This window comes from Phacochoerus africanus, chromosome 15 (assembly GCF_016906955.1).
Source record: "Phacochoerus africanus isolate WHEZ1 chromosome 15, ROS_Pafr_v1, whole genome shotgun sequence".
Lineage (NCBI taxonomy): Eukaryota > Metazoa > Chordata > Mammalia > Artiodactyla > Suidae > Phacochoerus > Phacochoerus africanus.
Genome location: NC_062558.1, coordinates 133,072,356 through 133,216,534, shown reverse-complemented (window position 1 = coordinate 133,216,534; position 144,179 = coordinate 133,072,356). Strand labels below are relative to the sequence as shown.

The 144,179-nt window shown below is 45.8% G+C and overlaps 1 pseudogene; it reads right to left on the bottom strand.

Moving 5' to 3' along the window:
- Nucleotides 1-49,163: 49,163 nt before the first annotated feature.
- On the bottom strand, nt 49,164-102,381 carry LOC125117014 (tigger transposable element-derived protein 1-like; annotated as a pseudogene).
- Between the last annotated feature and the right edge of the window lie 41,798 nt (nt 102,382-144,179).

The window sequence follows — 144,179 nt, the reverse complement described above, 5'->3', positions numbered from 1 at the left end:
GATGTGATGAAAGAGAAGCCATGTTCCTTGTGTATCACCTGCACTTAGTGGGAGAAGCAGCCTTAAATGCTCTGCTTTGAGGGGGGAGAGGGGGGGATCACCCCTGGGGATCACAGCTTTAGGACAACTTACCTTGCTTTTTCAACAATTCCAAATTCTCTCTTCTGGGGAATTTTGCTCTGGCAACCACTCTCAAGATACCATCTGTTTCTTTGCTTCCCGAATCCTGCGGCATCTCAAAAGCAGGTCCCTCCTTGACCCCGATCAGGACCAGTAAGGATGCAAATCACCACAAAGCAAAACCTAATTTTGTTGTTGTTGTTGTTCTCTTGTTTTTGGTTTTTTTTCTTTTTTTCTTTTTTTGAAGAAGTAATGTCTTCCTGACAGAGAGGTAAGGCACATCTCTGTAAAGCGAATCCAATCTTCTCTACAATTTTCTTATACAGAGATGTGGGGGTCCAGGGGTCTGCATGGGAAACTACAAGATGATCTGAGGCCAGGTTCTTAAGTGAACATTCACAATTTGCGGTGAACCTGAGGTGCAGTGTCTCCCATCAGTTCTGGGCATTTTCCCTTTCCTCTCTCTCTCTCTCTCCCCCTCTCTCTTCCCTTCCTCTCTTACTTGTTGTGAGTTCTGCCCCTACCCGGAAATGCCCTGATCCGAGATGCTTCTGTCTAATGATTAAGAATGTCAGTCCTACCAGGACCCCACAGATGAATCATTACATCCTCCTCGCCTTAATGACAAAAACTCGTGGCACCAGGGCCTGGGGACTTGACCCCAGCCAGCGAGGAACAGCCTGAAGCTGCACAAGGCTTCTGACTCCTCAGGCCCACGCTCCTCCCTGAACGCTTTCTTGGAGAAGGATCTAGGGTCCGTCAAAAACAAAATCAGTGTGGTCTTTTTTTTCCTAGTTCTCAAATCTGCCTTTTAGCTTTCCACCTGAATGTAAAACAAGGATGCTGCTATTCAATCGTTTGGCATAGGCCATTCGATGAAAACAAAGCATTTGGTGTGCTTGTTTTTGAATGGTGCTATGTTTCAGGCAAATAAAACATAAATGTCTAGACCAGTGATTTTCAAGAGGGAGCTGTTTTCTTCCCCAGTGGACACTGGGCAATGTCTGGGGACATTGTTGGTTGTCACAACCAGGGCTGTGCTCCTGGCCAGGGCTGTGCTCCTGGCCTCTAGTGGGTTGAAGCCAGGAGTGTGGCTAAACCTCCTATAATGTACGGGGCAGCCCCGTCCCTCCACCACCAGACTCAGCCCTCAGACCTTGCCTCGGCTTACCCTCAGGAGCTTACAGCCTACAACAGGAGAGAAGAACTAACTTGCAAAGGAGAGTGGGCTGGGTCATGTCACCAAAGCCTGAAGTGCAATTTGCTTTTTTTTTTTTTTTTTTTGGCTGTGCCTGTGGCATGCAGAAGTTCCCGGGCCAGGGATGGAACCCAAGTCCCAGCAGCGACAATGCTGAATCCTTAACTGCCAGGCCACTGGGAAACTACATGATTTGTTCTCTACCCCGCACTTCCTGCCTCTGCTCTAGAACTTTCATAACTGTGCCAACTCCCCTCAGCCCATTTTCTTGTCTTCAGGGGAGACATAAGGAGCTCCTAGTGAAATAACCTATGCAAAGCACCTTGCCAGTGCCGAGCACGCAGTGGGCCGTCGATGAATTAGGATCTGATGATAATGATGCCACTGCCTGGTTTTCTTTGGCCAGGGTGGGAGGAAGTGCGTCTTGGGATCCTTTTTTTCAGGAGAGTAAGAGTCATAATGTCCACTCGGATTCTTTCCAAATCCCTTGCCACTGTCCCAGTACAGGAAGAAGCTCACAGACCTGTGAGAATCTGGCGACAAGAGTCGGAGAAGAAGCCCCTCTAAGAAGAGCAGAAAGGAAGGTGCAGGTGGTCTGCGTGTGAGCCGCCTCCCTGCTCCGCGCACTCCTTCCCCCGGGGCACCAACAAAGGCCGTGCTGGGAGCCAGCTCAGGCAAGGGCGCGTTTCCGCTGCCAGCTGCCTGCATCCAGCCCATCGCCCTGAGCAATGACTCTGCTCAGACAGCTCCCAGCTATTTAGGAACCGCAAGCTCATGCTTCTTTCTGAGTTCTGCGTGATGAAGAAACCCACCGCTCTCTGAAACTATACTTTCGGATCAGAATATTAGTTTGCACCATTAAATATCTGCCAGGCTATTAAAGTGCTCGGCTCCCAAGAGTCCGCCTCCTTCATTTACTCTGCGTTGCATCTATGGGTTCCAGGCGTCCTCTCCGAAAGACACTTTGTACAAAACTTCTTTCTCGAATTAATGCCAAAGAGAAATAAAATGTTTTCTGATACTTTGTCTCTAAAACTGCTCTCTGGCTTGTGAACATCTGTCAAGGATATATATTTCCATGGCTCCAACTTGCCCAGATTTTAACACCCAGCTTGGTGAGGCCACGGGAGTTTAACTCACACGCTGCTTCCTGTGGAAACAGCACTAGGGAAGCAGGGCGGTTGAGGTCTGTTCACGAAGGCACGTGGCTGCTTTCGGATGGATGGATGGTGGGCATCCTTGGTTTTCTGCTCCCAACACTATCTCGCAGGTAGAGCCTTACTCATTGCTACTGAATAAACGGCCCCCAATTCACCAGGCCAAAATTAAGTTTTGCTGGGGACACGAAAGCAGGGCCTGTGTTTGACCATTGAGCACCACGTGTGGCCATTAGAAAGAAAAGAAAAATCAATAGGGTTTCATTAAAACAGCAGGCAATCAGGGCCCAGCCCTGGCTTAATTACAGTTTCAGTAGCATTTGCTTTAATTGGAAAGAATAAAAGAAGTGAAGTGGAGTGAATGAAGAAATTAGCATATCTATCACTGTTGTCACATTGTACCCTGGCCTTAAAACACTGTTCCCTCTGTCGTATCTCTGAGGCTGCGCTGAGCACTGAAAAAAAAGAAAGAAAGAAAGAAAAACTTGGAAAGGCAATTAGTAAATCCTCACATACCACCTTTGTGAAATTCTAATTAAAGTCTTTTATAATCTTTGGGAGTTTTTTTTTTTTTTTTTTAATCTGCTAGATATTCTAGCTACACTCTGCAACAAGTCTGTTAATGAGGCCATCTTGTGCCATATAGTCAAGGCAGTTCTGAGCCAGCTTGGGCAGCCCAGAAAAGTCCCAGAGCCTTGTCACAGCTTAGACGGTGGGGCCCAAGGGCAGCTTCCACCAACTGGAATTCTTTCTGCTTACTGGACTTCCCACTCGTCACAGACACAGGAGGTGTCAGAGCTTCTTGAGACCCTTAGGTACCAAATAGTCTGAGTCCCATCCCCCTGCCATGTTATAGGTAGGGAAACTGAGGCCTGAGGTCCCCAGACTAGCACAGAATACGGCAAGGACTTTTCGCAGGCCTGCTGTTGGGCAAATTCCAGTCTACTCTCTCATAATATTTCACCTGGTAGCATGTCAGGAACACCTTTCCCACTGAAAGAAAATATTGACATAAGGGATTAAATTTCCTTTGCTAGAAGTCAAAGTATTTCCTGTAACCCAGCTATTCATGGAACCCAGGTAATATTTTCACAAGCCCCATGGTAACATATCACTCTTAATACAAAGAGACTCCTCTTTCTTTTTTTCCTCTTTTTGATTCTGCTGTACCTGTGGCATATGGAGGTTCCCAGGCTGGGGTCAAATTGGAGCTGCAGCTGCTGGCTTACACCACAGCCATAGCAATGCAGGATCCAAGCTGCATCTGCGACCTACACCACAGCTCATGGCAATGCCGCCGGATCCTTAACACAGAGTGAGGCCAGGGATCGAACCCCAGTCCTCATGGATGCTAATCAGATTCATTTCCGCTGAGCCCTGATGGCACCTCCAAGAGGCTCCTCCTTTGCAAGAGCTAATGTGCAAAAATCCACCTGTGACCATGAGTTTGATTAGAATATGGCCAAGGAAAGTGTTTCGAGATCGTGACCATTGTGGAAGGAACAGACATGCTATTCCCACTGGCTTGGATTTTGGGGGGAAAAAATGTCAAATGCCTAACAATGCCATGAATGTCATAGAGGTCCCAGAGATGGCCTACAATAAGAGCTCCATCCTGTGAGATCCCATTTTGTGCTGTGGTCCTACGATACTTCTTTCATCCCCACTTTGAAGAAGAAAAGACGGAGGCACAGAGAAGTTAGGTGCCCGTGGTCAAATCAGCCGCGAGCTGCGCTCTACACACACCTTGGGTTCCAAAAGGCTTCCTCCTCCAGCCACACGGCTCTCCCAAGGAAAAGGGCCAAATTGGAGGAGAAAACAGGAGCAGGCCTGTCCCTCCAAACTGACTTCATTCTCTTCCTGGCAATCCCCCGGTCCAGACAGAGCCCAGGAAGCCACGCTGGGGAGGCCCTGGGCCCAGGCTGGATCCTTCCTTGAATCTGCCCAGACCAGGGCCTTCCTCCCAGCCCACCGAGGGCAGCATGGCTCTTCTGAGACAAGCCCTCAAAGCAGCCGCTCATTGTGCGACTGAAGAGAGGTGCCGTGTGGCCAGGGCACAGGGCCACCTCTGAGGTCAGAGGGGAGTGGCCAGGGGACAGTAGCGAGATATCCATGCAGAAAATTACAGGGAGGAAACAATTCATTGCCCCTTCACACAGTGGTCCCCGGGAAGCGTGTGATTGGCTTCTCGCTGGAGCGTGGCAGGCCCTTGTCCTGGGTCAATCCTCAGGGCGACTGCATGAGGCACAGCAGCGTCCCCACCACTGTGGGCGTGAGCCAAGCACAGGAAGCACTTAATCTCCTCTGACCCTCCTCGCCCAGTGAGGGGACAAGAAATGTGCTTCTCACAAAGGCATCTCAGAACCACCCAGACAAAAGGGTGGCGAGGGACCAGCTGGAGGAGCAGCCTCTGGACACCTGGGCCTGGTCCGGGTCACACCTGGAGCCCGAGGGTGGCTCTCTGACTCACCTGCCTCCAGCAGCGGCCACCTGGGCTTCTTTTGAGCTCTTGCTCCTGGCTAAGGGGCAGGCGGACCGCTGCCTCCAGTATAATTGTGAGAGGGACCAAAGGGTATCTTTTGGAGCCCCACTCTCCGAATCTGAGAAAGAGGGTGCTCCCTGGCTGAGTGGAACCCCTGGCAGTGTGGCATCTTGCTGAAAACCGTGGGGACCCTGGTCGTGTGGCCCCAGAGAAATTAGCAGGTGCAGCCCCAGACCCACAAGAACCCCTCAGCTGGAGGGTCCCACAGCCCACTCTCAGCAACACACCAGCAGGCAGAGGTGCAGGGCTGGACATGTCCCAAATGACCAAAAGACCCGGGCACAACATCCTTGGTACCTTTTTGTCCTCACGACACTTTGAGATCGGGGACAAGGCCTGGTTCCCTTTTTCAGGATGTGGAGCAAGCCACCTCTGCCCGGGGCCTCCGTTTCCTCGCCTATATGATGCACCCAGCCCCCACTGTGACATCCTCTGTGTCTGGGGCCTGAGGCACTAATAGCACCGTCACCTAGTGTCAGACCAGGGAGGGCCTCCAATAGAAAGAAATTCACCCCAGGTCATGGATGACTAATACAGGATCCTGGGGGCAAGAGGTGGGGGGCCCTAGGGAACAGGGGCTATGCTAGCAGAGGCAGGTATCCCCAACCCCATGGGGGTGGGGGGGCATCCAGAGCCAAGAGCTGGCAGGTGGGCCGTCACTCCAGCGACAATGGTGGCCGTAGGGGAGGGGCCAACCCCCTCAGAGCCCCGCTCTGGGCAGAGCATGGACTTGCCACTCGGTGTTCAGGATGCATCACGTCCTCACCTCAGTCCTGTTCACGAACTGTCTGGTCCACCCCCATCCTGTGCTCCTGTGAGAAGACAGGGACCCCAGTTAGCCTCCCTCTGCAGACAAGGCCAAGGAGGTGGAGGGGGGCACTGAGGGGGCCTCAGTGGGTCAGCAGATGAGCCAAACTCAGGAGGGCCAGCCCAGAGCCCGCCTCTCAATCCAGCACCCGTCGTGTCCACACCAGCTCATTTTCTGCCAGCCACCATGCAGCTTCGGCATCCTGGCTAGACAGCAGCTGACACCTCGATGGGGAAAGACAAAGGGTCAAGGACGGAAGGCTGGTCACTCTGCAAAGCCAGAAATGCCCCCAACACAGCCTGCCCTTGGCCCCCTGTTCAACTCTGTTCTGCTTTGGTTTTTCTAAGAGAACAAAGGCACAAAGGCCCAGCTCTGCAAAGGCAGTATTGCGGAGTGGTTAGCCCCACCGACTTTGGAAACAGTTACCAGACGGAGTTCAGATCCCAGCCCTACAGCTTCAAAGGACCCCAGGCAAGTGACAGCCCCCCTCTCCCCCAGTGTCACACGGTTCCTCACCTGGAAGGTGGGATCAGAGGTATTCACCTGCCCAGCTGTCTGCAGGGTTCGATGAGGTCGTGCGTGTGCAGGGCTCAGGATGGAGGCACTGAGACTTGGAGGTGCCACCATCTTTCTTAGCCTTGGGTGCCCCCCAGCAGCACCCAGAGCACCTGGCAGGACAGAGGATCCCCCGTGGGGCAAAAGAAACGCTGCACTCCCGGCCAGGGACTGCGAAGGCGTCCTAGTACCGCCACCCAGTGACCTGGGCAAGTCCCTTCCTCCGAGCACCTTCTGGACCTCCACTTCCCATCTGTAAAAAGCGGAGGCGGAGCTTGTCCAGGACAAGGTTCCTCCCACGCCTAAAACCCGCTCCTTCTCAGGGGATTGGAGAATGGCAGGCCGCACAGACGAACGTGAGTCAGGGCCCCCTCCGCGTTTAGTTGCTTTTCAGCCTGTTCACACCCGGCTTCTAAAGCGCTGATGGACCCACTCCCGGGGCTGCGTCATGGCCTTTCCAACAAGAGGTGGAGGGTCTCAGCGAGGCGGCTCATCTCTACGCAGCTGAAATGCAGCCACTACCATTAACTGGGACAAACACAGCCCTGCGCGGGGCTTGGCCCCCGGCTCCCATTCGCCGGGGTGGTAATTAGAGGGGGAAAAGTATCCTTCAGGCAGCTTAGTTGCGGAAAACCATTTTCATTGAAAATATATATTTTGTAATTGTAAATGGAAAGATTACCTGTAATAGCGGTAACAGACCCATTTCCTAATAAGATGAACACTATAGCTGATGAGTGAAGCATCTGTATGTAGCTACGTACACCATTTCTGTACTGCAGGCTGCCAATTTGTTTCAGCGGCGAAAAGCGTGATTTAGTGTTTGTAGCATTACCATCTGTTGTCGTTATTACAGAAATTATATATAAACCAGTTAGTAAACACTTTGCCGAGTTGTCTGTTGTTTTGATAATCACCCATAATAACATCTAGCATCAATATGGTCTTTAAACCCGATTTGGGAGTTAATGGAATAAGAGGAGGGAGTCTGTATATGCACCGGGGTAATGTCATTAGGAATGTTTGTGAAGAACAAATTAAATCAGTTGTAAATTGTGCTCTCAAGTCAGCCAGAAAACCAGTCTTGTTCAGGAGAAGGGATTTATATTTTAACCTCGTGCAGAAAATGCACTTACACAGATTAAAATAAAATAGGGACTTCGCCAATGGATGGAAGTGGTAATTGCTAGCGCCTTAATGGCTTCCTGTTGGCTGTGTCATGCAGTGGGCACAGCTATTTTAGAAGTTAACCGGCACTCGGGGTCATACTTTCACTGATTCAGTCATTAAACCGGGCTAGACATGTCACTAAATGGCTGATTATTCAAATCATAAGGCTGCTCCATGGCTCCCCGGTGTCGTTTTTTTGAACATGGGGATTTTCAGGGATGGTTCTCATAAAATCAAGATGAGTTGGATTCAAGTATGAGTCAATGGTAGCCCTGGGCTGGGGTCTGGCCCATGTGGGGTGGCAGAGGGATGCCCTGCCTACTTTCCTGGACAGGTGGGGCAGGTGGGTGGCTGTGCTGGTTCAACCTGGTGGCTTGGTTGTCTCCAGGGCTCCGGGGGAAGGGTCAACTTGGGAGTTGGGTCCAAAGAGGAGCCATGTTTAAACAAAGAAATGCCATGGAGGGGAGAGGAAGCAGGCAAAGGAGATGCCGGGGAATCCATTTTTCCATTGTCAGACTTTCGTCAACATTATCCCTTGCCGGGAGTGGGGGTGGGGGCAGGGGGGAGGATGGCCATTGGATCCCAGATCTGTCTCCAGAGCCTCTGTGTTTTTCTCCTCCACAGTGCTTCCTCTTATGTCGAGAGCACTCTCAAGGCATTGCTCTTGTACTTTTCACGTGAGATCTCTGGAAAACAGGTGTTTTTAACACCCCTATTTTGCAGTTGAGCTGACTGAGACTTAGAGGGTGTTGAGCTTATGTGAGTGAGTCCACACAGCTGGGAAGAGGCCAGGTGGGATCAGAGCCCAGGTTTCAGGGGAAATCTGCAAGTCTCTCCATGGCATGGAGCTGTGGAGCAGATGAGACCAAAAAAAAAATAGACATTTACCCAGACACGCAGAAGTCAATAACATTTCTGTACCGAGTTTGCCTGTGCATTGGGGGTGGGGGTGGGGGCAGGAAGGATGGCAGGACCAGTTCTAGAATCCAGTCTGGCTACAGGAAGGTAATCTAACCGGCAGCTGCAGAAGCTGGCTTTCAGGGAGGGATGGAGGCAGTCATCTGATAAGTGCTTGCCCCAGCACAGGAACAGACAAGAACTGGGGATGGTAGCCAAGGTCATAGGAAGGCTGGGGAGGACTGCGACCGAGCCAGCAGAATACCTGCAGTGCTGAGATGCTCAACAAACAGGGGCCAGTCACAAAAACAGAGAGACCCCCGTGTTTTCTTCAAAGAGCGCCCAGGATGTCAGGTTCGGACTCAATAGTCCAACAACAACAACAGAACTGGAACACACCTAGAAGTGAAGCCCCCCAGGGGCCACCATCCTGAGGCCTGCAATGACAGTACCCATCTCACTGGGATCCGGTCCCCTGGCCCAGAGTAGCACTAGGGTGTTCTAGTCCAAGCCTGGGGTTTGGGGTTCAGGGCTTTTTGTTTGTTTTAATAAATGAGGGATCCAGGGTCTAGGAATGTCTGGTCACTTGTTCAAGGTCACACAGCAAGGTAATGCCAGAGCAAGATGAGATGTCCCCTCAGTGAGCACTGCTGTTGCCTTATAAGCTGCTGGGCAATGTGCTCCCTGCTTTTCCTAAGTCAACACCTTAACTCATCCAACCCAGACTCCCAGGCCATTGCCATCATCATCACCTCCATGTGCTACACGGGCACACCGAGGCACAGAGAGGGCTAAGCCCTGGTCCGCAGTCACACAGCTAGGATGTTGCAGCAGCCGGAATAGCCAAGCTGTCTGATGCCAGATGAAGAGCCGTGCTCTTCATCCATCCACCACCCCAGGGGTCGCAAACTACGTCCAAGGGACAGATTCTGCCTGCTGCATGTTTTGTAGTGGCTGGTGAGCAAAGAATAGTGTTTACATTGGTGAATGGTTGGTGAGGAAATTTTTTTTTTTTTTTTTTTTGCTCTTCAGGGCTGCACCCTCGGCCTATGGAAGTTCCCAGGCTAGGGGTCCAATTAGAGCTACAGCTGCCCGCCTACTCCACAGCCACGGCAATGCCAAATCCAAGCCCCATCTGTGACCTATACCACCACTCATGGCAACACCGGATCCTTAACCCACTGTACGAGGCCAGGGATCGAACCTGCGTCCTCATGGATACGAGTCAGATTCGTTTCCGCTGAGCCACAGCGGGAACTCCCTTGGCAAGAAAAGTTTAAAAGAATATTTTGTGACATGTAAAAAGTACCTGAAATTCAAGTTTCCATGTCCATAAACGAAGTGCTAATGGAACATAGTCATGCTCGTTCACTTATGTATGGGCCATGGCTGCTTTCGTGCTAGAACGGCAGGGCTGAGTGAGGACAGAGATCCCAGGACCACAAAGTTTCAAAGCTTTCCTGTCCGGCCCTCCACCGTACAGCCTTGGAAGTTCTTTCAACAAGGGGATGAAGGAAGAAAAGAAGGACCTTTGTCCCCGGAGTATGATCCCAGGAGGATGAAAGAAATGGGATAAAAGGAAAAGTGACGCAAAAGAACAGAGAAAAAGGAAAACCATCCATGTTGAACAAGACAAGGCCAGTTGTGGACGCGCTGCTCCCAACACCGAGATTTCAAAGGTAAAGGGAGAAGGAGGTCCCCGCTGCGGAAATACATCCTGCGCCCCCCCACCCTCCCCAGCTGGGACCAGGGGGATAACGCCCAGGGGGACATCCCACACCCAAGTGACCTCAGGAAAGGGACCCATGGAGGCTGGGCGGTGTAGAAATACTTTCGGTGCTTGCGTATTTTTCATAAACTCATGTAATTATTTTAATTAAAAATCTTTAAAATATTAATGGGGGAGGGGCTCCAAAGCAGAGTTAATTATAGCAGCTCCACTCGCCACATGTACTTAAGACTCCGTCAGCTTTTCCATTAGGAACTGCTGCTCTTCCGGGCGGCTATAATTCAACCAAATAAATCGGCCACAGGCTGAAGCTTGACAAGCAAGTTTGCAGGGTGGGAATTAATTGTTTAATTGATTTGAATATTCAAAGCCTATAGGTGCAGGGGAGAAAAAGTCCTTGTCATTTCAGGGAGGGTCGGCCTGAAGACACCTGCCCTTTTTGTCATTCACCGGTCATCGCTGCTCCTATTAAAACCTCACCATCCATTCTCACGGTTCAAAAACACAGCCCTATCGGCGGCGTTGCGCCAAAAGGTTCTAAGTACCTTACTTAGCTCTTAAATGTGTGCCTCAGTTTTCCTTCAAATGAGCGTCACTCATCTGGAAAGAAATTTGTTCATGTGAATGTGTTTTAAAATAAGCCTTTTCATTTTTGGTAGCTTCAATCTACAACCAGCAGCCATCACAGGCTTACCTTCCTTTGGCTAAAATCCGATCATTAAACCAACTTGACTATTAGGGGGAATATCTGGCTGGAAAATGCATTTTATCCCTGAAGAATATGCCATATTAGCGAGAAAATTACTCTAAATGGGAACAAAGCTGACAACTGCTGCTTGCAGACTAATGGCCTAGTGTATATATCGTACCCAAAAAGCATGTCATCACCCAGCTGTTGAGCAAATCACTGGCATGAGATTCTGGTTGGCAGAAATGGGACATTACCGGTGGCTGTCGAAAAGGTTTTAGGGATTTGGGTGGGTTTCTCCTCCCTCCTTTTACTTAAAGCCAAGGGACCCAGCATCAGCACAACCTGAAAATCCCCTCAAGTCCAATGCTATGAGTCGACAGGGCTTCCTGAAGGTAGAACTGCATCCTATTCTTGCTGCCTCCCTGGACCATTCAGTAGCCACTTCCTGCCAAAATGGCAGCCGGTGAATGGCAGAGTGTTTTCTCACCCACTGCAGAGTTGTTCAACTCAGCCTACTTAGGACCTTGGAGGATGCCCCGAGGCTCCCCAGATAACAGGAGAGGTCAGGGCAACGATGCTTTCTTCAAGAGGGAAAAACTATCATTGCGTCGTTAACGCGGTGGCTGGAAGAAGGAAAGGAAAGACAGGACCTTAAGAGGTCCTCGAGATGAAAATATGGGAGTTCCTGTTCCTGTTGGGTTAAGAATCCAACCACTGTCCATGAGGATGCAGATTCGATCTCTGGCCTCACTCAGTGGGTTAGGATCAGGTGTCACCTTGAGCTGCGGTGTAGGTCACAGACACAGCTCAGATCCCGAGTTGCTGTGGCTGTGGCAGAGGCCAACAGGTGCAGCTTCAATTTGACCCCTAGCCTGGGGACATCCATGTGCCTTGGGTGCGGCCCTGAAAAGACCACACACACACACACACACACACACACACACACACACAAAAGATGAAAACGTGAATGCTATAATAACAAGAAAAAAGGGTTTGTTTCATTTTGAGTCCTTGATACTGTCTTCCTCATGAGAAGAGACACCAATTTAGGCCATTTTCTGTTCTTACTAGAGGAAAAGTGGTATCAGTTTTAATAAAGTCCAAGAACACTCATTAATAGGATGCATTTTTCATCCACCTACAAACATAGTGAAGTCATGTCGCTGACTCAGAACATTCAAATAAAGGGCAGCCCCCACTCTGTCTCCTGATAGGAGAGCTGGCAAGGGCTGTTCCTGAACAATACCAACCATTACAACTTTATTCTTCTTTTCGTGTGCTTCTTCAGAGCTCCTAATTCAGATAGTATTCCCCAACCCTTTTTTTAGGAGACATAATTCATTTACTGAAACTGCTTCTTTTGAAAGCTTTTGGCTACAGGAGCCCTCTTGTTGAAAATTCATTGCCAAGAACCTAGAAATTTGGATGGACGATGCCCAGGAAGCATAGGGTAGTTCTTTTATTTATTTATTTATTTATTTATTTATTTATTTATTTATTTATTTATGTATTTTGCTTTTTAGGGCCGCACCCGCAGCATATGAAAGTTCCCAGGCTAGGGGTTGAATCAGAGCTACAGCTGCCGGCCTACACCACAGCCACATCAATGCAGGATCCAAGCCTTGTCTGCAACCTACACCACAGCTCACGGCAACACCAGATCCTTAACCCACTGAGCGAGGCCAGGGAACAAACCCACAACCTCATGATCCTAGTCGGATTCCTTTCTGCTGCACCATGATGGGAACTCCCTAGGGGAGTTCTTCATAGGCTGAAACACTTACACGGTGAACTAACAAGGCAGGTAAGTGCATGGGGGCAAAAACGGGCAGAGAGAAAATCACCACCCTGTAGTGTGTGGAGTGGGCAGGGGTGCCAGCTACTCCCCCCGAAAGTTCCCACGCAATTCCTCAAACAGGAACAGATGGCACCTCCAATCAAATACCATTTCTGCGCTTCTCTTCACATGCCACGCTGGGCTCCAGAAACGAGCACTTGGCCTGCATCTGGGAATATAGATGCTTAGCAGACGCTTCAAGTCCAAAGCCTCCCATTCTTTCCAGTCAGGCAAAGAACATAGTCATTCTGTTTTAAAAGCTGCAGTTCCACATATGCCTGAAGAAACCCTTATGAGCACGGGTATTTGAGCAAACAGTAAGTTTGGGAGAAGTACTCAACTCGTATTTATTAAGCTGCACTTGTGATCAAGGCACTATTCTAGGCTCAAACAAAGGCTCAAAGAGCACCTAGGAGAGAAAGATTCTACGGAAGCTGATAGTGACACAAAGTAATACATCATAGGATGTTCAAGCTGGAAGGACGCTTCAAGGTCATTGCGTCCACTCTGCCCATTTGCTGAATGGGGAATCAGGTCCAAAGGGATGTGCCTTGCTTGGATCGTGGCAGAATCAGAGCCACACTTGTTTCAGAGGTCACATGTATATTACTGTGTGCCACGAATTGTACTTCAACTTTCACAGAGTCGTTGAGTATCATCCTTTAAATTTACAAGTAAGGAAACGAAGGCTCAGAGGGGTTACGCCATTTGTCTGAGGTCACACAATTAGTGACAGGCCCCCTGGCCCCCCAGATTCCAACCCAGCTCCATCTGTTTCCAGAGTCTCTCATCCTCTAGACTCTGCAAAACCAAAGCACGAAGTATGTTCCGTGCCCCCTTCATCTGCCTGGAAAATGCCAGTTCATCCTTAAAGTCTGGCCGGACTGATTCTGTCTTCTGTCAGCCTCCCCCACCCCCTCTCCGTGGGCGCCCCCTGGCCACCTCCATCTCACTGTGCTGGCTTTGTGTCTCTGTGCCCCACACCAGGTCCTGCTCTCGTACCCCGAGCCTATAGCACAGGGTTTGGCACCCAGCCGGCGCCTGGAAAATATCCTGAATGAATCCAGTGAACCTACCAAATTCCTAACCCTGGAGCGGGTCCATTCTGCTGGCACAGAGTTGCGCTTGCCTTTGGCTTCCAGGCGGACCTTCTACCCACATGGTGCTCGGGGGTGTTGAGATAGGGTTCCTTGTTTTCTTCTCTCGGCCCCTCAGGAGACGGAGGCTACCCTGCCTCATGCCCCTTCCCAAACACACATTCACAGTCACTAGAAACCAAACGCCCCTCCAGGAGACTCTCTCCCCTGTCATCCTTCCTCACTTCTCGCTGGACCCCACCCCCTTCTCCTTCCCAGCCCCTGACCCACCCGGGTGCCAGCCCTCGCTGCTCTGCATCTGTTCCCACACCGATGGAAGGAGACCCAGCAGAGAGGGGAGGGGGCTCTTTGGAAGCCAGGGTTGGCACATCAGGTTTTAACACAACGAGGATGACTTTCCCACAGCACATCTAAGTCCTCGAATGCATCTTGCTCCGTATCTTCAGGGACATCATCAAATGCCCTTTTGTTATCCTGACATCACTGAGTTCAGCGGATGTGCGTTGGAGGTGAGGGTGGCAGGGGGTGTAGCACGCAGGAAATATCATCCCTCCACTTAATGAGACCTGACCAGGAACAAAAGCAATGTAACAGTACAACTTTGATCGGTTGAATGATTAAAGAGACAAAAGTTGGAGTTCCTGCTGGGGCTCAACGGGATTGGCACCATCTCTGCAGCACCAGGACGCAGGTTCGATTTGCAGTCTGGCACAATGGGTCAAAGGATCCAGGGTTGCCACAGCTGAGGCATAAGTCGCAACGGTGGCTCAGATTTGATCCCTGGCCTGGAAACTCCATATGCCGAGGGGTGGCCAAAAAAGAGAAGAGAGAGGAAAGAGAGAGAGAGAGGGAGGGAGGGAGGAAGGAAGGAAGGAAAAAAGAAAGAAAGGTACATACGACATTTTAGAAAAAGTAACTTTCCTTGGGTTTCAAGAAAACTAAATCTGTTACTCCCAGTAGTGATAAATCACTTTCTTAAAAATCCGGCAAATTTAAAGTAAACATTGAAATGCCAACTTTCATCAGGGATGGGGAAATTGAAAGCTCCTGAGAAGATAAAATTCTAGTATCAGAATCTCTCCATTTGCTCAAGTATCAAAATATAATGAAGATATTTAGACTCAAACTACAAAGGTACAATTGGCTCCTCTTTTTTCTCCCCTTTTCCATAATTCAGAGCACGGTCCAAAATCTATCTTCCCTCCAGTTCACCAACGTTGTCATTAACTCCACAAAACCCTGGACTTGGAATTGTTGTAAAGCCCTTGTTGACTGACTGCCTACAGGTGCCAGCCTTGCTTTTACACATTTAGTAGACATTGTTTGACCTAGTCCTCCAAAGCCCTGTGAGCAAAGGCCCATCAGCCCATTTACAAATGCTGAGCTTAGGTTCAGGGCAAATGCTCGGTCCAGGTGTGCACAGCCCCATGGTGGCAGCATCAGGAAGCCAACCCAGGTCTGTCTACACTCCCTCTAATCCCAGTCTGTCTCCTTAGACTCTGCTGGGCTTTGGGGTGGACCCATAGCAACCCATAGCAACCCTGACATAGCCTAGCATATTGAGGGTTCTTCCTATTGTAGGCGGAATTTTTATTTTCATAAATCCTCATCAGCCACTTGAGCCACCACAGGAACTCCAATTCTTATTTTCTTATTTGACCTTTTTTACATTTTATTTTTATAATCAAATAAGAAATAAGCCTTTAGGACTATGTGTACAGGGCCCTCTCGGTTATATGTAAATAGGTTGTGCAATTACATTAGTGGGAAAAAAGCAGAAGATAAAAAGAATGTGATTTCAACTTTTGTATTTAAGAGAGAGAAAAGCATCAAAATATTGCAGTGGGTGGTATGTATAATGAGTGATTATTTTCCTCCTTCTATGTTTCTGTATTTTCAATTTTTTCTAACCTATCAACACTACTTTCATACACACACAAAAATCTATAATTTTGAAAAGTGACTTTATGAATCACAAGTAGCCATAAAACTGACTCTGAAAATGCTAACTAGGTAAGCATCCTCAAGGAGGGCTCTGACCTGAGGCCTGCTTCCTTTGTTTAAAAGCAAAAACAACAAAGGAAATGATGCCAGGAAAAGTTAGAGAGGCCTTGAAGACACATCAGCCCAAACTGAGGCTTTCCCTTTGAGTTGACCAGAAAATTTGAAAGATGAGGAGTCCCTGTTGTGGCTCAGCGGAAACAATCTGACAAGCATCCACGAGGATGAGGGTTCGATCCCTGGCCTTGCTCAGTGGGTTAAGGATCCAGCGTTGCTGTGAGCGGTGGTGTAGGTTGCAGATGCGGCTCAGGTCCCGCGTTGCTGTCGCTGTGGCATAGGCTGGAGGTTACAGCTCCGACTAGACCCCTAGCCTGGGAACCTCCATATGCCACGGGTGAGGCCCTAAAAAGACAAAAAAAAAAAAAAGAAAGAAAGAAATTTCGAAAGATGAGAAGTGATTAATTTTCTCCATGCGTGCCTGTATCTGGGACTCTAAAGCCCTCTGTCAGGCCCCCACCCACTCTCTGGAGACCCTGGCAGGGCCACCAAGCCGGGTGCAACTTCCGGTTTGTGCCCGTCTGTCCGGCAGGCCCGGGCACCAGGGAAACACTCCGGGACCGGCCGTTCTCGCAAGAGCTGAGCAAACAGGGCCTCGAATGACCTTCCTTCTCCTCAGCCAGCCTGCGGGATGCCCACCCCAGAGGGGACTTACTCTCCCCACTGGAGGAGGAAGATGCAGTGACAGCGCTGTAGTGTGAGGAGATCTCCCATCCGGGGCATCGCGGACACCTGAGGGCACAGCTGGCCCACTGTGCGTGGGATCCACAGACAAACAGACCAGGGAAGAAAAACATCAAGACAAAGCAAAAACATTTCAAAAAGAGAAGAAATTCCCTACTTCTCACCTTTGCAACAAAAAGAATGATTTTTTTTTTTTTTAGGTCTTTTCAGGGCCGCACCTGCGGCATATGGAGGTTCTCAGGCTAGGGGTCCAATTGGAGCTGTAGCCGCTGGCCTACGCCATACCTCAGAGCAACACTGGATCCTTAACCTGCTGATCGAGGCCAGGGATCGAACCCATGTCCTCATGGATGCTAGTCAGGTTCACCAACCACTGAGCCATGTCAGAAACTCTTTACGATGTCTTCCACAGCCCCAAATCCGTTCTCCTCCCTGCCCGGGCGCCCTCAGTCCAGCACACTGATGCACGGAACTCCCAACTCAAAGGGGAAACTTTCTGATTCGGGTTTTCACTGAGGAGTGAGGCCCAGGGGCTCATTATAACGTCACTGTTACCTAATGCCACTCATTATTTTTTGCTTAAAAAATAATCTTAGGACTGCAGCAAATCAAAATGCATTTCTGTGTGAACAGAGACAGTGTGTTGTACACTGAGAGGTCAAGAGGGCCTCCACCCCCAGCACTAGCTGTGTGAACAGTTACTTCGCTTCTCTAAACTTCGAAACCCTGACCTACAAAGTGTATGTGTGGGGGGGGGGGGTTGTTGAGGACTGAATGCCATCAGGCCAACATAAAGCGCTCAGCACTGGGGGCCCAGAACATGGGGGACACCTGATAATCATGAGCTGGTAAGAGGGAGTCGCAGTTCTCGTTTCTGAATCAGGGTCTCCAAGAGAAGGTTGTCAGCACCCCACCGGCTCATCATCACACTCCTGAGGCTCTGGTCTCTCAGCACCTTGAGGAAGAGCCAGGACAAGCGGGCAGCCAGGTAACTTATCACCCAAACCAGAAAGAGTCGAGAGCATGAAATGCCCTATGACTATTAAGGCAGAGATAACTAGAATAAAACAACACTCTGCTGCACTGCCAGAGAACACTCCCCAAAATGCTCTTTATGGTCTTATGTTAAGGGGTGATGGACTGAGTTAACCATTTACCGCTCTCTCCTACAACAAGCACCCAGACGAAATCAGATACAGGGAACGGAAGGGTTTTTTGCATCTTTATCAAGGTATAATTTACATATAAACAAGTACACCCATAAGAAGTGCATCCTTGAAGGAACTTTGATAAACATATACACTCAAATGACCGCCATCAAAATCAAACTCTGGAATGTTTTCATCACCCCCAAAAGTTTCCTCCTAAGACTTGGTCCCCACACCAAGTCGCAGCCCTAGGCAACCCCTGATCTCTCAGTCACTGTAGATTAGTTTTGCCTAAACTAGTCTTTCATACATGTGGACCCATATATCAGGTACTATTTGTGTTTGGCTTCTGTTCACCATTACCCATATTGCATGGACCAGTGGGTTCTTTCCTTTTTAATCATGACACCATATGCTTCCGTGTGGACCTAGCACAATTGGTTTATCCATTTACCTTTGATAGATATTTGTGTCTGTTACGAATAAAGCATCTATGCATATTCTTGTTCATGTCTTCTTGTGGGTATATGTTTTCATTTCTTTTGCGCAAATGCCTAGAAGGGAAATCTGGGGTCCTGAGGTAAATATGTTGAAGACATTTTGTAAAGGGGTTGTTCCATTTTTCCACTCCCACCAAAAATATGAGTTGCTTCCACATTCTCACCAACACTTAATATTGTCAGTCTTTTATTTTAGCCACTCTAAAATGAGTGAATGAGTAGAGAATATTGTGACTTTAATTTTCACTTCCCTGGAAATTATTGATGCTAACCTGCTTCTCATGCACTTCTCAGCTGGTCATATACCTTCCTTTTCAAATTTGCCCAAATAGTTTTAACATTAAGTTGTCTTCTTATTACCAAGTTGTAAAAGTTCTTTGTATATTCTGAATATAGGACCTTTGTCAAAAATATATACTGTGAATATTTTCCATATATGTCATGTCTATTCATTTTCTTATTGGTATCTTTCAAAGAGCAGAAGTTTTTAATTTGAACGAGTTTCATTTTATCATTTTTTTTTTAGGGCCGCACCCACAGCATATGGACGTTCCCAGGCTAGGGGTCGAATCAGAGCTGTAGCTGCCAGCCTACTCCACAGCTACAGCAACATGAGATCAAAGCTGCATCTGGGACCTACACCACAGCTCATGGCAATGCTGGATCCTTAACCCACTGATCAAGGCCAGGGATCAAACCCACGTCCTCACCAATACTAGTCAGGTTTGTTACCACTGAGCCACGTTGGGAACTCCCCTATCAAATTTTGTTACAATTTGTGTTTTTGTTTATTTGTTTATTTGTTGTGGCTAAAGAAACTTTGCTTACTCCCAAATCACAAAGATTTTCCTTGTATTTTTTCTAGAAATTTTATAGTTTTAATTTTTCCATTTAGGTAGATCCATCTTGAGTTTACACTTGTTGTTTGAGTGAGGTTTGAAGTTTATTTTTTCCACGTGAATATCAGGCTGTTCCAACACTATTTGTTGAAAAATACTATTCTCACCCTGCTGAATTATTTAGGCATATTGTCAACTTTAAGTTTTCTATAAATATGTGGGTATATTTCTCAATTTTTTATTCTCTTCCACTGACTTATATTTCTACACTTGTGCTGATACTATACAGTCTCTTATTTACTCTGGGCTTATGGTAAGTCTTGAAATTAAATCATTAAGTTCTCTGACTTTTTTCTTTTTAAGAAAAATTGGTTTGGTCTTTCAATTTCTTTTTTTTTTTTTTTGGTCTTTTTAGGGCTGCACCCGAGGCATATGGAGGTTGCCAGAAGTCAAACCTGCATCCTCATGGATACTAGTTGGGTTCATTACTGCTGAGCCACCCACGATGGGAACTCCATGGTCTTTCAATTTCTAAAAAAAAAAATAATAATAATTAATTTTTTAAAAACCCTGTAAGACTTTGAATGGGATTCCCCTGAATCAATAGATTTGTTTGGGGAAAACTGACATCTAACAATATTGAGTTTTCCTATACATGAGCTATCCACTTATTTAGGTTTTTTTTAATCAGTTATGTATGTTGATATCTTTATCATTAATGGGTGTTGAAATTTTTTCAAATATTTTCCCCTCATCTACCGAGATAATCATATGGCTTTTCTACTTTAGTCAATGAAATGATGATTTACATTGATTTATTTTTAATATTCAACTAATTTTTTATTCCTGATATAAACTCCACTTTATTATAATGTATTGTCCTTTTTGATATATTGCTAAATTCAATTTGCTCATTTTTTGTTTATTTAGTTATTTATTTATTTTTGCCTTTTGTCTTTTTAGGGTCACACCTGCTAATTTTTTTAAAAAAATTTTATGGCCACACCTGCAACATACGGAAATTTCCAGGCTGGGGGTCAAATCAGAGCTGCAGCTGAGGCCTATGCCATAGCCACAGCAGCACTAGATCTGAGCTACATTTGCAATCTATGCCACAGGTTATAGGAATATCAAATCTTTAACCCACCAAGCCAGGCCAAAGATCAAACCCACATCCTCACCAAGACAACGTCAGGTCTTTAACCCACCGAGTCACATTGGGAACTCCAATTTGCTAGTATTTCATAGGATTTTTGCATATATAGTCATAAAAGTTATTGAACTGTGGTTTTGGTTTGTTCTTTGTAACATCTTTATTTTTTTTATCAGGGTAACCATGGCTTCATGAGAGCTAGATTTGGATAATGAGAGCAGTAAGGGCAGAAATAGGGTAGGAAAAAAGGTGGAATGAGCACAGTCATAAAATGAGACCCAACTGAATGGCCTCCTATCAATAGAAATTTTGCTGGGAAATTAGCTATAATTTCAATCTAAGTTTAAAAAAAATGCTAATTCAATGTCAGGCTGTGTTTACTTTAAAACAAAGCAAAAAACAACATTCAGAGCAAAGAAGGCCATATAACTAATTCCCTCATCGCTGAGGAAGTTGAGCCTCTCCACTGTCCAGAGTTCATTTCTGCTCACATTTAAAGACAAACTGGACTGGCTTCAACGGTACCACCACCAGGATGAGAAGTTGCCTTGAGATTATGAAAGGGTTAGAAATATCTCCCACAACGAAAGGCAAGAGAGTGGGGAGGTGGAGAGGTTGGCTGTCTTCAGGTTGTGAGGGGCTGTCATGAGTGAAAGGAATTAAATGATTTCCTATGGCCCTGGAGGGTAGCACAAGCACCGGTGGGTGGGTGCTGGGTTTTTAGTTCACCTAAGAACCTTGTAAAACTACAGTCACCTCAAAACCCAGTCTTGGATGTAGCAAGTTTCCCCCTCACTGCCTCTGTTCAGGAAGAGGGAGCCCAGCCCCCCTAAAAAGGGGATTTGAATCTGCTTTGGCTAAATACATCACGCCGTGCCCTGCCCTGTTCTGTCAAGCCTGTCACATGCCCCTTGAACAAAAGCTTTTCTGTGTAGCTTCCACACTGTTTGCCAAAGAAAGAAAAAGAGCCCAAATCCTCACACTTGTGGTTGCCAAACACCAGGACTAATGTTTGATAAAGTTTTGGTGAATTTTAAAAAACAGAACAATCCCATCTGTTTTTCATTAAATCAAATGTGTTCGATGAAGAGCTTCTCCTTTGTGCCAAGACTATGCCCTAACTGCTCTTCTTTTGGTACGAAAGTATCTTTTACAGGATGTTGGTGACAGCAGATGATCATGTTTTTATGTCTTTCTCCAACAAAATTAAAATGAGCAACTCTATCTCAAAACCTCTAGTTTTTTCAATGATTATTACTTTGTAAAATACAGCGTCTACAGCGGCTCACACAGCTAGGTCTCCATGAGCACCTTGTTCTTGTATCAGCCATATTCACCCACGTTAGGTCTTCTGAAAGCGTGCCCCTTGGGGGCTTGGGGCGGCTGGGGGAAGGGGTGTGAAGAAGGTTACGTCTGGATTCCTGCCTGTCTATGAAATACCTAAAACTGGGAATAGTTTTCATAGCTTTTATCACAGCCTCAAAAGTGACCAACCTCTAATTTAGTCTGAGGATACTGAAGATAGCTTTTCAAAATGGTTACGATTTCAAGCCACCATGTTTTCAAGAGGTGAAGCAGAGAAGGTTCTCTGTGTAAGGACAGTTGTCCGAGCCCACTCAGGGGGCTCTGGACGGTCAGAGAAAACATTCATGAAGTTGCTGAGAACGCAGGGGTGTAGAGGAGATTTATGCCACAACGCTCTCACTTCATCATTTTACCTTGGACTATCCCGCAACACTCCAAACTCCGATGTAATCTCTTAAATTCCTAAAGTAAATGAGGTCAGAGTTCCCCACTGTGGCTCAGTGGTAACAAGCCCAACTAGTACCCATGAGGATGCGGGTTGCATCCTCATCCCCGCTCAGTTGGTTCAGGAACCGGCATGGCCATGAGCTGTGGTGTAGGTCACAGAGCCAGCTCGGACCCCACATTGCCATGGCTGTGGTGCAGGTTGGCAGCTGCAGCTCTGATGCAACCCCTAGCCTGGGAACTTCCATACGCCATGGATGTGATCCTAAAAAGCATAAATAAATAAATAAATAAATAAATAAATAAATAAATAAATAAAAAGTAAATGACATCATTTCAAAACAGAAATTCTTACAGCCATCACTTATTAAGTCACAATTATTCTTATTCTACAGAAATGTTAAAATGTGAGGACATCGACATATACATATTTGAGTTGCCAACTCATGGTCTCTGCTTAAAATCTACCTTTATGGAACCCACTCAGACCCAGTCTGAAAATATGCTTTCAGCTTCTGCAGGCTAGATGCATCCAGCCAGTCCTGGGGAAGAAGTCTGCATGATGAGAATGCTTTAGACATTCTGGCCAGTTCTACTCTGAGACTACAGAGCAGCCGAGAAGCTATACAATGTGGCTTTTGTTCAAGTGGCAATTAGCAGAAATTATAGACCAGGGGCAAAGTCATTGTGCAAAGGATTCAGCCAAAATAGCCCCAGACCAGTGTTCATTAGACCAGCCAAAAGCTGGATAACCCTCTTTTAAAAAATTAAACAAGATCTCAGCCTATTTGCTGCAGTTATAACGATGCCAAGAAGTGTGCTTCCTCTCGCTGACAGACAGTACCTGGAGGATGTTCTTGGGGGGTGGGGGGTGCTCTCTAAGTGTTGGGTCTTTGATTGACAAATGTATTCAAGGGGAAATTGCTGGTGTGATTTTATTCATTATTAGGAAAATGAAGGAGCTGAATTGTGCTGTCTTGTCACTCCTGTGCCCGTTATAATAGCATCTCTACTTACTTAATTTTATTTTAAATCAGACATTAGAGTATGAGGATCCATTCTGGTTCCTAGGGAGTAGGAGGGAGGGAGTCTAAAGGAGATCAGAGTAATTAAAGGGAAGAAGGGGAAATTGTGCACAGCAGGTTGCAGAGGCTCAGACTTGAGAGGTAGCTCAAGGCTCATCTGGTTGGCAGATGGTCCAAGTTCAGCCCTTCTAATGGTCATTAAGAAATAAACCAGGTCCCCTCAGGTACTTGAAGAGAACGAGTGTGCCTGCCCAGCCCAAGGCTTCCCCACACAGAACAGTCTCAATTTGTACATGTTTCTGGGCTCCCAGAACCTTCGCCATCCCCTTGATTTCCTTCTGGGCACTCCTGTCTCGCATCTGCCACTCTCATCTAAAATAGGGCAACTTCACCCTGGGAAGGAACGCCTAGAAGCCTCGCTCAAGACTTTCAAGAGTCAACATAGAAGGATGCTCTTGACTTTTCTGGCTTCATGAGGTAGCGAGTAATGCAGTGTGGCTTTAGAAGGAGCTCCCAGTTCTGTAGGACCTCAGGCATGGAAGTGCCTTCCTAGTTGTCTCATATGCTAGTTAGGACCTGAGAGACCATGCAAAAAACCCAGAAGCCAGGGGACAAGAGCCCAGACCCAAGAGCTAGCTCTGCCTACATCTGTGTCCTGAGCCCATTCCACTTCTGGACGCCCAGAGGACTGGCTCCCCAGGCTCCCAAGAAGAAAGGGCAAGAGTTACTGCTGGTGAGGCTCAAGAACCCCTACACCCATGGAGCCTTGTCTAAAGACTAAAGGAAAGGATGTCTAGCTCCCCAGGGGGAAAAAAAGCTGATGTTCAAAGGGCATCTTTGGGCTGGAAATGTTGGGACTCATGGGACAAGTCAAATTTCAAGGTCCTGAGCCCCTTGCAGCTTAACTGCCACATACAAGGAGGAGTCCTGCTAAGAAGAGACACCTTTTCCAGATCTATTCTTCCTCTGGTGGATGAAGTCTTCTCACCTCTGACACTCTGACAGTGGTTTATTTTTTCTTTCTTTCTTTCTTTTTTTTTTTTTTTTTTAAGGACCACACCCACAGCATATGGAAGTTCCCAGGGCTAGGGGTCAAATCAGAGCTACAGCTGATGGCCACAGCCACAGCCACAGCAATTCAGGATACTAGCTGTGTCTGTGACCTACCCCACAGCTCACGGCAATGCCGGATCCTTAACCCATTGATCGAGACCAGGGATCGAACCCTCATCCTCAAGGATACTAGTTAGATTCTTTACTGATGAGCCACAATGAGAACTTCCGTTTCTTTTTAAAATTAAAATTAAAAAATCAAATGTAAAATCTTAACTCTTAAAAAAGCATTTTATGATGGTGATTTTTACAGATTCTGCCCCACGCAGAACTCTGCATATTTTGTCAAGTCAAGCTCCTTTGGGCTAAGCTTTTTAAAGTGGTTTATGAAAGTGGTAAAGAGCTTAAGTTAAGGGGAGGGGGGAACAGACTTGAGTTGGAAACCTAGACTCACTACTTATTAGCTGTGTGACCTTAAGAAAGCCACCTGAGCCTGAACCTTAATGTCCGCACCTGTAAAATGGGTGGAAGCATCTGGGTCTCACAGGTGTGAGGAGAATTAACTGAGATGCTCCCTGGGAAGCATGTAGCAGCTCCAGCCCCCAAAGTCAGCATGATCTTTTTGGAACCCATTGGATCATTTTCATTAGACCAAATTTTATACCTTGGTTTTCAGATTACATGGCAGTCACATCTTCCATAGGAAGTTTATACCTGATAGAGGAATCTAGAGTGAGTCTCATGTTTCAAAGTGAGGAGACACACTCTCACAATGAACCGCACACACAATAGCGCCCCCTGGGTAAGATCTGTCAACTCATCACCCTCTCAGCAAACCTCCGAGGACCTCCTCCCCGCCCCTCTGCCCTCCCCCCTAGCTGGGCACCTGCAGCTCACCTCCTCCTGGCTGGGAGCTCTTTCAGGATGAGGCCCTACCTCCTTGATCCATTCCCTTGAGCCTGGTCTCTAGCAGCTTCAGAAATCAACCCCACGTTCCCCAGATCACCCAGGTGAGCTCCCCTGGAGGAGAGAGAGGGAGGGCAGACTAATGTGATGCAGGCAGGAGATTCCCTCCAAGGCAGTCCAGGCTCACCCCTTCCCCATCCCATGAATGTCTTCAGGTGCCCTGAGAGCAGATGTGATGAGCATCCCAGCCAGGGGGACCAGCTTGTGCAAAGGCCCTGCCCAGAGGTGGAAGGTGGCGCTTTCCACCTGGAGAGAAAGCTAAGGGACCGAGGTAAGATCTGAACTGAAGGTCCTGGCCCCAAGCTCTCTATTCTGGGTTTTATTACCTCCTCAAAATGGAAGACTTGGCTTCAGCCGCACCACCAGAGTCCTCAGAAATAAAGTAATCCATCCCTGAAGAGAAGCGCTGTTTCAAAACCTCAAGCTTGTATGCAAATAAATGCAAATGTGGTACCTGTTATAAAGACCCAAGACACCCCAGGAGAGGCGTAGCAGCACGCTGTATTTCTGCTGTGGTTCACCAGGATGGTTATGTTTAATTACAGTTTTCTACGTTACATCAGAGAGTCCACTCCATGAAAGCGTTTGCCAGGTCTGATTCATGACCTTCAGCCTATGTGTGAAGCACGAATAGGCTTTCACCCCCTGGAGCTTTTTGTTTCTAATGTTCCTGGTCATCCACCTATCAACATCAGAAAGATCATTTGAATTTTCCCCCACTTGTAACCAGGTTGAAGATACATTTGGGGGTGAGAGTGAGGAAGCTCTGGAGCCAGAGTCTTGGGTTCTAACCCCAGCTTTGCTGCTCGTGTTCAGGAGACCCAGCAGGTCGTTCATCCTCCAAGCCCTGGTTTCCTCGTCGCAAGGACGAGGATAACCCTCATCTTGTCTCTCTTCTGCAGCCCCAGAAGATGAATTATTCGACCCTTCCCTCACGCCCCAATTCCACGCCCCTTCGCAAAAAGGCGAATGTCACGTGGATGGTTGAGCGGCGGTCACTATTGCGGGAACCAGAGATGATACTGGAAAGTGCCTAGAACAGTACAGAGTGAGCGCTGGGGCACAAGGGAGCCTTGGCCGTCACCATCGCTGTGCTGCTTCTTCGTGCTGTGTGGCCCTGGGCCTCAGCCTTGGCTGCCTTCGCAGGCTGCTGCACCAGGGTCCATTAGCAGGGCTGCCCCTAGGCAGCAGCATCTGTTTCCAGGCATCCTTCAGCAGGAGCAAATTCGTGCCTTTGGTGTGGGGCTGCGGTAATGATTCAGATGCTCCTCTACCCGAAACAGATTGCAGATTTTTCCTCAATGGAAAAGAGGATACACTATAAAATATAACGTTTCCTTAAGGGTTTGCTGATTTTCTTTCTGATAGTTAATCATGTTTTTAAGCATTTAGGAAACAAACATAATGCGTCTTTTTTTTTTTTCTCTTAATCATGATCAAGTAAGTTCCCCTCCAGATGGAAAAACCCTGGGTTTTTAAATCAAGACCATCGCGTCTGCCTAGTTTCAACATTTCCTCCGGCTTTAGAGCTGGTAAGGGCCTTGGGAACCACCTCACTCAAAGCCTTAGCTTTCAGATCCAGAGAATCAGGGCCCAGAAGAGAAAAGCTGACATCTAAGGTCACATAGAATGTCAGGGACAGAGCTGAGGAGAACCACAGGCTTCCAGATCCACAGTCAGCCAGGCCCCACACCTCACTGTGCTGCAAGAAAAAAAAGTTCCATGGGAATGAGAATGAAATAAGGTTTCTTTTTAAATGTTTCTACATCACCTACAATTGCCAGGCTGGATTCTTAGTATGTTTGCAATGGTCTGACTTAGTAGGTGGCCAGTGTCCGACTGAAAGGTACTCTGGGGGATGTGCTGGAGAAACCACAAATCCTTCTGTGCCCTGAAGCAGGAGGATGCCAGAGGGAGGAACCCCTATTGTGGCTCAATGGTAATGAACCTCGCTAGTACCCATGAGGACTCAGGTTCGCTCCCTGGCCTCACTCAGTGGGTTAAGGATCTGGCATTGCGGTGAGCTGCGGTGTAGGTTGCAGACATGGCTCGGATCCCGCGTTGCTATGGCTATGCTGTAAGCTGGCAGCTGCAGCTCTGATTCAACCCCTAGCCTGGGAACTTCCATATGCTGCAGGTGCAGCCCTAAAAAGGACAAAAAAAAAAAAAAAAAGATGCAAGAGGGACACTAATCTAAGCAGAGAGGTCAAAAATATTAAGTCACAATATAGTTTCCCGATACAGCAAGCAGTACATGGAACATACTTATACTAAAATAAAAACGTATTCGTTGTTTAGCCTAAATTCAAATTTTACTGGGCATTCTGTATTTTATCTGGCAACCCTAACCAAGTAGGTTTTAAACATACAACATTCAGATATAAGTCCCCAATGGGAAGTCACCAAGACAGATGCTCCAAGCTGCAGTTTTGTAACCAAACTGCTTCTCATGTGGGCGACTCAGTGTAACGGGCTCCAGGGTAACTCTTGACAGGAATTTAAGTATATAATCAAGGTAAAAGGGTCTCCAGAGTGATATGAGAATCCATTAAGCAACTTAAATTTCCGGCTCGTCCCTCAAATCAGCCTAAAATTACCTCCCACGCGTGGAACAACCTCTCTAGTCTCCCTCTCTCACTCCTGCTTCTTGGAGGACCTGTCTACACTTGCTGTCTACACTCTGCACCTCCCGTTCAACTCTCAGAACACTGTCGTTAGGTCACTCCCATCAGCGTACAAGCGGGGCCACTCTTGTAAGATATCTGACGGCCGTACACGGGCGATGCTCATTGTTTGCGGGAGGTGTGTTCCGTGAAGTCACCATGAACACCGAATTAGCAAACACTGGATCACTGCTCCCACCAGAAAGGTGGAGTGAGGTTCCCGCAAGCCTCCACACATTTTCACAAATCAGTAAATACACCACCTTGCTCCACACGTGTTTCTGTTTAAAAGCATGTTCGTTAATACATATGGTTTATTCATTAACACGGAGCTCACGGCCAACAGCCTTATAACCTGTGCCTGAACTAAGCTTATCTAACACAAGCATTTTCACCAGAAGGCACTTATGACAACTTCCTGCCTGCACTTAGGAATACTACACAGCACTACATTGGGGACTTTTTTATTCTTGTTTGTTTGGGGTTATTTTTTTAATTCATTTTCTTTCTTTTTTTTTTCAGATTCGTTTCCCATAGAGGTTATTACAGAGTATTGGATAGAGTTCCCTGTGCTATATAGCCGGTCCCCATTGACCATCTATTCCATATATAAGAGTGTGCATATGCCAGTCCCAAACCCCCAATCCATCCCTCCCTGGGACTGTTTTTAAAAAGCACCCAAAAAATGTGACCATCATGGCACTAATAGATTGAAAAGGACACTTGTTACAAGTAATCATCGATACCACCAAGCTGGGTGTCAGTCCTGGCAGCAGCCCCAGAAGCCCATATCTCCAGCTCCAGCTTCTCCAGTTCCAGGGCTCCCCATCCACCCTAAACATGCCTGGAGCCCAGGACACTGGCCTTGCAACTCCCCCTACTTCACCTGCTACTAACTGGTGCAAATGAAAGAAACAGAAGAAGCTCACGAAAAGCCACCCAAGCAACCAGAGGTAAGGACATGAGCAACTACTTCCTCTGCCGGGTGCCGGGCTCTGTGCTAAGGGCTCTTCCTCCATCACTTCATCCAGCTTGTGGCGGGGACGGAAAAGTGAGAAGTGACACCCTTGTCCAAGGTCACCTAGGATAGCTGAGTGTCAGACCAGATTCCCAATTATGTTTGATTCCAAAGCCAGTTCAGAGTTCAGCAAACTACCACCTGTGGACCAAACCCACACCGGTTCACCTGTGCTGCTTTTGAGCTTCAAGGGCAGCACAAGTGGCTACCACGAGAACTCAGGGCCACAGAGCCTAAAATATCCACTGTCCAGCTCTTCACAGAGTAAGCTTACAACCCCTGTTCCGGATCTCTGAGATGCTGGCTGTTGGGGAGGAAAGCATAAAGAAGTGACACTGGGTAGAGGGGAGTCCAGTGTGCCATAACTAATCCCCACGGAGATACTGGCTTCCCTGTTTCCAAATGAGGAGACTGAGATGCTATCATTCAAGGACTGTACAAGGTCCCACCTCCAGGGTGCCAGGGCTGGGATCTGAGGTCACATAGAACTTCCTCCAAAGTTAACTCTCAGGCCACCAAGACCTAGAGAGGAAGCCCGGGTTTGGGGTGGGGGAGACTTTCACTTCTGCTCTATCTTCATGCATTCTCCACAGATCTACAACTCAGGGCAGAGAGACCAATCTCTGCCTTGTACCTTGATTGTTCTTAAAAGAATGCCGCAATTCACAAATGCTGATTTTGATTAAAATAATCAAGATGATTTCCTACTTCCAAAATACTGACAAAATAGCTTTTTTATCTATGTAGACACACAAAAGAAACCTAAGCGAGGATTATTTAAATCAAGATTATGTACAACACGCATCCTAATTACTACACGATTACCTAGCTAAAAAGTGGATATTAGTGAATGTTGTTTTCGGCTGGCAGTCGAATCCAAATTAATAGCATTCTCGGCTGATCTGGCTGACAGATAAAATTAGATTAATATGACTCCGAGCCAGCTCTATTTATAAGCAAAGCCCAACTACAAAGAGAAAAGAAACATTTTAAGATGCAAAAATATGCCTCTGAACACAAGCCAAACATAGATTTTTAATTAAAGCACCAAGAATTTTTTTTTCCTACCAATTGTTCCTTTTGGGTATTAGCTAGATATGTCAGGGTGAGCCTGGAAATTGGGCCTGGGATTGTGAGGACAGCTGAAGGTCAGAAAGCAATGGATTTTCCCAAAGTTCAACCAAAGGAGTCTACAAGATGGGACTCTGGGGTCCCACCTTCAAAACACTCTCTGAATGCCCAAATGCAAGACCTCCAGGAGGAAAAGAGGAATAACAAAGACTTTCATTTTGAGGTAAGTTACCTGACTTCCAGCCCCGTCTTATTTCTCCAACCATGTCCTGGAGTAAACAGGAGAAAGAAATGATGGCCCAGTGTTCCTCCAACCCAAGAAGACCCAGGCCTCACAGGTCCCCAGAGTTGCTCCCTGTTCTGCACCCCATAAGCATGATGGCACCAATTTCTTGACACAGGCTAATGAGTAACAAGGAGCTGGTGCCGCAGTAGCAGTGGAACCGTGTTCTGTGGTCCCTTCTGAGGGTCCCACCTGCAGTTTGGCACAGTAAGACCCCTAGCCTGGGAACCTCCATATGCTGCAGGTGTGGCCCTAGAGGCCGGAAGACCAGATCTTTAGTCTTCCAGATCCTGGGAGCCCAGGGCGCTCCACCCTGCTTGCAGGACACTGGATGAACTCAACACTGGCTCCCGACAGGACTGAGGGGCCCCAGCTGAGAATACACAGCCCACCCTAGACACTTATAACCAAACATAAACAAGATTCCTCCCCATTCCTCTGAGTAGACCAGAAGGTCAGCAGACTTCCTGAAGTCTCCTCCTGAGCCCTGGTTGATGGGAGCTCGCAAGAGAGTTGAGATGTGCTGCAGGGAGATGCTGACGCTCAACATCCAAATTCTGACCCATGTTCTTTTTTCCAAAAACCACATGGTCTATGGCGGCTCTACTTTCTAAGGCCACATGTCTCTCCAAGAGACAGAGGTTGAGCATGGCTACCCAAGGAGGCGGGCATGTTTGGTATTTCTCTCAGTGGACCCTTTTGTCTAAACCAAAGAACAGTGGGTAAGATGGATCCCTTCCATTCTGGCCACAATGAGACGGTCCCTAGGCACAGACTCACACGTCACATCTTTCTCAGTTATAGGAAGACTAAAGATCTGGTCTTCCGGCCTCTAGAGCCTGAACTTTTTTTTTTTCCTTTTCTTTTTAGGGCCACACCTGCAGCATATGGAGGTTCCCAGGCTAGGGATTGAATCAGAGCTGCAGCTGCCAGCCTACACCACAGCCACAGCAACGCCAGATGTGAGACACGTCTGCAACTCACACCACAGCTCACAGCAATGCCAGATCCTTAACCCACTGAGAGTGGCCAGGGATCAAACTCACATCTTCATGGATATTAGTCAGGTTCTTAACCCACTGAGCCACAGTGGGAACTCCTAGAACATGAGATTCTTTTGCTGAGTGTGGCTTTGAAAAACAGAGTAAATTCCCTTCCTTCAGCGCTTAGAAGAGTCAAAAGAGAAAATCTTTTCACTTTTGACAACTCCATCCCTTTGGTTGTTGATAATATTTGCAAACTTCCTGGCCAATTCATCTGGAATCAGGCTCTTTCCACAAGCATTAAACCAGACCAGAAAGCTAGAAAACGAATAGAGATCTCTGAGCGACAAATTGGCATGCAACCTTTTTCCAGCCCAACATCCAAGGATGGGGTTGGCTTTTGTAAGTGCCTAGTGGGGAGTTTGTGGGTGCTTTTGATTTGAAAATTTTGCTTTTGTTTCCTTGCTTGTTTATCTGTGGGGGGGTTAGTTCACTCACTGATTTGTTTTTCACTTTTCATTTTTTCCAAATCACCTTTGTGGCGGGGGGTGGGGGAGTGGGGGGGAGGCTTGTTCTGTCATCGCCTGTCTGCAGGATCCCAGGCCACTTCTATATTTGATGTTGGAAGATGTAATGGAAATCTAGCACTTGAAAAACCTGAATGATTTAGACAAAGAACGGCCAGGGCCATTTTTGAAGAATCTGTGGAGAGCTCAAACTTTTCAGCAAGATGTTACTGATTGAGAGCTGAAGTCGCTATGGCCAAACATACATGCTACTGGACAAGGACTTGAAACTGGAAGACATTTCAGAGGGTTTCCTTAGCCCTGCCCCTCACAGCTGCCATCCACCAACAACTTTAAGAACAAACTTAACTTTTCTAAACAAAAATAATTTCATCATTTTGTGTGGCATTAACACCCCGCTACTTCGATATGTTATCTATATTTTTCTTGTTGACATCCAACCAATTCAGAGCTAAAAATCCATCCTCCAGTTTTTCTGTGGGTCGTAAATCATAGAAAGGTTATATTTTATGAAAGCTGAAGCTGAGAAGTAAACAGCATATTTATATCCAAAGAGTTTCATCCATTAAGTAGCAGTGACAGGGCCCTGTGGGCCAGAATCTAGTTTTCTTACTTAAAAAGCTTAGTTCTTTTGTAGACTCCTGCAGGGACCTATAACAGCTGGAATTGGGTTTTTTATGCCTTTGAGGCCTCCGAATGAATGTTACACTTTTCCATTATTTTCTTTTTTCTTTTGAGAAAACTAGGCTACCTGCTTATTGCCTAAAACCTACACCCCATGATTGGACTGTCGTAAAATCCGTCTTCCTCCCTTTCCTCCCAGGTCTTACCAACATCCCCAAACTTTGTTCAGACTTAGTGTCCTGCAAGGTTGTGCTGCATTTCCTGAGATGGGGGAGAGCTCCCTGTGATGGGTTAGACTGACTAGATGGCACACCTGAAGACAACTTTGGCCCCAGGGGCACCCGACAGCTTTGACCTCCTCTACCTTGCAAAAAACAAAAATAAAAAAGCTTAGATCTTAATATCTCCCTTGTCCTAGCTTGTGAATGCCTTAAAGTCTCCTATTTCACGAGATGGGACACAGCTGAAATTTTTAAAAAGCCCCAAGTCTGGATCTTGCATTTCCTATTACTGCCCACTATTAAAACGTGAGTACGCCTGCCCCCTGGGCTATTAAAAGATGAGGCCCCTGTCCTGTCTGCAAACGGTGTGATTTGTGGTCATGAATCCAGATCGAGAGCTATGCAGATGCGGATGTAGATTTCACACCCCGATTGCATCAGACAAGTAAGTATAGGTTCAGAGTCAGCAAAATGATCACCCTGAAACTAGCCAAATAATCACTGACAATTAAGAAAATGAAGTATCTGAGACTCAGTCCTCTTTTTAGCCACTTCGAACATATATTTGTTCTTTTGATGTCCTGTGTGAATAGGGGTGCTTTATCTGACTGCTGATGGGCTAAACAATGCGTCCGAGTTGTAATATAGAACTCAATTTGCTGGGGCTATCATCTGAAAGGCCTGGACAATTTATCGAACACTGCAGATGAAAGAAAGAGAGGAAAAAAAATTTTAAAACTGACCACTTCTAAAATGAAGAAAATAGGGCAGTAAAGGGTATTGTAATATACTTTAATCTTCCTTAATGTAGAAAAATATGAAATGCCATTAAATCTTCCTTTGAAATGGATGTGGTTGCATGGCTTGAGCACCCAAATCTAGTTAATGAATCTATTTTTAAGGCAGATAAACAGGAAAGAAGCAGTGAAGGAGTGATCTGGGCATTATATGACTAATTCTGAAGATGAAAGGCAGAAAAATTAAAGTTAAATTCACATAAATATGAGAGGTAAGGAGAATGGTTGCAGGTGTAAAAGAGGGAAGCCAGCATTTCCCTTTGGTTGGTGTCGGGAATGAGCAGACACTTTCTTCTGGAGAGCAAAGTCGGGGAAGATGAAAGTGTTCCAGGGGGCCCAGTAATTAACATTTTAAAAGGTTTTCTTAATAAAAAAAAATGATCCAACAACAATAGCAATTTAATCATTTTATTTGAAAAAATTAAATTGATTCCAAGCGTTTCATTTGTGAGGAAGTGGCGTTTACAGAGTTTGGACGGTCTTATCCAATCAGATCTCCACTTTAATCACTTTAAATGGAGCCAATATACAAAAAGAAAGCTGGAAGCAGTAGAGATTCAAAGGCCAGTAATCTGGGGAGATTAACAGTCCTTCGGGAAGAGCCCACCCCAACCTATTTTCCCTTCCTGCTTTGTTGTGGCCAGACATTACTAATGGAACTCAGATCACGTGACTAAGAGTCTGCTGGGGAGACCGACTTTATCAGGGAGCCTCGCGGTATCCACACCCACTGTCCACATGGACAAATGGGCTCGGCAATATAGGATCTTCTCCATAAAATAACAGAACTTTTAGCAAGTTAACCCAGTGCCGAGAACTCATCTTGGCCTACTTAAATTATAAAGGATGCCAAAACTTAATACTTATTTTTTTAAATGTTTATTATAGTTGATTTACAATGTTCTCTCAATTTCTGCTGTACAGCAAAGTGACCCAGTTATACACACATATGTATATATGCATTCTTTTTTTCATACTATCTTCTATCATGTTCTATCACAAATGATTCTATATAGTTCCCTTTCTGTACAGTAGGACCTCATTGCTTATCCATTCTAAATGTAGCAGTTTGCCTCTACTAACCCCAAATTTCCAGTACATCCCACTCCCTCTCCCTCCGCCTTAGCAACCACAAGTCTGTTCTCCATATCTGAGAGTCTATTTCTGTTCTGTGGGTAGGTTCGTCTGTGCCATATTTTAGATTCCACATATAAATGATATCATATGGTATTTGTCTTTCTCTTTCTGACTCACTTCACTAAGTATGAGAATCTCTAGTTGCATCCATGTTGCTACAGAAGGCATTATTTTGTCCTTTTTATGGCTGAGTAGGATTCCATTGTATATATGTACCCAGGCTAGGGGTCAAATCAGAGCTGTAGCCACTGGCCTACGACACAGCCATATCAATACCAGATCTGAGTTGCATCTGTGACCTACACCATAGTTCACGGCAATGCCAGAACCTTAACCCACTGAGTGGGCCCAGGGATTGAAACCACACCCTCATGGTTACCAGTTGGGTTCATTACCACTAAGCCACAACAGGAACTCCTGTACCACATCTTCTTAATCCATTCATCTGTCACTTGACATTTGGGTTGTTTCCATGGCTATTGTGAATAGTGCTACAATGAACATAGGGGTGCATGTATCTTTTTCAGTGAAATTTTTGTCTAGATATATGCCCAGGTGTGGGATATATAGTAGTTCTATATTTAGTTTTCTGAGGAAGCTCCATACTGTTTCCCATAGTGATTTTACCAATTTACATTCCCACCAACAGTGTAGGAGGGTTCCCTTCTCTGCACACCCTCTCCAGCATTTGTTATTTGTCGACTTTTTTTTTCTTTTTAGGGTCACACCTGCAGCATATTGAAGTTCCCAGGCTAGGGGTCCAATCGGAGCTATAGGTGCCAGCCTACACCACAGCCACAGCAACACAGGACCCAAGCCATGTCTGCAACCTACACCACAGCTCACGGCAATGCCGGGTCCTTAACCCACTGAGTGAGGCCAGGGATCGAACCTGCATCCTTATGGATAGTAGTCAGATTCATAACCCACTAAGCCACAACAGAAGTCCCATTTGTAGACTTATTAATGATGGCCATTCTACACAAGGAAGCTGAACTGGCAGAAAGGTTACCTGCCAGCCTCTCATTTGGAAGAGGTTGCCTCTGACATCAACCTTCTCCAAGCTACTGCTCTGCATATTATGCCCCATCAGAGCTGGACTGCAGTGTGCATACACCCAGCAGCCTAATGTTTTACACCATTCACCCATTCCTCAACACCATTCATTCATTCATTCCTCAACAACTATTCCATGAGTGCTGTCTCGGCCATATCTTGTCTTAGAGGAGAGGAAGGAAGAGGGAGAGAAGGGCGGCCACGGGGCAGCATTTTCTACCTTACAGTGAACCAGCCTGAGAACCAAGACCATGTGAGGAGGTTCCCATTACAGCTCAGTGGTAATGAACCCCATTAGTATCCATGAGGATATGGGTTCGAGCCCTAATATCACTCGTGGATTAAGGATCCAGCCTTGCCATGAGCTGTGGTGTAAATGTGGCTCCCGAGTGGTTGTGGCTGTGGCATAGGCCAGCAGCTGCAGCTCCGATTCAACCCCTATCCTGGGCACTACCATTTGCTTCAGATTCAGCCCTAAAAAAACAAAACAAACAAAACCAAAAAAGGCCACTGTCCTAGAAGTCTGGCCACTCAGACTTGACTGCAATCCCAGCAGGCATTCCAGATTTTTCCTTCCAACCACATTCACTCCTCTGCCTAGGAGCAGTGTAAGTACTTAATTTCATCACAGTACATCCCCACTGATGTGAAGCCACCATACAGAGCCCAGCACTTAGTAGTTGCTCAGTAAATGGCAGTCATTATTGTTCTGAAGGGAAAAACAAAAATGATCAAGAACCTATAGGCTCCTGGAGGAAGATGTGGCTCCCTAGTTGGAGCCAATACTGTGGCTTTCACACCAAGTCTTGGGCTCAGGTGCAAATAAGAGCCTCTTGGTGCCAAGAGGACTAACAGCTTTGACTGGTCATTGCCCAGCCCAACCTCACAACACACTCTTATTGTCCTGAGAGCCGTGGACAGGGGCAGGAGACCCCAAGCTTTGCCCTAACCTGGGGCTCTTTTGGATGCTCAGAGGGTCTTCCAATATTGGATTCAAATTAATCTTTTATTGTACATAGTTTTTATCATAATAGTACCTTCCAAAATTGAATGCAGTGGAGACACTCCAATGCATTAACTAGGGTTGCAGCTTGGTTTTGAACACGTCTCAGAATAAATTTTCTCCTTTATTGCTATTTAATTGATGAGTATCCTTAAATCTCAAGGTAAATCTTTTTTTTTTTTTAAACTACTTGCAAGGAAGATTTATTCACTGCTGTGAAAAAAAATAATCTAACCTGAATGGGAGCTGAGGCTGCTGTAGGTTGCAAATGTAACTCATAAACTCAAATTCAAAACAGTTTTATGGTTCTTATTGATTGATTTTAAATATTATTCATTTGCAATTCTAAAATAAATTTGTACTGCTATACTGTCCTTTTTATCTGTTACATATGTTAGTTTTCCCAATAAAATTATATTTGAAAAAAGACCGGAGGTCTCCCAAGAGATCTCTGACAACGATAATTTGGGAGATAAGTATATCCTAAACAATGCATAGGACATTTTTTAGTTTAGGGGTTTGTGGTTTTTTACTATTTTTAGTAATTTTAGGATGGGTTATTTATGTGAAATTCACATATATCTGGACATCCTGTATTTTACTTTGCCATTCTACCCCAAATCCAAACCAACTAACTCACCACATTGGGGTTTTTTTTGTTTAGCTTGGTTTGATCTGTTCGTTTTGTTAATGCTGCTTTAGGGTTTTTTGGGGGGCGGTTAATTGGCTTCCCTGCTAAATCTCTTACCCTGGGCAGTTCTCAGCTTTCTTACATGACCGAGACAAGTCATAGGCATCCTGCCACCCACCCTGCAAAGGAGGAGACATCAGATAACAAGACGGAAGAATCCTGGCAGTGGAGCCACTAAGAGGTGACTCTCCGAGCAAAGGGAAATCGGAGAGAGCAAGGGATTGGGGCGGGGAGACCTTTTCCCTCCTCTTATGGGAACACTACACCTCTGTTTAAAAGACTGTGCTATGGGTCCATGAACATGAACTAAACACTCAATATGCAAACAGCTCCACAAAGTTAAAGAGAAAGCTGTCAGCCCCCAGTAGAAAAATGATAGGAGATGCCTTGCAATGCACCAGGCTCCTGTGCCCACTAGCCATGCATCTCAGGAAGGACCCTCAGCCTTGTCAAGCCTCACATGGACCTTAGGGTCTGTTCATGGGCTTAGTATGAAGATTAAATGAAGGAACGCATCGCATAAAACACTCAGTGCTGGCACTGTTCCCTCAACTAATGAAGGCTGTACTTAATCATCGCAAGAGAAAAAAACACACATAAATAAGTAAAAAACAAAGAGGAAAATTCTACTTTACTAGAAATAAAGTGAAATGGAAATAACAATGAGGCATCAGACTGTACTTATGAAATTGGCAAAGATTTGGGGGATTTTAATAACATTATTTAAAGGAGTAAAACAAAGTTCATAAATATTCAACAAATGAAGAATGATTAAATAAACAATATGAGAATAGTTAATATACATATAGAGAATGGTTACATAAACAGTGGATTTTTTTAAACAAAGAAGAGAATGGTTAAATAAATTATGAAATTCTTTATGCTGTACCATTTCTGTATATAATGACCACGTAGTATTTTTGTAACCAAAATAAAAAATTGTTGGTTAAAGAAAATTGATACTGAAATACTTGGAAGTGAATATGGGTCTCTGTGTCTCTCCCTGTCTCTTTCTCTGTCTCTCTCCCCTCCCTCCTCCCAAAAAGAGCAGTGGGTTCCAGTTTCCTCCAATGCGCTGCATCCAGTAAGGGTCCTACAGGCTCCTGAGTCATGGGGAGTGTGGGTATAGACTTGACATTCTATTTTGAAACGCCCCGCCTTGAACATCTGCGGGGTACTCCTTCCATTAGAACTGCTCCTTTTCCATCCACCTTTCATTCCAAGAGCCGGGGGCCCCCCTGAGAAAAGGGGGACCTGGCCTAATTGTAGAACCACCCACAGAGTTCACACTGGCCCCTCCCAACGCCATTGTTGCCAATCCCACACCAACATCGGGTGACCGTATTCTGCATTCATTCTGCAAAACAAGATGTAACGAGCGCCAAACCTAGGGGTCCCCTCAAGGAGCCCTCGGTCTGAGGGAGACCCTGACACTAAGTTGCAGTACCCCAAGATGTGGTCTGTGACGGGGAGGGGCCATGGTACAATGAGCACCAGCGGAATAAGAAAAGGGTCCGGAAATCTAGGAAGTCTTCATGGGGGAGGGCAGTGCAGGAGCAACTGGAATCTTCGAAGGTGGGAAGAACATTCCAGAACAAGATAACTACATACTCAAAGCCACCAAACTCCAGACCATGGCAGATCTGGGAGCCATGTGGGGGTGGGGCATGTGGTTGGGCCAGGCCACGCAGAGGCCTGAGTGCTCAGTGAAGGGGCACCTGCTTCATTCCAGGCATGCTGAGTGATGGAGGGACTGGAGGAGACTGGCCAGAGTCAGCTCTACATGTCCCCTCCCCTGCCTCTTTGGGCTCAGGGAAAAGTCCCAATTTTCAGACAGTCACTGCAGGGGGGTTTATTCAAACACCAGGCCAGGCAAGGCGAAGGAGGCTTCTGAGTGACCTGCATCACCCCACCCACCAAGACAGCCATCCTCCCCAGACTCAGGTCCAGGGGTCCCCCCACCTTTTCTAGACTTGCCTGGAGCCCCCAGCCTTGGCCCCAAAGGTGATGTTTGTCTGGGCATCGGCTGAAGGCCAGGTCCCTGTTCTCTCCAGGCCAAACCTGCAGTCCAGGAGCTCTGGTGGCCTGGGAGTGAGTGCTCTGCCCAGTCTTGACCTCAGGGGGCAGCTGGAGAGGCCTGTCCACACTCCATCCTCCGCCCTAGACAAGGCGTGCCTCCAGCCATGCACAGCAACTCCGAGAAAACAAAACAAAGCACCACCATTAACTCCTTGCCTGCGCCGGCCCTGCTTTCTTGAAATCCAATTGCAAACCTTAGATGCCTGACATCGCCTGAAACAAAAGCCCCACTGATGCCTGGAAGATGGCTTTGGTGAAAGTAGAGCTCATTTCAGAAAATCAAAGCAAAGAAAAATATTGAATACAATTCAGAGGCATAATGCATTATTATGGGCTTTTATGGATTTTATGTATAATTTCATGTAAAGTTAAGAGGCTGAAGCGATCTCTTACATTCAGCTGTATTATCAGCCCAGCACCAAACAATGTTCCACATCTTATTATGTTCACAGTTGACACACTATCAGAGAAATGTGCAGCTGTCTTACTCTGCTATTCATTTCCTCATTACTATTTTATAAATATATGATTAACAGTTATTGCAGCTGCCTAATTCACATTTATTGCAAATGCAACCCCACAAATGAATGCTCAAAGCAAAGAGATGTGGTTTTAGAGTAATTTAAATTTTACAGTTCCATTTACCCTGCTTTTTAATTTACTGCATAATGACCCCATTAGAATAAAGCACATCTGGAAGTTCTTTGGGGAACATTTAATTTTCTGTGGCTTCAGTACTAACAGAACTTGAACCATAAAGCCCACAGATGCCGTGAAGACTGTACAAATTTCCACACTTTATGCCAAGATGCCGGTTAATTGCACAGACGAGACAAGTACAGCAAAGAGTGAAGATATGCTGGCTGGTGCTCAAGAGGGAAGACACTGACCCAGAATCTTGCTCTTGGCAAAGTTTGCACATCAAAAAACCTGAAACCAGCTCCCTGTTTTTTGATGTCCATTTAGCCCCGTTCCTTTTCTGGAAAAAGCCCATCTCGGGCTAGGCGTTCTCCGAGAGAGTTTCTCTTGCTTTTCCCACACGGCTTTCTCCCTATTTGGCCCCTCACCATGTATAAGAGAAAGCCAGGTAGTTTGCAGAGGCCCGGAAGCCACGAGAGGCTAGTGCTACCGGGCCTCAGTCCAGCCCTTATCCGCCAGGAGGCTACAGATGTGGACCACATTAGCGGAATCATTCGGAGTATTCGAAATTGATTTGAATATTCAATACAGATCACTGCAGCAGAACTCATGTATGAGAAATAATGTGAATCCATTGCCATTGATTCGCTAATTTATGTTCTACAACTAATCGAAGCACAAATCTCATTAGCCACAGGTCAGTAAGGCTCGGAGAGAAAAAGACAATCATTTTGGTAGCCTAGTTGGCTGTAAAGACACAATTAGAAGCCAACCGCTTTTCCAGGCTTCTCTGCCCATCCTCCCGGCTCTCAGGCCAACTGTGAAGCGAGAGAAAGGTAGGTCTTGCCCACGCTTCTGCCGGCCCCTGGGAAAGAGATCTTGGTCTTTCTTTTATTTCATGCAATAATAACAGTGTTATTGCTTCTAGACATACATAGAGCCCATAAGCTATTTAGAGCCACCACTTGTACTAGGAGCACAATGTTAATTGTTACCTTTTCTATGTTTTCTGTTGTATATAATATATATGTGTATATATTGCTTTTTATGTATGTATATAATATTTCTATTATATTATATATATGTATATATGTCTGTATATATATATATATATATATATATATTTTTTTTTTTTTTGCTTTTTAGGGCCGCACCCGTGGCATGTAGAAGTTCCCAGGCTAGGGGTCCAATTGGAGCTACAGCTGCTGTCAGCCTACGCCACAGCCACAGCAACACAGGATCCAAGCCATGTCTGCAACCTACACCACAGCTCATGGCAATGCCAGATCCTTAACCCACTGAGCAAGGCCAGGGATCAAACCCAAGGCCTCTTGAATACTAGTCGGATTTGTTTCTACTACGCCACAGTGGGAACCCCCTACTTTTTCTGAATTTTAAGCATTGGGAAAATAAAATGTTTTATGGCCGGAACCCGGGGGTGGGGTGGGGGGGCGGTGGCCAAGGCTTTCCATATTCTGATGTTATACACGTTTTAAAAACCTATCTTTGTAAAGCACAGGGAAGCCATGCCTTATCAAATTAGATTTTGCAGTTGAAACCTTGAGTCCTGTTCAGTCAATTTTGGGCAGAGATATTTAACCAACCTTAAATATGGAAGGTAACGAGAAAATGACAGAGGACGAGAACAGAATCCTGTTTTAACTTCACAGTAAGAAAAAAAATCCCTGCCATTGATCAAATTGGAATCGCAGCAGCAAACTCCTCCTGCCAATCCCTGTAGGTGATTTCCGTAGGATGACATTTTTAAAAGGGACGTGATTTCAACTATGTTGGTATAAGCAGAAAATCAGACTAGCCTTCTGCTGATCATGCAGCTCCTTCTTTTGTCATAACAGACAATGGATCAAACTGGGGATCTTCATTAAATGACCAGGAACAGAACCTTAAGTGAGGTTTTGTTTTGTTTTGTTTTGTTTCTGAATAAACAAGTAAGAAAACAACACACCAAACTCCAAATGTTTTCACTGATCCATTATTTCCAGGTCTTTGCAACATCCTATCAGGTCCACAAAAGGCAGGACTGGCAGCGGGTCAGCGCATCTTTCAGGAGGGTTAATCCATCTTCTGCTGAAACAAAGGACCATCCACCTCCCTTCAGGTCCTCTATACTGAAGGGAAGGGCATTTTTAACACAGAGGGCTGGGAGTGGAAGAAACAGGCATCTCATCCCCCCCCCCCCGGGGGGGTGGGGGGGGGCTGGTGCTAATCCCACAGGGCAAAGAACCTTCACACGTGCCCTAAAATCAAAAGAATACCCTACATTTTCATTTTACATCATTAAAAATTCTCTAGAACCATGGCCATTTCAATAGACTAGCCCCCCTCACTGCCTTCATGCCTCAAAACCACTATGTCGCCAAACCTGTAGAAAATAGAACCTCCCAGATGTTGGTTCCAACAACTCCACATCCTTACAAACAGATTAACTGGAACTAACAGACATTGAGGCTGGAATTCACAGACATTCCCCCATCACAGCAGCTCTAATTTTTAGGTTAAAGAGTTTAGTAACAGCCTATACCATACAACACTAACTAATATCAGAAGGAAAATCCCAAGAGACTGCAAAACTGGTTCCCGTCCCCAGGAGTCCCAGGCAGTTCTCTTTTGTATGTGACCATGCTTAAAGGGCAACAGTTTCCATGTGTAGTCCCCCAGCCTTTCCCAGGATGTCGCGCGGGAAACCCCTTTCAAGCTCTTCTCGCCTGAAAACATCACCTCTCTCTCCCTCCAGCTTGAGCTCCTCCTCTTGTTTACATGTCACGGAGGTCTCTTCGCTGCCCTCTGCCCTTCCACACACTCAGCTGTTATTTCCAGTTTTGATTATGCAAAACATGATACACAGAAGAATATAGGAAATATGTGTGTAAGTTGTGAAGCATAATTATAACACGCACATCAAGAAACAGAACATTAGCAACCCTGGCAAGGTTACCTGTTTGCTCCATCCCAATCCACCCCCTTGCCTCTGCCAGAGGGGTAGCCAGGATCTTGAATTGTGTGCTTCTCATTCCATCATCTCAACAACATTCTTTAGTGTTGACGGGTTTTCGAGTTTTATGAAAATGGCATTTTGCTCTCTCTGATCGTCTGCACGTTGCTTCGTTCATTTGGCATGACGGTTCTAAGATTCACACAGGTGTTTGTGGGTAGCCAGAGTTCCTGGGTTTTCACATAGGTATGTTCCTCATTGTATATTTGACCATTCTCTTATCAATGGACAGTTGGGTGGTTTTCAGCGTTTTGCTTTTGCCCACAGAGCATGTCCCCTGCTGCACATGAACAAGAGCTTCCCTAAGGTCTAGTAGAGACCTAGGAGTGTGAGTGCTGGGTTGCGGGTACTTAGCTTTACAAGACAATGCCAGGTTGTTTTCCAAAATGGTTTTCCAATTTACTCTCTCCAGCAACATGCAAGAGTTCCTATTCTCCACATCCTCATGTACACGTGGTATTGTTAGATTTCTTAGGTTTTATCAACCTGATGAGAATAAAATGATAGCCTTCGTAGGGTTTGTGTGTGTATGTGTGTGTGTGTATGTGTGTATCTAAATATAGCTATATCTTTGTTATCTTATGGTGATGAGACAAGGAAAAAAATAAAAGAATAAAAAACTCAGTGACTGTTGTGTGGAATAAACAGGGCTAATCATAGTAGGTTACTTGCTGGTAGTTTGACAAAATTTTTTCAAGCTTTTTTGAGCTACAATTGACATAGAGCAAACATTGTATAAATTTATGGTGTAAAATGTGATGAGTGGATTTCTGTATATACTGTGAAATGATCACCACAAAAGGTTAGTTAACACATCCATTACATCACATGGTTTCTTTGTCGTTTTAATTTGTATTTTCCTAATTACAAATGGAGTTGAGCATCTTTTCTTATGTTTGCACTATTTCGTACAATGTCTGTATGAACAAGGTCTTTTGCACATGTTTCTGTCCCATTGTTTGTTTCTTATTGATTATTTCCCATTTGTCTATATTCTGGATACTAATCTTTTCTTATTTGTGTCACAAATTTCTTATCCAAGTTTTTGTTGAAAGAAGTTCTGAATTTTAATGGTCTAACTTATCAACTCCTCCGTATTTTTTAATGATTTTTTTCTATTATAGTTGATTTACAGTGTTCTATTTTCTACTGTACAGCAAAGTGACCCAGTCACACACACACACACATATATATACATTCTTTTTCTCACATTATCCTCCATCATGCTGCATCACAAGTAACTAGATATAGTTCCCAGTGCTATACAGTAGGATCTCATTGCTTATCCATTCCAAATGCAATAGTTTGCATCTATGAATTCCAGATTCCCAGTCCATCACACTTCCTCCTCCTCCTTCCCCTCCCCCTCAGCAACCACAGGTCTTTTCTACAAGTCCATGAGTTTCTTTTCCATGGAAAGATTCATTTGTGCCTTATATTAGATTCCAGATATAAGTGATATCATATGGTATTGGTCTTTCTCTTTCTTTCACTTAGTATGAGAGTCTCCAGTTCCATCCATGTTGCTGCAAATAGCATTATTTTGTTCTTTTTTATGGCTGAGTAGTATTCCATTGTGTATATATACCACACATTCCTAATCCAATCATCTGTCAATAGACATTTAGGTTTTTTCCATGTTTTGGTTACTGTGAATAGTGCTGCAATGAACATACAGGTGCATGTGTCTTTTTTAAGGAAAGCTTTGCCCAGATATATGCCCAAGAGTGGGACTGTTGGGTCATATGGTAGTTCTACATTTAGTTTTCTGAGGTACCTCCATACTGTTTTCCATAATGGTTGTGCCAATTTACATTCCTACCAACAGTGTAGGAGGGTTCCCTTTTCTCCACACCCTCTCCAGCATTTGTTATTTGTGGACTTATTAATGATGGCCATTCTGGGAGTTCCCATCGTGGCTCAGAGGAAATGAATCTGACTAGAATCCATGAGGATGCAGGTTTAATTTCTGGCCTAGCTCAGTGGGTTAAGGATCCAGGATTGCTGTGAGCTGTGGTATAGGTCACAGATGCAGCTCGGATCTGGCATTGCTGTGACTGTGGTGTAGGCCAGCAGCTACAGCTCCAATTTCACTCCTAGCCTGTGAACCTCCACATGCTATGGGTACAGCCCTAAAAAAAAAAAAAAAAAAAAAAAAGGGATGGGCATTCTGACTGGTGTGAGGTGGTATCTCAGAGTAGTTTTGATTTTTCATTTCTCTAATAATCAGTGATGTTGAGCATTTTTTTTCATGTGCTTTTTGGCCATCTATATATCCTCTTTGGAAAAATGTTTATTTAGGTCTTTAACAGAAAAAAAATAGTTTCAAAAGCTGCAACTGACAAAGGCTTAATCTCTAAATTATGCAAACAACTTATACAAACTCTACAAAAAAAATTGAAAAATGTACAACTTTTCTGTATTTTGCTTAAGAAACCCTGCCCTACCTTGAGGCCATAAAAAAATCTCCTCTATTTTCTTCTTAAAATGTTCACGTGTTGCCTTTCACATTTAATCCATCTGGGATTGATTTTGTGTATGGTGTGAGGCAGGGATCCCATTTCATTTCTCCCGTGTGGTTAACCAGTGCTCCAAGCCCTTTTTAACTGACTGGTCCATGTTTCCCCTTAATGGTCTGCAGTGTCTGCGTCCAGCCTTTCCGTTCAGTTCCATCAGATGGTTGTCTGTGGTTGGACCATACCACACTATCACAATGACTAGAGCTGTGTGAAATCCTGTTGTTTGATAGGGCAGGCACTTCCCACCCCCCCCTTCCAGTACACACAACTTTTAATTGCCTATTTTCAGTTTGTCCAACCCATTTTCCAGGAGGAAAAAAAAAAAGAAGAAAGAGGAGGAATAAAAGAAAAAGAAGAATGGTAGGTCACTGATGTCTATGTGCCAAGCTCTGTGCTAAGAACCTGACATACATTAGCCCATTTCAAACCATAATAACTCTGCGAGATACTTATTTTTTGAAACTTTATTTCAGAAACATGAAAAATGAGGCTCAGAATGGTTTAATGACTCGTCAAATTCAAACACCAAATACACAGCAAAGATGCAAATCCTAACTCAAGTTTATTGGCCTCTCAAGCCAGTGCTCTTTCAGTTTCTGGGCAAACTAGATTCTCAGAATCATACTGAGAATCTCTGCTTTAGATGCCAGCAGCTTTGCACCTGTTCTCTGCCTGCTTGCAAACTGCAGCTGGATATCCGAGGCTGGGCCTTCACCTGAGGGCCTCGTGAAGCTGACCTGGCTCCTCCTGCCCCTGACACACATCCTCCTCCAGGATGTGCTGCCAACCTGGCCGATTGTCCTTTGTTGGGCATTTCTCTCTAACTGCGAAAGAACTTTCTTCTCCACCTGGATTGTGGAGGGGACGCAAGGAGGCAAAGTGGAAAGATTCAACTTCCCACCTATAGCTTCTGCCAAGAAACTCCGAAACGATGCCTGTGAGGGAACCAGCCCTGTCCTTTTCAGAGGAGAATGGCTGAGCTCTCCACGAGCATAATAAACCCAACCCGCCTGGTGGATTCACTGGCGTTAATTATGTGGTTGAGGTTAAATATATTTCATGGACGAAAGCAATGATAGACGGGTTCTTTGTACAAAAGATTTCAGCTCATTTGAGATTTAACCATTTTTAAATTTAATAATTAGAAAAAGGCCACAATTGTAAAGGTCAGATCTAATTCCACTCCCTATTATGAGCTGCCAAAGCCGAGGCCACAGCTCAGGGCCAGCTGACGATGACTCAGGACTGAGGCAAGGGACAGCTGGATGAGCAGGGGGCCGGCCTCTGCATGCGTCTGTGGGTTCGTGCTAAGATCTGCTGCATCAATTAGGGCCGGTCTTATTTCCTGGCAGGTCTAATGGCAAATGTCTAATTTACTTGTCCAATTTTATCACAGTGTTTTCCCTTTCAGTTTTCATCTACTTTGCCAATTGCCCTGCTTGTATCTGTGAATTTATTTTTAAACAATGTTATGAGGCTGCACATTACTTTTTTTTTTTTTTACTCAAATGAATTTATCACATCTGTAGTTGTATAATGATCAAACCAAATCCAAAATACAACAGGATGCTCTCTGGAGCAGCCTGGCCAGGCGGTACTACATACACTCCTGTTGACTTGCCAGATGCTGAACCATGGGGGAAAGTCAGTCCATGAGTCAGAAAGAGATACCAGGAGAATGAGCTAGGAAACCCACCACTCCAGACACTTTTCCACAGCTTTCTGTTTCTGCCCTCAGAACACATGGCTGGTTAGCACAGGTCCATAGCTTCACCCCTCTGCCAATACCACCTTGCATTTACCTTGGCAGGGCCAGGGCTCTACAGAGGAGGTGGGAGGGACCTTCCTATCCCAGGACTCCGAATGCAAGCCCCCCAGTGGCCAAGCTCCATGGCACCATGCTCCTTGCCTCACCCAAAGTGCATCCTAAATCTTTGTCCCCTGGGCTGTGCGGGAGGCTCTTTGAAATAGTTCAGTCCAATAAACTAAATGCTCAGAGTGTCTGTTGTGGCTCAGGGGATTAAGAACCTGACTAGTATCCATGAAGATGTGGGTTCAATCCCTGGCCTCGCTCAGTGGGTCAGTGGTGTAGGCCAGTAGCTGCAGTTCTGATTCAACCCTTAGCCTGGGAACTTTCATATGCCGTGGGTGTGGCTCTAAAAAGAAAAATAAATAAATAATAAAATAAATTCTCCAAAAGTTTCCTTAAAGAAATCTGTGTAAAGCATCATCTGTGAGAAAACAGAATCCATTGAAACGTATAACCATCAAGGTCCCCTTTGGAATTGCTGTCAACCCCCCCTGCCCCAGTCCTGCCCCGAGTTTGAGGGGTTCATTCTCTACCATGTAGCCAGAAGGACGTTTCTAAAATGCCTATATGCTCATCCCCCTCTCCACCATCTCCCTTGCTGTCAGGGCCCCCCGGGCATTGGGGCAATACCCGACACCCTTCGCCTGGTCCACAGGCGGCTGCAGAATCTGGCCTCTGCTGGCACTCCCTCCTCCTCTACGGTCCAGCCATGCTCAATGCTCTCTCACAGCGCTGGGTCTTAGCACAGGTTCAGCCCTCACCCTGGAAGGCACTTCCTATCCCTAACAAAGCCCTGCCCACCACTTAGTGAGCTCTTAGTTGCCCAGTAAATGCCAGGCCCTCTACTAATCACTTGAATGACATGGCCTACTTTAGTTCTCCACAGCCCCGGGTAGATGCTTTCAAGGTGGAAAAGCTGAGGTCCAGAGATGCTGGGTAATTTTCCCACTGTTGTGGAGTCAAGGCCAGGCTGGGATACAGAGAGGCTGCAGGGCCTTCCTTATCCATCCTCCACTCCAGGTGGCAGATAGAGATTGGGGTGCTTCTCTGTACCCTCAAGCCTTCTGTGCTATGTGGCACACTCTGAAGGATTCTCAGAACACAGACCCCCCCTGAAAGCATTTGTCTTTGTATCCCCAGCTCCTGGCCAACACCCAGCATAACACAGGTGCTCAATTAACACGAACCCCCAAATGAATGAACCATTGGGAAAGATACTCGTTGGAAAATGGCTTTGTTATACAACAGCCACAACCGAATTTTGCAGAGCTATGTGCTATGCAGTTATTTTGGAAAGTGTCATCAATTCACCATGTCTATAGGGATATAGCCATTCAGTCCTCCAGTGATGGCTTGAGAACTGGAGGGTTATCCTGGGCAAATTTTGATCCCCAGCCTGGCCTCTCATGCCACCCAGCATGCTCCTTGGTTAGCCCTCAGTGCCATTAACTGAATAATCAGGGCCCAAATCTGAGTATTCTAGTAAGTATATTATTAGAAAGATAAATCGGTTGCCTGACTCAATGTTTTTTGAGGCACATGCATGTAAATTGCATTTATCCAGATGTTTAGCAGGTCTGTGCCAAACCATTTAAAACATAAAACAGATAAGTTCCTTAAGCCTAATTTTCAGCTTCCCAAGGATCAGTCCTCAGCAGATGGCTGGGCAGATGAATGCTGGAGAAAAATTAAAGGCTGTCTGTATCTTTCAAATTGACATGGAGAGCAGTTGGGTTCTGCTAGAAACTAAGAATGACCACAAAATGTAATTATGATTGTAATGAGAATGGGTTAAGCTTAAACTATTTCTCATTTTCATTGCAGTCACTGCCACAAGATGGAGTGGAGATTAATGCCAGGCCATTTCCTGTGCTTGTTATACTCTTTGTCATTAGAATAAAACATCATAATTTGAGCATCTCATGTATACTGAGAAGGATGGCCGGGGGGGGTGGCCACACTGAGGACTGGCCAAATCTCTGTGCTCTGGTGGGCTCCTCTGCAGAGTCACTGCACCCATATCCTGCCTCCCCAGCCTGCAGGCCGGACCCACTCAGAGCATCTGCACAACAGGGCCATCAGCGCCGTTCTCCTTCGCGGGGCTGCTATAGCTCTCCACAGAGAAATCAATGGCTTGTGAAGGGTTCTGCAAACTGTAAAGGACTGTTCAAGGGACGAAGATAATGAGGGCGTCAGTTTCTGAACTAAAAAGATCGGAGTTCCTTCATCTCCCAGATCAACAGCCCTAATTGTGTGAACTTGATTAAGACACTTCTGAGGCCTCGTCTCCTCAGCTGTAAAATGAGGATAAGACCATCCGCCGCTTTAGAGTTTAGTGAAAAGTAACTGAGATGACGAAAATCATGCGCCTCGAGTGGGGCCTGACATATATTTAGTGGCCCATGAATGGTGGCCGTAATTCATGGGGGCTGGTCATTGCTATTGTCATCTTCTTCATTATTAGATGCAGACTCCCTAACATCCTGGTGGTATAAAATATGAGGTATCAAATACCCGCTGTGAGGTAGTCCTGCCCCGCAAATGTTCATTCGACCTAGCTTGTCGCTCACAGGAAACATAGGACAGAAAGACACACATGAAATGACACCACGAGGAAGCCAACAGACAAATTCAGAATGTAGAACATTTGATAGAACTGATTGTCGTCTCCAATGGGTCAATAACTTCTGGGGAAAAGGGGTGGGAGTGAGTCGATTCAAGAATAAAAGGTACTTAAGAGGCACCTGGGAGATCTGTTTTCTGCTTTAAAACATACACTCAGCCAACCCCTTCCAAAGGGGAAGGATGGCACTGCCAGCCCCTGGAGAGCAGGACAAGCAAAGGAGGGGCAAGAAACAGCAACACGGACACTTCCCAGCTGACGCTTGACAAGCCTTTGCACGTCCCTCCACCTCTTCCCAGAAATGGGCCCTTCCTTCAAAGAGGGCCTTGGGATAGAAAGCTGAAGCCAATTCATGATGGAGGCGGAACATGAGCCAAGGAAGAAACCTCTGTGGCTGGAAGTCACTGAGGTTTGGGGGGTGATTTGTTATGACAGTACAACACGTCCTAAGCTGACTAACATAACAACCCAGATCCAAGAGTAACATAAAATTTTAGTTATGCCCAAAAGTGCCCATAATTTCTAGGAATGCATATTTAAGATGGTAAGGATAAGAGGTCCATGGCAGGCAAAACTCTAAAATGCACCCCAGGTTCACACTCCCTGGTGCATCTACCGTGAATAATGCCCACCCCATGAGTGGGGGCAAAACCTGAGAATGCGATGGCACAGCATCCCATGATAGGTTGCTAATCAGCGGACTTTGAGTTAATCAAGAGGAAAATTACCCTGGATGGGCCTGACCTAATCAAGCGAATCCTTGAATAAAAGCTGAGGGTGAAATATCAAATAGATTCTCCTGCTGGCCTCAAAGGAAAAGCCAACAGTGATGCTGGGAGCTGCCTACGCAGGTACTGTCTCTAAGAGCGAAGGACCTCAGTCCTACAACCACAAGGAATTGAATTCTGCCAATAACCCCGGCCCTGGCTGACACCAGATTGCAGCTGGGTGAGACTGAGCAGAGGATCAAGGTAAGTTGTGCCCAGGTTCCTAAACCACAGAAACTGTGAGAAAACAAATGAGTGTTATTTCAGCAGCTGAATCTGTGGTAACTTGCACAGCAGTAGAAAAGCAACACAATGTCTGTGATTTGTTTTAAAATCATTCAGCAAAGAACATGGGAGATAGGCAAAGCAAATGTGGCAAAATCTTGTTCATGCTTGAACCTGAGTAATGGGTAGATGACATTCATTATAATATTCTGCCCACTCTCATGAAAGTTTAAAATTTTTCATAATAAAAAAATCTTTTTTTTTTTTCCTATTTAGGGCTGCACCTGTGGTATACAAGGATTCCCAGGCTAGGGGGTCAAATCAGAGCTGCAGCTGTAGGCCTATGCCACAGCTGGCAGCAACACCAGATCCTTAACCTACTAAGCCAGGCCAGGGATTGAACCCACATCCTCACACACACTATGTCAGGTTCTCAACCCACTGAGCCACAACAGAAATTCTTCACAATAAAACATGTCACAGGATGCCAGACTGTAATTTCCTTTAGGTTGAGGGCCCTGAAATTCTGTTCACCACTCCAGCAACTAGCACGGTGCCCAGTACATAACAGATGCTCCATAAATAGTTGTGAGATCAATCCATTGACATATGGGTACATTACAGTTTATGAACTCACAACATCTTTGTGCATTAACTCCATCGTACGGATGCAAGAATTGAGGCCTGATTAGTTTATGACTCAAAGTTATGTAACAAGGAACTGATGAGGCTAGAATTCGAGTCTTCCAATTCTTGAGCCAACACCCACTGGTCTCTCTTTAGAGTCTAATATCTGACGTCCAGGTTTTCCTTGGGATTTAAATAGCTGCAGTTTCATTCGGGTTTATCGGGAGAATTTACGCACTCTGCCACAGTCACATTGAGACATCCGTTAGAAAACCCAGCCGGGCAGGTTAAATGTTAATTTCCTCTCTACTGTACCATTGTCTAACCTCCTTCCATGAATCAAAGTGAGTAAAAGGTTCTTCACTTACTGACATAAAACAAATTGAACAAATTATGTTACTTAACTGAGCAAGAACTAGTCCCGCCAGTGATTCCAGTCCAGGCTGAGCCGAGCTTTGAGCTTTTCCTCCTCATTAGCATTCCCTTGCAAATGAGGTTTGGATTTTTTAATGTAACGTGCATTGACCTCATTAGCATATCTGCCTGCATCCCATTGGAGCTCCTGCTCCTAGGCCCTGCTTCGAGGTAACACCGCCGCCTCCACCCGCTTCTCTTCTCGGCAGGCTATGAATCACAATCCTAACCAGGCCATGAATCAGAGCCGTAGGTGGAAGCCATTTCTAACAATGATATCAGTGACTCCGGCGTGTAGAGGGCTCTGCACGAGCCAGGCCCTTCCCACATTTAAATAACGACCACAGGCTGCTGCACAGTTCTTTTTCTTGAAAAATGCTGATCATGAAGAGCGGGAATTTTAAGCCCTCATCCAGGGCCATTTGGGCTTCCAAGGGAAGGACGTTTGGAGGATCCTTGGGGAGGGGGGGGTGCAGCTCTGAACCCAAGTCCTGCGCAGACACACGTTGGTTGGTCATTGCTGGAGGGACAGCGACTCTCTGCCTGGAGTGTACGTGGAAAGCCCAGTGCCCTCCTGGAGGACGGGACCAGATCTCGCTGGGGACTCTGTGTCAGGAAATTTTAGTTAGGCCCTCACTCACCCTGCATGGGGCCCCTTACTCACCCCTCTAAATCTTACCGTCTTATTTCATGAGGATGACAAGAAGCATTCTCATTAAGCCTGTTTCACAAATGGGGAAACAGAAGCTTCCAGAGGAAGCAGGGCTGAGGCCACGCCGGAAGCCCAGATCTGCCCACCTCCCAAGCCCAGGATTTTTCTCCAGGGGACCCTAGGCCTCAGGAACGTCCTGTCACTGGAGGAATGGATTTCTGCGGAGGAGTCAGGGAGCTAACAAATGACATGTGCAGTTCCCATCACTAACTTGCTCCCTCGGCCTCTCACAGCTCTGCGTGACCTGAGGAAAAATCAAAGGAGAAGAACTTAAAAGCCACTTTAAATTTCAGACCAATTCAATTTCGGAATATCACTCGTGAGGTGTAGCTCCCAGACGGAATTTCTAAATGACTAATACTCTTCTTTGTCCATTTCAGGGGAAAATGAATGTTGCTGCTAACATTTGACATCAATCGCCCAATCACATGTTGTCACATCATTACTCAGCTCTGTGACAAAGGCAGAGGAGAGAGTCCACGGCTGAAATTGTGCTGTTGGGTGAGGCACCAATTCCGGGACTCTGGCGAGGATGGAATAGGGAACAAAATGAAACTGAGCTAAAGAAGCTCCATGTAATGGGTTGTGTTGAGGAGCAAAGGGAAGAAGTTTATGCTTTACCAGGATGGCTATTCATTTCATGTCGAATTTTTTTTCCCTTTTTGGCCACACCCATGGATCCAGCTCTGGCAACACTGGATCCATAACCCGCTACGCTGGGCCGGGAATCAAACCCAAGCCTCAGCAGCAACCCGAGCCACTGCAGAGCTGACACCAGATCCTTAACCTGCTACACCACGGGAGAAACTCCCTCGTGTCTAATTTTAAAAATTCTAGCTGTATATTAACTTGGTTCCAGTGTGACACTGATGAGCCTGTCAGGGAAGGCGACTGGCCCCCTGGGCGGAAATGGTGAGGTTCCCATTATCGAAGTCATAGGGCAGCCAGGTCCACCACCAGCTGCTTGGAAATCAGGCTTCCACTCTTTCTGCTCACATGCCTGTGAGGAAGTATTTTTCTACTGCCAAGAGAAAGGGAAGGGATCCTCTGAAACTCAACTAAGGCCAGTGTGTGGAAGTTGGTAACCAGAGCAGAGCTGGAACCACCATGGCTCAGAGCCACCTTTGAAAGCTTCTTGAGATGGGAGAACAGGTTAAGAGGTTCCAAAGACTGTTGTGAGCGGTGTGGGCCCAGTGGGTTTCTTGGCTCCTGCACCCACCATTTTGCCTGTAAGTGGTTTCTTTATAGAGGACCCACTTCTCTATTGTGGTCCAATTTTGTAATGACATTATTGGTAGGGCATGAGCAGCTTTGGCCAGGAGAGAACAGGCATATATCCCTTCCTGATAATGAAAAGTGATTGATGACCAATTAATGGATATTAATATTCATAGAAGAAAGCAGTCAATGCTTTATTCCTCCCTCGCTGTCTAAGAAGAACACAAGAACACAGGATGTTCACGCTTCCAACAAGCTCTTACTTCCCACCCTCCACCTGGAGCTGGGCTTCCAGATACAAGTGTGAAGGTGACCAAGGCAGATGGGAGTGACTGTGACTCCACCCCCTCTCCCATGACTCCACCCCTCTCCCGTGACTCCACCCCCTCTCCCGTGACTCCACCCCTCTCCCGTGACTCCACCCCCTCTCCCGTGACTCCACCCCCTCTCCCGTGACTCCACCCTGGGGATAGGCTTTTGGGCCAGGACACTGGTGAAGCAGCTTAGCTTGTCCCCAGGGTCCACCTTTCATTACCTATGGAAGGCATGTTCTATGTTACTGCCTGTCAGGGCTAGAGTAATGGGGATCGGGGCCCTAGTCATGGATTAAAATTTTTGCATTAATTCTCTCCTTTTTTTTTTTTTTGTATTTTTAGGGGTATACACAGCACATGGAGGGTCCCAGGCTAGGGTTCGAAATCAGAGCTTTAGCCGCTGGCCTACACAACAGCCACAGCAACGGAGGATTTGAGCCACGTCTGCAAACTACATCACAGCTCACGGCAACGTGGATCCTTAACCCAGTGAGCGAGGCCAGGGATCAAACCTGCGTCCTCATGGATGCTAGTCAGATTCAGATTCATTTCTGCTGAGCCATAACGGGAACTACAGGGATGTGGTCTTTTTTTTTTTTTGCTTTTTAGGGCTGCATTCTCGGCATGTGGAGGTTCTCTAGCCTGGCAACCTGTGACCTACACCACAGCTCAGAGCAATGCCGGATCCTTAACTCACTGAGCCTGTGGATGCAGTCTTGAAAGATAATAAGGAGCCTCTCGAATGAGCAGCAGCAGTGAGAATGAGGAGGGGAGGGGGATTGCAGCTGCAGAGGCAGCAGAGACCAGGAAGGTAGATGGGACTGGTCTGACCACAGATGAGGTGGGTTTGGCACAAAGCAGTGGGAAGACCAGAAAAATAACTGAAGTCTCAAGTCTGGGGAACTGATGGTTCCATGCACAGAACAGGCACCTAAGAAGCAGATGAAGATGCCTGCAGAAATGGACGTGATGCTGGTGGGCGCCCCAGGGGAGACTGGCCTTGACAGACAGGTCTAGGCAGGAGCTGCATTTGTGCCAATGACACAGAAGATGAGCCTTACTACTGTGTGAGCTCACCCAGGGCGACCGGCACATGTAAACATTTATTTGGAACCATTTCTAAATCTGCATAAAGGACGAGAATTTTAATTACCCACAGAAATGAATGGAAATGTCATCAAGACCCTCAGGAAATGGGCACCTCTTGCCTGATGGGTTCTTGTCAAAATACAGATGGCCCCCTCCTCATGGTTTAATTGGGTGGGCTAATCTCTCAGCTATAGAATGTTGACATGAGTTGCTTGTTTTCCTAAAAGCTCTAAATTCAAACATGTAGGTTTGTGTTTTCCTGTAATTAGCATGATGTATCTATTCAGAATAACTACAACATCCCTTCCTGGTAATGAAAAGTGATTAATTACCAATTACAGTAAGTATCCAATTTCATGCAGTTTACCACTGGTCTGTACCACTGAATTGCTAGCGTTCTAATTGCAGACATTAAAAGTTCTAGGTAATTATTGCTGAAAGATCAGTAATATTAAAAATATTGGTTGCAGCTATTATTACATTTGCTCTAAGTGCAACCAAGACTTAAATGTATGGCTGAGCTGCCAGCCATTTCATCAGGCTATTCCGGTGACAAGTTTGGAACCCTGGGGTTTTTTCCCCCTTTTCTCAGAGCCTATTACAACAAGTCTATTAACAGCTCTGAACTCCCCATTTTGTAAAGCTTTCGTTAAGTGAAACAAGCTAAAAAATCACTAGTAGCAGCCTTTAGCAAAGTAAGGAGATAATTATCTCATTTACAGATAACTACGTGCATTTCATTTTTTAAAGCACAAAGAGAAAACTAGCTCTAAATGACACTTTTTCATACTCATTACATTCACCAGAGAAATATCAAATTAGAAGGTTTTGGTGCAAATGCCAGCATGAACTGTGACAGCAGCTGTCAACAACGGCGACATCTGGGGAAAACGTCTTTGTGCCCAAAGTGTAAATCAAGGAAGAATCCTAGGAACTTGAAGTGGGGGGGGGGGTTGGGGCATTTTTGGGGTTTTGTGGGGGTTTTTTTAGTGTTGTTTCCTTTCAGTCCTTTAAACACCAGAGCTGTCCCTCTACACGGCTGTGAGCATGTCAGGTACAGCTCAGGAAGATCCAGGCGAGCCAGGTGTTCCTGGGCAGGATCAGAAAGGCCGACGACTTAGCTTGCACTGTGCATCTCCAGACCAACAGAGGGAGGCCAGAGAGACAGCTGCATACAATTCTGCGAGCCCTCTGATGGGCTAACATGGAGGCCAACACAAAGAAGGGTGGGGCCAACTCCATGGAGAGCGAGAATCATGAACTCGCAGAGGAAGGGCTGCTTTAGCCAGGTCTTGAAGGATGAATAGGAGTTCATCAGCTCTGTAGAGAAGTCTAGGGAAGGGCACCCTAGTGAGAGTTCATATCCAGAGGGCACGGGGCCTTCATACTCTTTTTGGAATAAGAGAAGATATTTGGAGACTAGAAAGTGTCCAGCTCCGCTGGTCATTCATTCTGGAATGGTTTCCGAAAGCCTCTCAGCCCGGCCCCTCCAGCTGATGACAAAACATGATAAACTATTAAAACACTCACCACAAAAGAACTGACTAAATGAACTATGGTACATACCGACTCTGGGATCAAACACACAAAAAATAGAATGCTTAGAGAATTGTTTTAAAAAGCAAGAGACAAAACTGTATAGATAGATTATGTCGAATATGTAAAATTACGTGCACCAAAGGCAGAAAATAAAACACATGCTAACAGAGGTTGGCCCTGGTTGGAAGATAAGGTGTTTTTTCTCTTCCATACTTCTCTGTATTTTTCAAGTTTTTCAATAATGAACTTTTATTAGTGGTTTGAAACAAGGGGGAAAAAAGGTGAAAAAAGGAGTTTCTTTTGTGGCTCAGCGGGTTAAGTATTTGACATTTGACATTGTCTCTGTGAGGATGCAGGTTCTGTCCCTGGCCTTGCTCAGTGGGTTAAGGCCCCGGTGTTGCCATGGCTGTGGTGTAGGCCTGCAGCTGCAGCGCCCACTCAACCCCTAGCCCCGGGAAATACCATATGCCTCCAGAGCAGCTGTGCGGGGCGGGGGGGGGGGGGGGCACAATGAAAAAGATCTGCATAATAATCCAGAAGAAACACACCAAGTTCACATTATCAAGTGCTCACCTCCGACAAACTTACTCAGGAAAGTAGACTAGGATCTGAAGGCACCTCAAGTCTGCAGACAGGTTTCATAAATGACTGAGTACCTACTTAGACTCCACAGTCACAACGATTTTGTTTTAAACTTCTGTCTCACTGGAGCTGAATTTTGCCTCCATCCTCCGTACCTCATCAGCACATGCTTGTCTTTGGCACCCCTGAAGGCGCCACCTCAGACGACCCGGTTATAATAGCGATGGGAGACGGTAAGCTTGAAATAACGGGGTCCTCCAGAATAAGGACCTCCCTCCCAACGGGTCCAAGAACTTCCGGCTCTCATCATGAGGACCCAGGGGAGGGGGGATGCGAAATGTTATCAGTGCATTAAGCATCCTAGAGCCCTCCAGGAAGGCATGCATGTGGGGGGTATTACGTAATCACTTGGGGCACCTCTACTGTGTATGCGGTTTTTCTCTTAATGTGCTGTATACAGCAGGCAGGCCTGCTGCGAGGGAAACCAGGCTATAAAACCCGATTGATTGATATGATCCATCACCATTTTTAGGGTCCGTTGCACAAACTATTTTGACAGTTGAAGCTCATAAATTAACAAGAAAGCCCAAAGTGACACAATGAAGAAGATGTCGTGGCCCCTTCAATTTAACTGCTGGGTGATTACTCAGAAACTCGGGGTGCAGAAGGTGCAGGAGGCTGCCTCTCTCTTTTGTTCCTGCTTAGCTGGAAGATAAATGTCTGAAACTAAGGACCCCGGGCACTCAATAATAAAAACCTTTTAGAGAGGAGAGCCTTGCACTGGTTAAAAGAAACCGGTTCCATTTTTCTGGGGGGAAAAATGGAAGCAAGGTTTCCCAATGGCAGACATCGGCCCGCTGATTGTGACTGAAAAGTTGGCATCTGTGAAGGAAGAAAGGAGGAGAGGGAAAGAGGGAGGAGGCGGGAGAGATAAGAGAGAGGGAAGGGAGGAGAATAAAGCTGGCCGAGCCATCACATGAGGCAGCAGGAGAAACGGCTGAGAAATTGCATCAAGTGAAGCCTATGCGTTTGGGAGGCACCAGGTAGCTTCTAAGGCATTCGCAAGATTAGTAAGAAAATCTGTGGCTCCGGTTCCTATAAGGAACTATTACAGGACTTCACGGCACTCTGTTTGCTCCAAACAAATAGTGGCTGTGGTATTTTAATCTCTCAAGAGAAGGAAACTCACGTGTGAGTGGGAGGCTTAGCTCTTGAAAGGATTTTATATATATACACACAGATGTCACAGAGCAGAGCCCCCAAATGGACTTTTTGCTCACATCCAAAAGTAATTACTGCCAAAGACAAGCGATGCTTTAAGAGATCACCCTTCCCAGAGGTGCCGTGAAAGGTAGAACGGATTAGAAATAGAGTCACACATTCGATTCGAACACCCACGTTGTAGCTGAGTGAAACGTCCTCCTCCTCATGAAAGTAATTCCCTGAAAAAAACAAAAACACAAACAAAAACAAAACAAGTGAACTGAATTACCCAGGTACAAATGGCACCATTTCAGCCGAGTAGGTATCACCCCATATTTCAGTTGGAGCAACTTTTAAATTACTTGGAGAATTCATGGAATGCTTTTCAGTTTGACAGCTGTCGCGCTGAGAAGCATGCCTCTATGTAGGAAGCAAACCCTCCAAAGGTTTATTTTTTTAATGGATTGGAAATTAAAAGGGCTTCAAAATGCCCTTTAGAGACTCAGCCTGGGGAATGGGCTGTGTTACAGGGAGACTTTTTCTTACAAGTGCTGAGAATTGGGACTGAAAGGGCAGGTCAGGGGCACTTGGATTGAGTCTATGTAAAGCCAGAACAAGTGTTCGAGAAGAGAAAAATGTAATCAAGCTACGGGTAATGGTGTCTATATCATACCAGGATGCCTGGTTTGCCTGGCTTCTACCAAGTCTGAAGTCAAAGGAAGGGAACCAGAAAAGACCACGGAGAGATAAGCCAGTGCCCAGGAGGAACCAAGACACAGGACAGGGGAAGGGAGGACTTGCCCAGGACCCCATGACCAAGGAAGAGAGAGGGCAGAGCCAGATCCTGGGCACCAGCAATCTCAGAGGGAATCCCCCAAACCAATGGGCAGTGACCCCAATTTGGCATTTTCATGGAGCAGTAGGGGCCACTGAGTTGCTAGATTTTTTTTTCTTTTTCATTATGGTTTATTACACCTGCAGAATTGTATACAGTGTGCGTGTTTTATATATATGCAAAAAATCAGTAACATTTGGACTCAAATTCTTTTTTCTTTTTTTTTGGCTACCCTGTGAGTTGCCAGATTTAGCGAATAAAAATTCAGGACCCTGGTTACATTTTAATTCAGATAAACAATGAATGGTTTGTTAGTATATGTACCTCCCAAACAATGTTTGGGGCACAGTGAAATTTTAAAAAATGTATTTGCTGAGTATCTGAAGTTCAAACTTAACTGGCATCCTGTACTTTATCTGGCAACCCTCTGGGCACTTCTTGGGGACAAGAACAGAGCCTGACACCTCTCTTCTCCCTATTCCACGGCTCAGGGGCCATGGGAGCCATAGAGCAGGCCCAGAGTTGATCAACAACTGTCAGCAAACCTGGTAGATGGCTGCCTAAAAGCTCAAGATCGGACGCAAAGAAGGACCTGCTAAAAGAGCAAATTTTCTTAAGTTGTAGAAGACATGGAGAGAAGGAAGGAAATGACAAGGAATTAGAAGATATAGATGCTTTCTACAAAGCGTCCCATTTAATCTTCCTAATTGTCCCATAAGAGAGGCCTCCTTACCTTCCATGGTTTACGGATAAGGAGACCAAGGCACAGAGAGGGTCTTGCCGAGTGACCAAAACAGGGCTTGCCCCAGGTCTGTCAACTCAGAGAGCACTGCTCTTTCCACAAAGTTAATAAAAGCAGCAGACCGCCCTGGAGGACTACTGCCCAAGCCAGACACTGCTCCGGGCACTGGATGAGTTTTATTATAGTTCAGCTTCTCAATAACCCTTAACTATCAATAGGTTATGATCCTCGTTTTCTAGTATCGAAACTGCCGCACAGAGTAGTTAAGACACTTGCCTTGGGTCACACAGCCAGGACTTACCCAGCTGTCTGAACTGTGCCCTTCCTCTCTGCAGCCTCCATCACACAGCCCTGCCACCGCCCTCCCCACACCTCACCATTAGTGTCTGTGGTTCCTGCAGACACAGCCAAGCCCCATCCAGGGCTCTGAGCAGACTGCTCTGGTGCCCCACAGGCCCGCTGCCCTCCCCTCGACTAGCAGAACAGTGGGCACGCTCCTTGATTAAGAGCCAGCAGTGGAGAAAAGGCACTGAGGGAGGGGCTGGGGCGAGGTGGGTTACAGCCCACGGGCTCCCCTCCAACAGCAGAAATTCCCTCTCCCCCGTGCTCTACTCTGAACACCAACATTCAGGTGTGCCAGGGATTTGGACAGAACTGCAATAAACCCTTATGCCCACTTAGTGAACATCACCCTTTAATTATTGTGCTTCTAGAACAAATTGACAGTTTTCCTCACAGGAGCTAAAAGAATATGCTTTGTGCCTGTCATATCTGCCAAACTTGACTTCTGTTTATTTTAGAGATATAGATCTAAGACATATAGAGCTTATATTTCTATGTCTTATATTTGTATACAAATCTATTTTTATGTATTTATCTAATACATTTACATTTATTAAATTTATATATTTATACATATAGATCTTATATTTATTATATATTCATACATATATCTCTTGATAAGAGATAAAGATCTTATATTTAGAGATATAGATCTTTCTAAGGAATATAGATCTTATATTTCTATATATTTCTATATAAATATATTTACACATCTATTTAATATGTGTATACATTTGTTATATTTATAGATTATATAAATATATTTATAGACTTATATATAGATCTTATATTTATTACACATATTTATATATCTCTCAATAAGAGATATAGATCTTATATTTAAAGATACAGATCTTTAAGAGATATAAATCTTATATTTGTATAGCTAATATTTTTATATATTTATACATATTTAATATATTTATATATTTATTAAATTTATATATTTATTATATAAATATATGTGTGTTTATACATATAGATCTTATATAATTTATACAAATTTAGAGATGAAGATCTTTCTAAGAAATCACATTTAAGAGAAATCACTTAATCAATTAAAAGAAATTACTTAATTCTCTAAGGCCTTTGAGAATTCAACACAAAACAGCAAATCCTCCTTGAGGAGTCATGTGCCACGCCCTCTGCCCAGACCTGGCAGGGAAGACAGAGCTGGGCCCAGGAGGGTGCCATCTGCAGAGTCTCACCAGGTCTCCCAATAAAACATCGCAGTCCCAGACGCCTTTCTCACCCTTGGCTTTGACAGCATGGGCGCTAGGAGCTAAACCCTGCAGTCGGATGACTGTGTGTGTTCACAGCCTAGTGCCGCCACCACCGGGTGTCCTGGGTAAGTCTCTTGCCTCCTCTAAGCCACAGTTTCTTTTCCTCCTCTTGACATATATCGAGTGCACAATAAATATTAGTGAAAAATCAATCAAGAAATAAATCCTATCTGAACTGCAAGTTCCATGGTGCTTGCTGTGAATTCGAACTACACAAATATGGAAAAGTAGAGTCTACTACGGACATGGTGGAAACAATCTACCCCTTAACCAAAAAAAAAAAAAAAATGTATTCTGCAGTATTAAGGCTACTGTCTAAAGGAATCAGATCTATAAAAATTTCTCCAAGAAGACATATGGATGGCCAAAAAACACATGAAAAGATGTTCAACATCCCTAATTATTAGAGAAATGCAAATCAAAACTGCTCTGAGGAACCACCTTACACCAGCCAGAATGGCCATCATCCAAAGTCTCCAAATAACCTATGCAGAAGAGGGTGTAGAAAAAAGGGAACTGTCCTACGCTGTTGGTGGAAATGTACACTGATGCAACCACTATGGAAAACAGTTTGGAGGCTCCTCAAAAAACAAAAAATATAATTACCATATGCTCCAGCAGTCCCACTCCTGGGTATATATGCAGGAAAAAAAAAAAACATTCAAAAAGATATATGCACACCAATGTTCATTGTAGCACTATTTACAATAGCCAAGACATGGAAGCAACCTAAATGTCCATCAACAGAGGAATGGATAAAGAAGATGTAGTACTTACATACAATGGAATACTACTCAGCCATAAAAAAGAATGAAATATTGCCATTTGCAGCAACATGAATGGACCTAAAAACTATCATACTAAGTGAAGTTAGACAGTGAAAGACAAACATCATATATCACCTATATGTGGAATCTTTTTTTAAAAAAAAAGATACAAATGAGCTTATTTGCAGAACAGAAACAGACTCACAGACTTTGAAAAACTTATGGTTACCAAAGGGGACGGGCTGGGGTTGGGGATGGACAGGGGGGTTGGGATTGGCCTATGCACACTGAGGTATATGGAACGAGTGACCAATGGGGCCCTGCTGTATAGCACAGAGAGCTCTACCCAGTATTCTGTGATAATCTATGTGGGAAAAGAATCTGAAAGAGAATGGATGTGTGTATATATATGACTGGGTCATTTTGTTGTACAGCAGAAATTATCAAAAGCTTGTAAATTAACTATACATCAATAAAACTTTAAAAAAAAAAATTGTACCAAACAGGAGTTCCTGTTGTGGCTCAATAAGTTAAGGACCCAACACTGTCTCTGTGAGGATGTGGGTTGGATCCCTGGCCTTGATCAGTGGGTTAAGGACCTAGCATTGCCATAAGCTGCAGTATAGGTCACAGATGGGGCTCGGATCTGGCGTTGCTATGGCTGTGATATAGCCAGCAGCTGCAGCTCCAATTCAACCCCCGGAGCATATGGCCCAGGAACTTCCAGGTGCTGCAGGTGTTGCCATAAAAAGAAAAAAAATAATAGTACTGAACGGACCTCTGACAATATTTCTTTGCCCTTCCATAGAACCTCTTCTCCCTCACTTCGAGTGTTCGCTTGACTCACTTATGGAAAAGGATCTTCCAGCAGGCATCTGTGTTAGTATCTTTGGCTGCTGTATTTTATATATTTTTAAATTTGGAGCAGGGGGAGGGCTGGCTGTACTGCTGCCTGTGGAAGATCCTGGGCCGGGGATTGAACCCATGCCATAGAAGCTACCCAAGCTGCAATGACAAGGCTGGACCCTTAACCTTCTGAGCCACAGGGGAACTCCGTTGCTATATTAATTACCATAAACTGGGTGGCTTAAAACAAATCTATCCTCTCACAGTTCTGGAGGCCAGAAAGCCAAAGTCAAGCTGTTAGCAGGGCTGTGCCCCCTCTGCAGGCTCCAGGGAGTCCACTCCTCACTCCTTGCAGCTTAGGGTGGCTGTTGGCATTCCTTGGCTCCTGGCAGCATCGCCCTAGACTCTGCCTCCATCTCTGCATTGCCTTATGCTCTTCTGCCCATGTTGAATCTTCCTCTGCTTCTCTTATTAGAACATGTGTGATTGCATTGAGGATCCACCCACACAATCCAGAATAATCTCCCCATCTAGAGGCCCTTCATTTAATCGCATCTGAAAAGACGCTTTTTCACCTCACACCTATCAGAATGGCCATCATCAAAAAGCCAAGAAATAACTAACACTGGTGAGGATGTGGAGAAATGAGAACCCTTCTGCACTGTTGGAGGGAATGTAAATTGGTGCAGCCTCCATGGAAAACAGCATGGAGCATCCTCAAAAAATCAAAAAGAGAATTAACAGAGGATCCAGCAATCCCACTTCTGGGCATATATGTAAAGAAAACAAAGTCACTGTCCCAAGAGACCTCTATACCCCCATGTTCATTGCAACACTATTCACAATAGCCAAGACATGGCCATGGCCTAAGTGTCCACTGACAGATGACTAAATGAAGAAAATATGGTGGATGCAATGGAATACTACTCGGCCATGAAAAAGAAGGAAATCCTGCTATTTGTGCCAATATGGATGAACCCTGAGGGCATTAAGCTAAGTGAAATGCCAAAGACAAATTTTGTATGATCTCACTTACAGGTAGAATGTTAAAACACCAAACCCAAAGAAACAGGAGATTCGTAGTTGCCAGAGGCAGGGGGTGGGGCAAATGGGTAAATGTGGTCAAAAGGTGCAAACTTCCAGTTTTGAGGAAAATGTGCAGCATGGTGACTACATCTAATCCCATATTGTACATCTGAAAATTGCTAAGTGAGTAGATATTAAAAACTCTTTTCACAAGGGAAAAATCTCTTATAACTATGTGAGGTGATGAATATTAACCAATCTTACAACCATTTCACAATATATCTATATATCAAAGAATTATGTTGCATGTACACCTTGAATTTATATGTCAATTATATCTCAATAAATCTGGGAGGAAAGAAAAGACTCTTTCTCTCTGTAAGGTAACATTCATAGATTACCAGGAATTGGTTCCAGAACCCTCTGTGGATACCCAAATCCAGAGATGTTCAAGCTCCTTGTATAAAATAGCCTAGAATTTGCATATAACCTACACACATCCTCCAGTATACTTTGTCATCTCTAGATTACTTATAATATCTAATACAATGTAAATATCATGTAAATAGTTATAAATACCATGTAAATGGTTATACATACCATGTAAATAGTCATAGATATAACATAAATACTACGTAAATGGTTGACAGAGCATGGCAGATTTAAGGTTTGCTTTTTGGAACTCTGGATTTTTTTTTTCCCCAAATATTTGGATCTACCACTGGTTGAATCCACGGACGCAGAACCCCTGGATGTGGAGGGCCCACCGTATCTTTAGGGCTGGTCTCAGCCTACTATAGCACCCCTCCTCTGGCTCGGAGGGCAGCAGACTGAGGAAAGAGGTTTCCTTTTTCCCTGGCCAGCCACCTCTTCCCTCACTTCTCCCCTGTAATTTTGCACAAGGCACAACTTTCCTAAGTGATGGCTAACCACATGGCTGTCTGGTGTTGTAAGTATGTTGACACAGTCCCAAACCTACAGCCGCTGGAAATTCACAACATGCTCTCCTGTTCTGAGCCCCCAAATCAGGCTGCAACCCCACCCCCATTTTCCAGAAAAATTGAGAGGAGTCCAACGAAACTTTAGAGGCAAAACAACATCAATGACGAATGGGCTGGCTCCCTCTGCCTCAGGCAGTGAGTCTTGCCAGCATCACCTTGCGAACGCTCACAAGTTCCCCTGAGAAGGTAGGAGCTATTCACCTGCATTTTACTGGTAAGAAAATTGCCTAGAGAGTTCTTGTCATGGCACAGCGGAAACAAATCCGACTAGGAACCATGAGGTTGCAGGTTCGATCCCTGGCTTTGCTCAGTGGGTCAGGATCCGGCATTGCCATGAGCTGCGGTGTAGGTGGTAGACACGGCTGGCATCTAAGGTTGCTGTGGCTGTGGTGTAGGCCGGCGGCTATAGCTCTGATTTGACCCCTAGCCTGGGAACCTCCATATGCCTCAAGTGCAAACCAAAAAATAAAAATAAAATAACATAACATAGAAAACTGCCTTATGCTGAGCTAGGCTGCTCCAGTGTCAGGACTCGAGCTCTGATGCTTGGAGAGAAAGGGACCAAAGGAATGCTTTCCTGGCTGCTTCTTTGGAGAAGCGATGCTCAGAAGCTCTAAAGAAGTCCCCGCCTCCCTCCTCTCCTCAGGGCCTCTCTCTGTGAAGGTTTTCACCTCTGAAACCTCTGCCAAATTTGGTGTGCAGATTGTTCCAGAAGGAGAAGTCTGTGTTCAGAAGCCGGAAATGGAACAGATGAGGAAATGGACTATCATGGCCTTCCCTGCCCCGGTTCCACCCCTGCCCTGCCAGAGGCCCTGCAGCTTCTGGCCTCACCCCTGCTGCCTTTCTGAGAGACCCAAAAGCTGTGTGTGTCTCTGTGTGTCTGTGTGTGTGTGTGTGTGTGCGCACACGTGCGTGCGTGCGTGCATGCTAGTCCTCGGGAGGGCAGATGGACCCGACCTGCACCGTCTGTATTTACGAGCCTGCACTTGGAACCAGCCCACCCTGAATCCCTTCCCAGCCCAGAGGTGCTTGTGAAACCCTTCTAGCTCAATCTCACAGAAAGACTCCACCCCTCAGCCCAGTTTGGGATGGACTCTTAAGCAGGAAAGAAGCACACTGTGTGTGCTGGATTGGGCGTGAATGGGGGAGGTGTCCTGGAGGGGCCGCAAAGCCAACTGCCATCTTTCTTTATCAACCAAATCCAGGGGCATTGTTCGAGGGGGTCTCGCACCTTGCAGACTGGGGCTCTTAAAATTGACCCCCAGGCTCCCGCTAACAAGAAGCCCCTTGGAGGTGCCCAAGCGCTGGGCCCAGCCTCGGCTCCCCACAACCCGCACCCTCGCACTCCCTGCTCCCTCCCGCCTGTGACTATCCAGCCATAATTGCTAAAGGAGAGGGGCCGCTTGTTGGCCGCCTCATCCCGGAATGATTAAAGGTAGAAGTTTTTCAGACATTAGCGACAGAAAGGGTATAGTTAAGGCTGCTTTAAAAAGGGAGAGGCGTATAAAGAGATGGTACTCAAAGCACTATTAAAAGCATCATGCTTGTTAAAACCAGAAAAAGGCAGGGAATCGGCGAGGGAAAGGCAGCTTCCTCTCCAATTACTGTGAGGGGCACACACCTTGAAGGTCTCTTTGAATTGTGGCTGCCAGCCCCTGCCCCCCCTTCCCTGCCCCCCCTCTGCTGGGCCATTCAGCCGTACATTAGGGAGGAGGCTGAGGGTGACAATGCTCCCCCAAGTTCACTTCGCGCTTGTTACAGGCGACCCATTTAGAGCTGAATGACTATGTTCAGAGACAGCTCTAAATGACACCCTCCACCTCTTCACGAAGCCACTTGGTTTTGTCTTTTTTCCTTTTTTTTTCTTTTTTTTTTTTTTTTTTTTTTTCTGTACCCCGGAGAAATAATTGATAAACCGAATGGCTGTCCACCTTCAAGCTGGGCGCCTCCCCGCCACCTGGTTAAAATTCCTCCTCCTCTCCCCACCTCCCCACATCCATTTTGCTCTGTGCTGTTTAAACAATACTTCATCAAATGCAGCCCGGAGCAAATAAGAAAGCTCAGTAGAGTAAATAAAAAGTCAAAAAAAAAATCACCGGCTGGAGGGTAAGTACTTTTATTCCTGTACTTTCATTGCCTGGGGAATTATTATTCCACTGCCCAATCTGGGAGGGAGGGAGGCCGGGAGGACCGTGTTATTCACAAAATGGATTGCTTCTCTCCCTTTTCACTCCTCTGGCTCTCGAGAGCCCACTGATTACAACCAAGTGTGGCCATCCATTTCGTCTTATTGACAAAGGTCCTTAATTACTGCGGCAGCAGTAATACCTGCTATTAAATTCTGCTAAACAGAGGCCGCAAATTAGCTGTGGATCTCAGGCACCTTTTGTGTGTGATTACGGGGAGTAGGGAGGCCGGATAACTGACCCCAGCCAGAGCAGCGGGGAAACCTTTGTTTATCACCTGCGGTGGGGGCCAAAATGTGAAATTAAAAGCTCTCCATCAGCTGAAGGCCTTTGGAAGGCCCAAGGGAAGAAGAAAGAAAGGGGGAAAAAAAAGCAACAGGCCAAGCAAACTGTGCTTACTGGTATTTAGAAGCATTTTGCTCAACCACAACTTACGCTGACAGTTGATTAACCGAAAGCGCTGCTAATTCTGTAGGTAAGTAATGCAAAGTCCAAAATGGCAGAAATTTAGGCCGCGTTTGGAGGTATATTCTATATTTCACAGAGGCCTTTAACCTGCATTTAAGAGCCTGTTTAATGCAATTGAGAACCATAAACACCTGTCACTTACATTCTGAACTTTTCACATCGCTCCTTCTGGAGACCCCGGATTAATGAAAACCATTCCAAACGTGGTCGCTCTCCTCTGCAGCTGCCCCGTTTATACATTCTCTCCTGATGCCTCCTTGGTGTTTCATGGAGGGCCATTATTTTGGAGGGAATTTCATTTAAATATATTCAACTTTCCTTTCCATTAAGGTAGAGGTAGGTTAGCTGCCCTGAGTTTGCAGTGAACAATGAGTGGTCAGAATGCAATAACTTAACACAAAATACTTAACATTGAGATAATTAAATTTCATTAAGGTTTTCATCACTCTGAATGGAGGCTATTAAAATTCATAGGGTTCCTGGCACACTACAGATCATGGGTCCTGGGCCCAAAATAAAGTCTAGAAAGCCAGCTTCTAGCCTTGTCCCAGAAAACAAGTAACCGGAGGGAGCAAGCATTTCCTCTAACCCCCCATCAGCAATGACTAGTTCTTGGACAGAGTCTAGGGGCCTCTCAAAGAAGGGGTGCCCCCCTTCCAGCCAAGAATTTAACTGGTTCTGTCTCCCCACTAGCCCTCCACACCTCTTGTTGGGGTCCAATACAAAATCTGCACCTGCCACTCATGAAAGAACAGAAATCTCTAGATGGCTGGCATCTGGCCCCATGCCACCCTTGCACAGGCGAGGTGTGGAACTTGAGGCCGAAGGCCATGAGCACCCCCTTGCTCAGATCTGGACTCAAACACCACTTCTTCTGGGAAGCTGGTCCTGACTCCAGGCAAACTAAGGGCCCCTTGCTCTCAACACAGCGGCGAGAGGGTTCCTCTGAAGTCATTATCTTATTACACAGTCATGATTTGTATGACATTCTTCCCATAGCACACTGGATCCCATGGAGGGAGAGAAAGTGTCTTTCTCATATTTGGGTTTCCGGTCCCTCGAAACTGTGGGTGTATGGTAATATCAGATGGATAGATGGATGGATGGATGGATGGACAGATGGATGAACAGATGAACAGTAGATGGATGGAGGGATGGGTGGATGCAGGGACAGATGTATAAATGGATGAATGGACAGGTGAATGAATGTCTAGATGGATGGATGAATGGATGGGTGTTTGAGTAGAGAGATAAATGGCTGAATAGATGGATGGACACTGAATGGCCAGCTAGACAGTTGGGTACAAATGACCTAAGGTCACAATGAAGCAACATCCAGGCCTTTTGACTCCATTCCTCTCTTCACTATGCCTACAGTTGGCTCTTTTACACACATAGCTCAGTCTTTCTCCTTAGACTGAAATAATCTTGTATTACCTTCCTGTTCATACCAGGTCCTTGGATCCTTTCCAGAAGCTCCCATATATTCCTTTTTCATCATGGTCATAGATTTTCTCTCCCCCTTTACAGACTCATATTGATTCATTCATCAACTTACTCAACATCTCTGATAGGAAGAGTTCCCCTTACAGAGTATCGAGAGGTTCTAGTCTCTCTCCTCTGATACTTTCAGTCTAGGAAACTAGTCTAACCCTGATGGCACAGCAAGCCAGAGTGAGGGTAATAAGATGGCCAATAATAGGATGAAATCTGCCCCATTTCCTCCCACAGTAGGACAGGGGCCCACCAGATACGCTGCTCCAACTTCCCCAGGCAAAATGGTGCCAACCCCAAACATCCATTTGAATATCCTTTCACTCATTTGTCTCCCCCATTAATTCAGTGTTACCAGGCAAGATGCCTCCTCTGACATGGGCACCATGGGCATCAAGGAAAACTGGAGAAGGTTTACAATTCTAACATGGCAGATGCTCAAAAGAGATAAGAAATATGAAGGACACGCTGTGGGAGGCAGAGCAGGGAGTCCTGAGGCTACGCAGGAATTTGGCAGGCAGAATTGAGCAGTCCAGTCCCAGCAGGGGGCCACAGCAAGCTGGAAAAGCACAAAGAGAAGGTAAAGCCACAGAGCCATCACAGGGGCTCAAAAGCAATGGACCAGGAGTCCTGGCACAGCTCTCCTTGGTTGGTCCTTGGTCTCCATATGGTCCCAAGTGTCAAGGGTTATTTGCACGGTCTCAGATGGTTCACAGGCTCAGGGAATACTACAAGCAAAGCCTGGAAGAAATGAAAGAGCTTGGGACATCTGAGGCCAGGGGTTTGGGGGAGTGGGAGGGCGGCGTTGGAAGAGAAAACCACCAAGCCCCATTCAGAGGGTCTGGATCACCAGGCCTGGAGACTGGACTTGGTTCTTCAGGGTTCAAAGAGGTTTTAGCAGAAGATTTATAGAATCAGGACTCTGTATAGAAACTTAACAGAGTTTTCATTTTGGCCTGTTCGTTGAGCACATTGTAAATACGAGAGAAACCAAAGGAAGGAAGAGCAGTTAGGAGTTATCCAGCTAGAGATGGTTTCCAAGGAAAGAGGTTTAGAAGTTCCACACCTAATAGGGCACCCACTGGCAGGTCAAGGAGGGCAACAGGTAACACCAAAACCTGTTCTCTGGGAGCTGCCAAGGCTCATCAGCACACAAGCTGAGCCAGTCTTGCACCACAGCAAACCTCAACACACTGTATTCCATTCAACACCATCTGGGCTAATCTCAGCCTAACGCGATTTCTGTCAAGAAACCGCAGCCGACAGAGCCCAGCATTCAGAAATACCTGGAGTTGCAGAAGAGAAGCCAAAGACGCACCCTTCAGAAGGGGAAAGGTCAGCTCCAGGTCCTCTTAGAAATTATCAGAAAGCACTGATTAGGTTGTGAATAGGGCAACTAGGAATTTGAAAGGAAATTAAACAGTATTGACTAAAAGGTTTCCCTAATTATCCCATTAGGGATAATCCTGGTTTCTTCTTGCTTCATGATCTGTTCCTCCCAGAGGCCTGCCAGGTACACTATGTTTCGTGGTATGTTTGGAGTTGGAACTTTGGAATGAGGCCAAAAGGATAATTTGGTGGCTTTTTTTTTTTTCTCCACTCAGGCCTACACTGCAAAAAAGGTGTAGCCCGTGGCCCTGGTCCTCGTATCTGGGACAGAGACAATAAAGAAAAAAGCATGACAGGTATACCCCATTTGGAGTAAGAGGGTAATTACCAACTCAATTTTGTTACAGATAAAATTTTCAACACATGAAGAAAAGTCCATTCTTAAAGGATACTTTTGCATAGCAAATAATCCCTTCACTCCCAATTTCCATTTTACTTCCCCACTTTGGTATAGCTTTTTTTTTTCTTTTGGCTGCACCTGCAGCATGTGGAAGTTTCCAGACCAGGGACTGAACTCAAGCCACAGTAGTGATAGTGCCAAATCCTTAACCACAAGGCCACCAGGGGAACACCCGATATAACTTTTATAAAAATCTGTATTGAGTTTCCCCCAGCCACGTGGAGATGTGAGATTCTGAAGAACCCTCTCCCACTCATTATACAGAGAAATGCATGTGTAAAATGTAACCAGAAAATGTAATACGCTGATAGGCTGTAAAGAAAGGGAAATCGCCAGGTACCGGAATTAAAGAGGGCCTTCGAAACCACCGTGTGCACACAGGAGATGGAAACGTGGTGGCCAAGTGGGTAACAGATCCAGATACAGGCTCCAAGGATCAGGGAGGAGGACAGAACACCCAGATGAAGACACGGGTCTGAGCACTGGCCCACGTGGGAAAGGAATCCCAAATGAGACACACCACAATAGAAGGGCCTCAAAAGGCTGCCTCCTCCACCAAAATGTGACCAGAAAATTTCCACCTTCAGGGAGTTCCCATTGTGGTTTAGTGGTAACAAACCTGACCCTGCCTATGAGGACACAGGTTTGATCCCTGGCCTTATTCAGTGGGTTAAGGATCTGGCATTACCGTGAGGAGTGGTGTAGGTCATAGACACGGCTCGAATCTGGCGTTGCTGTGACTGTGGCGTAAGACAGCAGCTTCAGCTCCAACTGGACCCCTAGCCTGGCAACTTCCATGTGCCACAGGTGCGGTCCTGAAAAAGAAGAAGAAAATTTCCACCTTCAGAAGAATCAGAGAGGAGTTCCCGTCATGGCTCAGTGGTTAATGAATCCAACTAGGAACCATGAGGTTGCAGGTTCGAACCCTGGCCTTGCTCAGTGGGTTAAAGGATCCGGCATTGCCATGAGCTGTGGTGTAGGTCGGACACAGCTCGGATCTGGCATTGCTGTAGGCCAGCGGCTATAGCTCAGATTAGACTCCTAGCCTGGGAATCTCCATATGCCATGGGTGTGGCCCTAGAAAAGATGAAAAGAAAAAAAAAAAAAGAAGACGAATCAGAGAAATATTGCCATGTGACGAGGCTCTAGGCAGGCAGGCTCCAACGCCACAGGTGATTACCAGGATGTGTGACAATAAAGCACGACAACAAAGAGGGGACTTGGGCACCATCTGAAAAACTTACTCTGCATTTACCCTTTAACCCAGCAATCCATTTCTAAAAATCCATCCCAAAGATACACTGGCAAAAAGGCAAAGTAATGTAATCACAAGGCTATTGATTTCAGCATCGATTACAAGAGCTAAATGATGCAAATAACCCAAATTTTCAACACTTATGAGGGTATCACAATGTGGCACCAAGCACACTAAAAGGTATGGATCTTTCATCTAAGAAAAGAGAAAAATGTGTTTGTGTGTGTGTGTGTGTGTGTGCGCGTGCACGCACACGCGTGCATGCTGGGGGGGGGGGTTATAATTTCAAAAGGAAACAACTGAAGCATAAGCCAAAAACTAATGAAAATGGTTACATTTCATTAGGAAGGAAGAAACAGAACAGGAAAGGATGGAAGCAATGCTTCTGTGATATATCTATTATGTATAATTAAAATGTACATCATTAATATATATTACCTGTAGTCTCTTTTTACTTCAGAACATTTTTCTTTGTTAAAAAAAAATCCTAAAAATTAAAAGCATGCTAAAACAAATGAACCTAACTGTAAATCAAGTTGGTGTTATAGACACACAGAAAGAAAACATTCCGTTTAATTGAAGTAAAGGATGTTAAAGTAGTGTTTGATTGTACATCCCTAATGGGATAGAATGTAAGGACAACAATAAGAAAAAAAAAAAGACTGTGTTCGGTATCTTATTTAAATTTGTTGATATTATTATTTTAACCACTATACAGTCTAGAATAAATTATGTTAATTTAACAGAACCAAGATTTTCATCATAAAAGATGTACAAGCATAAAATCAAAGGAGTTAAAAACCCAGTGATCCTAACTTTGAATTAAAGATATCAGTATGAATTTATAATTTTCCCTTTAAAAAATACACACTTTAGCTCTGTTTACCAAAAAAAAAAAAATACCTGAAACAGTGACAATCCCCTAGCAGTGAGCACACCAAGTACTCAGACTGTAGTGTCTAAGTACCATACCCCCCAAAACCAGGTCTTATTGGAAAAATGGTGAATTTTAGGAAGGAATAGTGGGATATTGTGATGTATAATAAGAAATACATATTGTTTCATCTCCATTCCTAGCACAGAGCTCCTAAAATCACTAGAATTTCCTGTTAAGAACGATAAAAGTGAAAGCAGTATATTTCATTATTCTTAAACAAACCCCTTTCAACCACACCTGAGCTTATGTCAATGGGCTCATTTTTTTTTTTTAGAAAGCCCCAGATCACCACAGGATGGTGGCTTGTTGACAAGTGATTAGAGGGGTGGAACTTGCAGCCTTACCTCAACCTCTAGGGGAGAAGAGAGAGGCTCGAGGTTGAATTAATACCCCAATGGCCAATATTGCCTACTGAACGGGGCCTCCATGAGCATACCTAAAGTACAGGGTTTGGTGAGCTTTTCAGTTGCTGAACACATGGCAGTGCTGGGGCTGGGGCGGTTTGGCACCCCTGCCTAGAGAGGACCCCTTGCCCCATATCTTGCATCTTTCATCTGGCTATTCCCAAGCTGTACCCTTTATAATAAACTAGTAAACATAAATGTTTCCCTGAGTTCCATGAGCCATTCTAGTAAATATGGAACATGGGGAGGGGTGATGGGAACCCCCAGTTTATAGTCAGTCAGAAGCACAGGTGACAACCTGCACTTGCAATTAGTGTCTGAAGTGAGAGAAGTAAGGGGCCGTCCTGTGGGACTGAGCTCTTACCCTGGGAGATCCGATGCTATCTCTAGTCGATAGTGTCAGAATTGAATTAAACTGTAGGACACTCAGAGGATATCCACAGAAAATTGGAGAATTGCTTGATGTGGGGAAAACTCACATTTACTGCCCAGAAGTGAAGCACTGAGAGCAGCGTGGTGAGGAGAACAGAGAAAAGGAGTTTTTTCCCTTCGGGTAGGAAATATACAAGATTAGTCTGGGACACCTTGTTGTGCCAGAAATAAAAGAAGTGATAAAAGACCACTGCAGCCGCGTCAAAGGACACTAGAACAAACTCGAGGAGCTGTTTCTAAAAATTGATTTAAAAAGGAGTTTCCATTACGGCTCAGCAGTAATGAACCCAACTAGTATCCATGAGGATGTGGGTTTGATCCCTGGCCTTGCTCAGTGGGTTAAGGATCCAGCGTTGCCATGAGCTGTGGTATAGATCGCAGATGTGGCTCGGATCTCATGTTGCTGCCACTGTGGCCTAGGCAGGCAGCTGTAGCTCCAAGCGGCAACTTAGCCTGGGAATCTTCATGTGGTGCGGATGCAGCCCTAAAAAGCAGAAAGGAAGGAAGGAAGGAAGGGAGGGAGGGAGGAAGGAAGGAAGGTTCAAATGACAGATTTTGTGTTATATATACTTTACCACAACATTTGAAAAAGCATTACACAAAAACCTTTATGGAAAAACGTATAACGAGAGATTTAGCTGATAGCATCTGAACCCCAATCAGGTTTGGCATCAATAAACCCGTGGGACTCCAGACATTTCCATGAATCTTGATGTGATGCAATCAGTCCAACACGGCAACACCTCTCAGGTGTTATTACCAAAAATTTTGAGTATCAAATAGTCACTGTATTTATTTATTTATTTATTTTGCTTTTTAGGGCTGCACCCAATGCTTATGGAGGTTCCCAGGCTAGGGGCCCAATCAGAGCTGTAGCTGCCAGCCTATGCCACAGCCACAGCAATGCAGGACCCGAGCCACATCTGCAACCTACAGCACAGCTCACAGCAACACTGGATCCTTAACCCACTGAGCAAGGCCAGGGATCGAACCTATAGCCTCACGGATACTAGCCAGGCTCATTAATCAGTGAGTCACAATGGGAATTCCTCAAATAGTCGCTAAATTTAAACTTGAGTTTATAATACCTCAGGAAGTAGAAGAAGAAATTACAATACATCAAGTAAAAGCAACAAGCAAAAATCAGGCCACAGGGCATTTTACAATTTTCTTTAAAATGTAAGTGTGATATGCAAAGCCTATTTGGCCCCTTGTTCAAACAAACCATCTGTAAAAAGAGATTTTGGAGACAACTGGGGAAATTTAAATATGGGAGGGATCATATTAAGAAATTATTGCTAATTCATTCCATTTGCTGATAAGGGCATAGTGGTTATATTAAGGGGAAAGTTCTTGTTAGCTAAAGTATTTCTTTAGGTGGTGAGACAGGATATCTGGGATTTGCTATAAAATAGTCCATAATAATAATAACAATAGTAATAATAATAATGAGACTGTTAGATGAAATAACATTGCTAAAATGTTCATTGTTACCACTGGCTACTAACAATGTTTTAATGACCTCACGGTCCCTCATGGCCTAGTGGTTAAGGATCTGGCATGATCACTGCTGTGGCTTGGGTTTGATCCCTGGCCCAGGAACTTCTGCATGCTGTGGGCACCGCCAAAAGAAAAGGACCTCATAATCTAGAAGAAGGATAAAGATACTGAGAAACTTTGTTCTTAATAGAAGTATGCATGTTAAAATGTAAGGTTAGTTACTAAACCAACAGTAATAACACAAATCACTTCTAAATCTTAATTAATTCCATGAGGGGTAGCTAGGGAAAGTATTCAGAAGAGAACCCAGGTAGACCAAAATCTCAAGCAAGGAACTAGGAAGGGATTATTCTATTTACAAACTCTGATGAGATTATCAACTTGACCCTGAACTTGAAACATTCCACAAGCCCAGAAATAGTTCATCAAGAACTGAGCTGGCTACAGCGGAGGGGGGGAAAAAAAAAAAAAAAAAAAAAAGAACTGAGCTGGCCCTTTCTCTGACAGTGCCTCTTTGACCATGGGCCATGAGGCATCCCTGAAATCATGGATCAGAGGCTTGCGCCTACCCTAAAATCAGCATGTCCCAGTCATTTGCTAATGGCCCCTGCCTGCCAGAACAGCCCACTGCTCCCAATAGGACTTGGCCAAATCATGGCCAGGCATATGCTCTGGCACACAAACGTTCTCAGCCCTCCACCTCCACTTCACAGAGGAGAAAACTGAGGCGTAATGTGAAACTGCAGCTGTCCACAGTGACGCAGCCAGGAGGCGGTGGGGTTAGAGTCCATCGGATTGAAGGGTCAGAAGAGGAATGGATGTTGAAAAGCCCATGTCTGTCCAAAAAACCAAACCCTGAAGGTGAAAGCTTAACAATGAGAAAGAAAGAAATGCGACGAGAGTGTTAAGCGTTAACTGCGCCCCCTCGAGCCTGTGCTGAACAGGAACGGTGCTTTGCTGGTACAAATTACAAAAATAACAGGGAGGTATGGCGTAGGACACGCAACTGAAATATATCATATCCAAACCGTATTTTGTTATTTTAGCAAGTTCTCGCTGACCACGGAGGGATGGGGAAACGTCAAACACCCAGACATTCACTGGAAGCCTACATAGATGCTTCAGTTCATCCACAGAAGATGGGATCAAAATTATAAACAAACAAACAAATATATATATATATATAAAACAACTCTGGGTAATCATCTGATTAAGAAGATGCAGGCAAATTCTTACATTGGAAAGGAGAGTAATTTCAGGCACTGAAGCCAAGAAACATCGGGGAATCTGGACCTTTTAGTAGGACCAACCATCCCAGTTTGTCTGAGAGTCAGTGGGCTCTAGGCAGTTGAGGACGAGTTGGTCCCTCCACTGTGGCCTTGAATTCAAATGTATCATACAGCCAAACCTGTCAGAAAAATTTGATGTGGATACAACTCAACCTTGGGAATGAAACTAAAACCCATTTTCACACCTCTGCAGGGAGAATTCTGGGATGAATGATTTTTTTTTTTTTTTTTCTTTTTAGGGACCCACTTACAGCACATGGAAGTTCCCAGGCTAGGGATCAAATCAGAGCTGCGGCTGAGGCCTACACCACAGCCATAGCAACACCAGATCTGAGCCACACTTGTGACCTACACTACAGCTTGCAGCAACACCAGATCCTTAACCCACTGAGTGAGGCCAGGGATCAAACCTGCATCCCCATGGATACTAGTCGAGTTCTTAACCCACTGAAACACAACAGGAACTCCTGATATTTTTAAAGCACAGTGAATAAGTCTCTCTTCAAATCTTTCCCAAAAGCTGTGGGTTGGAGCCTCCCAGCTTCCCTAGGGACTTTTTTTTTTTTTTTAATGTTCTATTTTTCTTTCTTCAGCATTTATGGGACAGTAATTTACTATATATTTTGGCAATTATGTTACTCTCTTATTTTTAAATTTTTTTTATTAAAGAATAGCTGATTTACAAGGTCGGGCCAGTTTCTGCTACTCAGCAAAGTGACTCAGTCATATGTATATATTTTTAACGGAGGAAAACTTCTGGAACTTAAAGTCAGGCTTAATGTCTCCACTTTCACTTTGCTTTCCTGATCATGCTTATTATTAAGTGAAAAAATTTACGGAAGCCCTGGCACCTTAAATCCCTGTTCTCATTGGTCCATCCCATGAATTAAGACCAAGCCTTGGCAAATGTGCTGAGTATGGAAGAACAATCACCATGTTCATGGCTCCAGGTTCTGTTTACCCCGATATTGTCCAGGATAATCATTTATTTCCTGCTGCCTTCGAAGTTTTATTAAGCTGTTCAGAAAAGTTTCAGCCGTGCTTTATGGCTAGGTGAACTGCCCGTGAATCCATTTCACAACTTGATTCATTCTGATTAAATTGTTCAACTGTTAATGAGTTTTAGATTGCAATATGGAGAGGCAAACAATTCAGAACATTAAGGCAGTAAAATATCTTAATATTTCACAAGTTCTCGCTGAAAATATAAAACAAAAGGCTCGTTTCTAGAAGGAGAGACAGTAATAATTACCCCCTGTAAAAATAAATGTGCTTGGCTCCCCTGTACATAAGCCAGGCATCTGTGTAGGTACACATACAAGTAGGCAGCCAGATGGCACAGGGAAATCTCAGAAAGAGCCATAGAAATTCTGATATTTTCACGCCAATCGCAACAGACGAGATCACCATTTTGACATATTATTCCAAAGAATTTCTGGGGCTAGACAAAAAATTGATTCCTGCTCGGCTTACTTCATAGTCTAATGAGTTTTGCAATCTGGAGGCAATGGTGCGGGGTGAGGTGCTGAAGGGTCTCAGGTACTGAGGGCTTCGGAGATGGATGGGAATTATGAATCAGGTGACCAAACGCTGCTCTTCAAACAGTTCAGCATCCCTCCCTCTCCCGCCTCCCTCTGCCCGTGGGTTCCTGGCCCCCCATCGGATGTTCCCTGTGATGCAGCATCTGCTTTGACAATGACTCAGTGAAGATCTATGCGCTAGCCTCCTCCTCTCAACATTTTTTCCCTGGAACCATCCCCTTCCGATGAACCCCCTGGGGGCATAAACGTAGAGCAGGAGAGGCTACCAAAATCCTGGCGGGAGGTCGGGGGGAGGCCTTGCCCTGCTCGTTTCAGCTCCAGAAAATTCAGCTGTTTCATTCGTCAAATGGGAATTAAAACACATTATCAGCCTAAAAGCAAAGAGTTCAAGTTGATTTCTTTCGTTCCTTCTAGCCCAGAGGCCGTGCCTGGAATATACATAAGACTTTGTGCCCAACCAACTTTCCGATTGAGCAGATCTTCAAACTCAGGAAGAGAAGGGGAACTTGTATTTGGCCACGAAGACTCTGGAGGTCTTTGCACACACTTCTTAAGGGAAGGACATTTAGGAACCTGGAAGAGCTGATGCCTTATAACCTCAGAACGAGAGGAGCAGCTGGGTATCTCAGGCCGGCAAGGCCAGAGACACCATTTTGCAAGTAAGAAAATTGAAGCAGAGATATCAAATGAGTCACCTACATCTGGGACTGGCCAAAACAGATGTGCCGATTAAGAAACAGCTGTTGAGAGCTGGAACTCACAACCAGATGCTCAGCCAGAGCATTCCAGCTCCATCCAGTCTGAGATCAGGTGGGTATTATTAAGAGCATTTTACAAGTAGGAAATAACATATTTTTTTTCTTTTTAGGGCTGCACCTGCAGCATATGGAAATTCGCAGGCTAGAGGTAGAAATCAGAGCTGTAGCTGCTGACCTACACCACAGCCACAGCAATGCAGGATCTGAGCCCCATCTGTGACCTACACCACAGCTCACGGCAATGCCGGACCCTTAACCCACTGAGTGAGGCCAGGATCAAACCCTCATCCTCATGGATACTAGTCGGATACTAGAACCCAACTAGTATCCACAACAGGAACCCTTGCAAGTAAGAAATATTAATGGATTACGTCTCAGCTAGGAAAATATCACTAACAACAAACCAAACTAAGGGCTCTGTATAATTGTAGATATCCATTTCATAATAAATAAACAGTAAAATGAAAGAAGTAAAATGGTTATGAGAAACATTCCCTTCATTGTTGTGTCTATGTGCCCTTGGAAATCTTTATTTCTTATTCTGGTGGAGTAACAAGATATCTCAATAGCAACATAAACACCGTATTATCTACTAGTTACTATAGCAACTACTATTCATGTAATTTGCCATTGCCTAAATTAAAGCTGCCTAGGGTATCTTAACTTGCATCTCTCACATATGACTTTTTTGTTGGTGTCATTCTTTTTTTTTTATTTTTAGGGCCATACCCGCAGCATATGGAAACTCCCAGGCTGGGGGTCGAATCAGAGCTACAGCTGCTGGCCTACACCACAGCCACAGCAACGCCAGATCCGAGCCGCATCAGCAATCTGCCCCACAGCTCACGGCAACGCTGGATTCTTAACCCACGGAGCCAGGCCAGGGATCAAACAGACATCCTCATGGTTCCTAGTCGGATTCGTTTCTGCTGAACTACAACAGGAACTCCAGTGTCTTTCTTTAATGAGAACTGTGTCTCTTAAATTGCCAGCAGCTTGCTGTGCCACTCTACTTACGTGGAGCTAGCTTCTGTCATCACCTGACTTTGTTTCCCTAGTGCTTTTAGGCATTCTTCTAAAAGAGAATATGTCTCTTAATGGTCTGTATATTCCATGGACGTGGAGGAGGGGGGATGAAGAAGCAAGTTTTTCGTCTGAAAAGAACAGAAGCATCTGCCCAGAGATGAACTTCGCTGCTCTTGAACTCGTCCATTCTTTTCTCCCTCTTCATTCAACACAATGCAAAAGGCATAACCTGAAAAGGGCGTGATGGAAAGAGGTACTGAGACCCACTAAAGGAAAAGGCACAAGAGTCAATCATCTCTTCTCTGGCACCCTTCTTTCAACACTACAAAATAAACACATGGAGAAGTTCTTCAGTTTTTGTGACTGTAAGCATTGCAGTGGATTAATGTTCCTAAGCGCCAGCACTGAGTAAATGACTTCATTGTTGAGAAAGTTCTGGAGGAGCCTGTAGCCCAGTACCATTAATTTCATTACACATCCTGGTTTGTGTCTGCTCTGGGATAGAGCTGGGAGAGGGGCACTGTCGCAAAGAAACCCATTAAATACACCCACCTTCGTAAAACAATGCATTTCAAACTAAAGATTGACTATGTTTTTCTCAAAGAACCGAAAATTCTCAGTGATCCTACTGAAACATGCAACAAGTTTCACAGAAATCACATTGACACCAAGCTGCTTGCCACTCCTAGATGACTATTTAACCAATATATACCCGCCCAGATTTAAGCCAGGATGGATCCTTTAGAAGGGCCATCAGGATCACTATCCAACATGGTAACCCTCTGGACAGACAGTGGGAAAGTCTCTAAATGTCGCCTTGTAGGGCTTTCAGAGGGTTCTGGATTCAGGTCCAGGAAACCTGTCTTTAGTAAATATCACCGTAAATAATAAGCATTGCTGCTCCCGAAGCATTTCCGGTGTCGGTTCACATGCAGCATTTCCTTAAATGGGATCCCCTCTGCAAATGCTATTTCATGTTCTTTCTTCCTTCCTTCCTGAAAACCTTCATCTAAATCTGAGTGCCCTTTGTGTTGGTGGTTCGAAGACGTGTGGAAGCTTGGAAACAGTCGGAAAAGCACCACAGGCCTCTGGTCCACAGCAGGCCTTTCTATTTGCTAGTTGAATCCTCCAGACTGCAGCCGTTTCCCATTTGGTCCTTCATATCGTCTCGGACTAATCCGTCACACGTTTCAGACAGCCAAGCCAATCTCCAATTGCTAAAGGACTTTGCCACAAGCGCCGTGTCTGTTAATAAGATTTTCATTTGGAAAGATGCCAGGGCGCCCATGTTTTCTATCGTATATAAATACTGAGATTTAATAGCTGCAGGTTTTGTTCAATGTTAACGTCAACTATTTAGGGGAGGAAAAAAAAAAAAAAGGTCCTCAAATGCCTCGCCCGAGAGTGAAATGCCCCACTGACAGCTATTTGCAAGGGTAAATGTTGTAGAAAACAACATCCATCTTGGAAACAGTTTCATTAGCCCCATCTAGCTGACCTCTCCTCATAATGTTGTCAAATGTGACGGCATCAGATTATTGGGAATATGGAGATCGATAAATATGCAACACCGGTGCTCAGAACGCTTCTGGCATCAGAGCCATACAAATGCCATCGAACATGGCTCAGAGTCGCTGTCATCTGTCACACCAGCTAGTAAATAGACAAGCTTAAGGGGAAGGCTATCCATAATGGTAAAATATATGGGTGAAGACGAATTAGACAGGCCGTGTGTAGTCAGGGTGCTGATGCATGAAGGTTCCAAATGAAAAACACCAGGCAAACACTGCGGAGCAGCAGCCTGCCTTCTTGGGGGAATCGATGCAAATTCTCGCTGCCTGGTCAAAAGCTGCTCTGCCGCCCTGCTTCTGTGTTTCTGATGTCAACTGCCAAGGGAGTTTTGTCTGCATCTGGGATGCTTGCTAGAAAGTTGGAGTATTTTGAGTGCATTTCTAGACACCATAAGGCAGCCAGACCACCCGTTCCACCCCACCTTGTGTGGGAACCACGTGATGTCTTTGCATGGGACATCCACCCAAGGTCCAAGAATGTGCCCGCACTGCCCGATGACTTTAGCCTACAACTTTGGGTCCACAAGAGAACAACCTGGCTGAACTGCTCAAGGAAACTTCCACCTGGTGTTTCTCCTCAAATTGCCCAAATAATCACACCTTTGGACATCACTTCTGATGACAACTTCTCCATCAGGCCACCCCCTTCTAAGATCTCTACCTGCAGCCCAGCCAGTCAACCGGAAGCCAAAGCCACCGCCCACTCTTTGCACCTATCACCACCTGGAGGTCGCCACGGAGGCCCTTGCTCTGCCCTCAGGAGGCTTTTCCAGATCCCCCAGAACAAGCCTCCCTGTTCATAGACCCTCCTCCCCTCCAAAAAGTGTTGAGTCCAGCCACGTCCACTTTTCAATTAAAGAAACTTCAAGAAAATCAAACCCATGACACAGCGAGCACAGAGGGTGTAAGCCACTCGGGATGCATCTACCCAGACACCCAGTGCGGGAACAAACACGTTCCCCAAGCCCGAGTAGGGTTGATGACCAATGATGACCAGCAGGCTTCCACCTCTCTATGTTTTAAGAAATGTCATTCATCTCTATGGAAAAGAGAACAAACAAGAAGCATAAAGGTATTTTTGAAGTACACTGTTAGGAGGTACTTGGCTAGTAATTTGCAGCCTAGGTACACACCATCCCTTTTAGCACGGCTATTTATCTCTTGGGGAGAATGCTGCCGTACTTACGATAAAGGCTCTGTTGGACCTCTTCATCAATAGCAAACCTTTAAGCACAGCACACCTCATAAATAGGAGTTCCACTAACACAGACTTCAAAAGGATAGAACTCGAGAATTCAAAAATAGAGCTATATTAAGTGTTCCAGCAGTCCATCCATAAAAGCCATCGTATATTCCAAACACCAGAGTCCTTCAAGCAACATGACAGGTCTATTAGAATAATAGCAGGGGAAAGCATAATTACAAGTAATCATTGGCTGGAAAGGAGCTAGTTGTTTTTGTAGAGCAAAATGCCGCTCTGAGCCCCGCGGAAAATGCAGCCGGAGCAGCGGCGGCGAGGCAGATAACCATCGAAAATAACCACGGCACTATTTATTTCTATTTATTAAGAACTCTTTGTATACCTTAATGTTTTCCTGGCGAAATCATCTTAATTTGAGCCCACATTTTCTTTGGGTAAGATTATTACGTAATTGCTGCTTCCTGGCCACTATTTTCTATACATTTATTGGTCAAACAGTTAGGCTGTCGTCTTTTCCAGCCTGACAGAGATCATTCCGTCCAGCAGGGGCTCCTGGTTGGCTCCATGGAGCCATTTTGAATATAGGCCATGTGCCCAAAAGGATGAAGGAAGCTTGGCCAAGCACTAACTTTGTAACCATAGATTAATGACTCCAGCTAGGGAAGGACTGGGCACATTCCTCATTAGGGCAGCAAAGGCGGAGGCATCTGGGGGCGCTTTATTCCCTATGGGTAGGACTACATCGCATCCCCAAAACCTCATTGATCTGGTGGCCTTTGTTTATCCTTCCCCTTAATTAGATAAATGCCCTGCCCTTGTCAAGCACTTCAAAGTTTCCAAAATGCAGGGAGACTAAAACACCCCAGCTGAGCCTTATCAGCAAGTCCAGGAGCGAGTAGGGGCAGGGGCTCTTAGCTCCACTTTGCAGACATACAAACTGAGGCTCATGAAAGGCAGGGCTCCCCAGGGGTCCCACAGTTGACCTGCCTCCCATGCCATCGTCCCGCCCCAGCACAATGCAGGCTCTGCATCCAGCTCTCCATCTCACTTACTCTGGAGGACGCACGCGTAAGGATAAAAACCACATACCTGGTGCTGTTGCGCAGGCGCCAACTGGGTCTCGGCTCACGGAAATGGGCCACACTCGCAGCATCCAGACGCCCCGGAGACAGGAGGTTCACCCCCGATGTGGAAGGCAGCCGGCTCTCTGCGAAAAGAGAGACACAACTAAGTCAGAGTCCCTGGGGGCTTGACATCGCTCACTTAGCTAACATTTATTGATTCATGGGCAGGGTACCAGGAGTGGAGGGAGGTGGTGAGGGAAGGGAGTAGGGAGTAGGGGAAGTAGGATGAAATCTAATTTTTAGCCCAGCCATGAGAAAAATGCACCTCTGATAACTCATCCTAATAATAATAATTAGAGTCGACGTGGAACGCGTGGGACAGACACCAGGGAGCCGGGGAGCCAGTGCTTCCAGGAAACACGTGCAACTCCAGCTCCTGCATCCAACTTTCCAGCCATCTGAATGTTGAGCCATTGACTTAACCTCACTGAGCCTCAGTGTCCTTATCTGGAAAACGGGAGTAACAGTACTGGCTGCCTGGAAGGGCTATTGTAAAAGAAGGAGCTGACCCGGGGTTTGCCCCCAGCACAGGGCATGGCTTACAGGAAACGCTAATAGCGCCCCCTTTTGATGCATCACAGGAAGCCAGAGGAGGGCGTGGCCTACAGCCTCTGGTTCCGAGGAAGGAACCAACCCCAAGCCTACACTTTCCTCCTCTTGTGTGGTTTCCTGAAGGTGGTAGGGGGCCAACTGGCCCTTGGAGGGTAGGGTCAGTTCTCTCTAAAGGAGCCCCCAGGCTTTGCCGGGGTGATTCAGAAACTCAACCGGCCCCCTGGCAGGGGCTCATTTTTAATAAAGGCAGGATAGAAAACCCTCAGGTTTTATTGGTGTGTTTGCTTCTCACTTAGATGCCTAGCAATATCATGTGAGTCGGGACTTTAAAATCTTTTGCATTTCAACATCGTATCCCTGCCGATTATAAAGTTGGTGAGTTCCTGCTGTGGCTCAGTGGGTTAACTATCCAAGAGGATGGGGTTCAATCCCTGGACTCGCTCAGTGGGTTAAGGATCCAGTGTTGCTGCAAGCCGTGGTGTAAGTCGAAGATGCGGCTCAGATCCCACATTGCTGTGCTGTGGTGTAGGCCGGCAGCTACAGCTCCAATTTGACCCCTAGCCTAGGAACCTCCATATGCTGCAAGTGCCGCCTTAAAATAAATAAAATAAAAATTAAAAAGTTGTAGTTCACAACCCTCTCCTTCCCTTCCATTCAAAGTATTCAAGATTAAAATTCATTAAAAATAATTTTTTGAGACAGAGACACAAGGTTAGAAATCCCAGTCCAGTGAATACGTTTAGAATTTAGGCTATCAAGGGATTTCATCTTGGTGAGAGTTGGATCCTACCCCATCTTGCGGAATAAAGCTCCCACAATGTTTAGCAAGACCCGTATCCCATCCAATGTACACACCGCAGTGATAAGACACCGAGAAAAAGGATGGTGACAGACATGGTGGTGATGGTGATTGTTGGTGACCATGAGAGCCACGCAAGAGGCGGAAAGGGTAGGCTCAGGGCTGGTTTTGAGAAAGGGGTCCAGGAGGCAAAGAACACTGAGGTCATCAGGGTGAGTCGTGAACTCAGGCCTGAGACCCGAGACAATCCACTTTTCCAGCTTCTTCAGAATGAGGGGTTCAGGCCAGACTAGCTGTGGATCACCAAACCCAGAGTCCTGCCCAGAGGATTTCCTCTGGAGGAGACCATCAACCCCAACATAACCATTTTAGGCCTTTTTGTTTTCAGCCACACTCAGAGCTTAGAGAAGTTCCCGGGCCAGGGGTCAAATCGGAGCTGCAGCTGTGACCTCTGTCACAACTGTGACAATGCCAGATCCTTAACCCCACTGCGCTGGGGAGAGGATCAAACCCACACCATCCGGAGACAAGACCAGATACTGAACCTGCTGTGCCACAGTGGGAACTCCTCCATTCTAGGCAGATCTTGGGCTTGGAAGAGGTTCAAACAGAAGTTAACCCAAGGAAGCAAGAATCTGTAACAACATTATCAATCCACACATCGCCTGTTTTACCAAACGCCACACGTGTCCCTGCCACTCGCTCCTTGGAAACTGGCTCAGCACGTGTCCACACCCTCCCCTGCTCTGCCCCGCGGTTGAGTTTGTGGGATGATTTCTAAAATCACCTCTTGAGGGAGAGGCTCATTACCCAGTGACATGTTGTAATCCCAGCCAATGCTTCCAGAAAAGTTTCGATGTCCATTACATTAGCTAGCCTTAAAATTGAATACAAATCCATTTTAATCAATATGTTGTAATAAATAGATATTAAGGCACCATGGCACTAATGTACAGGTAGACTAATTAAAGCGCCAGCATTTGCAGCACTCACATACCTCAATTTTCTCTACAAAATCCTTATTGAACCACTACTTTAAAAAAAATAATTGCATTTGCAATTAGAAACACTGAAGTTACATTATCGATTTTCTGCTAAAAACCTTTTTAGTAAACAAGCACAAACTACATTCATTAAATGTAAGTGCTTGGAGCTATGGTGTGAAATTCAATTCAGCCATTATCATGAATTACACTGATTATTGCTGTAATTATTTTCTCTTGGATACAACTGCATTTCTGTCCCTTGCTAGTTCTGTTGGACATATAACCACGTTCATTTTATAGCTAATAATACTCAACTGTAGTCCCAGCAATTACTATCACTTATACAAATCATTAAGTTAAGCTACGGGTACCTAGTAAGATTCAAAAAAATTAAGTAAAACATCCTTTTTTACCCTTTAAATAACTAATAGCATCTGAGAACAAGGGAAATTACAGATGTTAACTGATTTACATTGCAAGCTTTAATCACCTGCACTTGACTCGTCAGAAATTTCTGCTGTCCTAAGCACACATTTGGAGAAGAAACCCAACTGACTTTTTTTTTTTTTTTTTTAAGAAATGAACAGCTGATAGACAGGATAACAGGTCTGAAGCATTTGTAGGAAGGAAAAAAAGCCATGACCATTTGGTGTGGTCAAGAAAATAGAGGCTTTACTTCAATCAGCCAAAAAATCGCCTTGCATTTTATATGTTTGTCTGTTTGTTTAGGGGCCTAATTAACTAAATAGATTTTAAGAGTGAAAACCCCACTTTACTTTTCCCTCCAGAGGCAGCTGGAGTTTTCCACAGTGAATCCTCTAGGAAAAGTACGTGTTTTAAAGGAGGCTCCCCAACCCGCTCCTCCCCTGAAGCAAGGGCCCTGCAGGAACAGGGCAGGGCAGCATCCGAGCGTATCTCCTCCCAGGGAATATGGTCTCTGGAGGTTCTGGCAGGGAGCCACCTCCACAGGAAAACTGGTGGGGAACTGGGGAGTCAAGGAGCAGGATCAGTTAAAATGTATACGGGAGTTCCCCCTGTGGCTCAGCAGGTTAAGAACCCAACTAGCAGAGTTCCCACTGTGGCTCATCAGGTTAAGAACCCAAATAGAAGAGTTCCCATTGTGGCTCAGCAGGAAAGGAAACTGACTAGCATCCATGAGGATGCAGGTTCAATCCCAGGCCTCGCTCAGTGGGTTAAGGATCCAGCACTGTGGTGAGCTGTGGTGTAGGTCAAAGATGTGGTTCAGATCCCGAGTTGCTATGGCTGTGGTGTAGGCTGGCAGCTGCAGCTCTGATTCAACCCCTAGCCTGGGAACCTCCAGGTGCTGCAGGTGCAGCCCTAAATACGACAAAAAAAAAAAAAAAAAAAAGAATACAACTAGTATCCATGAGGATGCTGGTTCGATCCTTGGACTCGCTCAGTGGGTTAAGGATCTGGTGTTGCTGCAAGCTGCGGCACAGGTGGCAGATGCAGCTCAGATCTGGTATTGCTGTGGCTGTGGTGTAGGCCAGCAGATGCAGCTCCATTTCCACCCCTAGCCTGGGAACTTCCATATACCACAGGTGTGGCCCTAAAAAGGAAAAAATTAAATAAGTAAATAAATAATTGTTTGTACATATGTAAATAGAGATGGAAACAGCAGATTTTATCACAAGAGGGTCTGCAGATGATGATCTCCAGGCTGGGGGCAGAACCCCCACCCAGCCTGAAAGGCCCATGGAGCACGTGCCAAGGCCATGCTCCAGAGCCTTGACCCCAAGAAGACCTCACTCACAAATACCAGAATTGCTTCCTCTCATTAAGTTTAAGAGCCCTTTGGGAATGCGCTTCCTGGACCTGCTTGTAAGCCCTTCTCAGCCACCATATCATCTGGCTTTAATTCTGTACTGCTCTCCCACTGGGCACTAGAGGGTCCAGCTCTGGTCGAGATCCTGGGGCAAGATGTAAATGAAGCAGAGACACCCAGGTAGGAGATCTCAACCCCAGCAGAAAAAGAGGAAACGACTTCTCTGTGGCATCTCATTTTCTCAATAAGAAAATTTTTTGTATTCATACTTTGAATACCTCTTTTATTTTTTTAGAGGTGGAAGAAAGAGGTATGTGGCTTGTAGAAATCCACAAACACAAATTTATCAATTAAGAGAGAAAAAGTTAAGTGGGGGAGTGACATAGAGAGGAACTGGGTTCATACACCCCTCTACATTGCTGGAAGATGTCAGTTTGGGCTCAGAGCTTCCTAGTGGCCAAAGCAAAATGGAAAAAACAATCTTATGGACATAAGATTCACTGTTAACAAAAGAAGAAATGTACTTTTTTTTAAAAATTTTTAGAATGTTATCCCTGCACCTGCAGCACATGGAAGTTCCCATGCCAAGGACTGAGTCCCAGTCACGGCTATGATCTAGTCTGCAGCTGCAGCAATGCTGGATCTTTTAACCTACTGCACCAGCCAGGAACCTGCACCTCCACAGCAACCAGAGTCACTGCAGTCAGATTCTTAACCCACTGTGCCATGGTGGGAAATCCAGAAATGTATATTTAAAAATAAGTTAAAATCTTTTGGAGAGAGGATTAAGATGGCAGAATAGAAGGACTGGAGCTCAACTTCTCTCCTAAAAACAACAAAATTCACAACTAAAAGCTGAGCAATCTCCACCCAAATGGACCGGAAACCTTAAAAAAGATACCCTACTCCAGAAGAAAAACAGGGGGCCACATCAAGAGGTAGGAGGGGCAATTTTGTGATATAAACAACCCCATACCTCCCGGTGGGAAGCCCCACAGACGAAACTAACTGGTTCACAGAAACTCACCTACAGGAGTGAGATTTCTGAGCCCCACATCAAACCCTCACGTGCCGGGATCTGGCACTGGGAGAGAGAGCCCCGGGAGCATCTCGCATTGAAGGCCAGTGGGGCTTGTGCGCAGGAGCTCCACGGGACTGGGGGAAACGGAGACCCCATTCTTAAAAGGCGCACACGGACTGTCACGTGCACTGGGTCCCAGGGCAGAGCGAGGTCTCCATAGGAATCTGGGTCAAACCTGACTGCAGTTCTTGGAGGACATCCTGGGAAAACAGGGGTGAATGTGGCTTGTTGTGAGGTAAGGACATTGAAGGCAAAGCTCTCGGGAATATTCAGCAGCTGCCTTTCTCTGGAGGTGGCCATTTTGGGAAAATCTGGCCCCACCCCAGTCAGTACTGAGAAGCCCCCGGGCAAACAACAATCCAGTTGGGATCACAGACCTGCCCCTCAGTAATCAGGCTACCTAAAGACCCCTCAGGCACACAGCTGCCTCTAATCCCATCCAGAGACTAAGCCCCACCCACCAGAGGGATCAGAATCAGCTCCACCTACCAGGGGGCAGCATCAGTCCCTCCCATCAGGAAGCCTACAGCAAGCTCCCATACCGACTTCGGCCACAAGGGGGGGCACACACCAGAAGTAAGAGAGGCTACAACCTTATTATCTGTAAAAAGGTCACCACACCAAAAACCTATAAAAATGAAAAGACAGAGAACGATAACTCAGATGAGGGAGAAAGGAAAAACCCCAGAAAATCAGCTAAGCAATGAGGAGATTCTTAGCCTCCAGGAAAAAGATTTTAAGATTGTTGATGCTGAAGAAGATGCAAGACATTGGAAATAAACTGGAGGCAAAGATGGATAACTTACAGGACACACTGACCAAAGAGATACAAGATATAAAACTTAAACAAGAAGAGATGCAAAATACAATAACTGAAATAAAAAACGCACTAGAAGCAGCTAACAGCAGAATACAGGAGGCAGAAGAACAAATAAGCGAGGTGGAGGACAGATGAGTGGAAAGTACGGATGCAGAACAGAAAAGAGAAAAAAGATTGAAAGCAAATGAAGAGTCTCTCAGGGAACTCTGGGACAACATGAAACGCACCAACATCCGTATTATAGGGGTGCCAGAAGGAGAAGAGAGAGAGAAGGGGACAGAAAAAATAATCCAGGAGATAATAGCCAAAAACTTCCCTAAAATGGGGAAGGAATCACTGACTCAAATCCAGGAAGCACAACGAGTACCATATAAAATAAACCCAAGGAGGAATACCCCAAGACACATATTAATCAAACTGACCGAAATTAAAGACAAAGAGAAAATCTTGACAGCAGCTAGGGAAAAGAAACAAGTAACATACAAGGGGACCCCAATAAGGTTGTCAGCAGATTTTTCAGCAGAAACTCTGCAGGCCAGAAGGGAGTGGCATGACATACTTAACATGATGAAAGGAAAAAACCTCCAACCAAGATTACTTTACCCAGCAAGGCTCTCATTCAGATTTGAAGGAGAAATCAAAACCTTCACAGATAAGCAAAAGCTGAGAGAATTCAGTAACACTAAACCAGCCTTACAACAAATACTAAAGGAACTTCTCTAGGCAGAAAAGAAAAGACAGCAACAGGAAACAAAAATTCCACAAATTACAAGGCTCACCAGTAACGGTATATATACAGTAAAGATACGAAATCATCCATGCACAATTATACCACCAAAATCGGAAATCATGAGAAGAGGTGGGTACAAATGCGGGACACTGGAGATGAACTTGCAATTAAGAGAACAACACCTTAAAACAATCCATATACATATAGACTCTTACATCAAAACTTCAGAATAACTGCAAACCGAAAAACTACAATTGATACACAAACAAGGAATCTCTGAACAAGAAATATATCTCATAGTAAATAAGTGCATAATCCACCATGAAGGGGGTCATTTGACATCATTCTTGGAATGCTGAAGTCTTCTTAGATCTGATTCTGATTTCCTCTCCATCAAAGAATTTATGATAATTATAATTAAATAATGCAACTGTACAATTAAATAATACAGTTCTACAACTGTATTATTAATAACCATTTCTCTCCATGGTACAATGTAATGTCTATAATGACTTTTATCACATCACCTAGAATGGTGTAATGCCTTTATTGAAGAATCAATGAGATGTAACAAATTGTGAGGACATATTTATATAGTTACACCGTTTTTTAACCAATTTATGCATTTTATATTTTACTTATTTTCAGAGGGTGTATTATTTTTGTTATTCTTACCAGTTAAGTTATTCTTTTTATTATGCTATATAAAATATTTAACGGTATATAAGGTTTCCTTCTTTATAAATTTTAGTTGCATAATATACACAATTTTAATATAATGCTTATTTTTAAAGAAAAATTGAAATGTAATGGATAATACTAAATAGTAAAGATGAAAGCCATACAAAATGGGATAAAGTATAGAATAAATCTCCTATTTGTCTCAGCATATTTTCCATTCCACTTCTCCAGAGGGAGTCACTTAATCTCTTTCTTAAGATCCATGATATAATAATCTGTGTGAATGTAATTGTATTTAAATATATGTATTTTATTTTGTAAAAAAATAAAAATAAAATTTCACACACACGAAAAAAAATCTTTTGGTTTGAAAAGATTTTTGGTCATAAAATTTGATGATAAGATTCAGAAACCAAAAATTAGAGCCATCTTTTTTAAAAACTCAGATATTACTTCTTTCCTAGATTTTTTTGGTTTTTTCATGCAACATGAAGCACATCAGTTGAAATTCTGATGTTAATTTTAACTATCGGGAGAATAAAAAAGAAAATACAGCAAAATCATATTGTCAGCACCTAAAAGCTGAACAGCTGGAAGATAGGATGTGTTTACCTGCAAAACTACATTTAAATACCTGTAAATTTGCTGATTTACACTGTCACTTTGGAGGCATTAGAATTTTCCCAAAGCTGCTATGAGAATTTTCTGAGCATTTTTGACCCTTTAAAATATTAATCGGTATCATGAATTCAGTCTAAAGGAGTCACTTTGCTACTCTAAAAATAGTTTTTAAGGATCTTTTTTTTTAAAAGGATATTTCTTACTTCTCCTATGGCCTGCGACATTACCTGCAATAATTGAATACAGTATTGAAATGACCAGAACTCAGAATTCTCAGCACCCTCCTTGTATCTATTTTAAATAAACAGGCATTTTTTTTAACCAATGCAATTGATAGTACTCATATCCATATATCAAAGGAATCAGTAAAAAGAAACAAGTACCACTCTAAAAAAAAAAAAGCAGGTCCTACTGTGCAGCACAGGGAACTATATCATAATCTCTTGTGATAGAACATGATAAAAGCTAGTCTGAGAAAAAGAATGCGTGTGTGTGTATATGTGTGTGTGTGTGTATGACGGGGTCACTTTGCTGTTCAGCAGAAATGACATAACATTGCAAATCACCTATACATTAAAAAATTGATCAAAAAATAAAAATGAAATTTAATTTTTTTAAATAAAAAAAAAAATTAAACAAGCAGAGGCATGTACTTTTGACTGGCGCCCCCAGGGAAGAAAGGACTTTTTTTAATGCTAACAATTTGGCTACATCCGGTTGTCTGTCTGGCTTGGGTGCTTCCTGAGGAATCGCATTAAAGAATTCAATAGGCAGGCTTGAAAATTCAAAAAAGGGAAAATTAAATTCCTAGAGATAGTCAAGAATATCTTATTCATAAAGAGCCTTTTCCGCAGGAGCTTGGAATCATGTAATATAACCTTCAAAGTAAAAACGCTTTGCTGCATTAGTTCTGCTTAGCTGACCGTGAATACTAATTGCAGGAAGAATTAACTGTGCCCAGTACCTGGGGGCAGGAACACACAAAAGTGACCGGGAAAGGCAAACAATGGAAAAGGTAAAAATGAACATCCACATCCCTATTCAACTCCCCCTGGTCTGCAACAAAACCCTAAATTACAATGAACCCAGTATCTGCCTCTTGCCCCTCAGAGATTAGAAGAAAAAAGAGAGGCAGCAACGGAGAGATTGGGTTTGGGAGGTAAAAAAAAAAAAATACATGCTTTTGCTCTCATTACTCATTCAACCTCTCTTCTTTTGCCTGCTTTTCCCTCCATCCCAACTGTTTCAATTCCTCTACAGGGTCAGGAACTTAATTACTGTGGGTCAAGTGTCCCATTTTGTAGGATATCTCTGAATGAGAGACCACTGATTGGTGGAAAGAAGGCTTTGGGGCAAGGGTGGGCTTCAATATGAATTTTAGCTCTGTAATTGACTAGCTGCGTGACCTTAAGCAAGTAACAAAACCTCCCTGGGCCTCAGTTTCCTCATCTGTAAAATGGGAACAATGGTGCCCAGATCACAGAATTTTGAAGATAAAATAAGAAAATGTAAAGTGTCTGGTATATGGTAAATCCTGAACATTACATTATGAATATTTCCCATGGACACAGCAACTGCTAGAAATTCTTGCAACACCCTCAGAATCCCTGCCCCTTCCTGGAAAGAAGAGCTTCTACCTCACCTCCAGCCAGAGCTGTTTGGACAAATAAGAACACCTGACACAGACTCAACCAGTAAGATCTTCTCTCCCAGGAATGTGAAACTGGACCTGAAGTTAGCACAGGCGCTATGGGGTGGGCACTGCTCCTTTAGGTTATGCACTAAAGTAAGGAAAAGCCAGCGGTGCCGTCATACATACCAGCTCACAAAAGCTGATTAGAAATCATAGGAGATTTTTCAAGCCAAAATTGTAAACACAGCCATTATTAAAAATTAATAATTACAAGTAAACAAATTATATTTAAAACAAAGGTAATAAATACTCAACACTCATCCCTTCCTCATTATGTCCTATTATTTCACACTGCTATTATAACGTTACGTTTTATTTTATCTTTGCTCTTGAGATGATCTACCTCCACGTATCTGTATGGTGGAAACACTGCACAGTCACAGGCTCCTGGGCTCAGCCTTCATGTTGGTAGCTTCAAAACAGCCACAGTGGAAATATTTACACCATGGAAATCGGCAAACACTCAAAAGCAAGGCTTCCCTGGACCCCCAGAAATTGGTTGTTAGACATTACCAGCACAGCAATGGAGAAAACTTCTAGGTAGAGGGGGAAAGAGTGAGGCAGTGGCTTCCGGAAACAGAGACAGGAACGTGGAGAGAGCACAGCCAGTTTTCCTAATCCCGGGCCACTCCCTTCAAGAGGTTGAGCAGTACTGATCTCAGGTTCCAACAAAACACCCCCATAGCCTTCCAGTGAATCCCTTTGTTAGGCTGAAACTAGCTCACATTGGTTTCCACCTTCCAGTCTTAACAGAACAGGACATAAAATCAATGAGAATACTGCCCTCTCTTTTGGGGGTCATTTTCATCTACTCTTAACTAAGCATAATAATAAAGCCCTAATCACCAGTCAGCCATTGTTGAGATTTTTTTTAAAACCTCTGTCTAACACACCAGGTATCCTGGAGATATTTCTGCTATTTCTTCCTCATCACCAAGAACAATTGGGCACGAGTCTCACTGGCTGGACCCCTCAGGCTCTCCCTGACTCCCCAGCCCTGGAGCTGCCCAGACTGACATTTATGTAGCTACTCCAGGCTGTGCGTTAATTACTGTGACACCACACCAATGATCCAATTAGGCCTTAAATGTTTACTTAAAAGAAAGCTCTGTTCGACCAAAAGATCGGGTGGCTGGGGGAGACTAGAACATTTGGTGTACTAAGTGATCCTCAAGCTGGCTGTTCACCTATCAGGCAGACCAGTTAGATTTTCCAGGAAGGCAGAAATGCTGTTAATCTTGAAATTTCCTTCCTTTCCCACTTCCTGCTTGTTTCCCCCTTTTCCTGCCTCCCTCACCCTCACTTCCTCCATACCCCTCCCTGCGAAATTTTCTTTTCTTTTAATAATGGTTTCCTAAACAAATCTGACTAGCATCCATGAGGATGCAGGTTCCATCCCTGGCCTCACTCAGCTGGTTAAGCATCTAGTGTTGCTGTCAGCTGTGGTGTAGGTTGCAGATGTGGCTTGGATCCAGAGTCGCTGTGGCGTTCCTTGTCTGGGAACCTCCATATGCCACACCTGCGGCCCTAAAAAGACAAAACTAAATAAATAAATAATGGTTTCCTATCCTTTGCAGCCTGCATCCTCTTCAAATCTGTTGGTTTTCAAGGTATTGAAATGGCAGATGCTTCAGAAATGGTAAAGAAATGGGAATGACAGAAACGTATTCACAGTGGGTCTCCCCACTGCGTTTGGCAGGTGGGATAGTCTGGTGTCTGCACAGAAAGGTAAATTTGAGTACAAACAGCTCATGAGGTGCACATGGTGAGTTAAAAATTTATCGCCGGCTCTCACGAATTTCCTCCCATGAACTAACGCCTTCTGAAGCCGGCAGAGCTGAGAAGCAGGGTAATGGCTCAAATGTGCATCTTAGCAGCTGCCTAACACGTTCCAGCTCAACTCTCTATCTCATCAAAATCCCAAACATAGTCGAGGTGCCATTGGCACACATGCCTGAATTAGGGTTAGAAAAACAAAGTTGTTTCACCTGCTGTTGGATTTATTCAATAATCTGAACACAGGTCAGTCAGCATGGAAATTGTACCTAAATATTTGGATTAATAGATTAACCGTCCGCTTCTCGAGAGGTATTAGGATGACCACAGTTAAAGACATTTATTCGAAAGCTCACTTTTTCCCTTTAAGGCTTATTATCCTCACGTATGATTTCTACCCAGCTACAATTTAGATTCTTCTTTATCGCAAGAGTCGCCAAACCAGCTACAGCCTAAACCTGGCCTGTTATCTATTTTCGTATGTCCTGCAAACTTGGCATGCTTTTCAGTTTCTGTTTGTTTGTTTGTTTTTAGGGCCACACCTGGGGCATATGAACATTCCCGGACTAGGAGTCAAATCAGAGCTGCAGCTTCTGGCCTACACCACAGCCACAGCAACACAGGATCTGAGCCATGTCTGCGACCCACACCACAGCTTGTGGCAATGCCAGGGTCCTTAACCCACTGAGCGAGGTCAGGAATCCAACCTGTATCCTCACAGACGCTCTTAATCCACTGAGCCATAACGGGAACTCCCAGTTTTACATTTCCTGAAGTTCTTTAAAAATCAAGAGAAGAGACCCTAATACAACCCTGTCAAAGAACTATACCCTGATACATTTTTTTTTTAATTTTTAAGAAAATCTAAAGAGTTTTTCACAACACGTGGAAATTTTATAAAGTTCAAATTGCAGGATCCAAAAGTAATGTTTTTGGAAACACTGCCCCAAGCCCATTCATTTATGTCACCTGAGACCACTTTCATACTTCAATAGCAAAGTGTATGGCCTGCAAAACCTAAAATATTTACCTTCTGCCCTTTACATAAAATGTGTGCCACCTCCTGCTTTAGGAAATAGAAATTGGTGAGCAAACCAAACTTGTATTCAGCTAAAAGGCCAGGACGCCTCCATAGCATTACACAGTTATTCAGCATTACTTTCTTTCTTTCTTAGGCTAGAAGTGCTTCTGTATAGAGCGTGGCAAAGTTGTTTTTTTGGGGGGAGGGTGTTTTGACACCTGTCAGGGGTCTTGCACAGCCCCAGTACACAGCAAGCACTCAATAGATACTCTCACCTTTCCCTCTGTCCCTGCCTTCCTTCACGAGGGACCACCTGCACTTATTTTTGGTTGGTTTGTTTTTATTTTCGTTTCCATCCTGAGCCAGCACTTCTTGCCCTGAAGCCTGTCCCACCCCAAGATCAGATTGCTCTCGAATTTCCCAGGACTGTGCCATGCGCCAGGCAAATATCTCTTTAGAAACACCAATTACTGGAGTTCCCGTTACGGCGCAGTAGTTAACGAATCCGACTAGGAATCATGAGGTTTCGGGTTCAATCCCTGCCCTTGCTCAGTGGGTTAACGATCCGGCGTTGCCATGAGCTGTGGTGTAGGTTGCAGATGTGGCTCGGATCCTGCATTGCTGTGGCTCTGGCGTAGGCCAGTGGCTACGGCTCCGATTAGACCCCTAGCCTGGGAACCTCCGTATGCCATGGGAGTGGCCCTAAAAAAGGCAAAAAGACAAAAAAAAAGAAAAAAGAAAAAGAAACACCAATTACTGTTTGTTTGAAACCTCACTCAAAGGAGACAAGAGAAGTCTGTCTTACTAAAACCAAATGATTTTGAAAGAATTAGGATTTTCTTGCATTCAAGTATGTATGGTAACAGGTTTACGGGTTAAGATTGACCAAATCAAACTTTGGAATTGGGTAAGTGTCTAACTAGCTGACTAATGCTAAGCCAAGATAGATGCCAGAGTCAGGGGGTTGTCTGGCCCATGCAGAGATGTATAATACACACCAGAAAGGGTTTTCAACACGGGGCTTTCTGAAGGCCACAAGAGGATTTGTTGACAATGACAAGATTCTGAGCATAAATATACACAACAGCTATAAAGGGCAGGTGGCAGGCTTCTGTGTTTCTAGGAAAATCACTTAACTTCTCTGAGCCCCATGCTTCCTGGGTATAAAATGGGGACAACCACGATACCCACCTCCTGGTGTTTCTGTGAGGGTGAAATGAGGTCATGGCCATGGAGATCCCAGAGCAGTGCCTGGCACACAGTAGGCACTTCACGAATGTTGGGTGTTATCATCGGCACTATTAGTATTAAAACTGCTGTCCAGCAATGGTGGCAGCAGACCACTAAGCTCATCTCAGCATCGCCAGTGCCTGGGACACCAGGGGACCCTTGAACATTTGGTGAACAAATGCGTGGGTTATTGAGAAATGTGTCTTGATGGCAACTGAACTGGAATAGTTGGTCTCCACCAACAAGCCAGCAGGTAACGCACACGACCTTCCAGTGTCCGAGCAGAAGAGCAGAGAGTGCAGCCCCACCCTCGAGGTGCAGAGATGAACACGCCTGAAAAATATTAGTAAAGAATATAAATGAAGAGGAGTTCCCATTGTGGTTCAGTGGGTTAGGAACCCAACTATTACCTATGAGGAAGTGAGTTCAATCCCTGGCCTGGGCTAAGGACCTGGTGTTGCTGTGATCTATGGTGTAGGCCACAGACATGGCTCGTATCCCACATCAATGTGGCTGTGGTGTAGGCTGGAAGCTGTAGCTCTGATTCAGCCCTTAGCCTGGAAGCTTCCATATGCTATGGGTTCAGCCCTAAGAAAGAAAAAAAAAGAGTATAAACAATGTAAATAACTCCTCAATCACTCCCTCCACCTGACCCCTCTGTGTTTGCAGGCACCACTATCACAGCTCCTACTGCTGTGGGGACATTTCTCTCTTGAGCTGGAAAGAGTCATACCTTTAGTGACCATAGCTAGGAAACCAACCGTGCCAAGTTAGGAAACCAACCATGCCGAGCACTTCACACATTACTTCCTTTAATTGTCACAGTGACCCTGGGAGGTAAGAGCTTTCTTTGTCCCTGTTTTGAGGATAAGGACACTGAAGCATAGAGAGGTTCAGTAACTTGCTTAAGGCCACACAGTAAGTGGCAGAGGCAGGATTCAAACTTGGAAGAGTCTGGCCTCAGAGCCTGAGACCTGGCATATTACATTATAATGGGGCCATTTATATGGGGAGTGCCTTTAGAGCTGGGTTGTGTCTTGATCATTTTTATAGCATCAGAGCCTGTCCAGTGCCTGGAACAAGCATTCCTTGGAGACATTTCAACATAGTTGATAAAGTGAATATCATAATGAAATGAGTTGTAGAAATGTTTTGGTTTCCTAGTGCATAGAAAGGGTATGTTTACACAATTAAATGTGCAATAGTATCATGTCTAAAGAAGCAATATATATGTCTTCATTAAAAAATATTGCCAAATTAATGCCACCATCATCTGAGCCTCCAGCGAGTCACAGTCTTTTTGCTGGAGGGGGGTCCTGCCTTGATGCTGATGGCCAATGACTGATCAGGGTGGTGGCTGCCGAAGGTCGGGGTGGCTGTGGCAATGTCTGAAAGTAAGACAAATGGTGAACAGTGCCACACAGGTTAATTCATCCTTTCATGAACAATTTCTCTGTAGCACGTAATACCATTTGATAGCATTTTAGCCATGATAGAATTTCTTTCAAAATTGGAGTCAGTCGTCTCAAACTCTTCTGCGCTCCATCATCTAAGTTTATGTAATATTCTAAATTCTTTGTTATCATTACAACAATCTTCACAGCAGCTTCTCCAGGAGGAGATTCCATCTCAAGGAACCACTTTCTCTGCTCATCCATAAGAAGCAGCTCCTCATCTATTCAAGTTTTATCATGAGATGCAGCAATTCCGCCCCCTCTTCAGGGTCCACGTCTCATTCCAGTTCTCTTGCTGTTTCCACCACATCTGCAGTTACCTGCTCCACTGAAGTCTTGAACCCTCAGTCGTCCACGAGAGTTGCAATCAACTTCTTCCAACCTCCTGCGAATGTTGGTATTTTGACTTCTTCCCATGAGCTGTGGTTGTTCTCAACGGCATCTAGAGTGGAGAATCCTTTCCAGAAGGTTTTCAGTTTACTCTACCCAGGTCCATCAGAGGAATCACTATTGATGGCTGTTATAGCCTTATGAGATGAATTCCGTAATAATAAGTCTTGAAAGTCAAAATTGCTCCTTCATCCATGGGCTGCAGAGTGGATGTTGCATTGACAGGCATGAAAACAACATGAATCTCTTTGCCCATCTCCGTCAGAGCTCCTGGGTAACCCAGTGCATTGTCAGTGAGAAGTAATATTTTGTTTTTTGGTTTTTGTGGGGTTTTTTTTTTTTTGGTCCGAGGCAGTATGGAGGTTCCCAGGCTAGGGGTCTAATCGGGGCTATTGCTGCCCGCCTATGCCAGAGCCACAGCAACGCCAGATCCGAGCCGCGCCTGCAACCTACACAACAGCTCATGGCAATGCTGGATCCTTAACCCACTGAGCAAGGCCAGGGATTGAACCTGCAACCTCATGGTTCCTAGTCGGATTTGTTTCCGATGTGCCACGATGGGAACTCCAGTGAGCAGTAATTTTTTGAAATCTTTTCTTCTGAGCAGTAGGTCTCAAGAGTGGGCTTAAAATATTCAGCAAACCATGTTGTAAAGAGCTGTGCTGTCATCCAGGCTTTGTTGTTCCATTTAGAGAGCACAGGCAGAGCAGTTCGCATACTGCTGAGGGGCCCTAGGATGTGGGGGGAATGGCGGCTGGGCATTGGCTTCAACTTAAAGTCATCAACTGCATTAGCCTTTGACAAGAGGGTCAGCCTGTCAGTCGAAGCTTTGAAGCCAGGCATTGACTTCTCCTCTCTGGCTGTGAAGTCCTGGGTGGCATCTCCTTCCAACAGAAGGCTGCTCCATCGACATGGAGAACCTGCTATTCAGCGCAGACACCGATATTCCTCACCTGAGCCCGGCCTTCTAGGTTCCTCACTGCAGCTTCTGCGTCGGCACCTGCTGCTTCACCTGCCACTTGGATGTCACAGAGATGGCGTCTTCCCTTAAACCTCATGAATCAACCTCTGCTAGCTTCCAACTCTCCTTCTGCAGCTTCCTCACCTCGCTCGCTCTTCCCAGAATTGAAGAGAGTCGGGGCCTTGCTCTGGCTGAGGCTCCGCCTTAAGGGAAGGCTGTGGCTGGCTTGACCTTCTGTCCAGACCACTCCCGTGTTCTCCACATCGGCAATAAGGCTGTTTTGCTTTCCTGTCATTCGTGTGTTCACTGCCGTGGCCCCTTCAATCTGCTTCAAGAACTTTGGCTTTCACAACCTGGTTCACCGTTTGGCACAAGAGGCCTGGCTTTGGGCCTGTCATGGCTTTGGCCTGCCTTCCTCACCAAGCTTGATCATTTCTAGCATTTGATTTAAATTGAGAGACGTATGACTCCTCCTTTTCCTTGAATATTTGGAGGCCACTACAGGGCTCTTAACTGGCTTAGTTTCAATATTGCTGTGTCTCTGGAATTGGGAGGCTTGGAGGAGAAGGAGAGGGATGCGGGAAGGGCCAGTCGGTGGAGCAGCCAGAACTTATCAATCAAGCTCATCTTTTTTTTAAGTTCATCATCTTACATGAGCGCAGTTTGTGGCGCCCCTAAAATAATTACAAAAGTAACATCCCAGAGTCATCTCAAGTCACATAACAAATCCAATAATAAGAGGAACGTCTGAACTGTTGTGAGAATTACTGAAATGTGACACAGAGACTGAAGTGAGCAAATGCTTTTGGAGAAATTGTTTCGATAGACTTGCTCCACAAAGGGCTGCCACAAACTCTGATTTGTAAGAAACACAATCATCTTCAAAGCACAATAAAATAAGATTTGCCTGCAGTAGGTTCTCAGCAACGATGTGTGGGTGAAGTCGAATCAGCCTACACTCACCTCCGGCTTAAATGGAGTCCGTTTTCTGCCGCCAAGCCCCTCTGCCACCCACTGCAGCAGCCCTGGGTTCCTATGGGCAAGCCATCCCCGGCCTCCCTCTGGCTCCAACACTGCCCCGTATCTTCTGATATCCCAGAGAGTTTCTCTGAAAACAATTCCGCACAATCATGTGGGCAGCCCACGCCAGTGGGAGACTGCGGGCCTATCCGTCGCCAATGACGGGCTGTATTTATGTCTAGGTGAAGTCCATGCATTCATTTTCGTGCCCAGAGTCCTCAGGGAGCGTCACAAATCCACCTAATGTGCCCAGTTCTCAGCTTTGTATCTGCTTTAGCTGGCAGATGCTGAAATCCACAGGAGGTCCACACAGCCAGACCAACCCCAAGCAGCCTGTCCAGAGGCCCAAGGATGTAAATCCTATCAGCTGAGGACAGCGGAATTCAGACCCACAAGTCCCCGCACAGATCTCCTCTCTCTGGCCTTGGAAGACAGTCATGGCAATAATGATGCAGAAGCATGGGCGGTTCACAGCTTCGTCTCCCAGGAGGCTCACGGAAAGGAGCCCATCAGACCTCTGCCTTCCAGACACCCAGCCATCGTCACCCAGCCCGGCCACTGTCCCCACACCGCATGAGCAGTCCTTCCTCCACACCTCAGGTCTTGCCGCGCACTCGCTCAGAACGGACTTGCCTCCCTCCCTTCACTTCTCTTTGGCTGTTTTATGGTATCGCCCTTTTTAGACATCTATTCATATCCCAGATTGACGGTCACCACCTACGAGAAGGCTTCCTTGATTCCCAGAAGCCTTAGAGCACTGAGTATAAACCTCTATTACAGCAAGTATCGGTCAGTTTTGTAATGATTTATTTACTGATTCCCAGAAACCTCACAGCACTGAGTATGAACCTCTATTACAGAATTAGTCCGTTTTATAATTATTTATTCACCTGTCCCTTCTTTCAGTACCACACCCCTGGAGCCCACTCTGAGCCTGGCACATGGGGGACAGTCAAGAAAAACGTGCTGAGCAAAGTAAGGTCCATGATGTCCCTGAACTTCATTTACGTGTGGCTCCTTTATAAGCACAGGCTACCCTCTTAAACAGCAGGTGCTCATGTGTGCCGCCCACGGGACTGGACCACAAGCTCCTGCGGGAAAGGACTATGTCTTATTCAAGTCTATCCACTGCCCCCCATTACAGAATCTGGCACAGAGTATGTGCCCAGTAAATACAGAGTATTTCCTGAGTATTTACAGAGTCGTCGGAGTCTTTAGAACCAGACTTTAAGTTATTGAAATACACAGAATGCATACACAGAATGAATTTAAGTTTTTACCAAGCTGGTAAGTTTTCCCCTTAAATTGTCCTTGCGGTGGTCAAGAAGGGAAGCTGTTCCTGGGAAGCAAAAATGTATGAAGCACCTTCTGGTCCCTCTGGTCACCTGACAAGTCAGGGGTGACGCCAGTCCCAAAAATAGAAACAAAACAATTTTCCAAGGTCACTTTTTCAGCCATTCAATTACCCTGCCTTTGGAGAAAACAGGGGTCCTGGATGGCCTGTTTAACCCTTTCTGTTACCTCCCTTTGGTTCTGCTCAAACCCCACATCCCAGAGGGATGGAAAAGCATTCACTCTAAATTATCTCCTTTGGAAACAGAAGGACACATTTCTTTGGATATGTGGCTCCTTTGGAAAACTGAACCACACTAATGTCAATGAGGATAGAGCACACCAACCGAAAAAATGAGGGAAAGACTGTAGAGTGTGATAACTCGCGGAAAACTCCTTCCAGGTCTTTAGAATCTGGAAGAGGAAAAGCATCGAATTTAGCTTCCGTGTGGCCAAAAGGAGAGGGGAAGGCATGAGGCCGCAGCACCCCACACACCTGCATCATGTTGTGGGTGAGCCCTGGATGGGGCTGGGTGGAGGGCGGGTGGGCGCCAGGGTCTTTGCAGGTTAAGGAGGGACTTGGGTGGGTCAGGAGGCAGCAGTGCCCAGCAATGTGCTGATTAACTGGTTCTCTGGGACAAACAAAAAAAAAATGCCCTGACCTGTAGCACTTACAGATTCCCATGGTGCTGATTTCAAGCTGCCTGTGTGAGAGCACTGGCCTCGGGGCTGGGAGAGATGCCTGGTGTTGGCTCTCACGAGCCCCTCGGAGCCAGCATGAGCCGGTGTGGGACCAGCTGGAGCCAGCGGACATGAGTCAGCACAACACACAGAATGTTCTCTGCAGCCTGCTGGGGCTCTGAACAGACGGCCCTTGGGAAAAGCACCAAACCCAAACGTGGAGCAGGGACCTGAAAGAGGCCTTTTGAAGGACACTGAGTCCTAAATGTCAAACAAGAGGTAACTGAGGAAGGAAAAGGAAAGGAGGTGAGGAAAGGCGTTCCAGGCAAAGGGAACAGCATAGACAAAGGCCGGTGTGCTGAGGTCACGGAGAGCAGGGCTGGCTCATGATCCTATGTCTGGTGGCTCAAGTCGGGATGTGGGAGGAAGTAGTGAGACAGAAACCCAGAGCTGGGTCCCAGCCACATCCTGAGGGGCCTTGTTGATGGCCTGGGTGATAAGGAGTCCAAGCAGGGGAGGGACATCGTGCCCCACTTTAGAAGGGCCCCTTGGCTCTTGGACGAGTGGGGTGTGAATAGCCCTGGAAAGTCCAGGGCTATCGGGAAGGTCCAGCGAATCCAGAGCCAGATGGCAGAGGAGTAAGAGGTCGCGCTCCCCTGCTCCCACAAACCCATCAAAAAACCACTTCTACGTGTAAAACGACTCTCACAGAACATCAACTGAATGCCAGCAGAAGAACTTAAACCTCTAGAAAGGACAAGAAACTCTTGACAAAACTGAGTAGAACAAAAGAAAAAGAGAGAAAAGGAGCAGGCTGGGAGGAGCATTCCCGAGAGGGAGGAGCCGTGAAGGAGAAAAGGAACCCACCTCCTGGGTGGCCACCTGACGGATGGAAAGATCAGCCCAGTGGGTGGGACCTCACCGTCTCCGGGAAAAGCGCAGCAGCTGGACGGAGAACAGCAGCGCAGAGGGAGAGCCGCACAGACCATCTGAACCACCGGCCGGGCCGGACGCCGCAGCCTGAGACGCTCTGCTGGGGCGAGGGCTGGGCGCCGCGCCTCCGGCTCCGGAGGTGGGTCCCGGGGAGAGGACTGGGGCTGGCTGTGTGGGGACAGCATGACGGGCCAAGGAGCAGGGCGCCGCCACAGACAGGGGGAGCCGAGGAACCCCCAAGGAACCCGGGAGAAGGAAGGCGCCATTGCTAGGGTGGGGAGAAGGGCAGGATGGGTGCCCCCGGCATCTCCCTGCACAGGCGAGCCCACGGGCTCTCAGAGGGCGGGGCAGCTCTGCGGAGGCTGCAGGCCGCGAGAAGCCTCTTGCTCCTTTAAGGGAGACTGGGTGATTCTAGCACAGGCTACCAGTGGCCAGGCACCTCTTGTGTGGGCTAAGGGCATCAGGGGGCTAAGTGCGATGTGGTGCCTCTTGCACGACCTACAGGCAGCAGGGACAGACTGCAGAGGTCATCTCAGAGGCCGGAGGGAGGCATGGCTTGCCACCACTGGGGGCCTGTGAGTGGGCTCCACCTGCAGCCCCAGTCACCTCAGGGGTTGACCAAAAAAAAAAAAAAAGCACCGTAACCAAGCACTACATGCTGCTGCTCTCACTCCCCTGGGAACATACCTGCCCTGCAGCTGCCACTGCCAAATGCCCAGGGCAGCGCCCAGACACTTGGTCACTGTCCCTTCCCAAGACCCTACAACTAGGAACAGCTGGTATAGCACCTGCCATGTGGGCTAAGTGGGACAGGGTGCTTCTTGCATGGTCTGCAAGTGGTGGGGGCAAACCACCGCAGTTACCTCTGACTCCAGAAGTGGGAGTGGCTCGCTACCACTAGGGGTCCGTGAGCAGGCACCACTTGCAGGCCCAATCACCTCAAGGGCACCACCGCATTGTGACCAAACATCACCTGTTGGTGCTCCCACACCCCCAGGAACACACCAGGCCTGCCACCGCCACTGCTGAAGTCTCCAGGCAGTTTTCACACACCTGATCTCTGTCACCTCCCAGGATCCTACAACTAGGAGCAGCCTGTGCAGCACTTCCTATGTGGGCTAAGTGAGACTGGGTGCTTCATGCATGGTCTACAGGTGACGGGGGCAAACCTGAGGTGGTCATGGCCCACTACCACTAGGAGCCCCTGAACAGGCACCACCTGTGTTTCCAGTCACCTCGGAGAAGGGCACTGCAATCAAACACTAGCTGTTGTTGCTCTCACTCCCCTGGGAACTCACCCACCCTGCTGTTGCTACTGCCAAATGCTCTGGACACCGTGTAGATCTTCCTAGAGCTCATTACTACTAGCCAGTGCCCTGCACCTAGGAGTAGCCTATGCTGCCTTCCTGTAGGTCCTTGCTGCTGCTGAGAGCCCAGTGACAAGGCACTGAGTGCTGGCCCTGCCCATTGCCTCCTTCTCCCTGAAAACACACTGAGCATCCTAGGGATAAGAGCCTGCTTGCACTGAAGAAAGAGACAGCAAATATTCAAACTCCCACACCAAAAATAAATAGTAACCCCCCCAAAAAATACAAAGGGGTGCTCTTGCATAGAAGTAGCCTTACAAGACTACAGTTTGGCTTCCCTAAACTCACAGAAAAAGAAAAACATAAGCAAGATGAAGAAGCTCAGAAACAATCCCAGTTAAAGGAACAAGAGAATGCACCTAAAGCAGTCAACAATGCAATGGACCTCTACAGTCGGACAGACACTGAGTTCAAAAGGGAGATAGTGAAAATATGGGAGGAATTAAGGCCGAACATGAAGGAATTAAGAGAGCATATGAACAGTGATGCAGATTCCTTTATAAAGGAACTAGAAAATATAAGGAGGAGCCAAGAAAAATGAGAAAATTCATCTGCAGAGATGCAAACTGAGCTAAAGACACCGAAGAGCAGAATGAACAGTGCAGAGGAACGAATTCGTGACTTGGAAGATAGAATAATGGAAATCACCCAATCAGGACAGCATACAGAAAACCAAATGAAAAAAATATGAAAGCAATATAAGAGAGCTATGAGATAATACAAAGCCCGCCAATCTGCGCATCATAGGAATTCAAGAAGGAGGAGAAAACGAAAGGGGGATTGAAAACACATTTGAAGAAATTATGTCTGAAAACTTTCCAAATCTAAAGGAAACTGATGTCAAGATACAGAAAGCACAGAGAGCCCCAAACCAGGTGAACCCAAACAAGACCACACCAAGACATATTATAATAAAAATATCAAAAGTCAAAGATAAAGAGAGGATTCTAAAGGCAGCAAGAGAAAAGCAAAGCGTTTATTATAAGGGAAACTGCATTATGCTATCAGCTGATTTCTCTGCAGAAACACTACAGGCCAGAAGGGAGTGGCAAGATACAGTTAAAGTGCTGAAAGGAAAAAATTTGCAACCTAGAATACTCTATCCAGCAAGAATGTCATTTAAAATAGAAGGGGAAATAAAGAATTTCTCCAACAAACAAAAGCTAACAGAGTAAAGCAATACTAAACCCATTCTAAAAGAAATACTGAAAGGGCTTCTCTAAATAAAAAAGAAGAAGTAAGAAGAAATAGGATGGGGGAAACCACAATTGTAAAGCAATCACTTAAATAAGCCAGCATACAGATCTAAACATGAAGATGCTAAAAAAAAAGAAAAAAAGAAAAAAAAAACTTCAAAATCATACAATATGGGGAAGGAAAGTAAGAAAATATAGTTTTTTTTATTATTATTTTAGTGATGTGTTTGAGCCTATAAGACTATCAGGCTAAAGCAAGCAGATATAGGAAGGGGTTGACATACTTAAAAAACACGGCAACCACAAATAAAAACTAAACATTACATCTGCAAAAACTGAATAGAAAAGTACTCAAGCATAAAATAAATGGAAATCATCCAACCAAAAAAAAAGAAAGGAAGAAAAGAGAAACACAGAACCAACCAGAAAACAAGGTTTAAAATGGCAATAAATACATATCTATCAATAATCACCTTAAATGTCAATGTACTGAATGCTCCAATCAAAAGACACAGAGTGGCAGCTTGGATAAAAAAGCAAAAACCTTCAATCTGCTTCAAGAGACTCACCTTAGGGCAAAGGACACATAGATTGAAAGTGGGGGGATGGGAAAAGATATTTCATGCCAATGGACAAGACAAGAAGGCAGGAGTGCAATACTCATATCAGACAAAATAGACTTTAAAATGAAGGCCATAAAGAAAGATAAAGAAGGACACTATTTAATGGTAAAAAGATCCATTCAAGAAGAGAATATTACAATCATCAATATCTATGCCCCTAATACAGAAGCACTCAGATACCTATAACAAATGCTAACAGACATAAAAGGAGAAATTGATGGAACTACAATCATAGTAGGAGACTTTAACACTCGACTCACAGCAATGGACAGATCTTCTAGACAGAAAATCAATAAGGCAACAGAGATCCTAAATGACATGAGAGAAAAGGTAGACTTAACATTTTCAGGACATTACATCCAAAAAAATCAGAAAATACATTCTTCTCAAGTGCACATGGAACATTCTCAAGGATTGATCACATACTGGGGCACAAAGCTAACCTCAACAAATTTAAGAATACAGAAATTATTTCAAGTGTCTTCTCTGACCACAATGGCATGAAACTAAAAATCAACCACAGGAAAAGAAATGAGAAAAAACTACATGGAGACTAAACAACATGCTTCTAAAAAACAAATGGGTCAATGAGGAAATCAAGAAGGAAATTAAAAAATACCTCGAGACAAATGATAGTGCAGACACAACCACTCAAAATCTATGGGATGATGCAAAAGCAGTGCTCAGAGGGAAGTTCACAGCAATTCAGGCTTTCCTCAAAAAAGAAGAAGTGGGGGGATGGGAAAAGACAAACTGACAACTTAAACCCACCACTAAATGAACTAGAAAAAGAACAAACAAAACCTAAAGTCTGCAGAAGGAAGGAAATCATAAAGATCAGAAAGGAAATGAATAAAATAGAGAGTCAAAAAACAATAGGAAAAAAATCAATAAAACCAAGAGCTGGTTCTTTGAAAAGGTAAATAAAATTGACAAACCTCTGGCCAGACTCACCAAGAAGAGGAGGAAAAAAACCCAAATAAACAAATAAGAAATGAAAAAGGAGAAGTCACACGTATACTATAGAAATACAAAAAAAAAAAAATGAGAGAATACTACGAACAATTGTATGCCAACAAATTTGACAACCTAGAAGAAATGGACAACTTTCTAGAGACTTACAGCCTGCCAAAACTGAATCAAGAAGAAATAGATCAACTGAACAGACTGATCACTAGAAATGAAACTGAATATGTCATAAAAACACTCCCTACAAATAAAAGTCCAGGACCAGATGGCTTCACAGGTGAATTCTACCAAACATACAAAGGGGAACTTATACCCATCCTCCTTAAACTTTGTCAAAAGGTTAAAGAAGAAGGAACACTCCCAAAGACATTCTATGACAGCACCATCACCCTAATTCCAAAACCAAAGATACCACCAAAAAAGAAAACTATAGGCCACTATCTTTGATGAATATAGACACGAAAATTCTCAACAAAGTTTTAACCAACCGAATCCAACAACATATAAAAAAGATCATACACCATGACCAGGTGGGATTCATCCCAGGTGCACAAGGATGGTTCAACATATGCAAATCAATCAACGTCATACACCACATAACAAAAGAAAAGTCAAAAACCACATGATCATCTCAATAGATGCAGAAAAAGCATTTGACAAAGTCCAAAATCCATTCATGATAGAAATTCTTACCAAAATGGGTATAGAGGGAACATACCTTAACATAATAAAAGCCACTAATGACAAACCCACAGCAAATGTAATATTCAATGGAGAAAAGCTGAAAGACTTCCCACTAAAATCTGTAACAAGACAAGGATGCCCACTCTCACCACTGCTCTTCAACATAGTATTGAAAGTCCTAGCCACAGCAATCAGACAAACAAAAGAAATAAAAGGTATCCAAATAGGAAGAGAAGAGGTAAGGACTCAACCCAAAAATTACTTGAACTGATCAACAAATTCAGCAAAGTAGCAGGATATAAGATTAACATCCAGAAATTAGTCACATTTCTGTATATTAACAATGAAATATTAGAAAAGGAATACGGAGTTCCCGTCGTGGCGCAGTGGTTAACGAATCCGACTAGGAACCATGAGGTTGCGGGTTTGGTCCCTGCCCTTGCTCAGTGGGTTAACGATCCGGCATTGCCGTGAGCTGTGGTGTAGGTCACAGACGCGGCTCGGATCCCACGTTGCTGTGGCTCTGGTGTAGGCCGGTGGCTACAGCTCCAATTCAACCCCTAGCCTGGGAACCTCCATTTGCTGCGGGAGCGGCCCAAAGAAATAGCAAAAAGACAAATAAATAAATAAATAGAAAAGGAATACAAAAATACAATACCTTTCAAAATTGCACCCCCAAAAAAATAAAATACCTGGGAATACATCTGAGGTGAAAGACTTATATGCTGAGAGGTATAAAACACTAGTCAAGGAAATTAAGGAGGATGTAAAGAAATGGAAAGATATTCCAAGCTCCTGGGTTGGAAAAATTAATATTGTAAAAATGGCCATATTACCCAAAGTGATCTACAGATTCAATGCAATCCCTATCAAATTACCCATGACATTTTTCACAGAACTAGAACCAACAATCCAAAAATTTATGTGGAACCACAAAAGACACAGAATTGCCAAAGCAATCCTGAGGAACAAAAACCAAGCAGGAGGCAAAACTCTCCCAGACTTCAGGCAATATTACAAAGGCACAGTCATCAAGTCAGTGTGGTACTGGACCCAAAACAGACATACAGACCAATGGAATAGAATGGAGAACCGAGGAATAAACTCAGACACCTATGGTCAATTAATCTTCAACAATGGAGACAAGAATATAAAATGGAAAAAAGACAGTCTTTTCAGCAAGTATTGCTGGGAAACCTGGACAGCTGCATGCAAATCAATGAAACTAGAACACACCCTCACACCATGCACAAAAATAAACTCAAAATGGCTTAAAGACTTAAATGTAAGAGAAGACACCATCAAACTCTTGGGAGAGAACATAGGCAAAACATTCTCTGACGTCAGCCTTACAAACATTTTCTCAGGTCAGTCTCCCAAAGTAACAGAAATCAAAGCAAAAATAAGCCAATGGGACCTAATCAAACTGACAAGCTTTTGCACAGCAAAGGAAACCAAAAAGAAAACAAAAAGATAACTTACAGTGTGGAAGAAAATAGTTTCAAATGTTGCAACTGACAAGGGCTTAATCTCTAAAATACACAAACAACTTATACAACTCAACAGCAAAAAAGCCAACAACCAATGGAAAAATGGGCAAAAGACCTAAATAGACATTTCTCCAAAGAAGATATACAGATGGCCAACAAGCACATGAAAAAATGCTCAGCATCACTGATTATTAGAGAAATGCAAATCAAAACCACCATGAGATACCACCTCACACAAGTCAGAATGGCATCATTAATAAGTCCACAAATAACAAATGCTGGAGAGGGTGTGAAGAAAAGGGAACCCTCCTGCACTGTTGATGGGAATATAAGTTGGTACAACCACTACAGGGAACAGTATGGAGGTACCTTAGAAAACTATACATAGAACTACCATATAACCCAGCAATTCCACTCTTGAGCATATATCTGGACAAAACTTTCCTCGAAAAAGACATAGGCACCTGCATGTTCACTGCAGCACTATTCACAACAGCCAAGACACGGAAACAACCCAAATGTCCATCGACAGATGATTGGATTAGGAAGATGTGATATATATATCACATCTGTGTGTGTGTGTGTGTGTGTGTATATATATATATATATACACACACACACAACAGAATACTACTCAGCCATAAAAAAGAACAAAATAATGCCATTTGTAGCAACATGGATGGAACTAGAGACTCTCATCCTGAGTGAAGTAAGCCAGAAAGCAAAAGAAAATTACCATATGATATCACTTATATCTGGAATCTAATATATGGCCCAAATGAACCTTTCCACAGAAAAGAAAATCGTGGACTTGGAGAATAGACTCATGGTTGTCAAGGGGGAGGGGGAGGGAGCGGGATAGATTGGGAACTTGGGGTTAATAGATGCAGACTATTGCCTTTGGAATAGATAAGCAATGAGATCCTGCTGTGTAGCACTGGGAACTATATCTAGTCACTTATGATGGAGCATGATAATGTGAGAAAAAAGAATCTATACATGTATGTGTAACTGGGTCCCCATGCTATACAGTAGAAAATTGACAGAACACTATAAACCAGCTATAACGGAAAAAAATAAAAATCATTTTATATATATATATATATATATATACACACATATATATATATATATATATATATATATATATAGTCCAGTGATGGCAGTGCCCTGACTAGAAGAACAGTGAGGTGGGAGAGGGGCATCACCCAAACTTGGTGAATGATTCCACAGGCAGGATGGGAAGTGGGGGAGGAGAGGGAACAAGGACTGGCCAAGGCTCCAGCTAGGGCAGCCAGGTGCATGGCAATGCCGACCAGCAAGCCAGACAGAGAGGAGACAAGAGGACAAGGCGCTCCAAGGTAGAAATGCATCCCCTTGACCTTGGGACCTGTCAGAATAGTGATACCATCCAGACACCCAAGTGGAACTGTGCAGAAGGCAACAGGGTCTACAGGTGGTGAACTCAAGATGGAGGTGTGGGTTTAACTTAAGTCATCGGACAATTTAAGACTAGTTTAAGTCATCGAGGAGAACTGTGGTGCCCAGGGCAGATGTGGAAGTGAGAGGAAAAGCACCAAAGACAATACCCTGCAGAGCCCCAGCCTCTAAGAGATGGAAGCCGAATATGCATTGCTAAGCTTGCTTTTGGTTACAAGTGACAGAATGGTCAACTCAAGCAGTAAAATCAATTATAAAATTGGAAAATGCAAAGGGAATCTGCAGGTGTGGCAGGTGTTTTGCCTGCCTCTGTGCATAATGAGCCTCAGAGAAGGCAGGTGATGGGGTGGGAGGGGACAAAGATCTTGGCTCTAAGTGCCACCTGAGGCCTTACTATCTCCATGTGCTTTTTTCTACCTAATATTGGATCTTGAAATGGAGCTGGGCAGGATCTTTCCACCTTCCATTTCAATGAGGCTGTCGTTTAATTGGAAGTAGAATAACATTTACATATATAATCATCAGACCTCAACCAGAGGCAACTAAGAGCTTCTTATGAATACATATCCTGCCACGTTGGTGTGGGTTTCATGAAACATCCTGAACACCAGCTAATTTTCTGTTTCGATGATATTGATAGGCTCTATCAATGAAAAAGTTTGTTAGGTTAGAGTATGTGTCTGAGGCCTTTTAAAAGGGACCCTTTAAAAAAAAAATCGTATCAGAGTATAGCTGACTTACAATGTTGTGTTAGTTTCAGTTATACAGAAGAGTGAAATAGATATATATATATATCTCCGTTCAAAAAGGACCCATCTATAAAGTGTCAGTTTCCCATATTTAGAACAAAGTTGATCACGATCCTGTGTACAAAAAGAATTTATGGGGAGTTCCCATTGTGGCTCAGTGATAACAAACCCAATTAGAATCCATGAGGATGTGGGTTCGATCCCTGGCCTCACTCCGTGGGTTAAGGATCCGTCATTGCCATGAGCTGTGGTGGAGGTCTCAGTCAAGGCTCGAATCTCATGTTGCTGTGGCTCTGGTGCAGGCCAAATACTGCAGCTCCGATTCACCCCTAGCCTGGGAACTTCCATATCCCGCGGGTACAGCCCTAAAAAAATAAAAACAAAAATAATTTATGTGCACACAAATATTTAGTGCTTTTCAGGCTTTACCAAACAGTACTCTCTTCTTTAAGCCCTGGAACAGCTGCACCAGGTACTTGAGGGGAGACATAACCCCTCACTTATCAGGGATGAAAACTGAGGCCCTGCGAGGTGAGGTGACCCATCCAAGGTTACTGGGGTGACCAATGCCAGTTCTTAATCCACGGCCCTTTCTGCCATTTCATGTCCTAAGGAGATACATACTGCGGTTTTCTGGAATTATCATTTTGCCAAACGTTTGCCTCACATAGGTGCAGAGTAACATTCTTAGGAAACCATGAGATAAATAGTATGTATAAGATATTCACTGCAAGACTTCAAGAGTCAGAGAATGCCAGAAGGACCCTGGTTCAGAGAATGGGTTCTTAAGAAAAGCTGCCTGGGTTCAGATCGAGGCTCTGTCACTAACACCTGCCATGAACCATGGACCAGTTACTTCACGTCTCTGCCCCTAGTGGACATGTGGGGTTGTCTCCGCCAGCGCCCCCAGGCTTCCATTCTGAGGTCCTCATGGATGCAAGGACACCCACTCTAGATATCAGCTCCCAGGGTAACACAGTGATCTAAGCTAAGCCCATCAACTCATTCCATCCCCTAGGCCATGGCATTGATTCAGGCATGGCTGTGTGACCCAATCTAGTCCAATCAGAGGGAGCCCCAGGACTCTCCCAGGGAATGCTGAGACCAAAATATCCCACTGGGTGTGAACAAGGCAGCACAGAGTCCTGGGAGCTGCTGGCCCTACCCTGGATCCATGAAGGGAAATAGCCTTAGGAGGATGGCAGAGAAGACACATGGAAAGAAACTGACTCAAACCGGCCATTAACTCTAGATCTTTCAATTACTTGAAATAAGAAATTACAGTTTAAGCTGATTTGAGCTGGGTTTCCTGGTACCACCAAAAACATCCCAACTGATTTGCCCAATCTCTCAACTACAGAAGAGCAATAAATAATAATAACTATAAATACAATATGTAATAAGTACAATAAAAAATTGTTACCCTCCTAAGTCTGTTGTAAGGAGGTAATTCACAAGAACACTTGTTCCTGTTCCTGATACACCCTGGCTCCACCCACAGATACTGAAGGTTGGGAATATCTCATCTTTTTCTCACTGTGAGGTCTGGTTCTCCATGCCAAGTCTTTCAAAATGAGGATCACATTTAACCTGAGGGTCCCAGACAAGCCACACTTACCCACAGTTTTATGCACGGACACCGTCAGGCAGGACGAGCTACTTTTAAATAGTAGAACCTGCTGGCGCGGGAGGGCAGAGCTATTTGGCGATACTGCCCGTCGTGTCCAGGCCTTTGGTGATTTTACTGCCTTTCTCCCAGCATCCCCTGGGTTGGTGTCCTTAACCTATCATGTAATGATATTTCAGGGTCCGGGAGATAAATTGCTCCCTGCGTAAAATAAGGCAGCGGATCTATACCCCTAAGCTCTGATAATTAGTTTTTAATGTAACAACAGTTCTTTGGAGGAAATGTTTTCCCGCTCTAAAGTCTTCTTAAAAGCATCCCTTAGGCTGAAATTAAGTTGGAAGGAGTGTCACGAAGGCCTGCGACGACGAGGGGCGAGTCGGGCTCAGGTTACCAGCCAGGCCGGTGTGATTCAAGGGCTTCAGGCCGCCCTCCCCTCTCACCTCTGAGGCCAGGCCTGCTCCAGCCCACGGCCGCAAAAGCAAAGGGTGAGGACACACTTCATCACCTAACGTGACACCCAAGTAATGGTTACAAATGGGTTTGGGGGGGGCCCTCAGAGAGGGGGATGGGAAGGAGCTGGGGGCACCTTCTGAGGCCTCCCTTTCACTCTGCCAAAGCGTTTTCTCGATCCAAACACTCGTGAATTTCTTTTCTATTAGGCCACACATACCTATTTTGATTAGTATTTAAGACTCAAAAGGGACCACAGTCAATCTGTTCCTTGGGAAGAAATATCAGATTCCTTCTGGAAAGTGTTCCCAGCTGTGGAGTCCCCGCCCCCTCCCCTCCCCTCCCCACCCCGGTGCACACCCAGCAGCCCCTCCCACGTGATCCGGGTACTCTCAGAATTAGGGCTGCTTGCACTCTGCGAGGACAAACCAGCCCTCCTGCGCAGAGGTAGCGCCAAGTTGACACGTGGGGGGAGGGGGGGTTCCAGGGCTGGAGGTCATCTGGAATAACACTGTTGTTAGCCTCTAGGCGATTAACCCTTCATATGCCTAACTGGCTACCTAAAGAAATGCAAATGGGAACCAGCATAAATATCAAGACCCAGAGGGGCCAGGAGATCATCAAATGCTAAATTCTCCACGAATCCCAAAGGAATTCCAAATCCCCAAATGACCAGCAGATCTATGAAAATATTTCCTTTCCCTTTGCCCGAAGCTGTCCTTAGAAAAAAAATGTAAGTGGTTTAAAGGAATACAAATGGGTGATTTTCTTTGATCACTGGACGCACACAGAGGCCCCTTCCTTCAGCATCCGGGGACGAGCAGCCTTGACACTGTTTGTCAAGGTGTGCTCTAGCTGTTGGGTCTGGGAGCCCAACTGGTGCCTGAGCCAAGGGGGCGCTGGGGGCTTAGACCCTCCTCGTGAGGTGAGGTCTCAGGTCTTGATAGGGATGGAGTGGGGTAGTCACACAGGTAGTTGGAGAAGTCCCACTAGGGAACCTTGGGGAGAGAGGGAAACCTAGGCAACTTTGGGATTCACTGTAATTTAATAATCGCTCCAGAAAACCATCAGAACAAAGACTGTAAAAAAAGCCCTGATGCCTCAGGTCATTAAGTGAGAGATAAAATGAGGCTTGCATTCAAGTTCAGCAGGATAATGATCCGTAAGAATGAGAAGAGGAATTTAATGGGAAGATGACTTTCCAAAGTAGGAGACCCTCATTACATGGAAACATGAGATATTTCAACTATTTTAGCAGATATTACCACCCTTCTGCTGATTGGAATAAGCACCAGGACAGTCCTAGTTTGACCTCATAGGGTCAAATACTCTCACCGGATGTGAAGGAGGAGCTAATGATGTAAGCCTGAAATCTACTCTTGACGGCTACTCAAAGAAAGAGGACGAGGCAAGCCTGGCGTCTACTCTTGACGGCTACTCAAAGAAAGAGGAAGAGGCAAGCCTGGCGTCTACTCTTGACGGCTACTCAAAGAAAGAGGAAGAGGCGGTCTTTTCCCTCGACCTACTTTCCTTGGATTATAAAAATGTGCTACCTAATGCTCTGGGCAGAGCTTCTTTGCCTGCCTGCTTGTATCTCTCACAAGCGTCCTATCTTAATAAATCCATTGCTTGCCTATCACTGTGTCTCTTGATGAATTCTGTCCAGGCTGAGACACAAAGAACCTGAAGTTGAGTAAAGCCAGCCACTCCCCACTTCCTTGTCATTTTCCTCAGGGCCTCGGGCTGAAGGCCATCATCAGGGGTGAACACAGGCTCAGCAGGAGCTCCTGGGCTTCTCCTCCACACGGCCAGGCTCCCATCTTTCCACCTTGTCCCCTGGCCTGCTCAGCCCAGCCACCCTCACCTCCCTGCAGGAGAAGCCAGACTGGAGCTCCATCTCTGTTCCACAGTCAAGCCCTCCCACCTCCCCTAAAGGAAGCAAAACAGCCACAAAGACGATTGGAGGCAAACATTTCAAAAATTATAACACCCACTGTCATCAAAGAAGGGGGGTGATGGTGAGCCCCTCCCATCTACACGGATGGCTGACACTACCTGCGAGGCAACAGGTGGAATGTTCTCGAACTGGAGGCTGACAGAACTGAGTCAGATCCTGGCTCCACCACTTACTAGCTCTGTGAGGTCCTGTGAATGGCTTAACCCTCCAAACCTCTGTTTTCTTCTCAGTAAAATGGGGAGATGTGATAGTGTCACTTTGTCTTCCTGTCGGGAGGCTCAGCAGAAGCAGCTGACTCTCTTCTTACTTCCAGAGAACAGTGAGTGATGCCCATCCCTCTGGCCCAGGTATTGCCCTCTTCTAGGACTGTTTCCCAAGGAAATGACCAGAAGCGCCATAAAGACTTATGTACAGGTGTGCTCCTCCAAGCATCATTTGAAGCAAGAATAACTGGAAATGAACTAAACACACCCAGGAGTCACGACTGAGTGGTAGTAATTTTGGCACATCCATGTGCGGGATGGTGCCCCCAGAAGAGAACCAAGTGAGTGTGATCAGCAAAGGAGAGAGTCACCTTACACTTAATGGGTTATAGGGTATTTCCGGACAGACAGCTAATACAGTGTTCAAGGTACTAAAAGTTAAATGCCTGCTCATTGTCATTATTAATAATAAAAGTCAGCATTAATAACAATAAACTTTATTGGTAATAACCACCATTCCTTTAAAAAAGAAAAACAAATTTATTTTCTCACAGTTCTGGAGGCTAGAAGTTCAAGACCAAGATGTTGGCAGCTTTGGCTTCTTCGGAGGCCTCTCTCCTTGGCCTGCAGACGGCCACCTTCTTGCTGAGTCCGCATGCAGCCATCCCTCTGTACAGTCATGCCCTGTGTCCCCATCAGCACCATTTCTCGATTTGCCGACACTTATTCTGTGCCAGAGACGAGGAAGCTTTACACACGTGATCTCATTTTACCCTCACAAGAGATGGGTACCATTATTCCTTCTCATGTTTCACATCTGAAAACTGAGACTCGGGGAAACTGCACAAGCTTGCCAAGCATCACATAGCCAGCAGTCTGCAGAGCCAGGATTCAAGCTGAGTCTGAATAATTCCAAAGTCACTCTGCAATTCACCTCTCTAATCAGATTGCTCTGCCAGCACATCAGCGGAGACGAGTCACAGTGACTCCCCAAATCAGACCTGCAGAGGTGGATGGGGCCTCGAGACAACAAGATCCTAGCATCTCCATGGAAGGAAGGGTCTAGAAGAACTAGTTTCTCATCTAATCCGACTCAGTAGCCTTTATGAAGTTCTGCCCATGTGATGATGGAATGGCTTTAGTCAACTGTGAAAATAACTTGGAAAATCTCTTATTCTGAATTATGCCACAGACGAGGTGGACACATAAGAAGGCCAGTGGAAGACTGCGTAGAGAACACGCAGGAGACTAGACAGCAGCAGAAACGTCCTGAAGGCCAGGGTCCTGTTTGTTTCAGTGCGGCAGCATCTGTGCTTACACGTACAACACTCCCATGGGCATTCTCCAGTCCCAACAAGGAAGAGCAGAGGACTCTGGAGTTTTGTCAGATCCCAAAGGACCAGCCATCCCACATGTCACATGACACTCAGTTCAGAATCTTGATCCCAGAGCCCTAGACCAATGGTTCATAAGCCTGGCTGCGCATGAGAATCACCACCTGGGGAACTTTTTAAAATATAAAAGTCCAGGCCACACCCCGGACTAATTCTTTCAAAACCTCTGGGGATGGAGCCAAGGCACTGAACATTAATTTTTTATGATTCCAGCTGACAGCCCTAATTGAGAATCACTAAAACCTATTAAAGTAGAATTCAACAAGTTCTCAGAAAAGATGAGTCCAACAATTAGTTCAGGATATTTGAGAGGCTGTGAAGAAGTCAGTTCTATTTATGCAATCAAATAAAAGAGCGAGGGGGAGGGGAAATGTAACCAACACAAAACAAACAAAAAACAAAAACAACCCAGGGAGTTCTCTTGTGGCACAGTGGATTAAGTATTCAGTGCCATCACGGCAGCACTCAGGTCACTGCCGTGGCACGGGTCTAATCCCTGGCCTGGGAACTTCCACATGTCACAGGCAAGGCCAACAAAAATCCAAACAAAGAAATAAACAAAAAATGGGAGTTCCCGTCATGGCGCAGTGGAAACAAATCCGACTAGGAACCACGAGGTTGCAGGTTCAATCCCTGGCCTCGCTCAGTGGGTTAAGGATCTGGCGTTGCCGTGAGCTGTGGTGTAGGCCAGCAGCTACAGTTCCAATTCAGCCCCTAGCCTTGGAACCTCCACAGGCCATGGGTGCAGCCCTAAAAAGCAAAATAAATAAATAAATAAATAAATTTTTTAAAAACTTAAAAAAAAAATAACCTATCACAGCCCCACAGGATGCTGTGAGAGAAACTAAAACCTAGAGAGAGAAAAAAAAAACCAACAAAAAGAGGTACAGAGCAAAGGAGAAAAACATGCACATGAAATATGTCCTAAACTTAAAAGACTCACTGCTAATCACTAAATATAAAGTGGGTGGTATTTCTAAAGCCGTGAGGACAGAGGCATGGACCCTTTGTTGACTCCTAGAGTTGGCTAGAACCATGGAAGTCCCTGTCAATGAGGTGCATTCTCATATTCCCTCTGTCATGGGAAGAATTCCCTAAAAAGAACAAAGATACCATGTGAGTATTTAGCTCTACTTGGAACCTAAGAGAGAAAAGAAATACAGTCACATCACTTGGGCAAGATGGATAACAGGACTCTTTTCCATCTTAAAAGAAAAAAGTGGAGGAGTCTCCTTCGTGGCACACGGGAAATGAATCCAACTAGTATCCATGGGGTTTCGGGTTCGATCCCTGGCCTTGTTCAGTGGGTTAAGGATCTGGTGTTGCCGTGAGCTGTGGTGTAGGTCACAGACGTGGCTCAGATCTGGTGTTGCTGTGGCTGTGGGGTAGGCCAGCGGCTGCAGCTCCAGTTCAACCCCTAGCCTGGGAACCTCCATATACCACTCCTGCAGCCCTAAAAAGAAAAAAAAAGAAAAGAAAGAAAGAGTGATCTTCAAAAAAGAAACACCAAAGTATTCATGGTTAACAAGGAACCAGACCCAACACAGGTGAGAAGGTTGGATGGAAACTCAACGTCATTCAACTCAGTTCAGCCCTGTAAGTCCAAATAAATATATCCCGAGATAAAGGAAGATCCAGTGGATTTAATCTGAAGACAACAGTCAGCATTCACTGGAAAACAGGTTAAAACTGGAAACCTAGGGAGGGACAAATACCTACTGCCATTTTCAAATAAAGTATCTTAGAAACTCGGGGCTGATGAACTTGAATTTACACCGTTCCAAAATTCCTCTAGTTTTTTTTTTTTTGGTCCCTCAGACCAAGGGAGAGAATCCTTTGGCGTGCGGAAGGTCCCAGACCAGGGACAGAAATCCCACCACAGCCGTGACAATGACAGATCCTTAACTTCTAGGCCACCAGGGGACTCCCAGGCCTTCCCCAAATTCTTATCTGGATTAATAAACAGATGCCTTGTCGGAAGTAAGAAGAGAAAGGAAAGGAAGGAAGAAGAATGAGTTCATTACCAGCGATCAGCATGAACTCACTCAAGAATTCACTCCAAACGTGTTTTTACACAGGGTAACTAGACAGGTAGATGAGGAAGAAACCCAGAAATGATATTGTGATGTCACTAATATTCCTTGGTAGCCTTATGATGAGGCCACACATCACGTGCCCTGATGACAGTGGATGTGGTGAGATGGATACTCAAAGCCAGAATCCTGGTCCCCATCACTCCCAGCCTCTGGTGGTGAAGAAGGGAGAGCTCAAGCCCTGAGCCTTCGCTCGTCTCACGGGCATCATCGTTTGAAATGTGATGTGCCTGTCTGTCTGTCTACCAATCTGAGGCCACGCTAGAAGGTATGCAGAATAGGTTATTAAAAACAGAATCAGAAAATAAAAACCATGAAAAGGAAAAAAAAAAATTAACATGTTAACCAGAAAAGTTTCCAAGAGGGAGCATTACATTTGACTCTGAGCTTCTGGGCAGCCAAGGCAAGAAGAGAAGCATGATCAGTTTCATTTCTGTTCACAGAAAGATGATGCATTTTTTGTGTGGGGGGGAGTTGTTTTTGTTTCTGTTTCTTTTTAGGGTCACAAGTGCGGCATAAGGAAGTTCCCAGGCTTGGGGTCAAATCAGAGCTACCGACTGCTGGCCTACACCATAGCCACAGCAACTTAGGATCCAAGCCAAGTCTGAGACCTACACAGCAACTTGGGATCTGAGCCGCATCTGAGACCTACATGGCAGCTCACGGTAATGCCGGATCCTTAACCCACTGATTGAGGCCAGGGATCAAACCCACGTCCTCATGGATACCAGTCGGTTTTGTTACCGCTGAGCCACGATGGGATCTCCCAAGATGATGCATTTTTATCTTGGTACCAAATTAAGAGAGGAATCTATCCATCGGGATCTCACACGGGATACACAGAGCATCCCACAGCAGCGTCTTCAGTGAGGGTACAGCAGGAAACACCTAGCACACTGACTTTGGGATGATTTGCGGAGAGTTCAGTGAAGGGACTCCTTAGCAAGGTATGAGCAGGGTGTCGGAAGCCATGGGAGCTGCGCAGTCCCCCAGGGGGCTACTAGCAATGGGGCCACTGCCCCTGCACTGGTGGAGACTATAGAGGGATAAGGTCAGCCCCGGTGACCTTGCCAGAGTGGAGCTCGCTCTCCTCCCACCCTCCACTCTCTGGCCAAGGCTCCCCATGGAGCCCCGCAGAAGTCAGAAGGAGCCCCTTGGATGCAGTTAACACAGGACAGCCTCCTGGGGACCCAAGGCAATGGGGAGAAAGACAAGGACTGGATATTCAACATAGTTCAGAAAGGATATTCCACAAAGCATATGCTAACATGATTTGGGTGTGTCATGTGCCAATGATGTAACGTGCTACAAAAAGCAGGATTAGAATCCGCAGAGGGTTAGAGGGCCTGGGTCCTTTGAGTTGTATTCTACAGCTGATACTGCCTTCGAGGGTCAAAGGACACCTAGTGTATTGATGTGTCCTTCTGGCGGCCAAAGAAAGATCCGTAAGCTGTAAATCCCAAAGGGACAAGCAGTAGGGGAGGGAGGACAGTCTGTTCTGGCCCAGGTTTTGCCCAGCCCAAAGACCAAGGACCTCAGAACCGTTCATTTGCAGAATCAGGAACGGAAACAGGAGCTGTACCTACAGAAGCAAAGTCATGGGAACATAATAACTGCCTTTGATATTTAAGAGACTGTCTTTCAGGAAAGAGACTGCCCAGATTCCAAATGGACCGAGCAAGAACCAATGACAGAGAGAGACGAAGTGCATTTCCATAAAGGAAGAACTTTCTAAAACTTCAGGCCACCCAACTAAGGAATAACCGTTTACAAAATAGAAGACAGACTCATCTTCCTCAAGTAGGGGCTGCAGGTGGATGACAAAGGGATGAAGACAATGGCCTGAGCTTGGGTGTTTACCTCCTTCCAAGCTCTTTGCTAAGTGCTTGACAGGCTTAGACTCATTTTCTCTTCTAAGGATGTACTGATAGCATCCCAGTTTCAAAAGAGAAAACCAAGGATGTGGCTGGTAACTGACAAAGCCCAGCCTCAGTCCTGCTCATCCAGCTCCAGGGCACGTGGGTTTAATTAGGCTGCCCATCTCTTTCTGTCCCCGAAGGGATGCCTACTCTCAGGCGAGGGTGACACTGCATAGTTCACTCCTAAATGTCCCCTTATTCCCAAACCAAATATAATTATGCTAAAATCCAGGGATTCCCTTGAAGGGATTCTAAAAGGTGAGATCCTTGTGGCCTGGGGTGGCAGGAAGGAACTGCTGTCTTATGGGAAGGGCTGATGTGACTGCAGGTGAGACAGAAAGGACATTGCAGGTAAGGGCACGATGGGAGGGAGGGGCGCAAAGAGGCAGAGCCAGAAGGAGGGCTAAGAAGAAACTGCAGCGGCTAGAAGACTGATCTTGAGCTGGAGCACAATGAGCAGCGGCTAGAAGACTGATCTTGAGCTGGAGCACAATGGGCCATCACTTTGGAGCAGTTGGCCGGGCCAGACTATGGAACGCATTGCATACCAGGTCAGGATTTTAGATTCTCTTGGTAGATAAAAGGAAATCATTGAAAGCGTTAGGGCAGGAGAGTGACACAACAAAAGCACCATTTTCAAAAGATTAGCCTGGCAGTGAGGTCGCAGGGAGATGACAACAAAGACGCATTGGCAGTGGGAGGCCATTTAGGATGCGAAGGCCTAGGCGAGTTCAGGAGGGGCCAACGTAAGTAACTCAGTGTCACTTCAAGGTGGGGCTCTGCCTTCTGAGCTCAGAACAAGGGCGTTCCTGTTGTGGCTCAGTGGGTTAAGAACTAGACCAGTATCCGTGAGGATGCGCGTTCAATCCCTGGCCTTGCTCGGTGGGTTAAGGATCCAGCGTTGCTGTGGCTGTGGTGTAAGCTGGCAGCTGCAGCCCTGATTCAGCCCCCAGCCTGGGAACCTCCATATGCCGTGGGCGTGGCCCTAAAAAGAAAAAAGGGAAAAAAAACAAGGTTGCTGATTGGTGCTGATCTCCAGGTCAAGAAGCTTAGCTAAATATGATGTACTTAGTATGTATACAACCTCTTGGAGCAGGTAATGAAATAATAAAGTCAACCTGAGTGTCTTCTGTGGTGGAGCCCTTGGGTGACCCAAGAACCACACTGAGGTAGCCAGGCCTCTGTGGAGTCACCTCCCCTAAGCTCAAGCCTACAGACAGTTTGGAAGCTTCTGCTTTGAAGCTCTTGGGAGCCTGCACTGCCATGTAAGGAGTCCAGGTACCTGCAGGAGATACTACACTCTGAGACCACATGGCGAAGCCCTTGGGGAGAGAGAAGGGCCCTGAGACCATTGAGGAGAAACGAACCCAGCCGACAGCGAGCCCCTGACACAGGACCCCAGGGGAGCGCTTGCAGCCCCAAGTCCCAGAGCCTTTCCAGCTGAGCCACCAGACACAGGAGTAAAGAAGCCATATGGCTGTTCCAGCCCCAGCAGACATCATGGAAGAGAGGCAGGCCGATCCCGTTGTCCAAATCCTCAACCTAGAGGATCATGAGAAATAATGAAGGGGCTGTTGTTTTAAGCTACTAGGTTTGGGGGTTGCTTCCTATACAGCAATCGGTAACTGAAAGACGGATCCTCCAGACTCACTGAAAAACCTCTTCCATGCGAGCTACTTCTCCCAACCCAAGGGGAGGGGCCTCGGCTGCCCTGCTGAGATCACTTAACTTCACCTCAACCATGTGCCATTGGCCTTGGGATGGACTCTAGAACTGAAGCTGGGATGTGTTAGCCTTGGTCCCTGAGCCTGCCAACAATGGGGACAGGGCAACTTCTAGGGTGATGGGCGAGCCATGCACGGCCAGGAGGTGAGAGGGAGGGACAAGAGGAAAAGACGGCGGCCTCGGACACCACACCCTCCAATGCCTGCTTCTCCTTCCCCACGAGGTCCCACAGGAATTGGCGTGACTGTGAATTGCAGACGCTTCCCCTTGTGCAGCTGGCATCAACACCCCTTTCTCCCAGCCTGTCCTACGGGTTGGTGTCCTGGAAGAGAGAGCTGTGTGGCTGTCTCTAAGGCTGGAAACACACACTCAAGGGGCTGTTAGCTGACCCGCTCGGTGTTAAGGCAGCCCTGAGTCCCTCAACAGAATAGCTCCCTACAACCTCCGTGTTATGGAGCCCCACAATTCCCGAACACTCTTCCCTACAGTGGTTTTGATGATATGATGGCGACAGCTAATACCTAGACAGCAGACATTCTGCCAAATGCTTTACATCCCTGAGGGCATTTCAGCCTTCCAGCAGCCGTCTTAGGTGGGGATGGGATTCTCCCAGTTTACAGATGAGGAAACTAAGGCTCAGAGGGGAAGTCACCTGCCCTAGGGGCCACACCCCCAGGAGAGGGCAGAGGTAGCTTCCGCCCATAGGATGCCCAGCTCTAAAGGCCTCTTCTGGGGCTGTGCTCAAGTTACAGATGGACACTCCAGCTGAAGGACCACAGGGAGGCCCTGTCCTCTCTGGTGGTGACCTGGGGACGTCTCTGAATTTTTCTGCAGCTTCATCCCCCAGCACCTAGCCCACCACTGACCCCCACTGGGGGACCAGCAGGCAGAGGAGAATGGGGTGGAGATCAAGCATGGGTGGTCAGGAAGGAGGGAGAAGAAAGGGGACAGAGCCCCATCCCCGTCCTGCTCCTCACCCCAGAGCACACCCCCAACACAGAACTGGGGCCCAATGGGAGAAGAACGTCTAGCCTATGGCAGGGAAAAGTACTGTGAGTTCCAAGTTGCTCAGATTAGCTCTGGTCTGGCTGGAACCACTCTAGCTACTCAGACACGCACTCTTTCACCCAATGCCTGCACCCCTAAAAATCCAGCTTAAGTGTCCCACTCATTTTTTTTTTTTTAATATGTGAGAATCACCAACAGATGCTAAAACCATTGGGTGAAAGTTTGATGGGGAACAGGATATTTGCAAGACTACGATCATTTACTAATTACTAAGGGAAAAAGAGTAACGTAATAGTGGCAGGCACCGCCTTACTAAGTACCCCAAGCCAACATCACCTGTAATGGACCAAATCATGTGCCTCCCGACACAATGTCCCGAGAAGGCAGTATCTGAGGGGTCCTGCCAAAAACAGCTTGAATCTAATCACGAAGAAGCATCAGACAAACCCAAATTGAGGGCTATTCTTCCAAATGCAACTGGCCTATGTGATTCAAACATGCCAAGTTCATAAAAGACTAAGAAAGACTAAAGAACCATCCCAGATCAAAGGAGTTTAAAAAGATAGGACAATACATGCGATGCATGATCCTTGATTGACTCATGGATCCAAGGTGGGCAAGCAGAGGTGAGGAGGGCAGGGGAAAACTTACTACAAAGCTCATTATTGGGGAATTGTAGTTTTGTTTTGTTTGCTTTTGTTAGGGCTACGCCTGTGGCATATGGAAGTTCCCAGGCTAGGGGTCAAATTGGAGCTGCACCTGCCAGCCTATACCACAGCCACATCCATGCTGGATCCCAGCTGTGTCTGCAACCCACACCACGGCTCATGTCAACAATGAATCCTTAACCGACTGAGCGAGGCCAGGGATCGAACGCGAATCCTCATGGATACTATTCAGGTTCATTCCCTCTGAGCCACAGCGGGAACTCCCGGAAGTGTAGTAATTTAAATATGAACTGTGGGTTAGATAAGAGCCTACATGTATCAGTGTTCCATCCCCTGATGCTGATGATCTTACTGTGGTTGTGGAAGAGAAGAGAACATGTGGTTCTCAGAGAACACGCACTGAAGGATCTATGGGTGAAAAAAGGAATTATAGAAATAAAGCCAATGTGCGGGGTTCCCATTGTGGCCCAGGGGAAACGAACCCCACTAGGATCCATGAGGTCGCAGGTTCCATCCCTGGCCTCGCTCAGTGGGATAAGGATTGTTGCCATGATCTGTGGTGTAGGCCGTAGATGCAGGGGCTGTGGCTGTGGCGTAGGCCCACCGCCGCAGCTCCAATTCAACCCCAAGCCCAGGAATGTCCATGTGCCACGGGTGGGGCCCTGAAAGAAAAAAAAAAAAGAAAGAAAGCCCGAGTGGTAAATGGCATCAACAGGTGCATCTAGGTGACTGGGTACTTGGAAGTTCTTTCTTCACGTTTGAAATTATTTCAAAATAAAATTTTCTTAAATTACACGCATGTACATTTGTAAGCTGAGAGGAAAAACAATTTCAGGACAGGCTTTGAGCTGTGGCATGCTGCAGCCAGTCCAAAAAAGAAAAAAAAAAATGTCTTCCTTAGATGTCCTCAAGGTTCCTAAATGCACGACCCGGCTCTTGGTGCTCCCCCAGCACACACACACTAACACTAGGAGGACCCCCCTCTTCCTCAGAGCCGCAGCTCCCCGGCCCAAAGCTACAGTTGCTGCGGGAGGAGCAGAGGAGGGCAGGGGGAAGCCTGGGAGATGGGCAGCCTGCCTCCCCCATGGCAACTGGATCAAAATGGTCCCGGGGCCAGGGAACCTCTTCTCACTGCAGTGCGATGGCCCTATTCGGCTCAAGCTAACGCATCAATTTTGCTCATTACTTTTCCTGTTGAACCCTTTGGTCCGCAATGGAGATCATTTGCAAATAAAGCCTAGGGTTTCAAGGGGTTTCTGAGGCAATCAGCCAGGCAGGAATCGAGGCTCCTGTGTCAAATCAGCCTCTGACCATCCTTTGTGACCATTTTTTTAAACATCACTCATTTTTTCCCTGTTAAAGTTGTTGCTATTCATCTCACTTGGGCGTTGCCCAGACCAATCTTCTTAAATTAGCAGAGGCCTGCAGCACCCCGCCTGGCAAAGGAAAGGGATTTTAAAAAAAAGAAGACAGACAGACTGTCTGCGGGAAAACTATTTAATTTGAGCTGGTTGCCCCTCTGAAAAATGATGTCCACATCAGATAAGGAGACGGCCGGTTTAAATTGTTCTATCAGAACCAAGTTGCCTGTTTTTGAAGCTCATTGCACACAATTGGAACCTGTTCTCTTCTCTTTTTTTTTTTTTTTTTTTAATCAGGCAATTGCCCAACTCGAAGGCTGTTTGTGATTGAAGTAGAGGCCACAATAATTTATACAGTAAAAGTCTCTATCTGGATCAGATTGTATATTTTCCCAGTAACTATGCTGGGTAAATATTCCCTGTTTTATCTCTAATACAGCATCTTTATGCATTCTGTCAAGCTGACGCTCCCTGGGGATGGTTTTACACACCGATACACAGGCGACTTGCTACCTACTACATTTAACGTAGTTTGTCTTTTCAAAGATGGAACTATTAAGTGTTACAGCCTCCTTCCATAGAACCAGCTTGCCCTATGAATGTGCATTTGTTGCCCTAATGGGTCTCTTCCTGTTCTAATTAATATGACAACATAGTATTGTCATCAACCAGTATTTATGGGGCAGCCATCTAAGGCTTGGGTCCCTGCAGGGGGCTTTAATTAAAAGGTCCTATCTTATTCTAGAGATCTATGCCACAGGGACACTCACACAGCTGTGCAAGGGCAGCTGTCCTCAGAGCTGGCTGCAGCATCATTTGCTATGGCGAAACAATGGGATTGGCTAAATAGACTATTACACAGCCATTGAAGAACCAGAAAAAAAATGTATAGTAACTGAAATGTTATCCTATCATGCTACACTGGAGGGAATCCAAACAAAGTGAACTGAAAAACATTACTGATGGAATGATTCCACTATTCAGGAAGGAAAAAAAAATCTCAGCATAACATATGCAGTGTGTGTGTATACATGCAGACACGCAAGAAGCTTATATTCGCATTTTTAACATCTAGACTAATTTACATCAAACTGTTGAAAGAGCAATCCTTGAAGAGTAGGACTAGAGCAGAAGGCAAGAAGACAGCCACACGTCATTTCAGATGCTTGTATGTTATTTGAATTTTCTATAAAGAACAGGTAACTTTTGTAATAAAAAGAAAAAATTAAAGGATTTTAAAAGACAATGTTCAATCGTGTATCGCCTGCCTGTCTCATTATAGGCACCGGGCTTTGCAGTCTTTACAATCCCATGAGCAAGCAGCAAAGAGACCAAAAGAATTAAATACGCAGAAAACTTAGGATTCACAAACAAAAACTCTTTAACCTTTTAGCTTTAAGATACCTTCTGTCAACATTAGCTAACAAAATCTAAGAATCGAGATACACTGGCATTTCTCTAAAGCAGGACACTCTGTGGGGCTCACCTGAATATTCAGGATGGGGCAACTTGCCATCCCTTGATGATTGATTAATACAGAGAAACAGCGACACTCCATGTGCCAAGGGGGCGCTGTGATGTCCAATTTTTTAACAGAGACAAACTGCAAAGACATCTCCAGGGCTTCAAGAGAGGCTCAGAGCAGCAGAGGGTCCTAACAATGGGTACGCAGAAGAGTAATCTGGAGAAACAATAATAATAATGCAATTCTCTTAAAGGTTTAGGACTTAAAGCTCTTAGTTACGTACCAGATATAGAATCCAGGACCCACTATATTCTGAAAATATTGTCCTATTGAGACCATGAAAGTCACAAAATTTCTGGGAATCAACAGCAGTTGTATAGAGTTAAGGGGGCGGGGGATGCAAAAAGCCTACACCCAACCTTGAATGTGCCCGTGAACAGATATCTAACTGGATTATGACAGCAAGACCCTCAAGGAAGACTGAATTCTCTAGGGCATCCTGGGACCAGTGACTATGGACACAAGAGGGGTGGCATTTTCTGTTATGGTTCCACTGACCAGCCAACCTGGAAAGGCAAGAAGCAAGCAGCCATGATCTTCTCTATAACATTTAAAAGGACCCCTGTAATTGGAACTGATTAGGCAAGTTTTAGATTCAAAACAAGAAATTACTGAGCATATGTTATATGCTGGATACTGTGCATGGTGTTTTTGTATTTATCACTTGAGCCCTCAAACTCACCAATGCTTTAATGTGTACAGAGGTGATGTTGAGTTAAACTAGGTTAAATCTTGCAGACTTTCAAGCCCTTAGAATGCCCACCTCCATTCGCTACTAAGAATTTCAGCTTATCTGAAATGCAGAACAGTGTGCCTATCCAAACAACTGTAACTACGTTTCCTTCTCTGTCCTTTGGTCCACTCAGTGTTCTCCATCTTTAGTAAGTATAAGTACAGGGTTATCCTTAAGGACACTTGCCTTTTTTTTGCGGGGGAAAGGGAAGGAGAAACAAACTGTCTAGTGCACAGCCTCCACCCAGTCTCCGTAAGCAGTACACCCTCTCTTACCACAAAAGGTAAGGGAACCAGAGTCTTCTTCTCCCCACCCCTGGGCAGCCTGCTCAGCCAATCAGACTCTTCCACCCAGGACTTTGAACATAGAACAGATGAGGAAATACAGGAGAAATTTAGAACTCAAAAGCAGTGGTAGCAGTGTGGTATCTGATACAAACAGTAGTGTCCTGGCCAGATTACTGCAATTAAAACATAATTGCTGCTGGGAGTTCTCCTTGTAGCGAAGCAGTAACAAACCCTACTAGTATCCATGAGGATGCAGATTGAATCCCTGGCCTCACTCAGTGGGTTAAGGATCCGGCATTGCCATGAGCTGTGGCATAGGTCGCAAATGAGCCTTGGATCCTGCGTTGCTGTGGCTGTGGTGTAGGCCAGCAGCTGCAGCTCTGATTTAATCCCTAGCCTGAGAACTTCCACATGCTGTTGGTGTGGCCCTAAAAAGACAAAAAAAAAAAAAAAGTTGCTCCATACTCCAACTCATTATGCTAACATGATTTTGACACAAAAACAGTATAATGAAGGAAAAAATACATATAAATCTCTCTCATTCTTATAGATGTAAAAATTCTAAACAGAATTTTAACATGCTAAATCTATCAAGATAGGAAAAGAATTTCATATTATAACCAAGTTGAATTTATACCAGGAATTCAAGGTTGGTTTAACATTAGAGAAATCAGGGAATGCATTTTACCACATTCACAGATTGAAACAGAAAAATTAAGTGATTTTTTTTCATAGACACATAAGAAACATTTAATAAAATTCATTGTCCCTACATGATGAAAAAATAAAAGGGGGTGTAGTAAGTCAGAAATACCAGAAATAGAGGGAAGCTTCCTTAAACTGATAAAGGATATACATCTTCACCAAACACTGTACTAATTGGGAAAATGATGCATTTTAAGATCACAAATAAGACAACAATGTCTATTATCACCATTTCTATTCAAAATTTTAATAGAGATCCTAGCCGGAGCAGTAAGACCAAAAAAAAAAAAAATAGTGTAAATATCAGAAAGTAAGACACCAAACTGTCATTATTTGTGGATATTATTGTTTACATTTTAAAAATCTAAAATAATCCTTAGATAATTATACCTAAGGGAAATTGGCAGGGTTACATAATTTTTAAAAATCAATATATATAAAGTAATTGTGTTTTTATATACAAACAAATTATTTAATGAGACAATTTTCAATAGCATCAAAAATAGTAATCTAGAAAATATACTCAAGTCATGGAGAAAATTATGTACCTATTAAAAAATCAAAGAAACATAAGTAAACAGTAATACATCATGCTGATGGGTTTAAAGACTCAATATTGTAAAAATATCAGTTCTCTTCCAAAATAATTTATAGATTCAAGGTAATCCCAAAGCAAACTCTCAGGAGATATTTTTTGGTTTTGTTTTTTTCTTTTTACAATTGTATCTGCAGCACATGGAAGCTCCCAGGCTAGGGGTCAAATCAGAGCTGCAGCTGACGCCTACCTACACCCCTGCCACAGCAACACTGGATCTGAGCCGCATCTGTGACCTATGCTGCAGCTTGCAGAAATGCCAGATCCTTAACTCATTGAACGAGGCCAGGGATAGAACCCACATCCTCACGGACACTATGTTGGGTTCTTAACCTACTGAGCCACAGTGGCACACCCTCAGGAGATATTTTGTATAAATTGGAAGATAATTCTAAAATGCATGTAGAAGAGCAAAGGGCCAACCAAGATCAGCCATGAAACCCTCGAGCAGAACAAGGGGAAGAGAGCTTGTCCTGCCAGATCTTCAGAGCGGAAAATAAAAATTCTTCCGAAACTGTTACAGCCGTATGCTACTGTCTTTAGGAGGCACAAACAGACCAATGGAACAGAATACAAAACCAAGAAACAAATTTGTGCTTAAATAGACGTGGTTTTTCGCAAAGGTAGCCATGTAAAGCAATGGAAAAGAATAATAAAAATAGCTGGGACAATTTGGTATCAACACGGAAAAAATGTAATTGAACCTCTTCCTCACACCACCACTCAAAAACCAACCTAAGCAGATGGCAGACCTCAGTGCAGAAGGCAAAATCATATAGAAGACTATCTCTGTGGGGGAAAATTATAAAACAAGACGGAAAATATTAACCATAAAGAAAAAAACTGATGTAATTGACCACATTAAAATTAAAAACCTTCTGTTTATCAAAACATACTATTGGAGTTCCCGTCGTGGCGCAGTGGTTAACGAATCCGACTAGGAACCATGAGGTGGCGGGTTCGGTCCCTGCCCTTGCTCAGTGGGTTAACGATCCGGCGTTGCCCTGAGCTGTGGTGTAGGTTGCAGACGCGGCTCGGATCCCGCATTGCTGTGGCTCTGGTGTAGGCCGGCGGCTACAGCTCCGATTAGACCCCTAGCCTGGGAACCTCCATATGCCGCGGGAGCGGCCCAAGAAATAGCAACAACAACAACAACAACAACTACAACAAAAAGACAAAAGACAAAAAAAAAAAACATACTATTAAGACGGGGTGGAGGGGAGGAAGTCAGAGCAGAGCAGGAAAAAAATGTGCAGCCCTTAAAACCAGCAAAGGCTCAGATCCGGAATATATGGGGAAGTCTCAGAAATCAGTTTGATAAACTCAAAAAGGCAAGTATATGGAGTTCCCATCATGGCGCAGCAGAAGAGAATCCAACTCGGAACTATGAGGTTGCGGGTTCAATCCCTGGCCTTGCTCAGAGGGTTAAGGATCCGCGTTGCTGTGAGCTGTGGTGTAGGTCACAGACACAGCTCAGATCTGGCGTGGCTGTGGCTGTGGTGTAGGCCGGCAGCTACAGGTCCAATTCGACCCCTAGCCTGGAAATCTCCGTATGCCACGGGTGCAGCCCTAAAAACACAAAAGACAAAAGACAGGAAAAAAAAAAAAAAAAAGCCAATATACTTTAAAGAGTAGAGGACTAAGACCTTTCACATGGAGGAAATCCACATGCCAGTAAACACACAAGAAGTTCATCCACTTCTTTTGTAATCAAGATTTGTAATCAAGAAATTCAAATTAAAGCCATGGTGAGCTACCCCTACACACCTACTACACAGGACCAGGCTGCTAAAAGTGACTCTGTTTGATCATAAAGGAGCAGGCTGGAGATCCAGGCAGGGCCTGTCCTCGCCCCTCACGGACACTTCTGAGTGTGATCTAGTGATTGTCTCCACACGACTCTCGAAGAGCGGCATTTTCGAGATGAGAATTTCACTCTTGCGACTCCTGGTCCTCCAAGCCGTTTGGGGCAGGCCTTCTATTAACGTCGATGTCCTACCCTATGTTCCAAAGTCTCAGGATTGCAAATGCCATTCACAGTCTCTTCTTTTTTTTTTTTTTTTTCAAATTCTTCTCGGAAGCAACCCCACCCCACACTCTGGCCCCCTCCAACCCCTCTTTCCCTCCTATTCTTGGGCTTTGTTATGGTTACTGCAAAACTGCATCTTTCACACCTTGATTGTAAAAGTCATTTGCTACAAGTACCAAACCGCCTTGTGGTTTTGTCCAATGTACACGAAGTCTGTTTTTTTCAGGTTTTTTTTTTTAATTTTATTGAAATACAGTTGATTTACCCTACTGTGTTAGTTTCATCAGGTTTTTTTTAATTTTATTAAAATACAGTTGATTTACTCTACTGTGTTAGTTTCAAAAGTACAGATTCAGTTATATATATATACATATATCCATTCTTTCTCAGATTCTTTTCCCTTATATGTTTTTAGAGAATATTGAGTATAGTTCCCTGGGCTATACAGTAGGTCCTTGCTGGTTTTCTATTTTGTATATAGTGGTGTGTGTATTTTAATTCCAAACTCCTAATTTGTTCCTCCCCTCTCCCCTTTGGTAACCTTGAGCTTGTTTTCTACGTCTGTGAGTCTATTTTTACTTTGTAAACAAGTTCATTGGTACCATTTTTTTAGATTTTACATATAAGGGACATCACATGATATTTGTCTTTGTCTGGCTTACGCCTCACTTAACATGATAACCTTCAGGACACAGCACCTTGGAGCACATTCTCCATCAGCGCCTCCACCCATCAGCGCCGTGAGATGAGGCCACCGAGGACCCTGTCACATCCTTGGAACTTGCTCCAGGGACCTCAGGGGAACAGGATGCAGCCTGGCTTCCCCTCCTCACGCCAACCACTTTCTTTTTCTTCTTTTTCTGTGCACTTGAGTTTCAGATAAAGTGCCCATCTCCCACGGCCACGAAGAGGTCAAATTAAGAATGGTGCTCTCTTTCAGCAACTACAAAAAGTTCTCATTTTCTCATCGAGTAAAGTTCCCTAATGGCTGATATATGAGCCCAATTTCTAACCGGCCCTGAATTGGTCCATTTCCCTCTCAGAGACTGGGGCTCCCCGTGGGGCAGATTGCCACGGGCACCGCGGGTGCGGGGAGGAACCAGCGGGAACCATCATTTCTCCCTTCCAGGCTTCTTGCCTTCCGTGTTTTAATTCATTCCAAAGCCCTGAATCTCACAAGAGAACTAGGGGATCGCAAGGGTCCTTAAACGGCCTTCCATCTGAATCGGATGCAGCAGCCCTTATTTATTTAAAGAAAGCCAGTTCCTCCTCTCGAGCCTGGCCTGGAGAAGACAGATGGGAGGGGGAGGGGCTCGTGCTGTATAAAGGACCTAAAAAAAAAAATCACTGACTGTGAGCCTCTTAAATCAGAGCTTCCGTATTTAGGGCTTTTAAAAGACCCTAGAAATTTACTCGACCCAAGCAATAGCCTTGTACTGAGATGGACTCTGTCTCTGGGCAAAGAAGCCCCCAGAATGATGTCTCTGGGCTCCCCACCCTGGCCCATGCCAGGCTGGGCCGTCTCATGCCTAGCCCAAAGCCCGAGACACACAATCCAAGAGGCTCTGTTCTCTATGCAGCAACTCAAAGCCACAGAGAAGCATCTGGAGCACAAAAGAAACCTTAAAAAGAGCTTTAATTTAGGGTATTAAGGCAGCTGTATGTGACCTCACACTTAGAGCTCTTAAATCCAAGTCTAAGGACGCTCTTGGCTACCGTCAACGCTGCTGCCACCAGCCTGGCATCTCCTGACAACCGCTGGAGGCACTGCCGGGTCAAGACCACCTTCACTCTCAGTACCTGAAGCCCACCGAGGAAGCAGACGCCCTGGGGCCTCTCATCCTGAGATGCAGACACTCCCGTTCTGGGGGATGGGCACTAGGCTGGCTGCCGTCAAGGAAAGGCCCACCCTATCCTTGCATTCTGGAGGGTCCTCTACCACTGATAAAGAAGGGAACTGGTCCCTAAAGTGGTCCCTCGCTCTCACAGCCAGCCCGAAAGTCTTCAGAATCCTGGAGAAATCTGAAGTTGACGAGCTCAGCCATAAGTGAGCTGCATTGGGCTTAGTTCACTTGCGTGTCACTTTGAACTGGAAGCAACAGGCATCAGGTTTCGAAGATCTGTGCAGCAAGCACTTGCTACATGCTTGACGTAAATGATTTTATCCTCTCCTTGTGTAAAAATGAGAAACCCGGAGTTCCCGTCGTGGCTCAGTGGTTAACGAATCCGATTAGGAACCATGAGGTTGCGGGTTCGATCCCTGCCCTTGCTCAGTGGGTTAAGGATCCAGTGTTGCTGTGAGCTGTGGTGTAGGTTGCAGACGTGGCTTGGATCCCGCGTTGCTGTGGCTCTGGCCTAGGCCGGAGGTTACAGCTCCTATTGGACCCCTAGCCTGGGAACCTCCATATGCAGCGGGACCGGCCCTCGAAAAGGCAAAAAGACAAAAAAAAAAAAAAAGAAAGAAAGAAAAGAAACCCAAGGCTCAGAGGGGTTAAGTGATTTGCCCGCGATCACACAGTTGTCTGACTCCTGACTCCAAGACCACTCTAGCCCCTGGATGCCCAGTGGCCTTGCATTGGGCTCACACTTTGCAGTGTCCTTCCGCAACAGGACTCCCTGTGGCCACAGCACAAGCTGAACCTTACAGGGAGAGAGGCAGTCTGAGTTTCTCCAGCACAACGCAGCTCAGCAGCCTCTGACCTGACTCTGATCTATTTAGCAAACTTCTGTGGCTCCCTGTTGCCCACCCCAAGGAATATCCACGCCTCTCAGCCACAGTCCCCACAACTTCCTCCTGGCACTTCATGGTCCAGGAGCACAGACCTGCATCAGTCCCCAGACACCATGCTCTCTCTCACCTCCACACTGGGACTTGGCCACTCCCTCCCCTGGACTCACTCCTCTCAGCACCACTGACTTCTGAGGTGACCCCTCCTCCAGGAAGCCATCTCTGATTCCATGCCCCGCTGCTCACCTCCACTCCCTACCAAAGACTTTATCCCCCGACCAGCAGCAATCTGGCTGTGTGTGTCCCAGCCAGCAGCATCCCAAGTATGGGGACTGCACCTCGTCACACCTCTCTCCCCAGTGCCGCCCTCAGCTGATGCAGAAGGGGCAAATCTGATCTGGATTGCCCGGCTTCCTGGCCTAGAGGCCAGGGCACCAGCCCCACAGAGGCCCCAGGTTTCCGCCCCTGGTGCTGCAGACAAAGGCCATGCTCACAAAAGGCACAGCACAGATGCCTCTCCCCGAACAAAGAGACGGCACGTGGACGTCACCCTCAGAGGCAACGGCCACTCCAAGCCCAGCTACCAGCATCACGCTGGTTGCCATGGCATGTTTTAATTAAGTGTAAGGATTTTGTGTCTTGATAACAGCAAACATGTCTCCCTTTTGTCTCCAGCCCCTCTGGGAACAGAGACAGGGTGTGGAGCTCAGAGCTAGTTCCCAGGGGAGGAGGAGAGGGGAGGCCCCTCCCCTCTGACACGCCCCTGCTCCGCCGCCCTGGGACCAGTTTCCCCTGTCGGGAGCATCTTCTCCAAGCTGCCACCCATGATGGGCTAAGAGGATGGGACCGTGCTGGGCAGGCTGAGCTAGTCTCACTCCCCAGGAGGTAGCCGCTGCTTCCATCAGGGAATCAAGACAAGGCCTCGGGACCCAGAAGCAGAAGAGGAAAATTGGAAGATCCAGAGCCACCTCAACAAAACAGCCACCACGTGGCTGGTGGTGCAGGTGCAGGCCTGCCCACGCATCTGCCACACCTTAGCTCCGACCCCCTCACTGAGCCCCTTCCGTGCTTCTAGCCTGAGGACAATGTGCTTTTATGAGAAGAACCTGCATAATGAACCCTCCCCCTTCCATCAGCACAAGGTCACGCCTCATTTCCATTTTCATCTGAATTGAGCAAAATGAGCTAAGCAGAGATGGGCAGACCCATTCTACAGATGTGGCGTCTCTGGTCAGAGAGGTGTTGGACCCAGGGAATTCAGCCAGGATTTGAATCCAGGTTTGTCTGACTCCCAAGATCCTCGTATTCCCTCTCCCCGGAGGCCGACTCAACATTCCGTGGGTGTGTAGGGTGTTCAGAGCACTCACTCGGCCGCTCACTGAGCCCTCGGGCAGTTCTAGGAGGAAGTCCCCGGCTCATGGCCTCGGCCAGCGCTCTCCGACTCAATAAAATGCCAGCTCCGTAGGTCATTTTAAATTTTCTCATAGCCACATTACCAAATGAAAAGAAACAAGTGAAATTAATTTTAATAAAAAATATCTTCGGCACACTACCCAAAATATCTTTTCAACATTTAATGAACTCATTTACATTCTCTCTTTCACATTAAGACTCAGAAATCACAAGTGTGCTTTGCCGTGCCAGCACGTCTCATCCGGTCCTGCCCTGAGCCTGAGCCCCCAGCCTCGACAGCACTTGCCCCCCCTCCGCTTCTCCGAGCCCTTTCCTGCACAAACCCCCCCCTGATCCTCACGAGGAGCCGGTCGGGCAGACACGGCCACTCTCTTTCAGGTGCGGTTGCCAGCCTTCCAGATGGCCCCCAATGCTCCTTGCCTCTGGGTATTTCATCTTTGCACCGCCCCTCCCGTATGAAAGAGGCTGCCCTGTGAGACCAGGAATTCATTGTAGAATAGCCGTGTGACCTCGGAGGCTGTCAGGAAAGTCACTGCTCTCACCTCGCTCTCTTTGGAAGCGGCCACCATGCTGTGAGGATACCCGGGCAGCCCTATGGAGAGGTCCATGTGGTGAGGAGCTGAGCCTCCTGCCAGCAGCCAGCAATAACTGCCCAGGCAGGCACGTGAGCTAACTTGGAGGTGAATTCTTTAGCCCCAGTCAAGCCTTGAGATGAATGGAGCCCCCCCTACCACCTGAGAGGCCCTGAGCCAGAACCATCCAAATACCTTGAAATTACCTTTTTTTTTTTTTGTCCTTTTAAGGCCACATTTGTAGCATATGCAAGTTCCTGGGCTAGGGGTCAAGTTGGAGCTGCAGCTGCTGGCCCTATAGCACAGCCTCTGCAACACCAGATCTGAGCCACATCTGAGACCTATGTGGTACTCGCGGCAACTCTGGATCCTTAACACGCTGAGCGAGGCCAGGGATCAAACCCACATCCTCACGGATGTCAGGTTCTTAACCCACTGAGCCACAATGGGAATCCTGAAATCATAATTTTTTGTTTGAAGCCCCTAAGGTTTGAAGTGATTTGGTTTGCAGCAATAGATAATTTAACACATGAGGACAGACAGGCTGAGGAACCTCAGAAGTCAGGAAGCCAAGCAAACCTACCTCGGTGTTGGAGACCCCAGCCTGGATCTGGGCCCAGGGGCCCCAGTGGAGCACCTCCCACACCGTGGGACCCTCCCCCGCTCCTCTGTCTCCAGCAGATGCTCCTCCTTCAGGTACTTGTCACCAAATTGCTTGGTGACACATTCATTCTCCCCATCGCCCTCAAGGAATTATCATCTGGCCCATCTCAGATCACACGTCAGGCGAGGCAGAGTGACAGAGGCTGCAGCGGCGCAGGCAGGAAGGGGGCCTCTCCCTGCCCAGGCCTCCAAGTTATAAAAGAGTAACCCTTCACCCCGGCAAACTTCTGCTCTCTCTTGCCAATCTCTCTCCCGCTGATGTCTTTCCCCGGATTGCTGCCGGAAAAGCCAGGCCGCCCTCTTAAGCTCCCTCACCTGGCCCCTCCAGTTCTGATGCAGCGAGTGTAAGAAATGGCCCCATTAGCGCACAGCGCAGAAATCCCAGGGAGAGGGACACGTGTGCGTGACACGCGAAGGAGCCCGCTCCCCCCACCAGCAACCCTCCCGTCTGTCTCCTCTGCTTGGAGGGACCCTCAGGCTCTAAGCCTACAGGCTGGATGTGAACTCTCACCCCTGCCCTTCACCATCTCCCCCAAGGGAGGGGCTGGGTGCACAGGAGTGGTTTTAAGCAGATACCTCAGTACCAGGTGGGTCCTTCCTCATTCCTAACCCTCAGCACCTCCTCCTTCTACTGCCCGTGCCCCGAGGGACCAAGCGCACAGGGGTGGGGGGTACCCTGGAGACAGGCACCCTTCAGAAATCCTCTCACCTCACGAGTCTGCGCTCAGATGTCAGAGCCTGGCCGGCAGGATGGCACTGTCCCAAATGCATCCGCTTATCCAGCAGGCATCCAGGGGGCCCTGGAAGTCAGTTCAGGTGCTGAGCCAGCCGTGGGGCACAGAAACAAGAGGCCCGTGTGTGTCCTCCGCCTGCTGTCTGCCCAGGTGCGCTGCAAGGGGGCTGTGCCTGGGACACGCGCACACACAGGTATGAGGCGGTAGCATTTCTTGACTTGGTTAGTCTAGTTTTGACTGAGTCAGCTGTTGAAGATTTTACTCAGCTGGTCTGTTCATTTTTTGCCATTTTGAATGGTTTTGCTCTGAGTCTGTTCTCCACACTGAAGCCAGAGTGAACTTTTCAGACCCCAAATTGGGTCTGTATCCTTCTCCCAGTGAAAACGCTCAGAAAGCTTAGGATGAAGAGCAAAGTCTCTAACGAGGCCCTGAAGCCCTTCCCCCTCCCCCACCCGCTCTCAGCTCCAACACCACCAGCCCTTGGACCTGCCCCAGGGCCTTTGCTCAGCCTTCCCTCTCCATCCTCCTTTCCAGTCTTTGCTCACTTCCTCAGGGAAGCTTCCCAACAGCCTTTCCCAGGCCCTCCTTCCATCAGGGGTCTGTCATCTCAGGCACTTGCATCCTGAGCAGTTATAACAACATATCTCATCTCTATGGTTACTGACTTGCTCTGCCTCCTCCATAGCCCAAAACTCCTTGAGAACTGGAACTGTATCTAGTTCTGCTCACCATTGTGTTCAAAACACCCAAACCAGCCCCTTGTACATAATAACTGCTCGATAAACAGTTTTTAGATAAGTATATGAATTATGAACTCCAGATCCTAGCATTTGAAAATACATTTCCTCAAACCCCACCCCCTGGCATTTCTCCATGTATATGTTCAACCTTAGTCTCCTCAGCCTTTAAGGGGATTATTAACTTCTTCCTGGCCAGTCGTGATGTCGAGACTCACATAGGCCAGCAGGGACCCCACAGTGGTGCTTAAAGACATGGGCTTTGGTCTCCGAAGGACCAGAGTGTGAATCCCTGTTCAGTGCCTCCTGGCGGGGCAGTGGGATGCCGCTGGTACTGCTATGACTGCATGCAACTCCTTCAGCATCTGCTCCTGAACAGGTAAGATATTCTAAGTTCTGAACCATTACTGTACCTCCTAATATCTTCATACCTTTGTGATGCAGTGATTTTGCGCTCCACAGTGTACCAAGATCTAAAACAGGTGTGCTCCCTTCCAGAGAGGGTTTTCACATTTATTCTCCCCATGGGGACTGTTATCCCATTTCTCAGATGATGAAACTGAGGCTCAGGGAGGTAAACTGACTTGCCCAGGGAGATGCAGCTGGGAATATCACTCACACCTCAAGTCATGCTATGAAGTGGAGCCAGTAATTCCCAACATAGGGTGGTCAGTGAGGGGTCTGCCAAGTACCTGGCACGATGCCACACACACAGCGAGGACTCAACAAACAGCAGACACCACTCACTGCCCAAGGAAGAGCCCAGGAAAGCGAGATGGCGGTCCCGGGCCCACCACCCCTCCCTGGCCCTGAGCCTGGAGTGTTCAGCAAGCAATGGTCATTGATATGCACTCTCTCTGTCCATCTGCCTTCACTTAAGGACCTGTCCCCGGCAGTCCTGAGCTGCAGATAAGCAGGGCTCGGGCCAACTCACCAGCGACCAGCGTGCAGGTCCTGCCCTGCACATGGGCCCCTACGGCCCCAAGAGGCTTGTGCCGGCCTCAGCCCTCCACCGAGGAAAGGCAGCTGCTACCCGGATAAGACGAGTCTCCTCCCCGTGCCCTGGTCACTGCAGGGACAGGCGGGATCTCTGACACATCCAGGGGCCCTCAGCCCAGGGAACCCTCCTCCTCCCTTCAGAACCTTCCCCTTCTCTCGAGGTGCCTGCCGCAGACAGTGGGCCTGGGGGGCCGAGGGGTTGTGTCTTTCAGAAACTCGGGACGTGGTTTCCACACAGCAGCCCCAATCGGCACCCGCAGGGCTCCTATTTGAAGGGCAGGGGTGGGAGGGTGTTTGATGGCTCGGTGTCTTTATGAGGCTGATGGATGGCTAAAACAGAGTCACAGCCTGAAATGCCTGCTCCGCGGCATACGCACTGGGTGTATACCTCCTGCCCCTCGTGGCCCGGCTGCTGCAGCCCACACACACCTCTGCCCAGAAAAGAGCAGTTCATTACTTGCTGCAGCAGGTCCCATGCAGACACACCTTCACTGCACCTTCCCTGGTCAAAATTAACCAAGAATGGCATCAGAAGGCCATCACATTACCCACATCACATGCTTCATCTCCCTGCAGAAGCAGAGCAGAGCGTGAGCTCGCAGCAGCTCCAGGCACAGAGACGACCCTGTCCATTTACTAACGAGCAGGACGGTCCGCGGCATCGCAGAGCCAAGGTAAATGACTGTGTCTCCCGGGCCCTCTCCTTCCCTTCACCAGTTCTTCCCAGCTTAGAGTCGAAGTCTGCTTGCCACAAAGAGGCCCGGATGTTTATAGGAAGAACAAGGAGATAGCGTGCCTAGTGGTTAAAAGTGCTACCTAAAGTAACAAGTGTCGGCAAGGACATAGAGAGACCGAGCCCCCATATGTTGCTGGGGATTGTAAAAGGGTGCACCTGCATGGAAAACAATCTGGCAGCTCTTCCCCCAAAATGTAGGATTATCATGTGACCCAGTCGTTCCATCCCCAGGTTTATATCCAGAAGAACTGAAAGCAGGGATTCAAAGATACTTACACATCCCGTTCCCAACAGCCCACTTCACAACAGCCAGCAGGTGGACACAACCCAGACGACCCCATCTGTCCACCGATGGATGAACGGATAAGTCCAATGTAGTCTCTCCACGTGGTGGATTATTATTCGGCCTTAAAAAGGAATGGAATTCTGGGAGGGAGTTTCCACTGTGGTGAAGTGCATTAAAGGATCTGGCATTGCGGCACCTGCGGCTTGGATTCAGTCCCTGGCCTGGGAACTTCCCTTTGCCGCAGGTATGGCCATAAAAATTTTTTTAAAAGGAATGAAATTCTGATACACGCTACAGCATACATGAAATCTGAAAACATGCTAAGTGAAAATAGCTAGATACAAAAGGACAGGTGTTGTATGACTCCACTTACATGAGGTCCCTAGAATAGACAAATTCATGGACACAGAAAGGAGAACAGTGGTGGCCAGTGGCTGGGGGGAGGGGGAACAGGGAGTTATTGTCTAATGTGTACAGAGTTTTGGCTTCGAATGATGAAAAAGTTCTGTGGTGAGTTCCCATTGTGGCTCAGCGGAAACAAATCTGACTAGTATCCATGAGGATGCAGGTTCTATCCCTGGCCTCGCTCGGTGGGTTAAGGATCTGGCGTTGCCATGAGCTGTGGTGTAGGTCACAGATGCAGCTCCAACTGGATCCCTAGCCTGGGAACCTCCATATGCTGTGGGTGCAGACCTAGAAAGACAAAAAAGAAAAGAAAAAGTTCTGGAAATGGATGGTTGCGAAGTTGCACAATGTCGTGCTCTGTTCAATGCCACTAACCTGTCCTCTTTAAAGGATTAAAATGGGAGTTCCCATTATGGCTCGGGGGGGGGGGGAGGTTAAGGACCCAAGATTGCTTCTGTGAGGATGCGGGTTCAATCCCTGGCCTCGCTCAATGCGTTAAAGATCCAGTGTTGCTGCAAGCTGCCACATAGATTATAGAGGCAGCTTGGATCCCGTGCTGCCATGGTTGTGATGTAGGCCGGCAGCTATAGCTCCAATTATACCCCGGGCCTGGGAACTTCCCTATGCTACAGGTGCAGCCATGAAAAAAAAAAAGTTAAAATGGTAAGAAAAAAGAAGAAAAGTGCTGTCTAGAAGTAGACGGTTCTTTCAAGGTTCAGCTCATTGTTTACCGAACGGATGTTCTTAGGGAACCCCAGGGCAGCACGGAATAAAGGGTCTGTGTCTCCAAGGAGCTCTCCCTCGTGTGGATCCTGGTCACAGTCCCAGTGCAGGGCGAGCGTGAAGATGCTGTCCGGGGTAAAACTCAAGGCTCAGGGACGGAGGAGTAGCCCCGCTCCCGCGTGAAGTCTCTCCCCGGGTTTGGGGGTGGGAGGCAGCAGAGGTGACAAGTCTCCCCAGCCCTACTCATGAGGGAGATGGGGGCAGCCAGAGGGGCTGGGCAGACCTAGCGGGACTCCTCTGCCCTCGATTAAACCCTTCACCTACCCTGTCAAGGAGAGCAAGAGAGTTCTGTTAGTGGCACAAATGTTATTAATAATAAGACTCCAAAGATGAGAACAAAGAAAAACTAACTCTTACTGAGTGCTTCTTGCAGGCCAAGCACTGTGCTAAGAGGCTATTGTAAATGCAACCACGGTGTCCCCTTTTCAAAAGCGGTTCGGCATCTCACACTCAATCGAGCGTGACACCAAACTCGGGGCCCTTCTGAGCCTGGGAACAGGTTGCATGCCCGAGAAGCTTCACCCGGAGAGTTAGGGACT